The sequence below is a fragment of the Sylvia atricapilla genome, chromosome 2, assembly GCF_009819655.1.
Source record: "Sylvia atricapilla isolate bSylAtr1 chromosome 2, bSylAtr1.pri, whole genome shotgun sequence".
Taxonomy (NCBI): Eukaryota; Metazoa; Chordata; class Aves; order Passeriformes; family Sylviidae; genus Sylvia; species Sylvia atricapilla.
In genome coordinates this window covers 13,812,255-13,956,433 of record NC_089141.1, presented here as the reverse complement: position 1 = coordinate 13,956,433, position 144,179 = coordinate 13,812,255, and the positions used below count along the sequence as shown (strand labels likewise).

At 43.6% G+C, this 144,179-nt stretch overlaps 5 protein-coding genes and 1 pseudogene across 7 annotated transcripts; 3 read left to right on the top strand and 3 right to left on the bottom strand.

Moving 5' to 3' along the window:
* The first annotated feature begins 168 nt into the window (after positions 1 to 168).
* Positions 169 to 1,353, top strand: HTR1F (5-hydroxytryptamine receptor 1F). Its single transcript, XM_066338741.1, has one exon. It carries the CDS (start codon positions 202 to 204, stop codon positions 1,303 to 1,305), a length of 1,104 nt encoding a protein of 367 aa, XP_066194838.1. The 5' UTR covers positions 169 to 201; the 3' UTR covers positions 1,306 to 1,353.
* A 24,252-nt stretch (positions 1,354 to 25,605) lies between these two features.
* Positions 25,606 to 33,876, bottom strand: LOC136373753 (cell surface glycoprotein CD200 receptor 1-B-like; annotated as a pseudogene).
* An 18,670-nt stretch (positions 33,877 to 52,546) lies between these two features.
* LOC136375397 (Na(+)/H(+) exchange regulatory cofactor NHE-RF3-like) lies at positions 52,547 to 61,624 on the top strand. Its single transcript, XM_066340910.1, is given in 12 exon segments — positions 52,547 to 52,640; positions 54,360 to 54,596; positions 54,900 to 54,942; positions 54,945 to 55,151; positions 56,180 to 56,316; positions 57,500 to 57,707; positions 57,931 to 57,980; positions 57,982 to 58,128; positions 58,568 to 58,732; positions 58,734 to 58,763; positions 59,563 to 59,856; positions 60,786 to 61,624. Coding segments are annotated over 11 exon segments (1,569 nt in total). The 5' UTR covers positions 52,547 to 52,640; positions 54,360 to 54,386; the 3' UTR covers positions 60,864 to 61,624.
* Positions 61,625 to 62,048: 424 nt separating this feature from the next.
* GPR89B (G protein-coupled receptor 89B) lies at positions 62,049 to 78,632 on the bottom strand. The gene is made up of 14 exons (XM_066340908.1): positions 78,506 to 78,632; positions 76,031 to 76,090; positions 75,169 to 75,272; positions 73,566 to 73,672; positions 72,681 to 72,782; positions 69,756 to 69,876; positions 69,430 to 69,510; positions 66,125 to 66,234; positions 65,061 to 65,149; positions 64,586 to 64,678; positions 64,192 to 64,287; positions 63,554 to 63,643; positions 62,876 to 62,941; positions 62,049 to 62,735 (listed from the first exon to the last, which is right to left on the bottom strand). Exons 1-14 carry the CDS (start codon positions 78,545 to 78,547, stop codon positions 62,529 to 62,531), a joined length of 1,368 nt encoding a protein of 455 aa, XP_066197005.1. The 5' UTR covers positions 78,548 to 78,632; the 3' UTR covers positions 62,049 to 62,528.
* Positions 78,633 to 81,230: 2,598 nt separating this feature from the next.
* On the bottom strand, positions 81,231 to 110,683 carry GJA8 (gap junction protein alpha 8). Of its 3 annotated transcripts, XM_066340895.1 has the most exons (4): positions 110,592 to 110,683; positions 110,006 to 110,102; positions 106,711 to 106,934; positions 81,231 to 88,590 (listed from the first exon to the last, which is right to left on the bottom strand). In XM_066340895.1, the coding sequence occupies exon 4, from the start codon at positions 88,578 to 88,580 to the stop codon at positions 87,381 to 87,383; it is 1,200 nt and encodes a 399-aa protein (XP_066196992.1). In that variant the 5' UTR covers positions 88,581 to 88,590; positions 106,711 to 106,934; positions 110,006 to 110,102; positions 110,592 to 110,683; the 3' UTR covers positions 81,231 to 87,380. The 3 variants fall into 3 exon arrangements, 2 of the variants coding, with proteins under 2 accessions (XP_066196992.1, XP_066196993.1); XM_066340896.1 differs by lacking the exon at positions 110,592 to 110,683 and having other exon boundaries at positions 110,006 to 110,328; XR_010746071.1 differs by lacking the exon at positions 81,231 to 88,590 and having other exon boundaries at positions 105,826 to 106,934.
* Positions 110,684 to 138,702: 28,019 nt separating this feature from the next.
* GJA5 (gap junction protein alpha 5) lies at positions 138,703 to 141,500 on the top strand. Its single transcript, XM_066340894.1, has one exon. The coding sequence runs from the start codon at positions 138,746 to 138,748 to the stop codon at positions 139,853 to 139,855; it is 1,110 nt and encodes a 369-aa protein (XP_066196991.1). The 5' UTR covers positions 138,703 to 138,745; the 3' UTR covers positions 139,856 to 141,500.
* Positions 141,501 to 144,179: the final 2,679 nt, after the last annotated feature.

Below are 144,179 nucleotides of genomic sequence, written 5' to 3'. Positions count from 1 at the left end.
GGGGAAGTAAGAATTTTTAGCCACTCAAGGAACCAGGCTGGAGTTAGGAGCCAGAATAATTTCAAATGAGAAGTCTGAACTTCTTGTAAGCTGAGGGTCCACTGTCTTCTAAGATGACAAAAATCAAGGGTGCATTACCTGAATGTTTTTACTTTTCCAACAGGTAACTGCTACGGGTAAAGATCATCTTTAAAAGAGAACATGGATTTAATAAACTCAACTGAACAAAACAGTACATCAGAAGAACCTTTCAAATGGGTGACATCCAAGATTCTCATTTCCATTACCCTGTCTGTGCTTGCTCTAATGACAACGGCCATCAATTCTCTGGTGATGACTGCGATAATCGTGACGAGAAAGCTCCACCACCCCGCCAACTATCTCATCTGCTCTCTTGCAGTGACTGACTTCCTCGTGGCAGTCCTGGTGATGCCCTTCAGCATTGTCTACATTGTAAAGGAGACCTGGATCATGGGGCAGGTGGTGTGTGACATTTGGCTGAGCGTGGACATCACGTGCTGCACCTGTTCCATCTTGCACCTCGCCGCTATTGCTTTGGACCGGTACCGAGCAATCACGGATGCCGTGGAATATGCCCGGAAAAGGACACCTAAGCATGCTGGCATCATGATAGCAGTTGTGTGGATCATATCCATTTTTATCTCCATGCCACCTTTGTTTTGGAGGCACCAGACAACCAGCAGGGAGGACGAATGCATCATCAAACACGACCACATTGTTTCCACCATTTACTCCACATTTGGCGCCTTCTACATCCCGCTGGCCTTGATCCTGATCCTTTACTACAAGATCTACAAAGCAGCAAAGACATTTCATAGGAGAAGTGTCAGCCGGATTGTGAGGGAGGAGGGGGTGAATGGACAGGTCCTTTTGGACGCGGGTGAAAGGAGCACCAAATCAGCTTCAATGCCCAGCACAACAGAGAAGACCTCAGATCCCCTGGTGAGCTCTGATAAAATCAACATCACCCTACGAAGTCCCAGGTCTGAATCCAAGAATGAGAAGTCCTGGAAAAAACAGAGAATCTCCAGCACGAGAGAGCGAAAGGCAGCAACAACACTGGGTTTGATCTTGGGGGCCTTTGTGATCTGCTGGCTCCCGTTTTTTGTAAAAGAAGTAGTTGTTAATACCTGTGAAACATGTCATATCTCAGAAGACATGTCTAATTTCCTAGCATGGCTGGGCTATATAAACTCCCTTATCAACCCTTTAATCTACACAATCTTTAATGAAGATTTCAAGAAAGCCTTCCAGAAGCTTGTACGGTGCGGGCAGTACCTTTAAGAGCTTTCGTTCAAATAAGGAGAACATAGTCATTGTTTTTTAACCTGTATAAATTTATATAATTGAGATGGCATTTGTTGTATTTAAGGCGAAGCACCAAGACTCTGCATTTACATTATAATGACTTTTTTTGTATAGGTAATTTTGGGACCATTAATTGCCCAAATTTTAAAGAGATGGTTCATCTGGGGTTGGTTTTGCTCTAGAAAAAGAGGTAGCATATTGTGGCTCTCATCCAGCTGGGATTTGCACAGCTGCCTAGCTTGAAGCATAAGGTATTACCTTAAATATGAAGGAAATACGCACTTGAAGTAGACAAAGAAACAACACTTTTTTAAAACCCTCAGTCATCAATGAAATGTTAAGTAAAACAACACACATGTTTTAAACCCTACTGATATAAGACAGAAAATACCATGGAATGACAACATGATTTCAACAGTTTGGCACAGGCCTGCAGCATAGAGCCAAGCCATTCACAGCCAAGGGTAGTAGCTTTAAATATATCTACCATCCTCCTATGTCAGTCAGCTGAGTGATTTGCAGCCCTGCCTTGTCCCATAGATGGACTTCCCAGTGTTAGGGAGCACTCCAGCAGCAGGCAAGGGGCTCTCATGAACTACCAGTTTCATAGCAGGCCAGTGTTGGGAGCCCTCTGACATTACATACCCACAGATGTGAGCATAACCCCCAGGGAAACAGCCAAACATCTGGGGCACCTCCAGAGCAGGGTACACGGAATGCCTGGTGCTCTGAGACGCTGCTTCTGTGGGGAAGGGGAGGCTCATAAAGAACAGCTGGCTCTCCTTGTGGAGATATTAGAAGGGAGAGAAGCAGAAGACAAGGAGACACTCCTTTCTCCATGTCCTCACACCTGGCCAGGCACAGACCCTGTGACCAAACCAGCCACAGCTCATGCCCAGGCTGAGCACTGCTGACAAGTGAGATTTGTGAGCTTAGTGAGGTTGGAATAACTGGGCTGACAGCTCCAGCTCAGCATGTTCAGCCCTCCATCCTCAGAAGCCTGATGCCCCTGAGCCTTTTCTCTTGCTTTTCCCAAGCAGCAGGCTGTGATCCCTTTTCAAGCAAGTGGGAAAGAACCAGAGTGCTGGCAGTGTGGGTCTCTGGAAAAGGCTGTGCAACACCTTCTGCAGCCGGGGCAGAGGGAGTGACCTCAGTATGCACTGCCCACCTGGGCAGGGGATCCTGTGGATGCTCACTGAGAAGCTCACTTCTAAACACCTTCCCTGAGAGCATCTATCCCTATTCCCAGCAGAGTTAAAAAAGCATTACAGGAACTCCAGCCCACCCTAACTTATTTAGTCAAAGATGACTAAATGTTTGAACAAATCCTTTCCATGGCCTGAAAAATGGCAGCTTGACCAATCCTGACTGACATGCTCCAGATGCTCCAAGCCGTGAAGTTATTAAGAGCCACACCAAAGCCCAGGTTTTGCACTTTTTAGGACCGATTCAGGCTATGTCACTAGTTAGATCCCTGGTCTAGCCCAGCTTCAAATTCTTTGTCAGATATTCAGTGCTGCCTCACAAGGACAGGGAATTGAGGCTCCTTACAGGGACTAAAAACCCCACTGTCAGCATCAGCAATCTGCTGCAAAGGTGCCCCAGTTTGGCACCTGGGCCACCAGCCTAGAGACACCATAAAGGAACTGAGACATGACAGCACCATGGCCACCTTTAGCTGGGGAAAGGTGTCACTGGCCCTTGCAGTTGCTCTTCTAAAGCTTTCAGTGGCTTGCATTAGACAAAAAAAGAAAAACACTGGAAAAAAAGTCATCACTGTCGTTTCTCTCTCCCCCTCTCCCTCCTCTGTATTACAAACTCTGGAGTTTGTAATAATTTTTGTATTTCCCCTGCTGGCTACCAGCTGACACAATAGCTGTCAAAAGGGTGTGTTCCTGCAAGATGATGAGGTTTAAACTTGAGGTACTGAACTAATTTGTTTCTGTCACTTGCAACTTACTGTATTCTGCTTTCACATCAAGGTCCAAACGAAATGCTATTCAGAATTACCAGAAACTGTGCATTTGCTTTGCTGTTGATTTTAACACAGCCAGGAATCTAATGGAAAGCTCACTTGTCATACCATGGAGCTCTAGCACAGCAGTGGCACAGCTAAAATTTGAAGACACTGGGATGCGACAGAGTGGAATTGGCTCATGCTCAGTGCAAGCCAGCACACTTTATTACCATTGCAGTCAGAGCACAGCCTCTGCAGCCCCCATGACCTCAGCACTGGCTGCATTATGCTGAGAGAAAAAATTGCTCTCAGCATCAGCTGTGCTCTGCTGTCTCCAGAAAGAGCCATGAAATTTAGCTTTCCAAAAGGATTAGCAGATTAGCAGGAGGCAGCACAGAAAACCCCACTAAATCATTCACTCTTGAAGACCTCTGTTTCCCACATTTCCTGAGTCATAACCCTGGGTGTCTTGGGGGAATCCATTCCTCTCCCCCAGCCTCTCCCTTTATGGCTGCTGGAGTACAGACTATATTGTTTATCCTCTTACTCGTAAGATGTTTGACAATATCCTGTGGAATCAAATGGGAAGGAAAAATAGGGGCTGCTTTCCAGGAGAAAAGATACTTAAAATACTCATTTAAATAATAATGGGTGAAGCTCAAAGGAATCATATGTAGATAAACAGAAAATAGCTGTCATATGCACTGTTAACAGTATTATACTCTGAAACTAATTAAGCTGCAAAACATTTCTCAAGATGCAGGGTGGTTTCTTTTGTATTGTTTTCACTGAGCTGTATCTGCTCACCCTTCAACACAGTGGTGGGAGAGGCAGCTACAAGAAATTTGATCAAACAAGTAGGCAGTTATTCCATTAAAAGCACTTGCGGCTTGTGGACTATCATTTCTTGGTGTCTGACTGCAACTCATCACTCGTTCCCTTACAGAACCCACTGTGCCAAACACTTCCCCACACAACACCACACGGTATCATTTCATCTCTAGCATTTACCCATGCATGTGATGCGTCAAGAATAAAAACAAGAACTGCCCTTTCAAAATGGATAGAGGTTAAGATGCCTACAGGATCCTGCTTTCCCTCCCCATGAAGTACAAAGGCTGCCACTGGACCTTAGCACCAGGTCCAAGGAGCACAGTGGAGCAAGGCTTTATGCACTGGAACTAAGATTTTTTTTTGGAAGTAGCTCTGTGTCCTGTGAGAGTTCAGTCTCAGCAAAGAGAAAAAATGTGTCTGGTTTCCCACCTCTGTCAGGAGACTGTGTGTGTGCATCTCAGGGAAAGGATTTACATGTCTTCCAGAGTGTGCACAAAGCTCCCTGGGTCCCTATCCCTGGTGCAGCTACCCTCCCTATTGCTGTTTGCTGCCCACCCACCAGTTTTGATTTCTTCCAACACGCAGAGAACTGGATTTGGAACAGATGACCCACTCCCACTCCAGCTTTCACAGAGAATGGTTCCTGAAGCAGCTGTGAACACAGTATCCAGCTCAGGTGGATGGGTTTTACTAACAACAAGCAGTTAGCTACACCTATTATGTTGTACTCATTCCTTTGCCTTTACTCCTTGCCAGATGCTTCATTGGTGTCCTTGTCTCCTGAGGATGGCATATCCCTTACAAAGAGCTCGGGGACTCAAAAATACATTTGTTTTAGTGATGCAGTCACACTTGTTAACACATGACTGTACCACCCAGAAACACCCACCTCATCCAAATGCGCTTTTGGCAGTCGCTGTCTTCAGCTGGTGCCTGATTGTTCTCGGTGCTGGGGAGGTGCATGGAAATAGCTCCATGCCAAATTATTTTCTCCAGCAGTTACAAACTCAGCACATTATTTCTAGGCAAGTACACATTACTACTCGACCTTTGCATGTCAGATTCCCCGTGCAGAAGAGAAACAGAAAATCACTGCTGTAGCTGCAGCAAAGAAAAAAAAAAAAAAAAAAAAAAAAAAAAGCTTTTTAGGACTATGCACACCAAAGAGTAAATCCTGCAAGAAAGTGAGAAGAAACCTTTGCAGCAGCCCTGTAAAGATTAAGAAGAATCGTAACACTTGTGTCAGTCCTACTACAGGGACAGTACTACCAATTCTACCAACAGCAGAACTGCTAAAAATTACCAGCAAGATGTTGATATCTCCTCCCCTATGAAATCCTGAAATTAATTAAACCAAGTATTTTTTCAGATTTTTTATTGTTTTCTGGAGAACCAGGATCAAATTTCTTATTTTGCTCCTCAACCAGGAAAGCTAAACCTCTAAAAGAAATATAAATGGTTTTTTGATTTAGTGTTTCTAGCCATCATAAAGTAAGTCAAAAAAGAATTAAATCTTTGATGGTACTAATCTTGGCTAAGAGGAAACATTACAGAGAACAGAACAAACAGAAGTCAGCAGCAAGAGTTGTGAACAGCCAAGGTTACCAGCCAAAACCAAAACAAGACTTTCTGGTGTCAAATCCCCCACATATAATGGACACCAGTGACTGAAAGCAACTTTATATCCTCACTTCCTATCCTAACTTACTGAAGTATGAGTTTTGTAAATTTCAGTTGTTTAGTTCTCAGTCAAGTGAGTTACTTCTTAAGTAAGAGCTCTGCAACTCAGGAAAATTTCAGAAGGGAATACTTTCAGGCAAGGAAAAAGTACCATGTTTTATTAGTCAATATACATTACAAAGTACAATTATAAATTTAAAATCCTTTTTGGGGCAGTGTAAAGTCAAAGATGCTGCTTTTCAAATGCTATTGCTTTTTATCCACTAATAGCTCAAACTAATTGTACCTACTGTTGTTTATAATATAACACTATTATATTATATATATATATATATAATCTAGGCCTAAAATTATTTAAAATACAATTTCGAAGATATTTATTGCTATGCACCAGATGGGCAGCACTAATAAATGTTAGCCCCTCTTTCCACTTTAAAGCAAGATACCTCCTGTACATGGATGATATTTTCCCCTCACTAAATTAAGACTTTTCCTTTCTTCCTGTACAGCCATTTATCCAAAACTCAGAGCTGTATTTCATGGTTTGGGTTTAAAGATGAAAACCATGCTTAACACCACAAAAAGCGCTAACTGCTAAGGTAATGCTGGAAGAGCGATTAATCTTCTCACTTTTGGTTTCGATCATGACTGGTGGTAGACTTTTAATGCAATAGCTGGTTCTGTGCTGGCAGCACTCCAAGATGCAAAAGCTGTGGCTAATTTGTATGACAGCAAGCGTCTGCTAAGCAAGTCACTCTTGGCTAAGCCTGGTTTCCCATCTTTCACAGTACAAAGCTGCATGAAACGGTCCACAGCCACGAAATAAGGATTTGTACTTCAGTTGTTTCTAGTTCTGGCAGTCACTGCAAGATAGTTGCCCCACAAACACACTCCACTAACCAACAGCAGCAAGGCTGTGCTTGCATTCATAGCAAAAAAAAAGAAAAAAAAAAATCTTTCACATTCATCTACTACTTTGGAGGCAGCCTGGACTGACTCATGGCCAGGTGGGCTCAAGACAGAGCAGCACTGCTCCCCAGCCAGACACAAAAAGAGATCCCTTCAAGGAGAGTGCCAGTGATAAGCAAAACAGCGTTGAATTACCTCAACAGCTCTGGCCAGTACAGGGCTTACATTCTCTGCCATCAAAAAGTTCAGCTCTGAAGCTTGACGTGATCCATCAGCTTAGACATATGCAAAAACACTGGAATTTAAGATAAGAAAAATTCAAGGTAAGTGTTTTCAGGTTGGGGATTTGTCTTCCACATCTACTTTAACTGCAGTCAGTAAACTGCAGTCATTTTGAACCCAAAACAGTTTTCCAAGCAAGATATATCTATAACAGCTAAGCAGGACTTCATTTATCACACACAAAAATATAAGATAGGTTACAATCAGACTGTTTCAAACCTCTTTCATTGATGGTCTCTTGAATTTGGACAAGTATTTTTTTATCTGGTTTTCAAAGTGTGGAGGAAATACTAATTAATTAATTATCTCAGGTAGGTCTTATCTTATGTTTATAGTTAGAAAACCAGGAGCTAAGAGAAGAAGGCAGCCAGCATCTCATCCTGAGGTCTTGGAGTGGAGGACAGGAGGGGAGGGTAAAGGAGGGGAAGGGAGAACAGGAATCCCTTTGTTAACTGCACAAGGAATCTCACACTACTGTCTGAGGGATGAAAATGAGAGCTGTGGAGCAAAGCAAATCAGGAAAGAGGAAGGAGGAGGAGAACATAGAGAGAAACACTGAGCAGTTTTCTCCTTATAGGGTCTGGCAGCCTTGAAATAAACTTGCTTGAACTCATCACAGCTCAGATCCAGCTAACAGAAGTGCCAGTTTGCTTTGGAGCTGCCTGGCACCTCCCGGAGCTGAGAGAGGGAGAGGAGGTGGTTTTGCCACCTCCATCCCACGCAGGGTCAGTGCAGCACCGCACAGCCCAGCACACATCATCCTTCTCCAAGACTGCTGTGACAACTCTGGTCAGCACCAGCCATGCTCAACCAGTGAGGATGGGGAACTGCAAGTACTGAGATCTTGAGAGGTACAAACATCAGAGAAAAAAAAAATTAGTACTAAGAAAGGATATAAAATTTTATCTCCATTCCAAGCCCTCTTGCTTTCTCCAAAGCTGCCTCAGGTACCAGGAAAGCTGAATGGAGACTTTGTCCCTTGCTTTAGACAGAGATAGATGCTCAGCTTGCTTTGTATTTCAGAAGTACAACTTACACAGTCAAACCACTACCACGTTTCCTGCTCTTCTTAGTTAAATACCCCAGTGTATGCCAATCCTCCCCAGCCCCTGCCAGCCTGGCCCTCGCCTGTGTCTCCAGCTCACTGAACATGGTGTTAAAGCACTCCGTAACAATTTACTCCAACACTCCTCTCTTTCACTTGACTGGAGAAGAATAACAAAAAGCAAGTGAAACGCTCTCCAAGCTCTAAACCTGCAAATAGAGCATAAAATAGAAATAGAAGGAAGTAGTCTATATTTAAGAGAAAATAAATCAAGTGACACTCTTCTGAACCACCCTTTCTATTCACCCCATGCCACGCTCCCTTCTCACCCACAACACACTGCACACTGTGAGGGAAGGGAAAAAGTTATTTCAGTAGCAGGTTTCACTTATTTTATATAGTTGGGCTAAAGAGCTCTTGTTCAAAGATCCTTCAGGGGAACGAGGAAGGCTGTGAAATGATAACGTGCTTTGCCTTCTCTCAGCTGTACAAAGAAAACCAAAGAGGAGCGAGGGATTACTGACTCAGGTGCAGGCAGGGAAACACAGCACAGATGAAAGGGGAGAAGGAGGAAGGAGCAGGCTCTCACTGGGTTCTCACGGGACAGAGCAGCTTTGCCTAAGCCCTCGGACACTTCGTGATGGGGCAGCCCCAGCTCCCCTCCAAGAAGAAGGGCTCATGGACAAGAAACCATGAGTACACCGCGGGGAAACAGGAGGAACAGGAGGCGATTCGGGCTGTTCTCATCGTGCCAGGCCCTGGCAGGCTGCAGGCCCGGGGATGTGCCGGGCCGCGGAGCCTTTTCCCGGGCGGGCGGGTCCCTCTAGCGGCACCCGAGCCCGGCAGCGGCCCCGGCCGAGCTCCCGGCGCCTGGGGACAGCCCGCGGGTCACAGCCCCGGCCGCCTTCCCCACACACCCTCCTGCTCGGGGTGGCCCGGCCGAGCCCCGCTCCCCGTGTCCCCAGCGCAGCTCCCCGTGTCCCCAGCACTGCTCCCCGTGTCCCCAGCGCTGCCCTCCGTGTCCCCAGCGCTGCTCCCCGTGTCCCCAGCGCTGCCCTCCGTGTCCCCAGCACGGCTCCCCGTGTCCTCAGCACTACCCCCCGTGTCCCCAGCGCTGCCCCCCGTGTCCCCAGCACGGCTCCCCGTGTCCCCAGCGCTGCCCCCCGTGTCCCCAGCGCTGCCCCCCGTGTCCCCAGCACGGCTCCCCGTGTCCCCAGCGCTGCCCTCCGTGTCCCCAGCGCAGCTCCCCGTGTCCTCAGCACTTCCCTCCGTGTCCCCAGCGCTGCCCCCCGTGTCCCCAGCGCTGCTCCCCGTGTCCCCAGCACTGTCCTCCGTGTCCCCAGCGCTGCTCCCCGTGTCCCCAGCGCTGCTCCCCGTGTCCCCAGCACGGCTCCCCGTGTGTCCCGGTGACAGGCATCCCTGGCGTGGGAACAAACGTGCCAGGGAAACCATCAGCGTGGGCTCCTCCTTTCCCAGCAAGGTTCTCAAAACACCCATGTCCACCTGCACCCCCATTCAGTAGGGTTTATCAGGGAACCATAAAATACCTTGAGTTGTAAAGGAACCACACGGATCACCGAGGCCAAGCCCTGGCCCTGCACACCCAACAACACGTCATGTGCCCAAGAGCTTTGTCCAAGCACTTCTTGGCAGGCTTGGATCTGCCAGCAGTTCCCTGTGGAACCTGTTCAGTGCACAGCCGCTGTCTGGTGAAGAGCTTTTTCGTGATCTCAGGCCCCTTTCTGCTCCGTGCCGCAGCTCCGTGCCATTCCCTCAGGGCGGGACTCCCTCAGAGCTGTGTCAGCCACGCCGCTTCCCCTCCAGGATGCTGAACACCACAATGAGGTCTCCTCTCGGTCTCCTCTTTTCCAGCCTGAACACACCAAGTGACCTCAGCCATTTATCAGAAGGCTTCCCCTCCAGGGCCTTCACCATCCTCACGGCCTCCTTTGGACACTCTCTAATGGCTTCATGTCTTTTTTCTATCAGGGCACACAAAAGTGCCCTCAGGCCTGGAGGTAAGGCCACCCAGAGCAGAGCAGAGCAGAGCAATCACCTCCCTGGCTGGCCAGCGCTGCTGTGCCCGATGCACACAGAGTCTGCTCATTCTGAGACATGGTGCACCACGCACACAAAAGCAAGAAGACTTCCAGTGAAAGGTTGATTTGCGTAAGGAATCGTTACTGGGACATTAAAGGGAGAGGAGCCACTGAGCACAGAGCAGGTTGAAGGCTGCGCTGGTGAACAAGGGAGCCACAATATAACTTTCCTCTGGGTTAGTACTCCCATAGCATGAGGCTCCTGGGGCAACCAGGTGCCAGAGGCAGTGGAGGTTTCCGAGAAAAGGAGCGTGACATTTGCTCCCTCTCATGGTTGCTTCAAGACTGAGGTAGTAAGTAACATTTTTTGAGTTGAATGAGACTCCAGGGCATTCCAATTAAGTTGGCAAGTCTGGGGAGTTCAGCAGTATGTGTACAACTTCCCAAGCAAAGGTCAGAAAATACTGTCATTTGAAATGATATGAAGAAACACTTATGCAGTTGAAAAACTTACATAGGGGAGAAAAGTTACAAATCACCAGAGATCAGGGGAGCTGATAACACAATAATAAAGGCCTCAGTGACAGGTAAAAGCTTCTAAGGTGGTTTCTAGAGAAGCTGTTTCTTTCTGATGTATTATTTGGTTTATTTCAGGATTTAATTCCAAGTATTCATGAACAATACCAAGCACTACAGAAATAGCCACTTACCTCTCTATTTAAAGTAATGACATGAATTATAACTATTAATGATTTGGACTTGTTTGTGGTTACTGAACTAGAGGTTTTGTTTACCACTTTTTGATATTGCACAGTACTGTGTAACGTGTCCGAAACTTTCCTCATTTCCAAAATCTATAGCCCCTCTCATACTGCATAAAGACAAAGCAAAGCCCAGGGTGGTGGAGAATTATGCTCTGGAATTACAAAGTGGTCAATGACTGTAATTTCACTCTAGGAAAGAAAAGTCATGCTGAAGTGTGAAGATTTGAAGTCTTACTGTCTTTTACATTTTCTGTGAAATTCTATCGACAGAATGTCTGAATTTGGTACACTACTGGGCATCAGTACACCAATGCATACTCTGGGTACTGAGGAGAGGATCTTTAAAGCCTTGGCTGAGACCAGAATATGTGCACAAAGAAACACAAAGAGGCTACACAAATATTTGTACATGAACATAGAGCTAAAGTGTCACAAACAATCCTTTTCAGAGTCAGAAATTACCAAATATAAGGGATTCATGATGGCAGATTTTTTTCTGAGCAAGAGAAGAACTCAGGAGCTGTAAAGGCTCTTTCTAATTCCCCTGGCATTTTTCATGTCAAGAAATTGTCTCTCTTGCATTGCCTAACCATTGATTTATACCCAAGTGCTTCAGTTGGTTCCTGTCAGCTGTCCAATTCCATTCCTGTTTCTGGAAAAGTGAATCTAGAATTGTTTATGCAATTCACTCACAGCTTGAATTTTATTTTTCTTCTTTTTTTAAATATAGGCAGCACAAAAGCCACAGAAGTACTTGAGCTGCTTTGCAAAGCAGAAAGAAAAATTTTGATGGATTTTCTGACTCCTGTGCTTCTGTCAACATCATTTTTCTGTCCTTTATGCTTTCCTCACTGTCAGACACAAAACAACCAAAAACAAGAAACAAGTGAACAAAACAAAAAAAAAAAACCACATACAAACAACTTTACCAGACCTGGAAATTTCTCTCCAAGTTTTGTTCAATTCTACTGGGGAGGGAAAAAATAAAAATAAAAAAACAACAAAACCAAAAAATCAGGATCAAAAAAAATCAGCTCAAATCTTTCATCATAAGTATGAGGTCAGTTGCAGTTATTTGTGTTGCATTTCCAAGGGAATAGACAGTAGCAGTATGATCCTATCTCATTCTCTTCTACTGTGTAATATATTGCTGTAGAGGTGGTAATTACAGATATTCAGACACCTTCAAGACAAGCTAATTTTAAATAGTAGAGAATTCACGTTTTCAGGTTGAAGAGATGTACAAACAGTAACCCTGCATTCAGCATGGTCACAAGGTGTAAACCACATCCTCCTGTTCAATTGCCTAGAAACATGTGGGTAGAATTTCTTTCCAAATAGTGCTTTTCACAATATTCAACATTTTTTTGATGCAAAAATATCACAAGGACTCTTTCTACCTGCAGAAGTTCACCATATAATGAGCAAGTGTGGGGTAAACTCCTTCCCTTATTCCCCTAGCTCAATTTATTTCTCTCTGTCACTACATGACGTATCCAGACAAATGTTCTGGCATGTGAGGTCTCCTTGCTGAAATGCATCTCCTGGAGTTTCACTGCTGTCGCTGGGAAGTTCAAACATTGTCACCAGCATGGCAGGAGATCACAGATATAAAGTGAGTGATCGTCTCTGCATTACACAAGGAACATGTCAAAGGCCCTGAGGTGAAATGAGGCAAGCTGATCTGGAACAAATAAGGATAGGAACTTCCCCAGGCCCTGGTAAGGAAAAGGAAGACTGATGGTGAGCCAGTCTGCTGAGTGTGGCTTGGAGCACAGCCAGAAAGAGTGAAATCCACACTCCAGCAGCCAGGGAGAGCACCCTCCCAAGAGTCTCTCTGGGCTCAGCTGAGCTGGTGTCCCAGCAGCAGCTGCAGAAGGACAGTGTGGGGACATGCTGGCTCACAGTGGCACAGGGCTGAAGTCACTGCAGTCAGGGAAAGGCCAGCCCAAACACACAGCCAAGGAAGATGGCAGGCCTGTGTCTCTCTAGTCCTTCACTGAAATACAAACACAGCCTGCTATCATTAACATATGGTCACTTCTGAGCCTTTTGAGGACCTTTTTCATACAAGAAAAATCCCCTGGTGAGCAATTAGTCCAGCTTGCCCTTTGCTTGGCATCATGGAAAAAATGCCAACCTTGAATATGCTCCAGGTAACATTGCCCTCAGCAATGCATTTTCTGATCTGGCTATCTGTACATATAAAGCATAGCTCAGTAACCCAAAATATAAATACAAAATAATCCTTTATTAATGCAGCAAAACTGTGACATGTGCTACCATTTCCTCCCTGATCTTTAGTGATGCATTTCTATTTTCTTCTTTCACACTTCATCCCCCACACTTTGGTCATTTCCTTGCTCTAACCCCATCACCATGATCTTCTACTTCAGTACAACCCAGTTCTTCACAGATGGCCCACACTGCTCAGAGAGGCTTCACAGACCACAAGGCAGCCCGAGTCTGATACGTAGCTTCAACATGCAGAATTACTGCCCACAAATGCATGTGTTTTTCCATTTGCACATTTCCAAGTGTGTCAAAAGGGCAAGGTCAAGCACCTGGACTTTTTTCCAGTACAGAAATACAGATACTATCTTGTCCTAAAAAGGCTGAAGAGTGTTCCCCAAGCAAAATAAGGATTAAAAAAAAAAAAAAAAAAAAAAAAAAAAAAGCCTACCTGACAATAAACCAGACATTCATCTGAATGACAGCGCTGTCAGCCAGCAGTTTGTCCTTTCAGGTGACTGTTTGGTCTAGATGTTGCAGGGAAATTCCTTCCTTCCAGGCTGCTTCTGCCTGAAGTTCAGCAAATTCAAAGGTGCTGGCCAGCACCATTTGTGGACAGTCTTGAGTTGTGGGAGATCACTGTGATGTGCCATTTCCTTGCTGATCTATTCATCTGCTTTTCAAAGCTGTTAATAAGCCCAAGCTGTGGCAGCCTAGGCACAAAACTCAAGTAGGACAAGAGGAATTCATTAAGTACCTAATTTTCTACTTTAATAACAACATCAACCTACAATCCAAATCCACCAAAAACCAGAAAAAGAAAAAGCCTTTTCAATCTACACTTCCATTTCACAGGTGGGTGTGTTTTCTACAGTCTTTTTCAACATCAGAGATTATCAGTTGCAAAGATATTTGTAGAAGTGAGACCAAGGTTTGAGTTGGCAGCAGATGTCAGATCTCTGACTGAGTTAGGGGTGGATGTTATTTGTGTTCTCACTTCCCATGTTCACAGAGGACGCAACAAATTGATAAAAATATTTATTTAAACAATCCAGCCTTAAGTCAGGAGCCTCAGAGTGGCTTGGGGTTTTGTTGTTGTTGTTTGGGTTTTTTTCTCTTGTATTTAACACAATCTGCTTGCTTCTTGTATTTAACACAATCTGCTTGCTTTACTGTCTTATCTCTTCATTTTTTTATAGTAATTAAAATAATGCATCTCCAGGAGAAACAAGTGTTTCCTTTGTTCTGTGTCCTCAGTTAGAGATAAAAAATCGTAACAAAGAGAGAGACAGAAAAGGAGAAACTAATGCCCAAGATCACAAAAGAAAACAGCTGCAAAGAATTAAACCCAAGTCTCTTCACCTGTGACATTATTTGATTCTCTCCTTAGGCTTCATTATGTCATCTTTAAAAGTCTGTAAAGTGTTAAAGTCAGGAAACAAGCAAGGGAACTCCTTTGACATAAAAGTGCAGGGTCTAGAGTAGAGATTTGATGAAAGAATATAGAAATATTGGGCTAGTCTCTTTATTGTTAACTTTTACTGTTTGAAGTCATAGCTGGGGCTTCCGAAAATAGTACAACTGAGATTTGCTTAATTTGCCATTAACAGCTGTGATGTCAGATCTACTGGGTTTTCAATCATTTCAAAATCCAGGAACACAGAGTGAGCCAAGCAACAAAACTGGGACTCAAGTTGGATTTTAAGGTACAACAAAGCAAAAACCATCAGAGACTGTCAGTAATCAGTGAAAACAAGCAAGGCTGTTGGCAGCTTGTGTTTTCAGAGATGGAGGAAAGTGAAAAATTATTTCACGTGAGGAAATTCTGCATAAAGCCAGTAGGAAAAATGTTAAGCAGGTTTCTGTGGAAGGCCTCAATCAAATTTTCCTCCTCTATTCAACTCTATGTCTATTCAACATCACACTGAGATAGCTCCTTGGGCTGCCACTTGGTACCCTGAAGAAGGGTGTGATCTTTCAGACATCAAGCAGACTCTTTCCATATCCAGTAGTTTTCTGATCCAGACACAGCCACCATGGGATTTGAGGAGGGGTGCATCCTCCTTAGGCAGGTGGTGATTTTTGCTGTGTCTGTTTATCCCCCACACTCTCAAAGAATGGACACAAAAAATGTATGGAGTAACATTGAGTGTCTACCTTGCATCAACACAGATTCATTTCCATCTCTGCCCAACCAGCTGCTGAATCCTCTGATGTGATACCATCACTCATCAAATTAGTGAGGAGACCGATAATTAAAATTTCCTAACACTTTGCAAGAAAAGACTTTTTTTTTGTATCACTTCTTAAGGCTTTTCACTGCTCAGACTGACCTGCTTCTGCCTCAAACAGGTACCTCATACCATAGGAGTGTCTGGGCTAACACAGAGCCCTGGCCCAGCCCACCTTGCCAGGCACCAAAAGCAAACTTGGACCAAAATACTTGGCTCAGTACAGAAAAAACTCCAAATGTTTCTCCGTAGCAGTTCTCCCCTCCACACACCCTTTTCCTACTCTAAAGAGCAGTGGCTGTGCATGACTCCAAACGCCAACCCCACAAGACCCTACAGGGATGCAATGAGAGCTTTGGGGCTCAGGGCTGTTCTCACCACAACTTTTCTTGCTCAAAACCTAGTAAGCCTCCTGCTTAGCAGTTAAAGGTATTTTGCAAGACCAACTGTGCAATTGCACAGCTGTTGGCAATTCCCTGAGTTTCTTGATCTTTAGAACAGGCGTTTTTGCAGGGCAATCATCTTTCCCCATCCTTACAGGGTTTCTCTGTGTTCGTAATGCCCATCTTGATATAATTTACCCTTCTTTCCAGAGCTAGCTGGGCTGATATTTCCTTTGGTTTAGAAGAGAAGTCCTCAACATCTCTACATCTTTAACATAAAGAAATTCCTGGCTTCATTTAAAATAAAATCTTGAGCTTTTTGGTCCATTCTTTTCCATTAAGTTTCCCTAGTTACGCACAGTTTTCAATTTTTAAACTAAGATCACATACACATGTTCCAGGTCACATCAACTAAATCAACCTCACTCGCTCACTCAAAGGTTTTTTCTACAACTACATCCTCTAAGTTGTTAATGTTAGTCTCAGAAACAAAATTTTAAGTCATATCAGCCCCTGGTTCATTGACTGTGGAGTTAAATAGTTCTTCTGTTGTCACTCCCGTGGCATATGATTGCTAATGGTTTTCAGTCTGGATGACTAAGAAAATTTCCTGTGACACAAATCTCTGGAGTATTTCACTCTCTAAAAGCATTCAGTAATTCTTTATTTGCATCCAAATTCAACTCCCCAGTCTATCCCAGGAGGGCTCCCTTTGACATCTTTTCCTGGAATAATTCTGATGGAAACTAATCTACGTTATCCACATTACCACTTCTTTCCCTTAACATCTTTAAAATATGTTTTTACTCCTCCAATACCTTTAAAATTATTATTCTATCATTTCTGTACAGCCCATTTCCAACATGATTGCTTCTGTCATGTAATAATCACTGCTGCTCTTCCACCTCAATGTAATTGGTGTAGTTGATGATGATATTCAGTTTCCTGCTCTAACAACATTTGCTTGGTGTGAACACCATATCTGTGGTCTCCTGACCATACTTTCTAGGCATATAAAAGTAAATACTTTGATATCGATATTGTCCAGTTAACTATAGTTGGCAGCAGTTTTACTCATTTTCCCCTTCTCCTTGTATTATAAAAATAGCTGTAAGGACTTAACTACTTTTCCAAACAATTTTATTCATTTCTTTACTTAGATTTCTTTTCACAAGTCTTGTTAAGTGTGATCCCAGGAGCTGTGTCTTCAGCATTATCCACCCTCAGATGAATCCCCTTTGCATGGCTTTTCCTTCTATCCACTCCTTGCACTGACTGCAGTGATCTAGAGGGACTTTTCTGAATCTCATTTCAAATTATTTCACCAAATTTCCCCTAAACCAGGTTTTTCTTGAATATCACTTCCACACAGTTATTTTTTTATTCCCTTTGGGCATTGACAGTTTTGTTGTTTTTTTTTAACAGAGAAAAATCCACTCTTGATCCTTCCTATGACCTGCAAAATCATTTTCACCCTTAACACCCTGTCCTAGTCCTTCCTCAGGAATGCGGTTAATGAGTCTCCCACTCACCAGAGAAAACCTGACCAATTTTTCCTCAACCAAGGTTGTTTACACTCCTGGATGTGCCCTTTTGAGGGCAGGTGGTAATCTTTGAGGTCCTCCCCCTACTATCCTTTTTCCTGACTCTTGCCTCTCTTATGCAGTGAGGTGCTTTGCTCCTTTTCTTTGCCACTACTGTTTCTTTTGGTACTTGTTGATTGTTTTCTTCAGCTTCACCACTGTAATGCCTGCTCCTCTCAGCATTTAACTACCAAGAAGTGGGTTTCAACCACCAGCATAAATATTTTTTCACAGAAGGTAATTAAATTTGTGGAACTCATTGCTGCATCTTATATTATAGGTCAAAAACATAAAAAAGGTTAAAAGACACTGAAATAATTATGGAGGGCAAGTTTATAAGTGGCTGTTAAGAGATGATTCAAACACAACCTCCATTCACGAAGTCCTAAAGCCTTGACTGTAAAAAGCTGAGCAAGGTTTTCAAAAGGTATACCTGTAGTTTGTTTACGCAGTTTTCAGGTGGTTTCCTATGGTCTTTTCTCTTCTGGGCACTCTGGACCATCCTGTAAAATATTACACAATGTTGAAACAGTCTCGAGCCATCTTCAGAATGTTCCTCTGTGTTGCTGAAAAAGATATGTATTTGACAATGTCTGGGCTTGTTTCACAGCCAGCTCCTCATTCAAATCATAGAATCATAGCATGGTTTGGGTTGGAAGGGGACCCCAAAGTTCATCTGGTTCCAGCCCCCCTGCCATGGGCAGGGCATAAGACACCACAGAGGCATTCAAGTACTGATTCAGACCCAGTTCCATCAAACTCTACCAGGCTGAGCTCTCCACTGATGGCACAAAAACTGGAAGGGCAGAAGAATTGCCTCCCCATTAGGCAGTGTCTGTATCTAAAATAAATGTTTGCTGAGGGTGAACTCCAGATATAGGACTGGGCTTGACATTGCATCTAGTAGATGTGTTCCAAGAGTTTGGCTTTTTACACATTATTTTGTCACAAATGCACACTCTCCTTTTTTTTTTTTTTTTTTTTTTTACTGATATGCTAATTCTCCATTTGCACTTAAGCACAATGACTTTTCAAATGCAAGCTGTTGTGCAATACCACTATGCCAGTTTTTTAATGTATATATTTATATATATGTAACTACCGAATAAGGGAAATGGGACAAATGCATTTGCAAATCATTGTGCAGAATAAATCATTCTTTGTGGTATTTCAGCATTTGTGAAGAAAATGTGAGGCTTAGCCAGCAATAATGCCTACATAAAGCCATGGCTGCTATGTTTTCTTGCCAAGCAATCCAGTTTTAGCAGGTCAAGAATCAGTCCCCAATGCTTTTTGCTAGGCTGAAATCACAGGAGCACACTCAATAGCTGGCCTCATCTTTTTAACGCATATCCTTTGTGTGATCAAGAAAGATCTTCAATACATGAGCACTGCAAATTGGTATTTTTCAGTGCCTTCTTGGAGCTGATGCTGAAGTTATTTCTTGCATACAAAACAGATTTTTAAAAAATCACGCTGCAGGAAGAGCTTGCTTAACAAAAGCTAAGTTTATCTCATCAGCTGCGTAGCTCAGCAGGAGCGATTTGACAGAGCACAGCACGGGTTGGGGGATTTTATTTTGGGCTAGCTCTGGTCTGATCCTGTGAGCTGAACACCCGTGAGCAGCTGGAGAGCATTAGGTGAGCCCCTGGGGCGCTGCAGAAAAGATGCAGCGTTTGCTGTGTGCTCCAAGGCTGCGGGACAATACCGACCCCGCGCAGGGAGCACGGGACCACCGGGAGTTTCTTTTCAAAAGCACATTCCTGACCCAGGCGAACACTGTGTGAATGCATCTGCCAACAGATGACTGCAGAAAACAACAGCTACAGGAGAGTCCCAAGGACAGAACGTGGACAGCATCTCTGGTGTAATACAAGCTCTCCATACCAGAGCTCAAATCTCTTTTTGCTCATTTGACAGGCCCTATTTGAAATGTGTTTTTCTAAGAAAGTGCTGTAGAGGGATGATGACAGCTGCAAGCTGAGAACTAAAGATTGTTTTGTGTTTAACCAAACATTTCCTCTGTGCCTTAGCATTTTCTATGTGTTTCTTATTCTCTCTTCTACACCCTATCCCAAGCTGTCTCCTACACCAAAATTAGCTCCAATTAAGGCATTATTATCATTACTTTGAAACTGCTGCAGCTGGTCAGATGTGGGCAGTACTGACCAACAGTAAATTATGGGTTTTTTCTGCCTTACACCAGACTGATACCAAGACAAGAGAAAGGCTTAAAATACTCACAGGAGAGGAAAAAAATATTCCATTAGTCTGAGATGCACTTTACAGTGACTGTCAAGATGGGATTTCCATTTGTGTATCAGAAATTCAGATTCTTTCTAAAAGAGGGAAATGATATGCAAACAATATTTTAATAGAAGACAAAGACTGGAATTTCAAGTGCACAGAAGAAAGATTTATTTCAGGTTATGGTTTCCACAGCAACTTTTCATTTTATCCTTCATGTGTCTGTCTCTCTTATAAGGTCTTTCACAACATTTATATATAATGAGATGTTCTGTTGATGGGAAGTTATTAAGAAATTAATTTCTCAAGGCAAAAACCCTGTAACTTTTCCTGTGTATATTCACAGTTTCACACACACACACAGAGCAATGTTCCTATGAATCAAGATGTTTGCATATAGGTATACATTTTTATTTTTGCTATCTATAGCAGCATGAATCGGCAGCCACTGTTGATTACACAAGAATGACAGTGATGAAGGTTTGTGATACTAAGTGTAGCTGGTAGATATTCAGACCCGGAGGCAAGCAGTGCTCCTGAAGGTATCAGAGCTTTGCAGGCACTAACTGGCCTGATTAAGGAGGCAGCCCTAACAATACACTGACTGATGGTGTTGGATTCCAATCTTCCTGATTTGAATATTTCAAGCGAGTTGCACAAAAAGACGAGCAGCCAGACCAGAGCTTTTTAGTAGTTGGCTTGCTTGTCTGTTTATTCCACACAACACTCCTCTCACATGAGATGGAGTGAGTTACAAGACATTCATGTACTAAGCACGTTGTTCTGCAGCATGTGGCCGCATGTTTTGCACAGATGAGGGGGTTGTACTCTTCAGAAAATCATAAATCTAACACAGAAACGATTTCAGGGGGTTGTCTGTGGTTTCCTTTCAGACGTACACAAGGAAATCTAAAATATAAGCACAGCTAGATATGAACATTGTGATATGACTGTATGAACGCTGTTGGACTGTGGCAGAAGTGAGACAAAAATCAATCCCAAAGGCACTTAGCCTTGTTTGCTCAGCAGTACTTATTGACAGCTGAGAGAATACAATGAGTGGAAATGAAATTTTCAGAGCTCAGTACACAGTGATGAGATTAAAGTCAGAAGACCCAGAGAGGGACCATCGGCATAAAAATGCCTTAATAATGCAGAATCCGATGTTTACAGCATCCTTTTTCCTATTATAGCGCTGCTGGTGACTAAGCCTTGCCTGGTGCATTGACCTTGGCTGGCTGCCACCTGACAGGGCCCAGGCAGACACTCTCTCACTCCCCTCCTCAGAACAACACGGGGAGAAAATATGATGGAAAAGTTCATGGGTCAAGATAAGAACAGGGAGATCACTGGTTAGTGTCATGGGCAAAGCAGACTTGACTTGGGGGAAGTTAATTTCATTTATTAGCAATTCATAACAGAGTAGGATAATGACAAATAAAAAACAAATTGAAAACCACCTTTGCTCTCACTCCCTCTTCTTAGATTTATCTCATGTTCCCCAGCCCCAGCAGTGCAGCAGAATAGGGTTTGGGGGTCAGTTCATACCTCTTCACCTCCACCACTCCTCTTCACACAGTTCCTTCGTTCCAGCAAGTTCCTTACCATGGGACAGAGTCCTTCACAAACTGTTCCAATGTGGGTCCTTCCCACAGCCTGCAGCTCTGCATGAACTGCTCCAGCACAGATCCTTTCCATGTTTGTTCCTTTCAGGAGCAGACTGCTGCAGTGTGGTTTCTGCCAGAAAAGCCGCTGCTGCCCGGATCCCTCTCCATGGTCTCAGCTCCCACCAGAAGAATACTCCAGGATGGGCTCCTCATGAGCTGCAGGTGGAAATCTGCTCCTCCTGCAGGGGAATCTCAGCTTTGGCCCCTGGAGCACCCCCTGGCCTCCTTCTCCACTGACCTTGGTGTCTGCCGGGCTGATCCTCTCACATTTTTCTCACTCCTTTTCCTCACGAGTGCTGCAGAGTGTATTAAATATTCAGAAAAGTTTCTTCAGTGAGGAGCTGGTCAGGCACTCAACAGGCTGCCCAGGGAAGTGGTGAAATCACCACCCCTGGATATGTCCAAACATGTAAATATGTCACAGAGTAGCACAGTTTAGTTGCGACCATGATGGTGCTTGGTTAATGGTTGGGCTTGATCATCTCAGAAATTATTTCCAACTTTAACAATGCTATGATTCTCTGAGACAGATGTCATCCAAGAACAATAAAATTATGCATATTATGCATTTGGATTTGGCAAGTGAGCTTAGATTCACAGAAGTCTAAGAACAGAAGATTCTTAGACTTAGTTTCTCATCAAGAGTGTTTAAATTCTTGCTGTGCAGTGGCGGGGGCGGGGGGAAGTGAAGGAGACCTGGAGTAGGTATGTCTCTGTGCAGAAGCTCAGTGAAAAGCACAAAAAACCTCCAAAACTATTCACTATTTGAAACCTCTTGTTACACACATACAAAAGGCAACAAAATAATGAAGAATAAAATTGGATTTGATGCCAAAAAAAGAAAGAAAGAAAACTAGATAATAAAATACTTAGAGAACATTAAAAAAATCAATAAACTGGGAAAACTAGTGGATGAAAAGATTGGGGAGGTAAAAGAGAAATGTGGGTACTTGCTGAAAGAAGCACCATTAAGAGCACAAGTACAAACTATGGCGGGAGAGAGAAGTGATAGGAAATGTAGAATAAGTCCCACTTGGTTAATTCCTGAGCTCTTCACTGCCTCCAGCACATGACAAGTGTATACAGAGTGTGGACACAAATCAAGGAGCTGACAAGTTATCATTAACAGCAAAGACTTCACAAAAGTCAGAGACCAGGCCACAAAGACATCACAGGTGTTATGGTTACTAGAGAAGAACCAAGGAAAGCATTCTTTTCTCATCAGATAAGAAAAGCTGTGACAAATTGATGCCAGGAGGTTTGGCAAACTTACAGCTGCAACTTCAAATTTAGGGAAACCGAGCTCTTCACTGAACTGGAAAATACCCTTTGGACATCTGCTTCATTTCCAAAGTCTGCAGGAAAATTGTTTACCTTCTTCATTTCAATCCTGGTGATGATATTTGTGATTTTAAACAAATATTGTTCATAATCTGAAGTCACATTCCAATTTATGAAGCTCTAAACATAACTCTTTGTCACCATTTTTTCCATATTCAGTGAAGAGAAAGAGGCATCACACCGCCTGCTATTTCCAGAAGACAAATTGTTCATAGATTAATCAGAAAGCAGGCATCATCATTATTACAAAGAGTGTCCTATGAACAATGTGAGTGAAAATCCACACAATAAACAGGAGCATTTTCATCTATAATCACATCTGTTGCTAAAAAGCTCAAGTGACATTCAGTCAACTGTGCATTTGACTAAATAGTCAATCTGAAACAGCAGTGTCACGCTCCAGGGGGTTTTTTAAATTTTTTTCTTGTGACAATGTGCAAATAGTTCACTCCAATTCCCATCACTTTTAGTAGCTCTCTCACAATGATATTCAACAAACAGTCAGCATTTTCCTACATATTTTGGCAATCTAAAATACCTGCCTTGATTAAATTTTCTTTCAGTGCAAATAGAGTATAGGGTCACCAAAAGTGTACTTATAATTGGGGAGGGGGGGGAATCATGATCAATATACTCATAAAAACATTTCAAGTTACTTATTTATGAGGCCAAATTGTTATAAGACACCAACACACAATTTGAGTTGTTCTTTGGGTTACACCAAGCTGCCTATCCCATACAAAACAGCATGACAGAGAATATTGAAGTGATTTATTTCTCATTCTCAAATACTCAAGAGATCAGCTCATCAGCCCAAGAAGCAGAGCACACACGGCTCTGGTCATGGCAGGCAGAGAGGAAGCCACCAAGCCCACATCAGGAGCTCCACATATGACAAAACCCTGCTCTTCACCAGTCACAGCCAAGAGGAAAAGTACCTATAGAAGCTTTATTGATGTCCCAGCCTTTCTTACAACCACCCCCATGGGTGTAGCCATGTTCTTCTCTTTGTAGCCATGTTCTCTTTGGCCTGATAACTTTTATTAATCATACACATCAAGCCTAAAAAGCCCAAGGGCCAATTTTATTCCAGGATAACCCGTGTCATTGCCAGAGCAGCTCGTTTCAGCACTAAGCCTGCTTTAGTTAATTTCTAACATTAATTTCTACATTAATGGAAGTGCTGACACATTGCAGGTGAGTGGACCAATTCCACCAAATACAAATTAAAGGTGAAAATAAAGCTATGAGTGTGAAAGCCATAGTTTTCAGCCAGAACAAATTATCACAGATAGCTTCAGAGGGCTTCCCCTCCCACACATCATCATCTCCCTGTCTTGGTTCTATCTTTTCTGTCTCCACTAGATCTCACCCTTCAACATTACACTTGTGCAAAGGAATTAAGAAAAAGTCTTACATTACACCTTAATAATCACAGCACACGTGCACTGTGATTCCCAGAAGCAGAATGCTCCACAGCCTAACTATCATAATTTTAACATCTCTGTCATCCTTCAGTCTGGCTGCAGTGATCCAGCTTCTGTAAAAGATAGAGATTGCTGTAGCTGTCCACAAAAACAATCCAATCTCACCACACTTTGAAACACCAGCCCAGGAACCCAGGTACCCAGATTTAGACTGATGGGGCAGTTCCTTAAGGAACAAGAGATCTTCCCTCTATTTCAGAAGCTTCAAGTCACAAGTGACCCCTTGACAGCATCTTGGACTAAGGCACTGCTGCAGATTTCACTTGAGCTACAAAACACTTTCCCTTTCTAGCATCATTTCAAGCCTATCTGCACAATTTCCAAGCTGTCACTTATTTCTCCCAGAGGTTTTACACGTGAAAAGTGCTTCTCTCTCCCCACAGAAGACATGATGATGATGCACACAGCTCTGAGGGTGACCCATCACTGACATTCAACACCACAGGAAAGGCATTGCTTCTCCACCAAGTCTGGAAACCAGCCTGGCCTCTGTAGGCCCTGTTCCTTAAGGCAGAGAGTCAATCTTCATTCCTTTCTGACTAAAATGAAAGGCTGGAGTGATGTCAGCAGACATCCATGTCTATTTAGAAGTGATAAAGTGCAATTAAAAGGCACTGGGAAATGCTCATGCCTAAGAACACTTATGGAGCAGAGACGACCCTGCAGAAACACGCAGGAAAAGCCTCTTCAAAACACACATTTCAGTGTAGTTACTGCTGCATTAGTGTTTGGAAGTCTGACAGACCTGACCAATGAAAACTGAAATTAACGACCAGTCTGTGGAGGTTTTTTTAGCTTGGGAACATGAAGATGAGAAGAAATAAATGATGTGGTTACAGTTGTCTTTTTTTCCTTTGTTTTAAACAAGCACGCCACCTGCACTTTATGCAACTGAACACTTCTGTTTTAAGTAAAACCATGCTGTGAGTAAAACTCAGCTTGTCAGAAACTGGTCAACATTTACTTTAAAGAATGTCCACAAATTGTCCATTTGCTGTTTCTCATTTCTATATCCAGGATATATATGTATATATATGTATATATATGTGTATATGTATATATATATATATATATATGTCTCCAGTATAATATATCCAGTAAACTTTGTTTTATTTTCCATCAATTATCAATGCAAACAGAAAGATTAATTGAAAAAGAAATTACGTTAAAAGTTCAAAAATAAACAAAATGTCAAACCAAAAAAAACTAAAACTCTCTTATTTCTGCATTTCTGTTATATCTGTTGCTTTGCCCTTCTGTGTTTGAGGTCCTCCATGTCACTTTCTGGTTTCCAAAGCAGAACTTTAAAAGTAATCCAGTTGCCAAAGTGGAAAGAAAAGTGCTATATTTTCCCCAGCAGTCTTTTACTCTGGCACAGAAATGTGTCCATTATTGTTTTGAGGAAAGGCAGCACATACAGCACAGCACACTTCCTAACAAAATTAAGGTATTCCCCTAATTCAATCTTTAAAAGTTCCAGCTTTTTCTAGAACCTGTACTGACATTTAGAGAAAGAGTAAAAATCCTTACTTTTTGTGGCCCACCATCATCAGGTCAGGAAAGACAAAGGTTTTTGTGGGTAAGGTCGTAAGAGCTGAAGTACAGTTGAAGTAGCTGAGTTCATTAGTAGCTGAGCTGGCTACTTGTGCCTACACTGTTATAAGCATACATAAATAGATCTTGGGTGGTAATTCTCATAGATTGGCTGTGGAAAGTCAGGAGGCTCGGCTGCTTCTCTTCTGGCACGTGAATTTGAGAACTTCGAGGTTTTAGTCTGCAACAGGAAGAAAAAACATTTACCATTGTATTACACTGTAGAATTTTGTGGGATCGTCATTCCTATAGATCCCAAACAAAAGCAAGAAAGAAACCTGGTAGGTAACATTACTGTTGCAAAAGAAATGTGATTTCTCTGAGCTCTCTGAGCAAAAGGGTAGAGCACAGAGGGTGAAACATGAACTGGCAGACAGATGCAAGAAAAGCCTTCACAGAGCCTCAGTAACTTTCAAAGAGCCTTTGAATTTTATTTTGTTAATATGATTGAAAGCAAATTTTGAAATGTTGGTACCTACAGCAAAATAGATGAAAATGAACAATGCTAGCTTCTCTGAAAATAAAACACCGAAACAAAAACAAAACAGGCGGACCACAAACAATCCATTTAGGCACCTAAAATCATTGGAAGCCGTTGATCTCTGCAACTCCCCCTCTCATCAATGAAATTGTCCCGAATGCCACACAAGAGCATGTCAGGAAATTAATCATTCTAACTTCACAGCACTCTGACTTGTCTGCAACAAACAAGGCACACGACCATTAATTAAATCATGAGCAGAAAACAAAATAGGAAATAATTGGTCTTTCCATGTGCATTAAGTGAAGCAGAAGCCCTGAGGAAAAGCAGCACATTTTCGTTTTGTTAAATATATATCACAACACACTGGAATTAGAGAGTAAGTAAAAGTTGTGGTGGCAGATTTATCACTGCTGTTTCCTGGCTTCCAAGTATATGAACTGCCACATAAAAAATAAAAGTTGCATAGCTGTGTTTGTCTCCAATACAGTGAAACAAAATGGGCCTTTTTCCCTCATTGTAAAAGGCATCTCTTGGTTTCATCCAATCTTTAATCAGGCAGGCTTCTGCCATGAGGAATACACATTCTTAAATAAACATCTGAGTAAAGACTACTCTGTGAAACAGAAATATGAAAATACTGAGGTTTTGCAGAGTCAAAATTCAGCATTGTAAAAGTAACTTTTGGACAGGAAATGAACTACACCACTCTCTATCCACTGCTCAAACCGTTGTTCAGATACTCTGATTATGCATGAAGATAGGGCCATCCAAACAACAGACACTCTCACAGATGATATGTTCCCCCTTCCCCCCTCCAAGTGCTCAAGGAGGTAAATGGGAGGTTTGTCAGAGTAGACATATTGCAAAAGAAATTACAAGTTTCAGTGAAAAACATACTAAGACGTGCAAAGCACACATGCACAAAGCCCACTTACTGTAAAGTGTTCTGCCTGGCCACGTGCCTGTTTACATAACCTGCAAGCTGAAAGCAGGATGTCAGGAAGTTAAAATGGTTGGTGGTACAGGGTACACAGCTGTTAGATCTGGGGTTCATCCTCTAGCTGCCCCCAGCTCTTGAAAGGCTTTCTTCAAAAATAAGGTAACCCTCATATGTTCTTTTTTTTCTTACATCCTGCTCTTTAACACACTCTTGTTTTATTTTTCCCTTCATTGAAAGTTTTGGTCATGCTGGGTGTGTCCTGGTTTCTACTGGGATAGAGTTCATTTTCTTCTTCGTAGCTGTATTTTGCATTTAGTATGAGAAATGAACGAAATCAGCTATCTAATATGCCCAGTGCATTATTATCTGAAAGATATCAAAGTGTGTACATTTGGCCTTTTCTTACACTTGCTCAAGGGAAAACTTACCACTGCTCATAGAAACAGAGATTATTTGTGTTTAGTCATTAGTTAATGAACTGCTGTTCTTAAGTATAGGAGTTTGTACCTGTAAATGCAGAACAAACAAAAATAATTCTAAAACTCAAAGCCTGCCCTATTCTCAGAAAGAACCCTTTTCATGCTGAATGAATCTCTGACATTCTGTAATGCATTAATACCACAATACCTATGGCCCTTCCAAAACAACAGACTTAGTTTAAATTGCACCCCCCTTTATTTATTAGTTACTTCTCTGAAAAGGACAGCACATATATGAAGATTTCCTCAGCCCTTGCTTCCCCCCTCAGTCTCAGCAATAAAGTGCATTTCCTTGTACCTGCACATAGTCAGCAATGGGATTTAATGTATTTCAGGTTCAGCAAAGGGACTCACCTCTGCACCTGAAAATCAAGCATGAATATCACACCAATGACACCTGCACCGACACCTGCAGCTGCTCCTATCACGATGTAGAGGTGCCCTGGGAAGTCAAGGGAAGTGTCTGAGCAATGAGAAAAGAGAGCAAGTTACAGAGCGGATGTCAGTATCCATGAATTTGTGGTGTTACTGCCTACCTTAACTGGAGGAAAAAGCTAATCCTCTGCTTCCAAACAAAGCAGAGAGAAAGAGATGAGATGTCTGGATGCCAACCAGCAATAAGAAGCTGCCTCACACCCGCAGCCCTTTGTGTGCACACACACATTGTCATTTTCAACTCACTGCCTTTACAGTCTCATTTTCTTCAAGTATGACTATGCCTGAACACTGAGCAAACATCCCTGCAAAATGCTGTTATTAATGACTGTTTTATGCTGATTTTTGTTCCTCATGCCTCTACTAGTAGAGATACTTTGGTGAAATGAGCACTTACTTAGCTCTTCTTACAAATCCTACTGCAACAGACTCCCAGCAGGTCCAGAACAGCCAGAGGGAAGCTGAATTTACTACCTTTACTACCTTTGGAACCCTTGCAAGTCACAAGCAGTGATTGTCCAAGGAAATTCTCTCCAGGCCATCACTACTGTGGAAAAGCTGGACAAAACATTGTTGGGAAGCTGCTTTTTGATTCTTTCTTCTTTCTCACGATCCTACTCTGATTTGAGAGGCAAAAATTAATTTCTCTCAAGTCTCTTTTGCCTGTGACAGTAATTGGTGAATGATGTCTCCCTGTCTTCCCCTTGACCCACGAGCTGTCTATTGTATTTTCCTCCATGTCTTGCTGAAGAGGGGGGAGCAATAGAGCAGCTTGGAGGGCACCTGGCAGCCAGCCAAGGTGAACCCACTGAAAGCAAAATAAAGAATTCTTGTAAAACAGAACCGGAATTGAAAGAAAAACATGCTGCAAACTTCTCCCTACAGTGCTACAAAACATTTGGTTTCAAAATTAATAATTTATCTCTCAACGTGCACTAGAACTTCACCTTTTAACCATGCTAACCTAGTTCCAGGGCCCTGGCATTTAGTGGGAACAGCTTCAGAGAACAGCAGAGAGGAGCCCAAGGCATGGGGAAAAGCAATCACAAAATAACATTATTTACCTCTCAGGTCCATGACCAGAGTCTGGTTCATGGCTGGGTGGGTGACCAGGCAGGTGACAGAGGGAAATGAGCTGTTGGCCCAGCCAAAGTAGCTCACTCTGGTCACTGTCCCATTGAGGTGATGGAATTCTTCCTCAGAGCTGTGATTGCTGGCAGGGATCCAGGAGATGTCAGCAGGTGGCTTTCCTGCAGATGCCTGACAGACAGCCCCCCTGCTCTTGTCATGGGTCAAAGTCACCATAGGAGGGACTGCAGAAGAAATTTTTAAAAGCCACAACCATTATTTCTATTCATATTTTATAATTCTATTTCATTTTTAGTATAAATCACCAACTGAGAAGCTGACAACAGGTGGTACTTTTTAGATTGTATGACCAGTTAATGAGATTTAAAAATACTAAATAAAATATTATAATTTGAAATATTAGCACATCTTTAAGGAAAAATAATACATCAAAAGTCCAAGGTGATCATCTCAAAAACGAGCTGACTGCATCTAAAGTACTGCTTCCTCCTGTTTTCCCAAAGGCAACAGCAGATTAGCAGGAGACGGGATGATAGAGACAGGAGGATTAAATAAATATTACAATTTGACTGATGAAAAGGCAGATTGCTGAAGCTTCAGGTACAATATTTCAGAGTTTGAATATGTAGAATAAAAATCTGACAGCAGGGAAATAAAAGCGGAATTGGGCAAAATTTTTCTGCTTGAAGTTCAACAACATATTCTGCATTTGGCAAAACAGGGAAAGGCTCACAGAACAATTATGTCTTTATCAGAAAGGCAAGATTCTGCAGGGAACAACAACACCAAAAAACAAAACCCAAAACAAACTAATAAAAGAACCCAACCAAAATAGAAAAATCAAGTGACCAAAGTTAGCAACAGCAATCACATACTTGAAAATTAATTTCTTATAAATTTTAGTTATATTGAGATGATTTAACTAATATAGCCAAAACACACTGTTCCTGTGGGGGTTTTTTCCAGTTTATGGAAACCTAGATATAGTTTACTTGACTATATGAAAAAGGTGATTTAATGTATTTGTTATGCTTCCTAATATTCTTGTGTTCCTGCCTATGTTTCAAGTAGACTAATTTAATTTTTATTTTAATGATGCTGTCTTACCTATCACAGTCAGAGAAGAGGAAAATGGAAAATTCCCTTCAGTGCTGACAATTTCACAGGTGTAATTTCCCTCATCCCTGAGGTTCACAGGGTAAATATGAAGTGCATGGTCACTGACAGGTGAATATTTCCATGTGATTCTCTCACTGCAGTTCAGCCTGGTTGTCTTATTTTTATCCCTTCTATAGGACAACAGGCAGCAACTGCTGCAACTTCTCTTCCATGTCACCATCACCAAAGACACCTCGGAGATGTTGGGGCAACTCAGCACAGCTTCATGGCCAGCCTCCACACTCACCCTGTTGTGAGCTGCATAAGATGAAAAAAAGACATTAAAAAGATGCTACAGCCATTGTAAAAGCACAGGAAACTCTTGGCTTCATCACACTTAAAAATATACTTCCTGGCTATACTGGCAACTTTGGGGCACATTCAACTTCCAGATCTACCTTGCTAAAGTTTGGAAGTGCAGTAGAGATGTTGCTTTTTTGCTGTGGACAGTGATGCTGACTTGAGCTGCAACTCCTCCGCCTTTATTTCTATCACTTTAATATAGACTTTGAAAAATTGATGGGGCAGGCAAAATTCACTCTTAAGGGAAAGGAAACTACTTTTTAAAAGTTTATTGTGTTCCTGAATTGGGTGCCTTTCTTCAAGTGCCAGTAAAACCTGGGATAGCTGTGGAACACACACCTGTGGCACGGTTAAAACCAACATCACTTGGAGCAGTGGTTTAGTAAGAGACATGTGTGGATCCCTTTTGTTCCAGAAATCATACCTCTCCTGCCTTTGTCCCAGCTGAACAGATGTGTCTTTAGATGACCACTGTTGGATTCCTATCAGATTAATCATTATGTGCCATTCTGCAAGGCACTCGATTATTGTCCCAGCTGTGGTGACATTACTCTTTCCATCCCCACTAAAAAGTAGGCAAAATTTGCTCTGGTGAACTATGAAGTTTCAGTGTCCTGGCCAGGTGGAAATACAGAGTAGCAAACAGTGCTACATGTAGTTTTGGATCTTTCTCACCTTCCACCATGGATTGGCAAGAACAGGAGCACAGCCAGAACTCTCCATTTCTGAGCCATCTTTAGCAGAAGGAATCAGCACTGCAGAAAATGAAGGCAAAGAAAATGGCATGTAGTCACAAATTGTTGTGCTCATCCCTTCAAAGAGAACATGTAGTAAAACCTGTTTCCTTTGAAAGCAGGAGCTCTAAACAATACCATGTCAAGTGTCATTCTTATATTGAAGAAAGTAAGGCAAAAACAGGGTTGAAAATAAAATAAGTTAAAAAATAAATTAAGACATAATTAAAATAAAAAAGTGCTACTGTTTACAAACAGTTATTTAAAAATCCTGTATCTCTGGTACCACTCAGGATCTAGACTTCATCAACTATTTGGCAAAGGTATTCCTAGACTTTGCATGCTTTTAATTTCTTGAAGAGTAACTCCCCTTTTGGAGCAGGACAAAAAGACCAACCCGCCTATTGGAAGTGATCAAAACCATATGAGTTTGTTTCTTGCTTTCATAGGCAGGGTGAACTAAAGAGGCTAGTAACTCCTGCTGTTCTACAACTATGTAAACCTTTTAACAAGCCATGTCTTATAAATGCTGCCATTTCTATCTCTTTAAAAATTTATTCTTTCTATATCAAGCACCCACAGCTAGAGATGATTGGAAAATTGTGCTCTTATCCCATGGGAAATACTGACATGATGTTTTCATTCCCAAGTCAAAACCCAAGACGCAGCAGACAAGCAAACATCTCTGTGCAATGGCTGATCCAGAAATGTCATATTTCTAGTGACAGGACATTCCTTGTGGATTGTTTGCATCACACACTGTTCACTCCCTTATTCAAACACAACCAAGTTTCCCAGCATGTGCTGGGAGGAGAAGGAAAGGCAGCCAGGGTTCACTCTCCACCCAGAGACCTGAACCCTCATCTGGGAACAGCTGCCATGAAAGTAACAGGCTTCAACTATGCAGCATTACAGATTTCATTTTAAATGTGAAACCAACCACGTGAGGATGCCTGAAGCCACAACACTGTGTGGCACAGGAAGAGCAAACGCTGCCACAGTCACAAGACAAATGCAAGAGACGGTGTTTGCCTTAACACAGTGTGGTACCAGTGCATGTTCAAGTCACTGAATCACAGAATGGTTTGGGTTGGAAGGGACTTTAAAGATCTTCCAGTTCGTACCCACTGCCATGGGCACTTCCACCAGACCAGGCTGCTCAGAGCTCCATCCAACCTGACTCTGAACACTTCCAGGGATGGGGCATCCACAACTTTTCTGGGCAACCTATTCCAGCGCCTCGTCATTCTCAATAGAATTGTTTTCCTCAAAGAACTGTTTTGCTCACAACTCTAACACAGAATTTTGATGCATCTGCATGAAAATCTTTCATTACAAATAATTAGAAATACTTACACAACCACGCTACACTGATCTATATTCTGCTACTAATGCCCAACAAGCAATGCAACTCTTACATTAAAAATATCTCAAATTTCATTTTCATTCACATAAAATCTTTGCCATAAAGGAAATAATTTTTTTGCTTCATTTTCATTCAGTGCTGTCAGAAGTTTTGGGGTTTTATTTTCTTTGCAATTTGGATACATTATGCATGCAAAAGTTACTTTCAATGAAAAAAGTTTGAAACTTTAAAAGCTGGATTTTTTTAACGAAAAAATTTAAAAGCAGCAATTTGACCAGATTTATGTACTGAACTTGACCCATTTTGCAAAGAATTTGTCAGTCTCTTTCAAGAGCAAAGTAAAAGAAAAAAACAATAAACCTTCCACAATTTCTATCAGCAAATTCAGTATTCACCGATTTTGATGGGTCCATAAATATTCATAACAGAATATTGTCATATTGGAACTTGTCCCAGAGAAGTATCTTTTTTTTTTTTTTTAATGCCTACAAATCTCATATGGGGTTTATTTGCTCAAAGAACAGGCATTAATGATTAAAAATGGGACCTTACAGAACGAAGAGAGTATATGACTCTGTTTAAATATTCATGTGTGAAATGTGGAATTTAATCTGCAATTCTTAAAATTCACAACCCTTGAACAGTTGTGCTCCTGAGCGAGAAGGAACTCTCAAAACCCAAAAAGGACCAACCAAGCAGAGACAAAGCAAATCCATTTAAAAGTAGCAAACGAATACTTGGTGGCTCACCTTGTGTTATTGCCTTTGATGGAATTAAAACGCATCAACAGCTGCATTAAAATAAATTAAAATTTTTACCCAGCCTTGGTGGCGGTGGCTGGCACCAAGACGGTGCGTCACTCTTCCAGCCGGGGCACGGCACCACTCCCGCTCAGATTCATCCCAAGGAGTGCTGAGGACGGGGAGATTTGCTCAGTTATGAGGCTCAGGAGGAGCCCTCCTTATCCCAGGACCTGCGAGGGGAGCAGCAGCAGCTCCAGCGTGCTCTGGTGTTCCGATTGTCCTTCTGGGGTGAGCAGGGAGACATCAGCACATCCACGGGGATCCAGCTCTGAGGGCTGATTCTGAGGCAGCTCCTGCACACCAGAGAACTGCAGGGATGTGGCTGCAAAGAGGGAACTATCTCAGTTTAGGAGATTCCACCCCAGGTAGTCCCTATGTTCAGCCATAAGGTTCATTAGTCTCTTTTCGTTGCTGCTTCTGAGACCTTGATACGCAGCTGATTTTTCTCATAGACAGACCAAGCCTCCACCCTCCCCGAAAGAGATGAGGTAAAAAACCCCTCTGGTGGTACACTGCCCTGAGGAGGATGTGGCGAGTTAAATTGGGAGAAAGAAACTGCTTTGTGACATGTACAAGTCACAACCTTAGCTGTCTGTTGTTATGCATCACACAGCAGCCACAAGCCTTGAGCTGTGCAAAGCACCAACATAAAATCAGGCAAAGGTTCAACGCTTTAAATATTTACTGACATGATCTGAAAGAGGAAAGGGTTAGGTATCCATCAGTACATCAGTTGTCACCACAAGTTTTAAAGGACTACTAGTATGTCACAGAGCCATTCCTGAGTTTAACTCAGCAAAATACAGTTCTGTTTTGAAGTGAAAGCACATTTTAAAGGTTACAAAAGACCCTGCCTTAGAAGTCTGTTCTCTGTGAGACGTGGGTCTTTGGGCACGGAATGGCTGGAAGGGATGGCAAGAGGAAGCAGCAGCACACATCTGTATCGACTCTCTTGCTTCCTCTAATAAGGATAAGGAGAAGGATGAGGTAACTGCTCTGCAAATCAAGGCCATGTTTTTTAAAATCCAAACCCACACTTTAAGCAGTCAGAACAGCAGCAGCATCTTCTATGCAGTATTTCATGTTTCTGCCTCATCACCAAGACCACACAGCACCCAACTCAAAAGCCTGCAGCTTTTCTGAAGTTAGAGGTGCTGGTTATATTGTATTTTCAACATCCACAGGTCAGCTTCTTCTGCTCCCATTTCTGCCTAGCAGTGGTCCTCTGGGAAATCCTTAACTCCCTCCACTGGAAATGAAGCAACAAAATATAGCAAGACTTGGAATGCCCTGGGTGGAAGACAAGACATATCAGAAGGAGCAGCAGGTAGATATTCCCTAAGCTGAACCTGGAAAGCTCTGGGGGGAGAGGAGAGGCTGTGCTCTTTCTCTGTTCTCAGCCATTTGCAGCTGGCCCCTGACAATGCTGCTGGCTAATGGACCTTTGCTTTGACTTTAGAGCCTCCTGGTACTTTTATTCTTTGAAAGATATCCTGGCCCTGAAAACTGATCCCTGAATTCCTGTACTAGCACAGCAGAAGGCTCTTAACACCGTCAGGGACTGATGGATCAGAACCTCCACAGTGCATTTTCTTCTCAGACTCCCAGTTTGTCTCACAGTTGTTGGCATCTGTTGAAGCCAGAGATGATTTGGAATTTAGTCCATCCAGTTTGTGAGCTGATTTCATTCAGTTCCAAACTACAAAGCTTTCCCTGCAAAATGGGAAATAGAGGGCAGATGGTTTTCTGAGAGAGAGAATTAGCCTAATAGAATGAGCTCTCAAAACAATCACAAAAAAGTTATACAAAACAACTGCAAAATTATAGTGTTAGGTAAATATACCTAAAGGTAAATAGGTTTGAAATTTCCTCCACAGCAAGGCAGAGATTTGTGCTATCTTTTGAATTTATCAAGATACCAATATTTAGAGTAATACCAACATTACAAAGTGTGGATTTTTCCCCAGGGGAAAAAGTCTGTCATACATAGTAGCTGTAATTCCAGAAAGCAGTTGGGCATCTCCCCCATTCTCAGATATATTTACCTTTTTATCACTAGCTCATTTGGAAAATAGCTTAGTCCTGTGAAGTTATTGTACAAACCAAGGCATATTCCTCACATCTGTAGCTGCCTTGCAACCAGCCTCCTCAGAGAGTAATCCAGTGCTGGGAAGTAGGCAGTAGGAGCAAAGGATGAATGAGAACAACACCACCCTGGTAGCTCATTTGCTTCCTTTCAGAAAGTGAGAAGACATTTGCTTTACATTTTCCATTTTATGCAGAAAAAAACCCATTTCTTGTACCTAACACCTTGACTTTCCCAGGTAAACCATCTGTGGCTCTCACCACTGTCGGCAAACAGAAGGGGGAATGCCCTGCTCATAACGAACCCTGTAAAACCTGACACTTCCATGTTAAAATATCCAGGGGAAATTATACCACAATTTGCAGAGATCAAGAAAATGTATTTCTATTTTAACTGCAGCTGATTGCACTGGGCCAGCAGGACCATGCTCAGCAACTTCTGCTCCTGGCCCTAGAGAATCCTTCATCATTGTAGGTCATTAACCTCCAGAGCTTCTCACTCAATCCCAGTACTGCAGCAGACAAATCTATCTACCACGTATGTTCATGGTCTTACCTGCTTTAACTCCTGCCCCTTGTGGGCCTATTGCTTTTTGCTGCTGATTTCCCAGGAAAAAAAGCTGGGAATTAGCAACCCACAAGTGCAATTACTGCTTTCAAGGCTATGGATAACCAGAGAAAAAGTCTTCCATACAAGTATTCACAGATGAACAGAGAGAGGAGATGGTGTATAGCTTGATGTTTAAATCCTAAAACACCCTGGTAAGCATCAGGACATATCTCAATCTCCCCAAAAGAAAGTTTCCTCCCCATCTTTTAGTCAGAGGTACTGGTCTCCCACTCCACAGTCAAACATGATGGAATCACACCACACATCCCAAACTGCATATAAAGATGCTACAAACCTCAAGTAATTCCTGCTTTTAAAAGAACAGAAATAGCAGAAGACCTGGTGTATAGCAGAAACAAAGCCCCAGGTAGTCCTTCCTGTCAGTCAGCCTTACCTGTAGCATCGCTAACCATGGTTTAGGCAGTGCTAAGCAGGGCTAGAGACACAGCACTTACCCGACCTCTCTCCTTCAGCTCTTCACTGCTCCTTCTCTTTCACACTTCAGGGAACATCATTTTCTCAGAAATCTACAGCTTCCCCATTCCATGAAATTTGTCAAGATCCTGCAAGAAGCCCCAGAAATCCCCATCAGCTGGGAGACAGCCTCAAGGAGCTGCATTCTTTGCCCTCTTTGGAGTTATTGCATAGGAGAAGATATGTCTTTTACTTATTTATATTTAAGAAAGGAAAAAAATTGTCCCCTGTGTTTATAGAGCAGCTAGATCAACACTTGCAAATATGAAATACATACTGCTATTGCATGGCAAAGGAGGAATTATTTTCTTTCATTTCCCTTTCTGTGGTTTTTGTTTTTTGTTTTGTTTTTTTACAAGTGGAATAAATTGGTTGTATAACAAAATAGAAACCTAAAATAGAAACCCACATCTATATTGGAAAAAAACTACACATCCCACCTCTCAAATGCCAAGTGAAGTCATGACACCAGGGTTAGGATGCCATTTGTCACTGCCTACACTCGTTTGGTGAAGCATAATACACCCAAGTACTATCCTTTTTCCTTCCTCACCATATATGTTTCTTTGCTGTCAGACTTCCTTCCCCATAAGCCAGTTAGCATCTATAGCTCTGTGTCAGTGGTCTAGAAAAATTCTCCCTGGTGGTTTCCACTAAAACTTCTCACCTTGTTTCTTTTCTGGTTACCAGCACTTCTGGCAGATTTTAAGCTCCATTTGAGGCAGGATGATGCAGGAGAGTGGAGCTGCTGAGAGGAGTCCAACAATATGTCCTTATTCAGGTTTCTGTTAAGCGAACTTCCCCCCATAATTTGTAGACCAGTGGTCTGCAGGTGAAAAACAGAATAAATTCAGGTCATCTCCCACAAATGTTAATGCTGTCATGGGACTATGAGCATTGCTGCTAAAAGGTCTTCATTTTCTCATCTTCCCAGAGTGGCTTGAAGTACAGCCCAGAGGGTAAGCTCCTGAGGATGAGGTGGCAGAGCTTCTCCAGGCTGGGAGAACATGCACATCGCTGTCTCCTCATTCAAGGTCCAAAGGCGCTGTATGAAAAGTTGAGGCACAGCACTGCAACACAAATGACAGAAAGGGAAGTAAGACTGAGAAAAAAAAAAAAAAAAAAAACCCACTAGTACACAGAATGCAGAAGTGTCAGACAGAGGCTCTAGCTCCCCAGCACAAGGAGCTGAATGCATTAATGCCACAGACCACAGCCTTTTTGCCACCCCTGCCCTCAGGCCTACGTAGGCTGTACATTCATAGGCTACAGCCATATGGCTGTGTCTGTGAACAGCTAAGGGCTCACCTAAAATACATGAAAAAACATGTCTTAATCTGCAAAAAGTGTCTGTGCTGTGGCCATGTCTATGTGTATTGCTACTTACATGAATATTTTAAAAATCATTATATAGAGGTACAACTTTAAGCACACACTTGGAGCTGCTGCACTCACAGCCCTCTGACACAGCAGGACAAGTTAATTGGCTTGTTTGCAAAGCCTCCATCACTGGAAATCCAGGTTTTGCACATTGCTTCCACATGGTTTGTTGTCAGAGCTGGTTTGTGACTTTTGCAATGATAGAGTCTCTGGCAAAATGATTTTTTAAGTGCATCCAAAGGAATAAACTAGAGGCAACTTTGAACTATACAGGCCTCCAACAAACCTCTTTGAAGAGGATGATCTTCCCCAAATAGGCAATTCTTCATGTAAAAGAAGATGACCTATGGAGAACTGATGGCATTTTACATGGAGGGTACCTGCAACTGAATAATGAAGAAAGGAATCTCACTCAAAGTCCAGACTCAGTGAGTCCAGCACATCTACTTAATCAGGGTTATGTACATGTGCTGCAAAACTTCTCCAAAGCAGTTTTAATGCAGTTGACAAGAGCATAAGGAACTATGGGGTGAGGGATCCTGGCTGAATGCATACCTGGACAGTTAGCTTGAAAATCCATGTTCACTGAAAACGGCATTTTGATCTAGAAGCTTTGGACTAACAGTTTATTTCTTTATAGGCTCTAGAAACATATATTGCACAATCTACACAAAGTTTTCTTTTGCTTGTTTACTCAGGGCAGTTCTGAGATGGATAAAGAACTTTTGTTCTTTCCTGTGAAGCAGGGAGATGGCATTGCCCTGGCATGGGACAAGAAACAGGCACCACAGATTTGTGAGCAGGTCCTGAAAGAAAACTGGCTCTGGCTCTACTTGTCAAGGACAAGGAGGCCATACTGATTTATGCAAGAGATTTTTATTTGGGAAAATCAGCGTTTTCTTAGTACAGAGGACACTCACAGAACACCTCCTCCACTCTCCCTGGGCTGCACTGTGACTTAAAAATGCTCATTAGGCCTTGGCCTTGATGAACTGCATCAGAAATCAGAAACACTGTCTGTTCCCAGGAACTAGTGCTGTCTAACAGGGTTTTGGTTTTCAAAAAACAGCTTTGGAAACTTATTTTTCTTGCCCAAATAACAACCTGAGTTTACGCCTAAGCCGTTGGTGAAGTCCAGGCTAAGTCTGGCAAGGCAGACATCTCTGAACGTTGAGAGGGCCTTCATTATTCCTTTCTATCCTTATTTTTTTCCATCTTTACCTTTCTTCCTTCCTCAGCCGCAGCGTAGGTCATTTGTGGTTGATTTTAGTTTTAGACAGATTACATTTTAGCAAGATTTTTCTCTGTGCTTTAAACATCTAGTAAGCAATAGAGTGAGCCTTGCCAATGCATTTTGTCGTGCTTTCACTTTAATAATATTAAATAAAGCTTTTGCCAAATGCTTTGGTTCTTTGAGCCACATAAAATGCTCATTTTTGACAAAAAGATTAGCATTTTCTTCTTACTCAAGGTTGCTCATGTCACAGAATTCCTAGTCTTGGTTATGTGTCTTCCATAAGAGTACCTGCCCCTATAACAATTATTGTTCCTAATAGATGGAATGCATGGTATTTGGAGCTGGAATTTCACTAGGTGTGTTCACACACCTGGATATGCACTGATGCTTCCTCCCTCAATGTAAAGTGTCTCTGGTGCCTTATTACTCACAGACTTGCTGCAAGCACTTTATTTTTATGACCCTTCACCTCGAGGACTCATATTCACAGTTGTTGCAAAGCAGAATATTTGGAAGCAGCTTCTATGCTTATATGCACAGCATGGAATACTGAATGCCAAAGAGTTAAAAATCCCCCTGAGCTCAAGAGAACTGCCTCTTTAAAATTCCTACTTCATCTTCTAGTGCCTTGCAAAAAAAAACAAAAAAAAAAAAAAAAAAATCTCCTTAGTCTCTCCACAGCTATTCCTTGTAGTGGCCAGGAGGTGGAAACATAGCTACACCAAGCTACGGGAGAAGCATCGTGTTGATGTGCACTTGTACAGTGTGCTGCCTGCTGAAGAATGGTGCTAAAATATCTGCAGTCCCAATTGGCTTCACTGGAGCCCAAAACACAGCATCACACAATGCTCTCCGAGCCTCCCCACATCCCCTTCCCCCACAGCAAGACATCTATCCTGCTTGCTATGGGTGCCCTTAAAGCAGCTGGATCTACCAGATGTGACTTACACCTTTATTTCAACAAGAACCCCAAGTCAGGCTGCCTGTGATTGAAAGGCTCCCAGCAGGAGCCACTGCAGCCGTTCAGGACTAATAAACAATCAGATCCCTTGCAAAGTGACAAGGAGATAAATTTTCACTTGGTCTATGTGAAAATAGACACTGAAAGACATTATACATGTCCAGGTATGAGAAACATGGCAAAGATCAGCAGTGCTCATCAGACAAGCCTTAGTCACCACAGAAACAGATACAGGTGTAACCATCTCCCCTTGTCATTTGGTACCAAATTTTAAGGCCTGAGAGAGAAGTCCTTGCACAAAAGGCAAATTTACATCAATACTTGGAAAAGAGGAGAGGGGCACAGCAGCTGTTGTAGACAAAATAAGCTTTCAATAATCACAGAGTTGGGGAAAACATCACAACTTCTTTTGGTTTCTGTTTATACGAAAGTGAGTTTGACTCTAACTTCATTTCTGCTTCCTGTGCATTCCCCACCTTGAGCTCATTCCACTGAGAGTGTTCTCAGCTTTCCCAGAGCAAGCTGAAAAAGCACAGAGGATGAACTAGAAATGAGCCAGAAGATATTTTAGAGGAGAGAACAACACAGGAAATCCTTCTTTGCAGAGAGCAGCAGAAGAAAGGAAGAAACCTCCCTGCATGGGAGGCAGGTCCCAGAAAGTACAGCTAAAAAAAAATGGGAAAGGAGTGTCAATAAATATATAGACAATGCCAGAAATCCACCCAAGAGACTGGATTTTATAAAATCAATCATACACCTTAATTCCAGGGGGGAAAAAAAGTATATGTTTTCTTACCTTTGACATACACAGTTACCCAGGATATCATGACCACAGCCCACATCTTTTCCAACCCAGAATCCACCCTCAAAGCTTTGCTCCATTCCTCATAAACCTCTGTACTCTCTGTGGAATTCGCAGTGCCCCACCTGATATAACAATGACGAACATGCAAATAAAAGTCTGCAGAATTGCATCTTTCATTACCTGAAAATTGGTGCCAAGAAGGACTGAAGCCATCATTCTCATTTCATTTTTAGCCAAAATATTTGGAGAAAACTTGAAGGAGAAAAATTACTATAAATCCTTACATTTTAACAAAAGTGGGAGACAGCTTGGAAGGAATATGAACTGGTTTCTCAGCCCAACCTAGATCAGAACCAATCCACAAACCTCTAGGAGCTCACCAACTGGCCACTTAGGCCAAATAGGTATTCCCTTCTGCTGGGGGTATGGAGCTGAAGTCACTGGGCACAAGTAGAGGACACCACACCATGCAACCAGTTAGGACACTTACAGAAATCATTGCACAGGGGCACTACCACTGTATGTTTCATTCCTGCAGCCTTTCTGCACCGTATTTTTTTTTTCTCTTCTAACCAGTGAAGCAGAGAATTAAAAAGGTACCTCAAAAAGAACAAAGTAACTCCCAGCAGTGGCTGCCATACCTCCCCCTGAGCACCAATCCTCCCTGAGGTCTACATACAGGAAAATTAATTCCAGGGGTGATAAGGCCGGCTGTTTGTGTACACAAAGCTCTCAATTTAAGAAAATTCACAGATCTTCATTTTAGATAAAATAACTTTGCTGCCTGTGAATGCAGCTGCGGCTATGAACCCAGAACAGATGCTAGGTGAGCTGGGGCAGACCTGCATCTAACCCGAGACTAACACGGATTTTCCCACACAGCCTTTTTCACCCAAATGCTTTCAGCTCTGGTAACGGTGCTCAGAGCAGAAATCCCATGGGAAGCTATTTCCATTAGCTCAGAGAAATCCACAGCCAATCTAAAACAAATCCTTGGCATTTTTCACATGTCAGCCTTGCATTTAGCATGCATAGATGAAGAGACAGAGGAGTATGAACCTTATTGCACATGTCACAGCGTGGCAGCAATCAATTTCAGTTTCACACCCTAGGAGGAGGGATACATCTTCATGAACATGGTTTTTATCATACAGAAATTTCTGCTGAGACACCACTCCCTCTACAAGCAAGCCCCTGGGCACACAGAGCATACCTGTTACACTCACCCTACTGAAGTGGCCCACAGCAGTCAGGAAAATATTCTTTATGTTGGCTCTTCACTGATAGCAGGCACTGTCTGACTGGTTGACTTCCAATATTTTCAGAAGTTTCCAGCGAGGATGTGACTTTTGCCATGGGGTGAGAATTTCGTGAGAGGTGCAAGCTTTCCATCTCCCTTCCAAACCCAGTCTCATTTTCCTTACTGGCTCTTTTATGCTGGTGAGCCTCATTTGTGATTTGTGATTCTGCTGGTGCCTGATAAGGCACTTCAATTCAGATTCTTTCCTTTTTCCAGGTACTTGGTGGCAGATGAATAAATTATTTCCAGCATGCTGTGTCTGTGGTGGGAGAGTGCAGACATTAACTGAGCTGACCTTTGTGCCAGGCCAATCCCCCTCCCCATTCTTCTCCACTTGTTAATGCACTATAAAAGGAGGGATATTCTGTGTTTCAGATGTGCACAGAGCACCCAGAATAACAGGCAACACAATGAAAACAACACTTTTTCCTTCACACGAGAAACAGAAAATCTATTTCCTAACATAGATCTTGCAGCAAAGGCCTTATGCCAACAGAATATTCTCTAAGAGCTTTGCTGTTTTCATAAAAATAGAAGATGACAAAAGCATCGTCTCTTCATTAAATAAGCACGTAAAAGCATCAGGGGAGAGGGATTTTTGGAACAGCTGTTTGTTTTTATTTTTTCAATTTGAAGGTTTTTCCTTTTATCAATACTGAGCTGATCAATTGAAAGATAATGTAAAAAATACTGATTGGCTCAAAATAATTCTCTTCTGGGATCAGGTTTCACCTCCACCTCTCTGGGGAAAATTGAGCACAGAGAAAACAAAATTAAATACATCATGCCTCAATAGAAGCTTATTGCAATAGATGTTCTTTCTTTCCCAGAACCTGGGCAGCACCTCCTGGCCACACCAAGTAACTCCTAAACTGGACTGAAAAAATGCCAAAGCAAACAAAATTCCTCTGTAATTGTTTCTCCTCCTCAAGAGGGCACCTGTATCAAATTATTTGGCTGGCACAGGTAAGAGCCCGATTCCCACCAATATGAATATATAGAACAACATGTTATTGGCATCTCTTTTTCAATGATGAAAAAAATCAATTCTTATTACTGTAATTTGTACTTTAGGTAGAGAATTCTGATGTGAGCATCAGAAAAAAATAGAGCAATTCTGAAAGAAAAAAATAACACTTACCACAACATCCTCCTGTTTCAGACTAGCATTAAGAGGCAGGAGAGCTTCTTTCTTTACTTCAAATATAGATTTTTCTTTTTTCCTAGAAAAATAATTCTGGTGTTTAGAAACATCTTTAAGTGCCAGACCAGCAAGTGGAACTTGGCACACTGCTGAAAAGGAGAAAACAAGAGTGGTTTGCTTGGCCTCCATTTTCCAAATGGGTAGGCGACTTGAGAGGTTTTGTGATTCAATAGAAAACTAAAAATCAAAAGAAAGTGTTTGTTTGCTTGAGGATTGATTTTTGTTTTCCCTCTCATCTTAGCCATGGAAGGATTTTTAGTTGTTCCACATTGCCCAGTCCTTGTAAGCTGCGTGCTTGTGTCCTTGCTTGTGTGAGTTAAATCAGTTATTTTGGGTATGCCCTGATCTTCTTGTTGGCAGGGGAGGGCAGCAAATGATTGAAAATCACAGCCAAGCATTTATCTGCACTTTTCTATACTGCACAGAAATTTCTCTGTAGGCTGTGCTTGCAAGAAGTTACATGCCTGCTTGGTTCCTGTGCTATTTTAACTATTATATGTATTTTTCACTTATTTTTCAGCTCTCTGTTGGTTTTCTAAAAGGGTCCACATTGCACTCTCTGGTGTCAAACTTTCAGTTATGGGTCAGCTACCCAGGACCAGGAGATTTTGTTGGCTTTTACTAAGGCCAGCTTGGCCTTTCCTGATGGCCCAGTGATTTTCAAACTCTTAAAAGACTCAGAAGATGTTTCAGCTTCAGACTGCAAGAAACAAGCACAAGTTCAGCTGCTCCTTTAACAACTCCAGAGGTGCACAGAGCCCAGTGGCCCATGGAAGAGGAATAATGGGGGCTGCCTGCTCACAGCCTCTGTAAGCCATTGAAGCAATCAAACCCCTCACTACTAACAAAAGCAGTTCAGTGTCCCAGACAGGCTTACTGAGACTGTAAACTCTCTGAGCAGGAAAATATCCACTTCCAGGGTTGCTCCCAGAACTTCCTTAAGAAGACATGAAAGGTGCTTGAGACCTCAGACACAAGCAGCAGCCATTCACAAAGCATGCACAACTCTGAGAGCAAAGCAACATGGTTTTTTCTCTTCTCTTTCCACTTTCTCATACCTCATGCCAATCTCTAAGCAATCCCTACTCCTGCAGAGCAAGCAGTGGACTTTGAAGTCCCTTCAGCCCTGGGTCTGTCAGGCAGCATAATCCCAGTTACTCAGCCTCCCCAGAGAAGCCTCTGGATTCATATTCACCAGCAAACAGCACTGGACATGTCTCTGAGGTTTTCCCCTCAGAAACAACCTTTTTATCTGAGAAAAGCCTCGAGAGGCTTGAAGCCAGCACTGTGAGCTGCACACACGTTCTCAACAGCACTGGAGCTGAGGAATGTAGGAAGACAGTGTGCTTAGGGCTTAAAAGAGAGAAAAAAAAAATCTCCTATTTCTACCACAAAAAAAAAAGAGCAAATAGCAAAATAGCAAAGTTTATCTCAATGAGTAAATCCAAATAGGTGCCCACTTGTTTTAAGGCAAGCGAGACCTCCTCAGACAGCCCAGCTTTGATAAATCCATCAGATTCAATACAACAGTTTATCAATTTCATTGTAGGATTGAAAAGCAATCAGGACTAGAAAAAAAGATCAGACAGTATGTTCTTCATTGTCCTCCTGTATCCTACACATGTCCCGTTTTAGGAACGTACCTCCTCTTGAAAGAAGAGAGAAAAAAAAGATGGTTTGAGTTCTTGTGTGTGTTAATATTAAATCAAAGATTAAACAGTGATAAAATTTAGCTATTGAAATCCTGATATTTTTCCTACTTTGCTCAAAAAAAAGAGCATATCCAAACAACTCAGTGATGACAAAAGGCACTTTTTGCCCTCCTGCTTTACCTCAGTATCAGACATAGTTCTCTGGGTTTGCTTTTCTAGAGTATCACTTCGTTATTACATATCTTATACATTGGCTTCTATAAATAACAAATGGGCTGACAGTTTTTTCTTATATCAAGATGGAAAAATAAAATTAAAACATTAAAACCTTATATCAAAACCCGAGTCTATATTGAATTAAAACAGGACAGCAATTAGTGAAAAATGCACCTCTTTTTTTAATCAATGTAACAAATTAATTATATCAATCCAATAACAAGCATGCAAACCTTGAGAAATCAACACTGCACTGTTAGTTAATTAATTAAATAGGTAACTTTACAGTGGAACAACAGAGTAACACAGCCAAGGGATCAAGCCCTCAAACTAAAATAACAGATCATTGCCACTGAAGCAACCCTAGGAGAGTTTAAGACATCATTCAGTTTCAATTACCTTACTTAATATAAATGCACTTAGAGTGTGCCTTAGTTACTTTTTTCTTTTATTACAGAAGGGTTCACACTCTATCATTCTCTTTTTCAAAAGGACACAGTGAGCTTTAAAAAAAAAAAAAGTCTAAGAGTTACATCATGGAAGAGCTTAAAATGCAACCATTATTATGAGAAAATCTAACTCAGTGAGAAGTTGTGGTTTAAGTTTAGGAAATCATTAAAGAACTCTGCTGGGAATCTCTCATGTGCACAGAAAAATGAAAACCAAGAGATAACAGTGTAACTGCACCCTGCAAGGCAAAAAAAAAAAAAAATACAAAAACCATGAGAGCAGGATAAACTATTTACTGCTTACCTTCTTGGGATCCTGTCACTGGCTATAAGGACTCAAACCCTGAAATTACAGCCACACACAGGAGTTTCATTCAGGCTTAGGCTGGCTTCCCCAGTGACACAGATCTTTAAATTCTTCCTCTGCTGGATGACCTGCCAAGGAATCAACTTCAGTTATTTGTGATAACAGGATTTTTTGGTTTTCCTTCTCTGATCTTTACCTCTTGAAAGAGCGTGTACCACTTACTGCAGCTCTCAATCCAGTTCAGCATTCCAGGATCATTTAGGATCATTTTTTTAGGCCCAGATATAGTCATGTCAGGATGATCAGTGTGCTTTTCAAGGCAGGCAGTAAGCTAAGATGTAGGTGGGCATTTTCTAGGAAGTTTGTGTCATCTTCCAGTTAAATCAGGGGTACAAGTTCTGCTGTAACCAGAATCAAGTTTACTCTTACAATCAAACCAACCTTATTTCCAGGTATGTATTTTGTTGAGATTTATCCTGTTGTTAGTACTTAGGCATTGTTTCTGGTAGGATCTGTTGCTTATTTGAAGGGAATTTTAAAAGAATAAATATAAGCTCATACAAAATCTACTGGCTTTTACACGATATTAAAATATTTCAATTTTATACTATTTTTTATTTATTAATCTTGCATTCAAATAGGGGTCTAGATTTATATTCCCCCCCCCCCAAGCTTATGATAATGGCTTTCAATAGTTACACAGGAAAAGGGCTGCATTCTGCATTTCTCCAGTGCCAAACATAGCAGTAGCCATTTCCTTTTTGTGATAACAGATAACAAGCCTTTCAAAGCCAAAAAGTGACAAGAACTAATAAAGAGCAGGCATTATCCACCCTCATTTCTATTAAAAGTTCTATAAGCATCACAAAAGCCTCATCAGAGCAGAACACAATAGTTCTCCCAACACAAAAGCCAATATACAGTGGCCAAGGAGATGGAAACCTACAGGAAGTTTGTATTCCTCTTTGCCTTCAAGGCTACATTCAGATTTTCCCATTATGTTCACTGATCTCAGATAGAAAGGTAAATGAATGCTAGTCCAATTTAAACCCTTCTTGCTGCAAGAGCGACTACACCCAATGAGAAAAATGATGCAGAAGTTAGGTCCTCATTAGCTGAGGCTAAAACACCCAAGCACTCCAAATATCAGTTCAGCCTGATCTTAGGGTAATGAAATTTCAGAATAGACCTTTACTGGCAAAGTGAAATGAAACACTGATCCACTCCAGAGAGGTTAATGTAGAAATTAGGGCATTCCTTGGAGGATTACAGACTCGAGGGGTGGGAATGGGATGAGATGGGACACAGGGAGCAGGAGGAGGAATGGAAGAAGGGAAGAGAAAGAGAAATCGATGCCTTAGGCCTGTCTCACTGAGCTGTGGTTCTGGAGGAAGAGTATATGCCTTTTCTGGTAACTGTATAAGCACATTTTCATCGTACTCCTCAGGAAAATAGTGAATTAGACATAGTGGTTATTATTTATACATTACAAATCTTAAAAGAAAGGAACAGTCTACTGTCAAATTCAGAAATCTCTCTCCAAAGAGCAAGAAATGCACATGCAAAAGAGAGGTAACTTACACCTTTCTTTCATAGATTAGGGAAAAAAAATAAGGGTACATACTGTACTAAAAAGAAAGATTCATAAGCTGCATGGAAAAGCCAGACTTGTAAATTTATGACATTAATTTCTATGTCTCAGCATCCTGCATGTCCAAAGAGTACCAAACGATAGGGTTTGGTATGAAAGGCAAACTGAAGAAATACACATCCAGAAAATGTCCATGGGATGAGCTGAATGAAAAGTCTTCTCAAGGTACGGGGGCCTGAGGAAAGAGAGAATTCCAAAGGCATTTCCATTGAAGCAGCATTAATCACACCAACATCAGCTCCAGTTCTCCAAACAGTGCTGCAGACAGCCTGGTTGCTGTGAATGCATGTGAATATATCCACGTGTACTGCCATTAACTAGAACAAACATAGCTGCCACCAAAAAAGTCTACTTAGCTTGCATAAGTCCTCATTTTTAAGACCTTTGAATTTTTGCCAGGTTTTTAACACTGATTTCATTCTGACATGAAAAAAGAGAAGACCTCATAGTTACCTCAGTAATAAATTCTGCACCTAAAAGCCCAAATTCATGATCAATACAGAACATTCTAAAGGAACACTCTTCAGAGTTTATATTCTCCAATAAAAATGGCACTAGAGAAGACACTTGAATATTTAAAGCACAAAGAGCAAAGCCTGGGGCAAGAGGACTACCACTGTCGTTCCTCACTGACAGGGCCAGGGGATAGAAAACCTCTCTTTGCTGCAAACACAGGGACAGCAAATGATTTTTTCCTCTCCTACCTTTTAGGAAGATATAAGCGCAAAATGCTCGAAGGAGGGATATTCCCCCTTTCCTCTGGATCCTGCAAACAACCAGGATTGCAACATTTGCTTCCCTCTTTTTTTTCTTTTTTTTTTTTTTTTTTTTTTTTTTTTTTTTTTTTTTCTCTGAGTCTCTTTAGCATGTCAGAAGCATGTGGTCACCAGAAGAGAAAGAATTAATTACCACTTGGCTCTGTACTGGGATGACTGAATATTCATTTGGTAGCTCAAATGGACTTTGCTTCATGATTAAGGAGGACTTCAGTGAACCAAATATTTCTATGACCAAATCACATGGTGCTTTATACAACACTTGCCAAACTAAAGTGGAAAAACTAAGATGGGGCAAAGGGAAAGGCTTGCAGTGATTTTGACAGGCTTAAACACAGAACAAATAAAGCAACCTTCCAAATATTTGACAGTGAATTTTCATGAACTGCTTTATTATGAATCCAAGAAAGGGATGGCACTGCAAGGAGAGAAGTGAGTCTGTGGTCACCAAGTGTACAGTAAGAAATAGGTGAACAAGCACTATTTAGAAATCCTCTTTACATCAATTTTTAAGGGATGTACATGCTTCCAGGCAAGAAAGTGAGTCACCATCATAAAGGAGGAATATTTTTACACCAAAATAGCCACATAAACTTTTTGTCAACAGAACAATGCTGGCAGTGTTACAGATCATTTGAGCACAGCTTTATTTTCAGAACCAAACATATGAAGTATACTCATTCAATTTTTAGGGCTAGACTCCTTGTAAAATTGTGTTAGTAACAAAAGGCACCTTTTAGTGGACTGAACTTCGTAAATTTACACTCCTATTAAAGACATTAAAGATATACTTCACCTGTGAATTTACTAAAGTCAGAGACGCCAGCAAGTACCAAAATTAAGAACAAAGGTGCTTCCCTCCATTCACCCAACACACTGAGGAAACAATGTGAACACTTATAACTACTAGAAAACGCTTCTTTCTGACCATTTTTGCTAGCACATGTGAGCTTCACAGAAATTTTTTAACCAAACATCAGGAAGCTTTGGCAAAAAAAATTTACAGAAAATATTTCATAAATGTTGTCCCACAGGATAACGCCATAACACTAGAAACAAAGGTTCATGTATTACTACAGCTAGGCCACAGTTGGAAAGGGACATAATTTGGAGAAAGCAGATCCCCTAAATCTAGTCCCTGTGCTAACAGAGCCACTCCACCTAAGTCACTGTTGCTAATTCCTGCAAGATACGAATATTGTAAATTAAGAGAGTTTTTTCAGATTTTACCACTTTTCACAGTGTAAAAAAGTAAGGTATCTTCTCTCTTTTTTAGTTATGTTCCCCATTTTTGTACATGTATGAATATGCTTGAGAACACTCTTGCAAAAGGCTCAAGAGCCAAAAAAGGAGACATTACAAGCTGCCTTTACTCTGATCAATTCTCATATAATTTTAATTCTACTGGTGGAAGGATAGGAGAATTATTGCATTTCTGTGCTTCACTAACATTTACATTTATGTAGCACCTTTTCTTGCAAAAATCCTGCCGGGACCCAAATTACCTCACTTGGCTATCACAGTAGCACTACAGTATGAAAAAATAAATCTGGATTCAGTTGCTGTTTCCTTGTATGCTGACCTGAGATCCTTGTGGAGTTCCCATCTGCCCTGTGCTTGGCTGATGAGGCACTCTGATGTCCTCCATCATCCAGCTTGCCTGACTTGTGTGAAAGGTTGCAGGCAGAGGACAGGGCAGGTTTGACTTGTCTGGTTCTTACAACATCAGGGCGCACTTGCTTCACTTTGTAGGTTTGAAGTTGTACCAAAAGGAGCAACTCCAAGCCACAACAGCTTGTAAATCCACTTAGAGTAAGTGGATTACAGTAAGGCTTTTACAACATCAATGACTGTCATGTTGCAGCACATTTGGGTTATGATCATTTCTATTACCTTCCCTGTGAATTAAGCAGTTGGAGCAGACAGCCAGGGAAACACAGGTATTACTTCTAATAATCCAATTCCACAGCAAGTCAATGAGAGAAATAAGTGGTTTTAAAGCTTTTTAAAATTGAATTAGATTTTTTAACGAGAAGTTCACACAGTCAGTTTAGTAATTACCTTTGCATTCTGAGATCTCAGATTTAGAGGTTTCCACCTGCATTAGAAACACCATCATGTCAGGCTGTGTCCATAAGTATATCCTGCACATGCTCATGGATAAGATATGCCCTTGTGACAGACTGACCCCAATCAACAGCCAAACACCCCCCACCCCCGCCCCCGACTCCTTCTCACTCCTTTCCTGCTGAATGGGGACAAAATAAAAGAAAGACTAGAGTTATGCACTGAGATAAGGATAGCTTGATAGAGAAAGGAAACCAAAGCTGCACATGCAAGTAGAGAAAAATGGGAATTCATTCTCTGGTTCCCATCAGCAGGCAGATCTCTAGCTATCTTCGTCGGAAGCTACACTTCAACATGCACAACAGCTGCTTGAGAATATCCACAAACTGCCCTTCCCCTCCTTTTACCAAGCTTTTAATGCTGAGCTTGACATCAAATGGTGTGGAATATGGAATATCCCTTTGGTCAGTTGAGGTCAGCTGTCACCACTCTGTCCCCTCCCTGGAGTCTGGGAGGAGTGAAGGGGAGAAATGCCGTGAGAAAAATCAAACATTGTTCCACAGCAGCCAAAAAAGTGGTGTAGCATCAACACTCTCTTAGTCACACATGCAAAGCACAGCACCATGAAGGCTGCCAGGGAGTGAATTTAACTCCATTCCAGCCAGACACAGTACAATCTCAACCTCTTATTCCACACCATTCATATCATGTGTGATGTGAGCTATCAAAGTATTCTCTGTCCCCATCATACATTGCTTCATTTCTATACCCTACTCAAATCTTTCATTACATCTATTTTTCTTTCCTGAAATTGCTTCTTACCAACACTTACAACTCATACTACGTACCTAAACCATCTTTACATCCAACAGTCAGCTTTACACATCCTCTATAACCACTATACCTCATCCCTTGACATATATAGACATTATTCTCCCATTCCATGTGCTCCCAAATTTCCATGAGGAAATTAGGACCGATTACTTTGGTCCTATCTGTTAAGGGGATCACTCAGGACAGCACCATGTTGGATTGTTAAGCAGCAAGAGCACTTGGGGTGTCAGCACTGCACTCACATGCAGTGGTGCAGTTGGTTCCTGGTGAGGCTCATTCTCTGTTGGTTCAGATGATTCCTGCTGTATTCCTTCCTATACAAGTCAAATAATGGATTTTTTTTCTGCTAGGGATAAATCTCCTTGAGGTACACAGCAGATTTCCACTTTCTCCTGCGCCAAGTGCACCTGGGTGCCTGAGCAAAGACAATCCCACAAGTGCACTTTCCTTTTCCCAAGGCAGAGCAACCCACACTGCCTTTCCCAGTGCACCTACAGTGTAGCCACTTTGCTGTGCCTCACCATACTGACATCACAGACACCCTCCCTCTGCTCCGGGCAGATTTTACCTACATGGGTCACTTGTTTGCAGTGCATGTTTCACTTGTGTAATGGCCTCAACAGTCAGGGCCCACCCCTCAATCATAAACCCATTTTTTTCAATGCCTCTCTCCCAGTTATGGTCCTTATCTTGAATTCTTCAAGCTTTTTCATCCTGTTTTCTCCCATGTCCTGTAGAGGAAGGGGGTGAAAGTGGCTCAGTGGGCATCTGGCTGCTGGTCAAGGTTAACCTGCCACAGTCTTTTTTTTTTTTTTCTTCATCCAACAGTGGGCATACAGATTTTAACCAGTAATCGCCTAACCTGCAAGCAAATGCTGTTGGCCCAGGAAATCCAGCACAACCCAAACCTGCTCCCTTTAAGACATTTCTCAGAGCAGGAGAAAGCTCTTGCCCAGAGCAAAGGTCAGCCTTGCCTCAGATGACATTTTTGAGTGAGTTTTTGAGCATAAATAGGTAGGACAAAATGCAAAGTTGATGAGAAATTCATGTGATTAGCACTTCTGCCCACAAGGACAAGACAGCTATCAAGGTATCACACATTCAGTGAAACTTGGTTAAATAAATCATCTTTTAAATCAACCTTTGCCCAATCAAAGTTCAGCCTTACTTATACGTACAGCCACAGGAGGAGCAGCAAAAGAGAACTCCAGTGAAGGCTGCTCTGCATAGATATACAGGTAAGAAATTCCTTTTTTCCTAATGCCTTTTCCCTTTGAAAATTCCTTTTGCAATACAAATAATTTTGCAGAGATCAAAAGGTGTCATATGCAGTGCACTGTAACCTTCTCTCCACTTGTAAATATGAAGAAATAATTTTTCCCATAGAAGCCTACTGTTTCTTCAGCTCTGTGTAGAACTGGCTTTGCATGTTAATTTCTGGAATTATCACAGATTCCTAGTGTTTGTCAAGAAAAGCTGCTTTGAATTGTACTTGCAATTGATACAGTCTAATGTTTAAATAGCAGGGAAGTTCATCCCTTTATTGGTTAATGTCAGTGCAATACACAGAGACTCAAAAATGCTCAAGGCACCTGACCATGGACTACAAGTGAATCATGATTTGCATGAATCAGGCTGCATATCCTCTCAAGCCGAAATTCCTGTATTCTTCAGTTCCAGTGACATCTGTGCCAAACTCACAACACATCCATGCTCTTCTATGTGCTGCCCAAGTAACATCAACAATGCAGCTTCAGCTCCCTTGGCAAAGAGTGTGCAGCATGGGCAGCCACAGCAGTGGCTCTGCACTAAGTTGCTCTCACAGAAGGATTTGACTGCCAGCAGATCTAAAGAACTGACTTCTGTCAGTAAAGAGATAGGAAAAAAAAAAAAAAGTCTTTCCAGTAAAATAATAACCAAGGTTGCTAATCATCTGGATTTTCCAACTGGAGGAATTTCAGTTCATGTTCACTGATCTTTGGCAGGACAACATCTCAGGAGGTGTTCCCTGGTCCCACCTGTTATTTACCTTCCATACCTGGTATTCCTGCATGACAAACTTCACCCAAACCAGAGTTTCTTCACATCACAGAGCAGTTTAGGTAGGAAAGGTCTTTCAGAGGTTGCCTGGTTCAATGCCCCACAGAAAACAGGGCCAACTTAGATCAGGTTGCTCAGGGCCCAATCCAGGTATCTGCAAGGACAGAGATTTCACAGCTCTCTGGGCACTTCTAGTCGTATCTGAGTGCCCCCAAGAAAAGCTGTCCTTATGGATGTCTGGTTGGAATTTCCCTTGCTGTGCTGCAGCCTGTGTCTGTTGCCTCTCATCCTCCCACTGTTAATTTCCAAGAAGAGTCTGGCTGTGTTCTCCACACAACCCAGTTAGGCAGTGGGAAGATACCAATAAGATCTTCCCTTTACTTTCTCTTCCCAAGACTGAACAAGTCAGCTGTCAACCTCCCTAAATATATGCTTCAGAACCAAAATCCCCTCTGTGAACTAGCTCCAGTAGGTCAATTACTTAGGGAGATCAGACCTAGGGACAGTACTCACATGTGGCCTCCTGAGTGTCAAACGGAGGGGAACAATCCCTTCACTCCAGTTGCAATCCCTTTTCCCAAAACTTCCTTTCCTCTGTAAGATTTAATCCTGGTATTACACCCTCTCCTCAATCTTTACTACGTTTTCACAGGCAGACTTTGCTTATTACAGTCCTTCATTTTGCTGAACTTCATTTGCAATACAGAGACAAAAAAAAGCAAAGAGGGGCAGGGAAAAGGGTTTCTTCGCCCTGCCTTGTTAACTAAATTCAGCTTTGCACAGCTGGATTTCCTGCAGACAGAGAAAAAAAAAAAATCACCACAAACACACCAAACCCCAAGAATCATGAAGCAAGCCCTCTGGACATGTAATTGGAGGGAATATACCGTAGGTAAGCTTACTGTTGTTACTCCCAGGTATTTTTCCCATCCTCTCTGGTAGAGATGACTTCTGCCCTGCAGCCCCGGGAGTGCACAGTGACCCAAGAAGCCCCAGAAGAATTCGGCTTCTTCCTGCGCATCGAGCAGGACACCGCCGGGCACATCATCCGCAACGTGGGGGACAACAGCCCAGCCCAAAGGGCCGGCCTCAGGGATGGGGACAGGGTCCTCAGGGTCAACGGTGTCTTCGTGGACAAGGAGGACCATGCACAGGTACAAATCTGTCATTCTGAGATCCACACCACGCCCCCATTACCCAGGCCCATGGCTGCTGTGTGAAGCTTTTTCTTCCCATTTTTATGGTGAGGAAATGCAGGGGCAGAGTCAACTGCTCTGAGTATCCACCCCCCCGCAGCATTCATACCCAGCACGGGCATGGAATATCTTTGGGGTGCCTCCCTAGTGCATGAGCAGGGGGTGAAGACAACAAAGACAATGGACAGTGCAGCTTTTCTGGGGAAAGCTTTTAGCTCCACCACTCAAGTGCCTGTTTCCATCTCCCCTTGTCCATTACAGGTGGTGGAGATTGTCAGAAACAGCGGGAATTCTGTGGTACTCCTTGTCTGGATGACGCATCCTACGAAAGGCACAAAAGGAGGGGGTGAACTTGGAAGAGCTGGGTTCAAAAGGCATCCACAGGACAACAGCAGGAGCAGCAGTGCCCACCATCCACAGCCAACAGAGGAACCACTGCAGCTCCACAGCCCCGGCTCTGCTACCTCGTGAAAGAGGAGACAGGATACGGCTTCTCCCTGAAAAGCACAGAAGGTGGGAGCCTGGAGAGAAGAAACTGGAGATATGGATCTGTTTATAGAGAGAGAGATAGATATATAGATATATATTTGGCAGCAGGGACAGAGGCAACCACAGTTAAACACTGGGGGTTAATGGGGACACCCAAATTGTTCTTGCTAACAGAAAGAAAGTGAGAAGTGGCAGGGTGAGTTCAGATCCATCTCCAGTACATTTCTGTACTGCATATGCAGCACAAGGTTTTTGGAGGACCATGCTTCTCATGGGGTGGAAAACAGACTTAAAAAAAAAAAAGAGAGAGAAAGAAAAATAATAAGCTGTTTTCTGCTTGTTATTTAAGCTCACTTAACAAAACCAAATTTATGGTCAAACATTAGATATTCACTTAACGTGCTATGTGAAGTCCTGTTCCATTCCTCAAAATCATCTCAGGAATCAGCATATGAGGTTCTAGACAGATGTAAGAAATCATTTCTCTGATTTGTAAGTTAATTCATTTAGAAAGAAAAGGATTTTGAACCTTTTCCATATATGCCTTTTTTCCGAGGCCAGTCAACGAAGAGGGAGGTCTCCTGGAAAGCACCACCTCTAAAGAGCCCTCTAAACGGGTATTTTGGAATGCAGTATAATTGAAGGACCAAACATAGAAGGCTTCCAAACACAGGAAATTATGAAATGTAAAAACAACAGTAAAAGCAGCTCCTCTCTTCAAAATGATGAGGGGAGAGGAGAGTGGGAGGGAGCAGGAATCAAATCCCTTTCAGATATGTTAATCAGCCCCTGTGCACTCCTGGTAGGGGGAATAAACACCAGTTTGAGCTGCAGATAGTGAACAAATATCTCCCTCCATCACTGAAATGATTCTTCCAGGCCAGAATAAGAGACAGAGGAGTGTCTGTGTGGAAGGTTTGTGGTGCTCTTGTAATCTGTGTGCAAGCAGAGGCCAAGAGCCTCTGAGGACATCAGTGCTGAGTTTCCTTAACCACTCTATTCAGGCCTATTTCAGTGACTTACCCTGAGTAATGAGTTTTCATTTATTTTAGGACAGAAGGGGTTGTTCATAGTAGAGCTTTCATCACAAGGAGCAGCTGCAAAGGCTGGTGTCCAAAATAACGATCGCCTGATTGAAATCAATGGAAAAAATGTGGAAAATGACACACACGAGGAAGTGGTGGAAAAGGTATTGATTTATCTTCTGTTCTGGCCTGCTTTCACAGCAACCTACCAGGGTACTAAGGAGGCCAGGCTGGCTGATTTAAGCACTTCACAGTGAATCTTGGGAGCTGCTGTTCATGTAGCATCAACACATCAGCGTAGCCCTCTGCACTGGCTCTGTTGTCAAGCAGCCTCCTGAACTGCCTCTCAACGAACACTGCCATCAAGACAGGCCAATGAATTTTAAATAACACAAGTATTCTGCTGCCAGGAATCCTATTAAATGAATTTATTTCCTAGAAGGCCTGGAAATGCTCCTAATGGCAGGAGGGGCAAGTCATCAGATGTGGTTTCCAGTGCAGGAAGAGGGAAGCCTTTGATGATACAGTCAGCATGGGGCAGGTTTCATTATTTTAGACAGTAGTCCCTTTCTCCTGTGAAGAAGTCCGAAATTCATTGAAAATTACTGTGCAAGTAATCTCACTAATTGGCTGCAAAGAACATTGCTAATGAGGCTTCCAGCTTTCCATTGTTGGCACTGCTAAAATGCAGCTGGAGCTGAAGAGATTTCCCAGAGCCATGAGACTCCAGCATTCCAACAGCATTCAGTGCACATGGCTAACTATGGAATCATGCAACACCTGTGTTTCGTTGAGCTACTGAAACACCAGCAGCAGAGTGACACTGGTTAAGATGAGTAAAGGAGCACCCATTAGAGTAGAAAGGACTAAGAGAAAGACAGTCTTGGAGGGGTTGAACAGATAGAAAAAAACCCTCACCTCAGAAAAAGTAATACAGGGACCAAGAATGACAGAAACTTGACTCCTGTCACTGTAATCTAAAATAGTGCTATAGATGGCACAATAAGTCTGTATTATAGAATTCCATACCTCCAAATACTATCTACTCAGGCTCCCTGGATTCTACAGCACTGTATGCCACCCCCATGGCCCTCCACAGGTGATTCCATACAGGTCAGGAACACAGTAAAAATATGAAAGAATTCCTTATATATTACATACCCCTGATTTGTCATGGTCCAAACTTCTGACTGGAGGGGGGGAAAAGAAAAATCAATTTATGATAGCATGGCCTGGACTAACAGCACCTTGACTCCACTATGTATCAGTGCACCAGTTACCAAATATCCACAATTCCCACCTGTTGTTGAAGGGGTGACATCTGAGACTGTACATGTGCTGTCACAGGTAAAGAAGTCTGAAAATCATGTTATGTTTCTACTTTCAAATGAAGAAACAGACCGCTATTTCACAAGCCAGAGGATGGCACTGAGCAAAGAGAACGCCAGCCTAAGGTTGCTTCCCCTCAAACCACGACTTATTGAGATCCAGAAAGGAAAAAAAGCGGTTATGGATTTATCTACGGATGGAACAAAACACTGGTGGTAAGATCCAAGTTAACAGACAGCTCATGACATCTGCTGTACATTTCTTCCTACGTGATGTTTGCAGCCCTCATTCTCTTTGGCTTCTTACCAGCCATCTAGGAGAAATCCTCAGGGAAAACAGCCTCAACCTGAAGTGCAATTCTGACCATTCACCTTTGCCATGCTCTTTAATGTCTTTAATACTCACCAAGCTCTGCCTTCACAGCAATCTTTCTCCCATTCTTATCTTAGACCACATCATCAAAGATGTTAATCCTGGAAGCCCAGCAGCCATGGCAGGTCCTAAACGACAATGACATCGTAGTGGCTGTCAATGGCGAGTGCGTGGATGGGCTGGATCATGAAAGCGTAGTGGGAAAAATTAAGCAGTCTGAGGAAAGAACCTCCCTGCTGGTGGTGGATAAGGAAACTGACAGCATGTACAAACTGGTAAGAAAATGTAAACTACTGCTAGGAATTGGTCATTTGTCACAATGAAGTAGTCAATCTGCTCTGACACTTTTTCAGCTTGCAGGAGATGTCTAAAAGACACTGTATTCCAGCAATTCCACTTGTACAGGAAGTCACTAAACACCCAAATCTTCGGCCTCTTTCTGATTTTTAAATTCTAAATTCTAAATTCAAACACATCACAAGAAAGGTTAGGTTTGTTGTTAAGACTCAAATTCAGTCACAAGACTGTGTAACCATTTATGAATAACAAAGTTCCCTTTTCACATAGATCAGCACTAGTTTTCCACTCAGAATAAGGAAGAATTCTTCACTGCAGCTAAAGTCTGAGTCATTAACAAAGTTGCAAACAAAATATGTTTGAAACAGATTTCACACCAGAAGTTTTTATTTAATGCAATTTTCCCACTTTTTTCAGGCTCAAATTTCCCCTTTCTCATACTACTGCAAAGCACAGGATTCAACCCCAGCTAAAATGGAGGAAAGAGTGGAGCTGCACACCGACCAGAAAGTGAACCACAAGCCAAGGATCTGCAAGATGGTGAAAGGACCTAATGGATTTGGCTTCAGTTTAAACATGATCAAAAAACAAACCTGGCTTTTTCATCACTGAGGTACTAATGAAGAATGAGGAGCAAGGAGAAGCTCAAGTAGTCTGTTGGGCAGCTTCCTCTCCTCCATCCTGCAAACAAATGCAAGAAAAGCCACAAAAGTCTTTTTTCCAATGTTCTCAGATCAGAGCTGGAATTGTTTAAGTCAGACTGACATTGTTGGCCCAAGATAAAAAATGAAAACCAGAAAACATTCCTTCTTCCGTTAGACATCTAGAGGGAAGGAAAATTCAGCTTTTGCATAATTTTTACTCTTATTCATGAGTCTGGCACACTAGAATTAGTATTTTAGACAGAATTGGTTTTTACTGTAGAAACAGCTTAACTTAAAGGGAGGGATGCCTTTGTCCTATTTTTACCCACCTTCTCTGAATTCCACAGCTGGTAAAAGCCAAACTCCTTCTGTCCCAATTATATCTGCAACTTTCAGCTTTCTTTAGAGGAGGGGTTCCACTCATTAAGGGATCTGTGAATTGTACTAAACTTTGAAGCTATTGGACAGAGACCTCCAAATAGTTAGGAAACTGTTTTCTACCCCTCTTCATGGTTCTACCATGCCACACTCCTATAATGTAAGTCTATCAAGATCAAGAAGCAGCCTAAAATCTCAAACTGATGGGCTCCATGTTTATTATATCTGTGCCCATTGCTCATCCCAATTCCTTCCTGCCCCCTGAATCTCCCCTTTCCCCATGCTTATTTCACCATCCTCTAGGAAAAGCAGTAACACAGCTAATCCTCAGCTGTTAATGCATCTTCCCAAGTCTTCTGCCAATATTGTGCCTTGAATTCCCCTCTGCAGGTCCAAAGCCAGGAGCCAGCTGGCAGAGCAGGTGTGGAAAACAACGACTTCTTGGTGGAAGTGAACGGAGTGAATGTGACCAACGAATCCTACAACAAAGTGGTGGCAAGGATCCAAAGCAGTGGGGACACACTGACACTGCTGGTGTGCAGCAAAGATGCTTACAGGTACTTCCAAGGCCAAAACATTCCCATCACAGCCTCCATGGCAGATTCAGACCCTCCCGAGTCTCCTGCTTACAAAGAAAACCATTCAGCAGAGCCAGAGAGGAACTCACCTGAGCCAAGGGAAAGGGTGAGTAATCCTGCACTGGGCAGATGCTGAGGGATCACACAGGGCATAGGAAAAGAAGCTTTTAGGTAATAAGTTTTTCAGAGCTAAGATTGTTAACTTGAGCCTGGATTTTCACAAGTTATTAAAAGGAAAGCTGTTAATTATCACAACTCTTCTTTTCCTCACACATAATGCGAGTATCTTTAATGCAAGATTAAGTCATGCAAAGAATGCACATACAAGAGATTTTATGGAAAAATACAAATACAGTAATCCCAGTGATGGGAAACAGGCAATAAAACTGTGGAAGTGGACGGGAAAGTGCATAAATACGCAGAAAACATAAATGTTTTTGAAGACCACATGAAATATATCAAAATGGATCATTTTGGAGAAGGAAAGAAGGAACAGCAACTGATAGCTTTCTAGGCAATGTGCTGATTTGAAATTATTTGACACTCACTTCATGCCACTAGAAAGAATCTGAAGCATGACTGAAGTCACAAAAGCAAGAAGGTATTACTTCTTGAAACACTTTTAACCCTCTGTGTAGTCAGTCATATATATTAATATGCTTATTTTCTGATCATGCAAAGAGACATAAGACCAATAGTGCTTCCCATTTATTTTTTGTTAGCCTTGTCTGCAAGTTTTCCAATAATGTCTTCGTCCCCAAAGTGCATTCTGCAGAAGTTAGCACAAGTTTTGTGTTCAAATTGAACAGATATGGGAATTCAACAATAGAAACCCGCTACTGAACGCATTTCTATCAAAATGTACTTAACCAAAAAAAAAAAATCCTTCAACAACAAAAATGGTATTTGTTGGTTCATTCTGCCACCTAAACAAGTGTGTGATTAGTGCAGATGAAAACAGGAGTCTGCAACAGTGCAGACTATCAAACGTGCTTACAAACTGAAAATAATCACATCTTTGTTTCTCCTCTGCAGGCAGACTCATCCTCCTCCTCACGATCAGCTGCCTCCACAAGAGCTGACGATGACAACAGTGATGACACGAAGTTGTGAGGCAAAAAATCTATGCCAACAACAAAAAGAAACCTGCCAAATCTTTTCTTCAGTTCTTCTTTGCTATTCCACCTCTCAGAACTTGGCTGTTCCAAGGAGTGCCAGAGCCACAAAGGACTGCAAAATCTTGCTGCAATAAACACTTCAGTGTAACTTGTATCCACTTAACACTCTGCAGTTGTGCTCCACTGGCATAATTTCTGCCTTGTAAAGTGGGAACTCACTCACTTCTGGAAAGGCTTAAAGAACTGCAACTTTATAATTAAGTGTCCTGCAGCAGAAGCTGGAAATGTTTTACAGATTGTAAGCATCTTAGCCTGTTATGGATAAGCTCTTAATAAAGAGCAATTGATTTCTGCTCATCTCCCAGGAAAGGAAGCTCTCCCCCTAATCCAAGTCCATCACCTCAATCTCTGTAGCATCTCTTTGCTTATAGCAGTACAGCTGCTCTGAAACGGCATAAGCCCAGGTAGTCTGTGCATTATGATCCTTTTTCCTGCTAACACTGCAGAAATTTCTTTCAAACATTAAGCTAACTTTATAATTCACAACTCAAGATGTTTAATCACTATTCTGTCTCCTCTGCATACAGCTGTGGATTAGAATAGTGCATGTAATCCAGTAATGCATGTTTATCTAACCCCAAGTCACCACCATGTTTTCTTGAACATGACATAAATGGTTCTGTAATACTGCTGCTGTGTACTTTGCCTCCTTGCTGTACACCAAAGACAATACAGAAATAAATTGTTTAGAATGGTTATTTTCTCCCCTCCAAGTCTTACTTTGACCGCCTACAATTCATGTTCCAGAACAATTATAAAACACAGCCTCAGAGAGTGGTCATGGGAACCTAAAAGTTTAAGTCACAGGAATAAAATTTGTAGCATACAGTGTAAACAAGGCATGGCAGTGGTCTTTGACTTAACACTGAACTCTAGCAAAGAGGAACCCAAAACCTCAGCTCCACCTATGCACAGAGAGAAAAGAAAGTTGACATTCAGTAAGAGAAAGCAAATCTCCAGTTCCTAAGGTAGTACATACTAGTGATAGACACTAGCACACATTGCACACAAAAATGGAGTTCTCTCCACTCCACTTCTGCCAGACAGCAAATCCTAACCACCTTCTGGCTCAAATCCAGCCAAATCTTTGGGACTGACAAAAAACAACTGATACTTGCACATTACAAAAGCTTATTTAATTACACAGACTAAAACATTCAGTTCCATAACTGCTGTCCTCCAAATCCCAATTATGAGTTGATTTTCAAAAGAAAAATCACATTTCTTGGTGCCTTCTGTCAACATGTTGTTCCAACAGTAGGAGGTGTTCCCTCAGCCAGCCTACCACAGAAGTTCTGATGCCCCTGGATAATGGTGTGTCCAGGATTGCTTTTACTGCTTGGCAATGAACTGTTTCAGGTTTAAGACACAGCCCTGTCCCTTCCAGCTGTGGCACTGAACAAAATGAGCCACAGAGCTTGATGATGACACACGTGGAGGTTCAAGGAGCCAGAACACAGAGTAGTCCTGTCTCTCCCAAGTTTTGCAGTTACACTGCCAGAACACACAGAGCAGTCCTGTCTCTCCAAGTTCCGCAATCCACAGGAGCTCAGCAGTGCAGCTGACAGGGCAGAGAGCAGTGCATGGCTGCAGTTCTGCCTCAGAGGGCCATATGTTTTTCTGGGGCTTGTTTGTGTGCTAAATAGAGAAAGAGGATACTGGAGAGGGCACTAACTAGGAATATCACATCAAACCAACGGTGATAGAAGTTGAACTGGAGCTCTCCCAGGACTTCAGTAATGATGGTGCGGTATTCCGGAGGCATGCTCATGCGGATCAGCAGCACTGAGGACACAAAGTACATTCCCTGAAAGTCAAAACAGGGACAGCAGTTATTGCTCTGGGGCTCACAGGGGGCAGCACACAAAGATACTGCTATGTGTTTAAACACACACAAGGTATGCAGCAGAAATGCGCACGGGTGTGCCCACGGCTCTCCACACTCACCATTATTTGTGCTAACAGCAGAACAATAACATTGGAGGACTTGCTGCTGGAAATGGCATAGAAGAACTAAGGAAAAAACAAAAAACATTGGAAATAAGCAGTTAGCTAAGTCTCATGTGCCTTAGGACAGCATGAAAGGTACATACTGTTCAATACCTTTTCACCTAAAAATACCCAATCGAAACCATACATTCCAGAGGGCTACCTGTAGCCTATTTTAGTAAACCTCAAACTTTCCTAAACTTTCATAAAGCCTAGCCTGAAACATCCATCTCCCCCAGCCAGTTGCAGCTTGTGTTAAAAATCACAAAACAATACAGAGAAGTTTAAGCATAGTTACCAAAGGCCAGGTCAAGTCCATGAGTCACATGTCTGTTGAATTACCAGCAGCTTAAATTAAGTAACCACCAGCTTAAACTAAGTAATCACCATCTCATCAACCTTACCAATAAACCTTGGCTCCAGCGTAATTTTGAACCCTTGCTTCCATTTAGAATATTATTTAACATCTAGATCCCTTCCTGACAGAGATTGGGGAAATATCCTGCCAAAGGTATTCTTCCTACCTTCCTCCCTGTGCAAGAATTTATATTCAGATATTTAAACATAAATGCATATTGAGAAAGATCTGATAATTAATTTCTCTGTGTAAAATCACTTAAGAGTCCTGCTTCTTACCTTTGTAAGTGTGATTAACAACCCTCTAATAGAGGTAACAATGATTATTCCAACAAGAATAAAGGAAATGTGCTGAGACCAGAATTTGACCTGTATCAACAAGAAGAACATAGTTAAAACTTTAACACTAACCTCATTTACACCACATTGCACAGCTGCCAATTCTTCAGGGGTTTTGTCTCTCTCCTAATTGTAACACAGGTTTATGTAACAGATATTTTCACAAATGTATTACCAACTGTTTACTCTAAACACATGAGAAGGAGAGTTAGTTTATACCAATCCCAAAGAACCCCATTTTCACAGGGATATGTTTTAAATGTAATTGACAGAACAACTATTTGCATAAACAATCAGAATTACTCTATAGCTGAATGTATCAATCTAAGCAGTTTGTCTAATGTGCTTCTATTTCTCCAAAACAACAACAAAAAATCGTTGCCTCTCTAGCAAGACCACATCTCAGCATAAAATCACTGTGAAAACAATGCTCATGGTGCATTTTCCTTTCCTCCTCAGTAAGTCAAAAGCCAAAGCCACATTCTCAGGGTCTTTCACTTTCTTCCTAGCAGCAGGATGATCTTATTTAGATAAGATATAAATCGCTGAAAAGGCTGTAAGAATTAATAAAGGCTCACATCAAACTGGATTCCCAGGTAATTTACAGTGATCTCAATTCCTCTTGTGACTGGATCAGTCTTCCCCACACGGTCAAATACAATATTGATAGTTGCCTGCAAGAGAGATGGATTTACATTCAAGCAAAAGGCAAAAGCATTTCTCACTCTCACAGGTGAGGCTCATGCATCACTCTTCCACTGTACCACCAAGGAAAGGGCAGAGGTGGTCAGATTGCCAAAGAAGGCACAAAACACATCCAATAAGAATTACTAATGCTCTATAGAAAAAGCCATATCTACAGCTTTATTTCAACCAAGGGCCAGTTTCTCTCAGAATTTCTGGATTTTAAAGAAATCTATGCAGGGTATATTTGTATACATCCATAGAAAATGCAATAAAACACTTACATACCATGAAGATTTTCCAGACACAATAGATGGAGAAAAAATAACCCAAAAAGTTAAAGTATTTTCCCTGGAAAGTTTTGGAATACTCTATTCTCTCCTGGAAATACAAAAAAGGGAGAAGTAGTGGAACATAAAAAATATGTCATTTTCACAATCACCCACAACATATAATTGTAATGGAGCACCAACAGTAGCAAACACAGCCCTATCTTTCTACATCTTTTAATTCAAATGTTTCTGAACCCCTAAGTGTGAATTCATAAGCTTGTGAATGGTTATAGGGTCATGGGGCAGACTCAGGGATGGATCTGAACTGGAAGGGAAGTGTCATCTAGCCCCAAGGTTAAAGAAATAGATCTTCACTCCACTGTATTACATTTCATCATTTACTTATTGAACAGATTTCAATTTCTCATAACACATGCACTCTTTCAAACCACTCTGACCTCCCAACACCCATCTGGACAATTGCTATGTACCTTTGTTGCATGCAAGTCAGCAGTTTCCAGGAAAAGCTGCCGACTCAATTCTTCCAGGGCATCCACTTCTTGCTGGATAAGGGACAGATCTGGCAAACCAACATAGTCAAGGCTAGAACACATCTTGAATTCTTAATTAAGAACAAAACATTCTCCACCTTCAGCTCAAGGGCCACATCTAATGGTTCTGTCTCCTCTTAGATACAGATCAGCTTTGTCATTCAGTCCTCATGTTCCTCATTAATACAGCACCACAGACATCTGAAGGATGTACCTGATGCACACTGCTCCAGTCTAAGGAGGTAAGCAGGATACAGTATTCAGGCAGTTGTGCAACAAACTATTTCTTTGCATGGGAAACACATCACAGAATACAACCAGAGCTCTTAAAAACTGCTGCTCCACTTTGATCAGTGTCCCCTGCCACTGAAGTGCATCTCACAAGATGTCACCTCAGATCATTTTCATAAACAAAACTGCTGAGTAACTGCTCCAAGAGATTAGTGATTTCTATGAAGAGTCTGTCAAATAGCCAAATTCTGATTTTAGCAGCTAGTGTGAGAGGAGAAGAGACCTCAGCCTCAAATATGCAAAACGCACACTTCAATTGGTCTGACAGAAAATGTTGGTAAGCAACTATTAGAGAAGTTGCTTACCAACTGATCAACCCTGATTCATTCCCAACAGACTCCTTCTACAAAGTAGGCTGAAACTGGATGATCTTTAAGGTCCCTTCCAACCCAAACCATTCTATGATTCTGTGGTAAGTATGCACATCAAGTGTCCTCTGATCTACTGTACACCTCACCCAATGTGATGCAACAGAACATTTATAGAGCAGGGCAGAAGCATAAAACTTCTGCCTGTGTAAACACAGTAAAACTGTGCCCAAGGCCGAGGCAAAAGATCAGTCAGTGCTGGAGAACACTCTTAGTAGACATTAGGCTTGAAATGTGTTGAAACACAAATGCTTTGTGACTGACCCAGCTAACACACTACTTCTCAAAACAAAGAAAGCTGGATCCACCTCCCAAGGCAGGTGCCAGCATGCAGATGAAGGATACTTTCACTGCCAGGAACAGATGTTGTAACACTTTTTATCATTCCCCAGAAGCCAGTGGGTCTGTTATGCACTTCTCCTCTCTGGAACATTGTCCGGTGAGCCACTGCTATCCTGAAAGAACAGAAAACAAAAGTCCTTAGGAATATATTTTTACAAAAAATCGAAAGAGGAAAAAAGAAAAAAATACACCACTTTCTTAGAAGATGCTGTTAAGCTAAATTTACCAAAAAGAGACGACCCTTTTTTCTTCCACAAAACACCAATCCCACAACATAAAATTATCCTGATTAGCTCTGGAGTAGAGCCCAGATCTAATCAAGTGAGATTCAATGAGACACTTCCATTCAGGATCCTGTTTTAATCCTAAAGGGATTTAAACCCAGTTAAAAATTCAGAATTCAAATGGATTTATTAGTCATGTGATTAGTTGCTTTCTCTTCCTCCAACACATGGCTGTGTTATCTCCAGTTGAGGAATTAGAAGACTTCTCATGCTCCTCCCTCTGCTTGCACACCTCTTCTTTATCACTGCACATCCGCCTTTTCCACAGAGCCACGAGCTCTGGATGGTGTGCAGAGCACTCTCTGGTATGCTGTCACTCACTGCTGGGCTGCATGACAAGCTGTTATGAAGCAGAAACACACAAATCCATTCTTGGACTGAACCACTGGATGCTTCAGGCGATCTGAATGTGACTCCTGAAGTTAATTCCAACACTCCAGCAGCAGCTGCCTATCGTCCCTCACACTTCCACGTGCACCACAGCAAAATCCCCACAAGCTGTGTTGGCTTCTGGTCTCATTCCCTCACATTTCTCCCCACTGAAATCTGTGAGAAAGTTATCCATTCCTAAGCTGAAAAATATTCACAGGATTCTCAGGATGATCCATGATTCTGTAGTGTTTAGTCCCTTTCTTGTAGCTGCAGCCAGCATTGCTACATTTGGCACTGAGCCCTCTTCAAGGCCATTGATAAGCGGTGCAGTAAAAAAAAAAAAAAATTATAAATCATTCCATCATTCCCTTCATATCAGCAAAAGAAACACCCTTGAGACACCCTGCATACACATAAAAAGCACATATGGCCATAGACTACAAATAAGAGAGATCTTGGAATCCTGATAGCTGCCAAATGTAAGAAATGCATTTTTAATCCTTGCTTTCGTCACAGTACACAGATTCACATGGTCCATCCCAAATGATCCACAGCATTGCAGCAAATATGCAGCAATGTCCAGGTGAAGCACAAGGCTATAGGTACACAAAGGCAGATCTTCTCTTTTGAGAGGTGGCAGGGATTTCTGTATCCACAGGGGCCAGGAGCAGTGGAGACCTCACAGAAAGGAACCACAGACAAGCCCCACACACTCTATGCATGCAGATGAGTAATGATATTATGTGATATTTGTGTGTCACATCAGCTGATCTGACTCTAACATGATCCAAATGAAGCAATCCAATCAGAATGCTGGCATTTCAAACCTGAGGCTTAGTTACATCACACCTGCAAGAATGAGGATAAAGACTGACAGCCTTAGAGGTGAGTTTCCGTAAGGCTTTACTTGACTGTGCTCAGGAAGGAGAAAAAAGTGATTCCTGTGCTAAAACCATCAGGCCAAACAACTTTCACCAACTATCTCCTACTGACTAGAAAGCCAACATGAATAAGGGTTAGCATGAGAAGAAATGTCAGGATCAGCAAAAAAACCAAAAAGCTTTATGTTCTATTGCCTTAGAACTCTTGTGCTCACTGATAAATTCTGTACTACTTGTACTCAAGTAGTACTGAGAAGGTGGCCAGCACATCACTGACAATTTATGGAACTGTAGCATCTACCCTGTGCTGGAAAACACTGCGATTCCCACTTGTTCTGCCAATTACTTGGTTGCATTTGGACTGATACATATCTAACCTTATAAATTTGGCTTTATAAGAGCAACTAGTCAAATGCAGGCAATTGCTCTCTGTCAAAGCAAAAAAGAGAACAAAATCTACAGAACTCAAGCTTCTGCTATTTCTTGCACAGTTCTGAGACTACTTAATTTTGCAGTTTGTTTGGGAGTTTTTGTTGGTTTTGTTTGTTTATTTGTTTTTTAATACATCTACACAAGCTTCATTATAATTCCCAAGTGATTAATACACAGCTTTTCATAATGGTTAGGAAGTTGCCATATTCAGAAGACTTCCTGGCCATAGGAAGGCAAGAAAGTGCTAGTTAGTTACAAGCCATTGGCATCCTGACTTTTGCCCCAACATCACTCTCCCTGGACCAAAAGTCCAAAAACACTGTACAAAAGAGCAGAGTCAGAAACAGCACTATCTGTTAACTCCAAAGGCAGTCGTTTAGTGTGCTTCCAGTCAATTAAATCAATTAAACCTGAGTAATTAAATTCTCTCACTACTTACCATCTTACACATGACCACAAATACAGAGTTAACAATTGTTCACCACTTAACATTTTCAAAGGGGAAGGAGGTTATGCTTTAACTACACTTCCATCAGCTAATACTCCTCAGCAGATACATACACGGTGATGAATTTGGCAAGGTTAAGCTATCTAAAAGCTCCCCTGCACACGTTAAAAGCTTCCATTGAAACATTAAGGCGCCAAAAGTAAAGTCTGGGAGACTGTTGTGTCAGATAGTCAAACCTTTAAAGTGACTCCAGTAACTGGATTTATTCTGCACTACTAGCAAGACATGAAATATGTTATGTTGATATGAAATATGCAGACAAATATCCTTTCAGTGAAATTACATTGTTTCTGAAAGTAGGTTTTTTTAGCATGGAGGCAGGGAATAAGCTAAAGCAATGCTAGCAGAGTTCTGACGGCACACTTGTGTACTACAGTATATCCACATTAGCAACGTTTTGCAATTCTGCAAAACTTAACCAACATAAACCTTGCTGTTTGCAAGAATATAGCTGTGTCCACACCAGCTCACTACTCTACTTCAGCTTTGAGCAGGATCCACCATATGTACCACTTTCTGTCCTAAAACCATGAGTAAGAGCCAGCTGCAGTGGCCTAAGGGTCCCTGACCTGGCAGGAAAGAAAGGTGCTCATCCTACAGATTAGTTATGCTGCCAGCAGAGAGTTACAAATGGTGATGGAAGCCTAATCTGTGCCACTGCAGCCACAAAGGGCACCACTTAGTATTAAAAACAGGCCAGAACAAAACACCACACAGCTCAACCCAATTCAGATTTCAAAATCCATCTTACAACACTTCAAGAACCATGTTATACCCTACTGACTGCAAATTCTTGAGATAAATAATTTTGTGCTACTGTTGTCCTCTCACCTTTTTTTCTTGCTAACAATCATGTCCATAGTCTGAAGGAGCCGCCGCTCCAGAGCCAGAATATCTGCATCTGTCACATTCCTGCAAAATAAAGACCCTCACTTAGGCCTGCTACCCCATTTCATAGGAGATGTGCACATGCCCATGAGACAAAGAAAAGCCTGTATAAGGGGAATATGCAGTGGAAGTGGAAAGGGCTCTAGCAGGCAGACATGACAACAGCTAGGTTCGGAAATAAAGTGACAAAAAAAATTGAAACAATGCCACAGGAAAAGCAAAAAATAATCTCAAAAAGCTGGACAAGTATTTCACAAGGCTGCAGTTACCTGAGAAAGTAGGACATGTAGGTGTATGGACAGTTGACAGCCCCAAATCCTGACAGCAAAGCCATGAGTGTCACCCCAATCACACCAACACGGCTGATGAGCTGTTCTATAGACAGGATTCCTGAGGGAGGGAAAAACATGGCATCAGCAACCTTGCTCTCTTCACTCTGCTCCACACTTGGGGCCTTCCTAACACAACACAGAGCTGCTCAATTAATCTGACTGCCTTCCCACTGCAATGACCCCAAGTAACAGGAAGGACAGACAGGGACTAGGAGAAGAAAGGGTAGGAAGTCTCCCTCAGAAATCACATTACCATGCTTAGAAACAGGGATGGGGAACCCCAGCCCCGAAGAAACCTAAGACAGATATATGGATATGTGCAGAGGACTAAATATCAGTATTTTGGTTCCAAACTAATAAAATATGTTTAACATTTGCTGTGATGGGAACACAGATCATCCACCCGGCACTTACAAAGCAGTGCCTTCCACAAAGTCACTTCTGCAATTATCAGCAATTATTACCAAACCAGTTGGTCCTGACCTAAAAATGTCTGAACCCCCATTCCACTGAAAGCAACCTCTCCAGATCAGATACAAGCTGTGCTTGTAGGACAGTGGAGTTGGGAAGCTTAAGCTGCTCCTGGCTGTTCAGTGTTCATCTGGTTGAACAAACACGTTGAGGTGACCATCAACAAGGTCTTCCACCCAAGCACCAAGGGGATTCTAAAACATGAAATTCAACATGAATATCAAGCCTGTGCTGTAACCATCACCAAGCACTGAGGCTGCACTTTTTCTTAAACACAGACCTCAACCTGCCTTCCCAGGACACAGTGCCATGTGTAGTTAACACCCCTCACTTTTTAGGGAGCTGGTTATAGAGCAGCTGCCACACACAGCACATTTAGAGCTTACACGATTGCAAAGCTGAGATGGCTGAGTGCCAAGCCACATTTCATGCTTCAGAGAAGTGGAATGAATGATGAAAACAAGGCAAAAAGACTTCACAAAGGGAAACCGAGACACTCAGTCATGTGCAGCTGCACAGAGATTTACAGGAGCTACAGAATGTGCTACAATACACTGGCCTTTTGCCCCACACGCTGTCAGACCGCAGCACTTAAAACAGAGGTGCCTTCAAAATGACATGACATTCCGCTGGTTGCAGCAATGCTTCCCCATGAAACTCACACACAAAGTGAATGAATATTTCAACAACTCAGATAAGAGCTTCATCAGAATACTGGTGAGTCATTAAGCACAACCTTCCTTCTACTACAAGCTCCCAAACTCAGGTTTGTTAAATAAGCTGCAGTCCAATGGAGCCCTTGCTTAATGGTGCAGTCCTCAGCTGCAGGACACTGCCATCCCCATCCCCACCTGCCTGAATTGGGTCACCACTCCCTGATGAAACCCACAGCAGCCTTGTCTGTACATGCAGGACAGCAGCACCCCAACAATACAGCAGGGAAAAAACATGTAGAATCCTTTGTTCTAACCTCATGTCTACACCTGGTAGGATAAGGCACTGAAAAACTCTTAGGTGGAGGTATCACACCCTCGAAAGTACAATTAAAACCAGAAAACACCCTACTACCCATTCTGGAGATCTGCAGGTGTTACACAGCCTCCCAGAACCTTCTGTTCACCTAAAGAGGATTACCCAAACCCCATGGCTAAGTTTCTACTGGATTATTACATTCTGCCAACTCAAGCACCTTCTGCAGCTCACAATGGACACAAGTTTTTCTTGGCAGTGGAACACTGGGTAGAGGGATATGCACTATACATCAGCTGCTGGATTTCAGAGGCAAATGACACAATTACAAAACAGACACACATCTTTTCTTAGGAAACTTTTAGGATCATAGATGAAAGGGTGAGTAGACCCTACACCAGTTCGTATCCTTCAACTTCTCATGCGAGTACAGAGTCAAGCAGCTTGTCACAGAACAGAAGGACTAAGCTGAGCATTTTGCATGCAGACAGACACATTCACCAATTTCTGTGAAATGGACTGAATTTCACCTGTTGGGAGCAATATCCAAACAATATTCCAGTGCAGGGGAAATTGAAGGGCAATAGAAGTTACACAGGTAACACAGGTGACAAATAGTCTGGTTCTAACAGTGTTACAATCCTTCAGCACAGTCAGGTGCCTCAAGGGTTCAGCAGAGCCAGGCACATGCTAACCCTGTTGGACCCAAACCAGGCCAAGAGCACACAGTATCATCACACTGTAAATACTCATGACCACAAGAGAGACACCCAAGCTAATTCTGCACACAAACAGCTCTGGCATCCAGCAGACACACTCCAGTCCCATGTAACTGCACACCCTCTGGGCTCAGGCACAGCAGGAATCTGTACCAAAGCCAGCACAACTGTCAGGCCCATTGCTGGCTGCAGTCTGTGCAGCTTCAGTGTCCAGGCACACTGGACACAACTGGACAGCCACACGTGCTAAACTCATCTGATTTCAGTCACAAGAAAGAAAAAACTGACTGAAAAGAAGTCAGATGAAGGACTGATTGTTCTTCTTAAATAAACTAGGTGTAGTCTCACAGTAGAAAGAAGTAAATGAATAAAAATTGTCATCAACTTTGTGTGGAGATAAAGTTTCTGTGTCCTCCAAAGTACACCATGTCCTTACACAGTCTTGGTTCAGTTAGGACTTACTTCCTCCAAGTTTTCCTGTGGTACTGAAAGAAAACTAATGAAAATAATCCGGATTTATCCACCCATTTCTGTCAGTCTGACAACCTTCACATTGCAGACTTCACAGCAGAGCAGACCCTCAGTTGCAGGAACTTTCTACAGTCCCAGTTGCAGAGCTGAGATAATAACAGCTCCAAAATGAAACTGAAATAACAAAACCTATTTGCAGGAGGGAAGAAATCAGCAAGAAAATGAAACTCACCATGTTTTGGGCTGAGGATAGGAAACGGATCCCCCAACTTCCAGAAGAAATACATGAATGTCAACCACACAACACACGCAAAAAGTAGTTTCTGTCTGTGCACTAATGAAGAAGAAAAAGGGAGCGTTTAAAATGGATTCTTGCTTTAGGGCTTTTATAGCTTGCAACATTTCTACATTGATCTAAATGCTACTTTGAGAACAGGTGGCCAAAGCAGGTGTCACCTGACAGAGCTACAGCTTGCAGTGTGCACCCCTTCACTCCCACAAGGCTTCACAGTCCACATGGCACCATTTCACTGCCTCCTTCTTGTGTGATGTTGAACATGAATCTTAAATATTTCATCTTCATGGCAAAACTACACATTTAATATTCCCAACCTACATGCCTAAGCTTCACATAGAATGATGAGTATCAATAGCTCAAGGGTTAATTATCCATTAGCCCATGGAAGAGGCCTCATCCAGATACAGTAGAAACAAAAAAAGCAAAAGTAATTTACTGAGCCTTTCTGCTTCAGAAGTGATTTATTGAGCTTCTCTGCCTCATTTCTTTCGCCCCCTAGCAGAACAACACAGCCTTGCCAAGGGTTGCAGAGCTTGGCAGCAATCTTAAAATTGCAAAGGAACAAATCCCAGTAATATTACTCCAAAGTGCTCAACTTTGCTGAAACCCATGAAGAAAAGCAGCACTGGGGCCAAGTAAAGCATTTCCTGACTGTTCAATGAATGGTTCATGAAAAAGCATAAAGTTTCAAAGAGAAGGTATTTAGCCAGAACAAAGCCAGAGCAAGCATGGAGGTACAAGGATAATGACCAAAATTATTTCTCATTTGTAGTCCTAATCTCAAATTAGCAGCTGCCCTGCCACAAACCAAGTACTCACATAATCTGATATTGCTCACAACAAAGTAACCAATGTAGAAGGGCACCATGAAGACCAGGATGAGCAAAATGACACACAGGTTCAGCTTCCAATGAAAATATCGAGAGCTGAAATAAAGCCAAAACACTTATTAGCATGATATCATAATACAACAAATTTCTCAAAGAAAACTGCATGTCAGTGAAATCTTTTCAACTACATCAAGCAACGAATAATATTTGTTTAGCATATAGAATATTCTGGATTTTTTTTATTAGGGTAGAGGAGAGGGAATTGTTTGGGGTTTTATATGGTTTTATTTTTAAATACAGAGGTCAAGAATGTGTATTTAAAACTAAACAACTCCAGAAAACCAGGCTGGGTATTTTATCAAATACTGCATTTTCTATGGTGACTAATGATTCATGTGACTGACTGCTCATCTAGTTGAACAGTAAATCAAAACTAAGTATAAGCAGTAATTAATTTTCTAATGAACAGCTGAGTCAAAAAAGAGGTAATTTATATTGAAAAGACTAAAAATATTTAACATTGATAATTCAGCATGTTTCACTTCTGAGTGAATTGTCTCATCTGCAAGACTTTGCAAAGCAAGGTTTTATTAACACATATATAGATCAACGTGATCAATACTCCTCTGATCAAATTAAGAGTCGTCAAATGCAGGTGAGATTCATCTTGGCTGAACTGACCTTTCACTTTACTTGAACAGAAAAATACATGCTCCCATTCCCAACATTAACACATATCGTCTTTATCCTCAGGGAAGAAGAAATTACAAGGATCCTTGTCACTTTTTCTTAAGTAATTCAGAGGCAAACATTTTCATCTATAATGGAGTCTAGCCCTTTATTGAAGCTTATAAAAGCATTCTCCTCAGTGATCTCTTTCCTACCAGCCCCACATATTAATAACATACAGAACTAAAACTACTTTTCATCACTTCTGTACTTCTTGCCTTTCAACCCCTTTGTCTGCTCTCTCATACTTGTATGATGAGACAGAATAAGAAGAAACCCAACATAGCCTCTACATGTTATTGTTCTATCTTCTCTTTCCTACTGACTTCCAAAGAAGATAGTTTTTAACATCCCCTTTAAGTAGAAGTCCTCACGCTATTGTCAAGGGGGGGTTCACCTTTGATTCACAAATCCTGTATTGTTACAGACAGAGCTTTCACTCCACAATTAGCTTCACATCTTATTCACTCCTCTGACCACAAAAGAGAAACCAGTGCTTAAAGTTTCTGTAGTCTTCAGCATCTGAAAAATGCTCTTAGCATGATCTGAAGAGTTACAATACTTCCACAGAAGAAGTAATTTCTTTTAACCTTCACAAAAGGAGAAAATCAAAGGCTAAAGCCTTGCCCTAAGGACCTAGACCAACTGATAATAGCAATTGCATGGAAAATTGGAAACTTATGGCTACTAGTCCCATGTTCCGTCAAATAAATGCATGTTGCTGTACAAACATCTTCACTGAGTTGTTGACAGTTTTTTCCCACGATTTCCCCAATCCAAGACTAATCCATTGATTTAGAAGTTAGACTGAAGAAGCTGCAGAGCACAAGGCAGGCCAGTCCCCAGTGGGCTCCCAGACTCACCTGCTGTTCAGCACTCCCAAAATCTCAAAGATGATGAGTTCAAACATGGTACAAGAGAAGGCAAAAGTCACAGAGAAGATCACCTGGACCACATACTGTCGCACCTGCAATGCAGAGACCAATCCAGAGACAGTGGGCATTGACATTTCTGGAATGGCATCCTGATATACCCCAGCTAACAAAACAAATCACAAGGTATGATGGCCCACAACTCAGCCTCTTACTTAAAGGCACCAACCAAGCCCTTTACCTGCTTGGGAGGAAGCCAAAAGCCTCTTGGAAAACAGAGGGCAAACTCATAGACTAAGAGAGCTCTTTGATATTAACCTTAGATTCAAAAGCAAAATCCACATCAGAAAAACTGTTGGGGTCTGAATTTGGTTTGCACTTGAACCACCTCTGACCTAGACTACAATCTCATATTCCACTATGGATAAGAGAATGGCATTTTTATCCCATCTGAGCCTCACAACCATTTCAGCTGCAACTGACACATCTCACAGAGCTTAAAGTAAACCACTGGATTTGATTGTGTCTCAAAAATTTTACTTTATATAAGGTGGGTTTACTAGGGCAAAAGGCAAAACACTTCTCTCATTTACTAATACCCTTGCATCTCCTCCATATTTCATTTTATTTAACACAGCCAGTATGGAAACTTTCAGTGGCCACAGAAGAACCCATTTACACAGATATCCAGGAGTCTTTCAAATAGAAGCACACGAGGAAATTAAAAAGAAAGCAACTGCAGATAAGATAAAAGGGATTAAAGAGAGGACTAAGGCTAAATGCAGTTTAAAAAATATTTGTATAATTGGGAGTAATTTTTTAAGATACAGATTTGTAATGAAAGGCTCCTTACCTCATAATCCTTGAAGAGCTTTCGCATGAAGAAGAGCCACCCAAATCCAAAGAACAGCACCTGCAGGAGAGATGAAGCACTCAACACTTGCATCCTGCAACTTGCCAAACACAAATCCACTGTGCTGTTGACTGTAAATTAAATAAGTGGAAGGAAAAGAGCTAATCCAAAATACCCAAGATCTCAAAAGATTAAAATTTGCTACTGTACCATAGCAAAAATAGTATTTTAAATATCCATGTATAGCAGACACAAAAGGCTATGGCCTTAAGGAAGACAAGACAAGAGAGTTTGGTGCTCCTAAATTCTCAGAATTCCTCAGTTCCTGGTGTGCCAGAACCCTATGCACTGTTGATTCTTCTTTCACTCTTGTAATCTACAGAATTAAAGCCTAGGGGTTTCTTTACAGGAAATACAGAAATGGAGGCAAAGCAAACACTTAAATGTCTGCCACATGCACATCTTCTGGGGATGAGTAAATTTTATAAAATCATCTGTCTCTTGTAGACTAGAAGGTGCATGTGAATTTTTTGTGGAGGTCTTTACAGCACATCTGGTTAGACACTGACACATTGTGGATGAAAGGTGCTGCAAGTGTCTCTAAGGCAGGAAAAGGCAGTGCTGAATGCCTCAAACCACAACTCGGAGCTGCAGAAAGCCACATGGACAAGGCAGATGAAGCACAGAAAGCTAATAACACTTTGCATTTCAGTGGCTGTGAAAGCACATTACCTTCAAGCTTCTTCACACTCCTGAAGGGATCAACTTCATATCACAGCTATTTTGCAAATTACTTCAGTGAAGTAAATACATATTGAACAAGGTGGCTAAAGCTGCAATTACCTGTCTTCAGAGAGTTAGAGGGGACTGTGCTGTCAGGCCTCCTGTGGGTAGCCCCATCTACTCCTCATAAGACTGAAATGGAGTGCAACGATTTAAAAGAACCCAAGCAAAAAGAGAATTCAGGAGATACTCAGTATTTTTTACAGTAGTAGCTCTGACCAAGGTAAAGCAAAAATTCAGTATATGTCAGACATCAAGGACTAAAGTCAGTGTATCTCCTCAGAGCACATGGAAGTGGCCAAAACTTTCCGGACACCCTGCCATGGAGATGGGAAACAATCAAAAACAAACCCAAAGGAATTATTGTGGATTACTTCCCTGCACATCAGGAGTACCCACAGTAACAAAGGCAACACACTAACATGATTTACAGAGAACGAATACCTGGAAAGCTGGGCAAGAAGATCAAACACAGTGCCTTGAAAGAACAACTGAAATAGGAATGAGGTTGAATGAGTGATTGGTAACAGCTGGCAAAACTTGTTTGAGGAGGACTTCAGACTTGCAAGTAGCTGCTAGCAAAAAGGAAAGATATTCCATAAGCCTCCTATCTACAGGTCATAAGTTAAAGAAGTATGATAAGCAAATGAGATCTACATAAAGCAATTCCACATTTAACAGTGGGAAGGAGAAAAAAAGGTAGAGACAAACATTTCAAAAAGAAGTAAGAGAAAAAAGAAGGAGAGATAAGTACAATTACAGAAACCTGACCATGAAGATTAGACTCTCCTTGTGTTAGGGACTGTACAAAAGCAAAGAAAGACATTCTGGTAAAAGTTCACACTCCAAGACACTGCAGTTGAATGTGACATGTAAACTCAGCAAAATCTTGAACATTTGACAATTCCATGCAGCGATTTGAATGAACATCTAACTTGGTAGTGTTAAAGGTGATGAGACGAGTCAAAGCTGCCATTAGAAATGAAAGAAAAGCTATTAGATAAGTTAGAGCTCAGAACTCAAAGCAAAAAAGTGGGAGTTTTTGTTCTGGGTGAATTGTTAACAGTACCAAAGCTACGCTCAAGCCACCAAGAGTGAAAAAGCACGTTATAAGCAAAACTCAAAGCATTATAAAATGGGAGGGCATTGTTCTTCTAAGACACAGCCAAAAGTTGTCCTGAAATTGTCAGGAATTAGGGTTGTGCATTGAAGTCTATCTAAGACAACCACCTGCTGCTGAGAGGTTCCTTTTCCTCAGCTCATCCCTCATCACAACAAAACAAACTTCCACACCAGCTCAGAAGCTTAAATCAGATCTCTCTGTGAACCACTTAAACGCATTTTCATCTGGTCCCACTGCCTAGGATCAGCCTCGCTGGGAAACACCAGAAATAAGCCAGGCACTCGGCAGAGATCAGCAAAATGAACCTCCCTGCCTGTTCCCAGCGGAGAAAATGAAATTTAAACTCAAACGGAGCTCCGCTCGCCTGGGCCGGGCTCGGCTCCCCGAGGGTCCGCGCGCCCCCCGCGCGCACGGCTGCGCACGCGCGCCCCCAGGCGCCGCCCCCACGCTCCTCCAGCACGGGCACGGCGCAGGGACAGGGAGCCCGGTGACGGCGGGACCTCCCCGCTCCCTCGCTCTTCTCCCGGCCGGAGGCGCCGCGCAGCAGCGGCAGGGAAGGGGTGGGTTACCTGTGAGGTGAACATGATGCTGGAGTCGATGAGGAAGCTCATGGCGGCGCCCACGGCTGCCCGCTCCGCCCCGCCCGCCGCGCTTCCGGCTCCGGTGGCGGCGGCGCGCAGGCGCACGGGAGCGTGCCCCGGGCACGGCGCCCCGCCCTCCTCGCGGCGGGGGCGGGACCAAGGGGCGGGGAAACTCCGCCCCCTGGCGGACCTGCCCCGGCCAGGGAAACGTGGCGGTGCCGGTGTGAGGGGAGGGAGTGGGGACGTCCGCCACCCTGAGCCCTTCGCCTGCCCCTTCGAAACTCAGCGCAGGTGCTCCCCTCAGAGCCGCGGGAAGGGCATCCGCCGCTGGCCTGGGGGCAGCAGGAGGTGTGCGAGGCACAGCAGGAAGGGGAGGGGGAACACCGACCTCTGGGGTGCCCAGCAGAGAAGGGACATGGACCTATGGGAGCAAGTCCAGAGGAAGCCACCGAGTTAATTGGAGGGATGGAGCACCACTCCTGCGACAAAAGGCTGAGAAAACTGGGGTTGTTCAGCCTGCAAAAGAGACGGCTTAGGGGTGACCTAATTGCAGCCTTACGGTGTCTGAAGGGAGCCTGCAAGAAAAACGGGAAGGGGCTTTGTGCAAGAGCATGCAGTGACAGGACAAGATTCAAACTGAAAGCGGGCAGGTTTAGGTTAAACATGACAAAGAAATTCTTTATTGTGAGGATGGTGAGGTACTGGAACAGGTTTCCCGGAGATACAGATGCCCCATCCCTCCAAGTGTTTAAGGCCAGACTGGGTGAATCTCTGAGCAACCTGGTCTAGTGGGTGCTGTTCCTGTCCATGACAGGGGTGTGGAACTGGATGATCTTTAAGGTCTCTTAAAGACCTGAACAATTCTGTGATTCTGTCATTTTAGCACTGCTGTGACTCCTCTGCAGGAGCAGGGCAGCAGTAAGTGGCCCTTGGCACACCACAGTTGCTCCTGGCCCTTCTTGCCCCCTAAGGGGACACTGATCTCCCGCACGGAGCCCTCTCCATCCTCCCTCCACGCCAAGCACTGGGCTGTAGATGCCTTTCAGGATTTGCAGGACTTGCAATTACAATATGTCAAGGAATGGAGCCAGAAGGGAAGCAAAAGTGCAGACAGGGGATTTCCTGATAGCTATCGGTGTGAGATCCAATCCTTCATGTCACAGTCATGTTCCCACTTGACCTTCACGGCGTCTGAATCTTTTTCTTTTTTCCTCTTAAAAACGTACCATGAGGAAATGGCCTCAAGTGGCACCAGGGGACATTTAGATTAGACATTAGGGAAAAAAAATCACAGAAAAGATTGTAAAACATTGGAACAGACAGCACGGGGAAGTGGTGGAGTCACCATCCCTGGAAATGTTTGAAAAACATGGATATGGCTCTTGAGGACACAGTTTGATGGTGGTGCTGGGTTTGCAATTGGACTTGATGATTTCGGAGGCCTTTTCCAACCATGATTTCCAATAATGATTCTTATTTTATGATTGTAAACACTGCCACTCAAAACTCCCTCTATTCAAAATAATAAACCAGAAGAGAAGAATCAACTTGTGAGTTTAACAAAGCACAGAGCCCCTGCTGACTGAAAATCAGCAAACTTTATTCATTACAACTCATTTCACTAGGAAAACAAATCTATGGTCATGCCAAATCACCAGATTAGTTCCACAGTCTCTGATTGTTTGGATTTCTGTCTTGCTCCCAGACTTCTTGGTCTGAAATTTGTCTCCTTGTCTGCAGCATTGCAAAGAGAAGAAAACATTCAGCTTTCACAGAGAAATGAACTGAGGGAGCAGGTTATTGTATCTGATCTGAGACCTTTTATTTTACATCTTCTGATATCACTGCCAGTTAACGCAGAGCTGAGATCAGGCCTTGCCTGTTCTTTCTTTCTGTATCTGCTGATTAGAAACTGTTCTTTCCAATAGTGATGAGATTCCTGAGTTTGGAGGGATTTATGGTTGTTTTGTTCCATGTTGGTAGGTTGTGGGGCAAGGTTAGCTGTTGGTTGCCTTTTAGAGACCAAGGTTAACAGGAAATCCTTTAAAAATAAGATATAGAGAGCCAAATTCTGCTCTTGTTTATGCCTCGGCAACTCAACTTCCACACAAGGGTAAAAAACAAGGCAGTTTGGTCATAGTTCTTAAAATTTCTTCTTTCCGTGTTTTTGGAAATAGGCTTGAAACTTGCCTCTGCTTAGCTGTAAGTTACTGATCGAGAAACACACAGGGAACAAGATAATTCCTACAGGAAAAACCCAGCCTCACACCCGCCTCTCAGCCCCAGGACTTCTCCTTCAGGGATAAAAAAAAGTGTGAAAAGAAAATGGGAAATTCATCCCATGTTCCTCCTTAGATAGTCGCTGATGTGCATGTGTGGGGAGAAGGCTCCATGGCCCTCCACAGGTACAGAGGCAGCTTCTCAGTTGTGGCTATTCTTTCACATATTACAGTGAATGAGGCTATTTTATGTTCAGTTTGTAGAGGGAACCAAAATCAAGCCTTTTATGTAAAACAGGAAGGTGCAGCATACTGAATTAAATCATAGAGTTGGCCAAGAGTATATTTAGAAATCACACAGGTTTCCAGAGGGTGCTACAGGGCGTATTTATGATAAATTGCCTTAGCTGGCAGCCAGCCACCCATTTTCTTTTCTCTTCTCTCCAGAGGTTTTCATAAACAAGAACTCTGAAGCTGGAAGTATTCCCACATCATTCTGATTTCTGCATTTCTTTTGAGTTTATTTTTTGATGAGTTCAGGTGATGATGTTCACTGGCAATTCATGGATTCCTTTACAGGGTTGTCTATGACTCTTTTGTGAACTAACGTACGTATTGAAAAACAAACCCGAGAATTTTTTTATATAGCTTTTCCACCTTGGAAGCCAATAAATGGCTGGTTTGCTTTCACTGTACCAAGCTGGATCTAGCAAGGCGAAGGCCAACAGTCTTTGTTTTTTTCAAAATGTTCTGTCAGTAGCTCTGTAATCACCATTTCTATTCAGTGCTGCTTCATCCCAGATCAGCAAGCTTTAAAACACACAGGTTTTTTGTTGACAGAATGTTAAAATGCAGTCCTCTGCACTTTCAAATGGATTTAAAGGCACACTTGATGCCGAAGTTAAAATATGGAAAGACCTAAGCTGCTATATTTCCATCATTTTATCTGTTGACAACCATACTCTCTTTTTTCTTTTTTTTTTTATTTGTAATGCTTTTTCCAAACCAGTTACACAACACGATTCTGGCTTCAAGCACCTTTTGTAGCTACCAAACATCAGTTCATAAACTCACAGAACCATAGAATAGTTTGGGTTGGAAGGGGCCTTGAAGACCATCCAGTTCCAACCCCCTGCCATGGGCAGGGACACTTTTCATCAGACCAGGCTGCTCAGAGCTCCATCCAACATGGCCTTGAACACTTGAAGAGCTGACTCTGTGTGTGCATCAGCCTCTGCTGGTGCCTGGGGAGGTGGTGTGGCCTTTGGGACAGTCCAGACCAGCTCCACCAGAGCACCCCGAGAGGCAGGAAGTGCCTTACACATGTCATTCCACCACGCAGTGGCTGCACTGAGCTTTCAGCTTGGGATATCCCATGGGATAGATAGTTCAGGCTGGAAGGCATCACCTGGCCCAACCTTCAGCTCAATACAGAGTCAGATTAGGATGCTCAGTGCTTTTCCCAGCCAAGCTTCATCCCCCAAGGATGAAGATCCCACCATGTCTCTGGGAACCTGCTTTAGTGCTGAACCACTCTCCATCTGAACAATATTTTCCTTGACAGAGTTTTTTTAGCCACAATTTTCCTTTGCTGCTTATTGTGATTGTTGCCTCTGGTCTTTTGCTGTGCACCTCTGTCAAGAGTCTGCCTCCATCTTCCCTGGAGTTCCTCTCCCTGTAGGAACCTGAAGAAAGCACTTAGGGCTCCCAATGCCCCCTCCTCTCCAGGCTGAACAAACCTCCTGTGTCTCTTTAGACAGCAGGCTACTGAGAGGAAAGCTTCAATTGTTGACAGATACATAAGTCTTGCCTCTTCTACTGAAATAGGTTGGTGCCAAGCTAGTGGCAAGGAAAGGACTGTGCCAGGCTATGTCTTGGCAAGCCAACACATACTCACTTGCCATGGTTACTGCTCAGCTGTGTAAGCACATTTGGTGTTGGCAAAAAGCCCTTCCTGAGCCATGTTAAAAGGTACAGCACACACAGAGGCCAAGGAATGGCAATGTCATTCTGTTGGGGGAAAAGATTATTCCAATACTTCAACAAGTCCCCTGATTTTGGTACATTTATCCAGCCCTGGCCCTCAGGAAATCTGGCACCATATACTGTTTTATCACAGCTGCCTTGGGCTTACAGGAAGGCTTTAGTGTAGTACTCATGGATGTTCCTGTCTTTACTAAACAAAACTAAGCCTAGGCTAGGATTACTTTTGGTTGTCAGCCTGAAAAGCCATTTTCTATACAAAACAGCAAACTGCCACTTTTTTTTCAGCACTGTGTGACACAGCTGCTCTTTAAATGTAAAACTGCACAGTCAGTGAGTTACTGAGCAGCAGGAGAGATCGGACTTCCCCAGTCAGTAAGTAGATTTGATGCCCACACAGACCTAGAAAGCAGAGATCCCCCAAATCTCTCCTCTCCTGCAGGAAGAGAAATCTGCACCTTGCTGCGTTTCAGCACTGAGAGACTGTGGGTGTCCGTCTCTGTTGCGCTGAGTGGTTTGAAACAGAAGCCCAGCAATATTCTGTATGATACAACCCTTTCCCACATGCCTTGCAAGCACCTTAAAACTGTCGGAGCTCCACCAACCTGAACCAAGTGCTCCAGGAACTGCCTTATCTAAGCACAAATGCTGCCCCAGAATGGATGCCAGGGATGGAGAAGAGGGGTCCACATCACCACACTGTCACCACAGCTTCATACATGGCCTTGGCTAAGGTGGGAGAGATGGGTGAGGGAATCAAGTCTTGTTTACCCATGGCAAATCCACATCTGTGTTAATGTTGTCAGTGCAGTGCAGTGTTCACATTTCCAAACTGCTGCCCTTCTGATCAAGGAGTCATATAATACCCAAGTTAGCAGTTCTGCCAAGAAATAACAAGGATACCATGCATTTCAGCAGTGCTTTTCATCAGATCATTCCTACTTACGTTACAAACAGAATTAAGGAAGCCTCACAACATCCCTGTGAGGTAGGTGGAAATTCTTACACCCATTTTACAGGTGGAGAAAACAGGCACTGAGAGGTAAAGTGATTATCACAGCAAGTCAGAAGCAGAGCTGGAAATAAATCTAAGATTATTATCCTAGGTCCACTGCTCTAGACACTAGAGAACACCAACCCCCACGTGCTATTGTAAGCTAAGAGACTACCTTGCTCTTCTACTTTCACCTCCTTTGGTGATTTTGACACTTGCATCTTTGCTCCTTGCAGAGAGCCATGTGATCAGTTAGGAATTTATTTGCAGAGGGAGCCAAGAGGGAAAACACACCTTTAAATGATCCAGGGATGGCTCTAATTGTCCAGTGATTTCCCCCTTCCCCAGGAAATAATATTCCCCATTCATCATATATATATATATATATATGTTTTGCTAAGTTATTTTTCGAGTAGAATCATACACTGAATCCACAGCTCTGATGCTGTTATGCATGTTCACTAGGAATTTCTTGAAAACATCATTAAGTTTGTCTCACTGAGAAGGAATAAAGCACATTTATGTGCTATCACATCCAGAAATAGCAACAATCCTTTGCTCATCTGTAGGGCCTTCCATCCAAGGACCTCCCTTTCCATAACTAGCACAACATGTCAGGCCTCACATCATCATCATAAGGTAGAAAATGATTCCCAATTGCACAGGAAGGAAGAATGACTTGCTGACAGTCCCACAGTGATTTCCTTGCGGAGGTGAGGCTGAGTGCCAGCAGACTGGACTGTTCCCTGCCCCATTTTCCAAGCAGCACTGTCCTGATGCCGTGGCCTGTGCTTCGTGGCTACACATTCACTGCCAGCTGGGCAGAGTACTTGAAAACTGGCTTTAAAAAACAAAAAAATTAAAATCAAGAAGCAGCTGAGTGGATGCAGGAGGAAAATGCCAGCTTCTCCTTGTGCTGTTGGAGACCCAGAGGAAGAAAGGAGCATTCCTGTGGCAGCTGTGAGAGAACTGTGGTGTCCATGGAGTACACTGCACATGGTGCATTTTTACCGAGGCTCTCCAGTGGAAAAGGACATAATTAACATGTGGTGATCAGAGACTGCCCTGCCTGACAGCCATGTGGTGAACCACGTACTCCTGATGAACAAGCACCCATCTTTAAGTAGTCCTGTAGTGTAATGAATGTATGAATGTCAGAGATCAGGAGTGGAATTGTCAATTCCACTCAGTCAACAGGGGTGGGTGTGATTTAACCAGTCCAGTACCTTGGTATCTGGAAAGGTCTGATGCAGATACCTCATACTAAAATGTTACAAGGTTGTGGTTTTTACCTGCAGGAGAGTATGTTTCCAACCTCCTTCAACAAGTGGGCTGGTTGATGCTTAGAATCATTCAAACTCTCTTATCTCTTACTGTGGAGAAAATAAAATTGATCCCATCTACTGTAAGTGTGGTGATTGTGTTGTTCATCTAAATCTTAGCCCTTCCTTTAGTTCTATTATTTTGAACTGGGCACAGTGGACTCTTCCTGCTGAAAACCATTCTCTTTCCTCAGTTGTGATAACAGTTCTCCTGTTTCTATATTAAGAGAGGGGATAAATGGTAGCCTCCAGGCTTTCTCTCTGCATGTTGCTTTGTCATATTCCTTCCCAAAACTGAGGAGGGACCTTCCAGTCTTCCTTCACAAGGAAGGACACCCAACAGCCTTTGTCTAAGGAATAGAGGTTTTGACCTCAGGTTGCGAATCTTGGGAACATACACAGGCCCAAGAGGAGCAAAAGGATGAATAGTGGAAAAAAAAACTCCACCCAAAAAAGAAGAATACATGGCACATCTGTGGCGCTGAACAATCCCAATGCACCCTACAAACTTTCTACATATGTACAGCTTATTGTCACTCGGCAGCGGAGTCCGGCCGCCTTGGCGGCTGCGTGGCCAGGCAGGGAACTCCACCGGAGGGGTGGGATCAGGAGTGACAGGACTGACTGTACTGGGGCTGGGACGGGGCCCAAGCCTACCCAGGGCTCTCACAGACACCCATTTGCCTTCCCCGGGCTTTGAGTCAGGCCTGCTACAATGGGAGGCCGCAGGGGGTCTTTTCTAGTTAATGGCGGGATGAGTTTGATGCATTGTGCCAAAGACCTTTTTTTCCCTGACCTGGATTAGAGCCTGCCCTGGGAACAATGGGATGGGCTGCAGCCCAGCAAAAAGAATTTGCTGAGATGGCAGGGTCTGAGGTTTGCAGAGCAGAGCAGAGCAGAGTGCATACCTGCACTTTTTTGGCATGAGGCTCAGTTTGGGGGGACATAGCTGTTAACCTGAAGCTTTTGAACGCATTGCTGCACTGTCCCAGCCAAGAGTTGCTGCTGTAGTCCTAAAATTAGAAATCTGTATTAGACATCTAAACATTTGCAAGCACATAATTTTCTGCCTTCTGTAAAAAAAAGACTTTTCTGAGTCTCTGAGAATTCTGTACAGACCTGTTGGCACAAAAGGTCTAAATCATCTTTTGAAAGGCATTGTCTTACTTGAGGGAGACTTTGGCATTTAATGGAGAAGTAGCCCACTGAATGGCTCCCGTCTATCAAATTAAAAACGAAGGCTGTCGAAAGACTTTTACCATATCATTCTTTTCAAACTTGACCAACCAGCTTTGGTATTTAAAGGTCTAAAAAGTCATATAGTTACCTAGACCCCTGGTTTAGGTTCACAGGTGCCTTCAGGACTCTGTAGTTGAGATTCGCTGAGTGCCTGGGAGCCTGGAAGCTCCAGGAACTGAACACTTGTCAGGATCATACCGTGAAGGCTTGTATTCGGTTTCATGCTCTGGGGGCTGTAGCTGTCCCTTCCTTTCTCAGAAGATTTTTTCCCTCTTGCTTGGCTAAATCTACTTTCAGATCTTTAAATCACAAGGCTACAAGTAAAAAATATCACTTGAACTTATTCTTTCCAGTATTCTGAACTAGTCTCAGGGCTGAATGTCCCTCTTGGGAACAAATAATCCATCTCTGGGCATCTGCTAAGTCCTAGTAGAGAGCTACTGTTAACCTTGCCCACTGTCAATGTCACTTGAAGAGCAGAAATATTTTTGGCTAGGAAAAATATTTTTACCTAACTCAGATATGCATTCACAGAGAAATTTGGAACATTTTTGCCTTTATTTTCTGAATAAAGAAGGGAAGTTTGGCTTAGTATTTTAGTGTGTTGATGCTAAGCACAGAATTCACTTTGTGAATTAAATAACTGCAATTCCATGCCAACAGCAAAGGGGAGATCTGTTCAGTGAGCCATAGGAGGAAACAGGAAACTAGATACAGTTGCTGATCAGTCTTTCCCCTCACTGGCTGAAAGACAGATCCTCCCCACATTCCTAGAGAAATGTAGAACACAAGGCTTTCAGTAAATCACAGTGGTAACATTTGGGTATCACTGCCATGTTAGGGTTTAAAAGACATCGGTTATGTGTACAGTGTAGATATTACTGTAAGGAGTGAGCTGGCATGTGAAAACAGGGAAATACAGGGACATATGGGGCAAATAAGGCACAGTTACCATGGTAGTACCTTTCCAGTTGAGAATCATAAAAGGAAATAATACTCAAGTGGCCGATTTAGCACTTTGCTTAAAAATATCATTTGATTCTTTCTCTATCTCTCCTTTTCTCTTCAGCCTTTTCCTTTTCATGTGCTCCCCACATCCTGCACCTTCATACAGTCAAATCATCTGACCTGGCCCGGCTGCTGGCTTTACTTAGCCTGCTCAGGGGTCTCATATCAGCGGCAAGTTCAGCAGGTGCTGAAGGCCCTTCCACTTCATCTCTCACCGCCTCCTCTTCTGCTTTCTTCACCCCTGGCTCTTCCTGAGGCCCCGGCTGCTCCTCCTCTTGTTCCTCCTCTTCCTCTGCTCGTACCTTCTCTTCTGGTTCCTTCGCCTGCGCATACGACGGCAACCTCTCATCGAATGCCCTGGAGAGATCTTCCAAGGGTCCCATACCAATCTTCTCCTCAAACTCATTGTAGGCTGATGGAAGGGGGCTGGGCTCAACACCTACTTCCGTGAGAGGGAAATAGTGGGACACCGGCTTCTCTTCTTCCAGCAGCTTGTAGCCTTTGGCCTTTGGGATGGAGGGGACTGTGATGGCATGGAGGGGCTTCTCTGGAACCTCTCCGAGCTGCTCCTCTGCTGGTCTCCTCAGAGCCTTCCGGATTCTTTTCAAGATCAAATGACTGATCTCCACCAGGTTGAGGAAGAGGGATACGGAAGCCACCACCAGCATGAACATAATAAAGATGGTCTTCTCCGTGGGCCTGGAGACAAAACAGTCCACAAGATTGGGACAGGGCCACCGCCCACAGCGGTAAAGGGGGAGAATTCGGAAGCCATACAGGAAGTACTGACCTACTATGAATCCCACCTCAAAGAGGGTTTTGAAAATGATGTGGAAGATGTACGTTCTCAGGAGAGTACCTTCCAGGCGAAACTTCTTGGTTCCATCAGGGTTGTTGCCTTTGTTTTGGTTTGGAGCCAGGGGCAGCTTCTCTTCATCCACCTCAGCTTGCTGGCGCCTCTCCGCTTCTTCCCTCTCTTTCCTCTTCTCCTCCATGCGGACGTGGTGCACAGCGTGCCCGAAGTACATCAGCGAAGGGGTGGACACAAAAATGATCTGCAGGACCCAGAGCCGGATGTGGGAGATGGGGAAGGCCTCATCGTAGCAGACGTTCTCACAACCAGGTTGCTGAGTGTTGCACACAAAGTCTGACTGCTCGTCTCCCCACACGAGCTCGGCAGCCGTGCCCAGGATCAGGATGCGGAAAATGAAGAGCACTGTGAGCCAAACTCTCCCGATGACAGTGGATTGCTCATTCACCTGCTCTAAAATGTTCCCCAAGAAACTCCAGTCACCCATTTCTTACAGTCTAAGGGAAGAAAAAAACAAAGAGAAAGACCACAAATTATGCTAAATTTTAAAGATTTCAGATTTTCCCACTGATGTCTTTTGTTGCTTTCAATCAGTATTTCCCTAATATGCTTTGAGAACAGAAAGGCAGTTGCTTGCTTGCTGATTTGCCTGTTCACAATGATTTATTAGCAGGAGAAGGGTTGGGAAGTCAGAGCAAGCTGCCTGCTAAATTCTTCCTTCCATGGCTCTAAATGGGCAATTACTTTTGAGCCAGGGAGTATATTTATCTCCTTTTGCAGGTGAGAGTCTTCTGTGGCACCTTGTAGGCTCAGTTCTGTGGGTCTGCTTAGATTTTGTACACGTACAAGCACTCACCAGTAATACAGTGGAACAGATTTATCAGCAGGCAGCTGCAGTGGTTAGAAGAGAGGGTGAAGCTTTTAAGCACAATAGCACTTCTGCACCAGAACCCCTCCCAGGTCGAACAGATCTCAAATCTGTGCCCATCTTGCACCTAAACAAACCTGAATTCTCTCTGGGTTGCAAATGTCAATTCTACTTTAGCAATCACTTTGTTAGGTAAGAACAGCAATTACACCACCATTACTGTGCTAGTAATGCTGTATAAGCTTAAAAACTACTATAGAGACTTGTTTTGCTATGTAGAATATGTTATATGCAGTGTAAATATTTTTGTGCTGTTGGGGCTATTCCTTTGCATCCTCTCCTGAAGTCGGTTGCCAACTGACAGTGTAACCAACCTGGGGAAAACACCAAGGTCTCTAACTGGGACCTAAAATACTATTTGCTGTCTCTAAAATGTCAGTGCCACTATTTCAGGCTAACACAGAGCTGGGAGCTAGCTGCAGATATACTATTGGAAAGCTAAGACAGTCATCCATTTTCAAGTAATGCAAGTCAAATAATGCATCTGTCATTACTTTTGCATGATAAGGAATTATTCCTAGGTCAGGGCTTCATTCTGCATATCCTGAACTTCCCACTATATAATTTCAGGCAAGGGAATATCTATGAATGAGGAAAATAGAGATGAAAGTTGGTTTGTATGGGTTGATTTAACACATCACAGCAGTCTGAAATCTCTGAGGAATGCAGAATATTACCGTGGCCCAGAAAGACCGGCTTGTAGAGTGTGACAAGTGAAACAGGGAATGTTATTCATGAAATAGCTGTTCACAGGGATCTAGAAGTTCATCTCTTAGATACTACCTCCATCTATAGTTCCCTAAGTGCAGACACATACACAAGCACTGGGAAAAGGAAGGTACAGTCAACAGCATGAAAATCTGAGTATCTAAACTTCCCTCCTCCTTCACATACCACTGGGATATATTTGTAATGCCATATGTTATGACACACCAACGCATACCAGTCTGTTTCAACTACTCTGTGTACGTAGTCACACATAGACAAACACGCAAAATATTGCGAATTCTATGGCTCGGGGGAATTTCACAAATTTTCAATTAAAAAAAAAAAAAAAAAAAAAAGGCTTATAATGGCATTTTGCTAAAGCAAGATGGAGTCCTATTCCATGCCTTCAAACCTCACAATATTTTTACCCCGGACACCCATGTTAGAAAATGAAGAACAGAACACAGCTCCTTCAGCTTGCACAAACACCTCGCATACATAAGCGGCAAACATATAATTTAATCACCAAGGAAAATTGCTACTTTCTCAGTCATTAAAGTCGTGTAAAGAAGTGTGTTAATGTCAGCGCTTACATTAACAAGTCTAGCAGAAGATTATGCTGTTTACATACATTATCTAAACTGATTTAAACATCCTCTTTCTGCTAATTCACAGAGCAAAGTACACCCGACAGTTTCCAATCACGTGCAACTCCGTAAAAAACATGACTGCACACAGTACAAGCTTCATTGTCCCCCAGGCACCTCGGTTAACTCCATCTCTTTCTTTCCCTGTGAGTCACACTGATATCTACGCTACCAATTGAGCACTTCCACTGCAGCAAGCAAGAGCGACATTCTAGGTGTGATTAACCTTATCACACAGAAAACTCACTGCACAAGAGAAGAGAAAATGTTTCCTGTCTAATTCTATCACACGTCTCGCTCGCAGCTTGCTACGTTTGGCTAAGCCCTCCCTGAGATCACTTCCAACTGGCCACGTTCTTCACAACCCTGCCATGCCCATCCCCTCTGTTTTCTGCAAATGAAGTGGTTTGAGGTTGGGTGGACGATATTGGGTAGACGGATGACAAGTGGTGGCACAACCAGATCAAAAATGTCTGGGATTCCACCAACAAGCAGTCAGCCCCTCCAGCCTCAAAAAGAGGGGTAAGCGACTTTAGGAAGTCACCTTTTTCCTGAAGTTGCCTGTCACGAGGAAAAGAGCAGGACTCTGCCTAAAGCCCACTCAGAGTCAACAGACTTGTGTCCTGAACTCCCCCGGGCTGGCTGCAGACCCCCACCCTGCACTCCCAGACGTCGCAACCTGTGCACGCTACCGGCGAGAGAGGCCAAACAGGTTAAGGATGTTGAGCAAGCAACTTGCCGCTGCGAGAGGCTCCACCGAAGAAATGTGTCCCCCTCCTCTCTTGGCACTCTGCAGGGAAGAGTGAACTTTTGTCTCTCTTCTTCCCTATCCTAAAAGCCCCAATCTTGTCGCACGACTGAGCAGATATGACTGAATTGGCTCTGATGGTGGGTTTTAGTTGCCCTGCAATATTTAAGCTCCGAGCCAGACGGCTTTATGAAGTGAGTGACAGTCAGTGACGTGGGGAACAATAGGCAGAAAAAAAAATAGAGAGAGAGGCAGAGACAGAGAGAGGAGAGTCCACTGAACATAAAAAAGCAGAGGGGGGGAGAGGAACAGGCGGCAGGCAGTGAAAACCTAATACATGTATAAATGGGAGTTTGCCCAGTTAAGCAGGGACCAAAGCATCTCTGCCATTCCACTGTGGCTCAGCACAGCTCCGTGTGTGCTCACACTCTCTGGTCTTTAGGTGCTGTGGTGTGGCAGGTGAAAAGTGAACGCCAGTATCTCTCATAGTGGCAGCATTGATTGAATTCATTTGTTACCCTACACCCAGCTCTGACAGACAAGTTGCATTACTGATTTTCAGGCAGATACTGAAGTACTGGGTTTATATTTGGCATTGTCAGATACTTTGGCCTGCTCTCTAACATCTTTTACCTGGAAAAAGCAGCAGAATGGGGAAACAAGATCATCAGTCAATATTAATCAAAGTTGAGAAAGACCAATTTTACAACCTCACCTCTCAGTGTCTTAGCTCTGGTTAGTTTTTTCTCCAAATGCATCCTGCATGTGCCCATGCATCAAGAATGTCTAAACCAAACTGTTTTGTTAAGGAGCATAGCTGAATTCCAGCAGCCCAGCACACAGGAATGCTACCCCAGGCACACTCATCTACCACCAGCCACCTGCAAAAATGCTGGAGAGGCCACAGAAGAGAGGAATCACAAGCTCAGTAATGCGTTCACAAGTACAACTAAATGCCCTGAGAGTTTTAATTAAAAGTTAAAGGCTATAACCTCACTCTGAGGTATGGTTTTTGTAGTCTTTCTGGAGGCATTGCTCAGAATGTGCTCTTGGTGCTCAGCTCTGAAGAAAAAGAGGATTACTGGAAGCAAGATTTGCTAAGCAGTGATACAGATGCCAGGCTCATAAAGTGATGAAGCAGCAAGTAGCTCTCCTCTCTCTTTATGCAAACTCAACACTGAATTTAATTTCCCAGAACAGCACTGGGAACACTCTATCTCCAGAAATGCTCTCATTTGAATGAGGTATTAAAACACGAGGGCCACAAAATATTGTACCTTCAAACCAATGGTTTCAGTCACTCTTCTGTGTTTCTGGGCATTTGTGTCCATGTAAGTTCAGAGCTTCATCTCAGGAGTTGTCTTCCCAAACAGCTTTTAGGCTGGTTTGCAGAGCCCCAAAGTCCAAAGCACAACTGGAGGCAAGAGATGATGTTTTTCAAACTGGATTTCAAAAGAGCTAAAGTGTGAGAGCTGGAAAAGAATCATATTTTGCAAGATGAATCAGTCTGGAGACACAAAAGAAAAATCACCCTCAATGCATGAAGTTGGACTGAAAGTCGTATTCTGAACACCTTAAGAAATCACTCTCTTAAACAGGAAAGCAGTAGCAGAACATTTTTTAGCCCGTGCTACAGAAAGCATGGGAATGGCCTTCCTGGAGAGAGGACACGCTGCAGAGAATTTTCAAGTCCCAAGAGCACAAAGTGAGTAAGAAAAGGCATGGTTGGATCAATGAGAGGAGTGAGGACATGAGGAGGAGGAAGGAACACCTTCATTGTTTTGCTATATACTACTGAAATAAACTGGTATCAATACAGGACTGAGTGATCATCACTGCCACTCTCAACCCCTCTCTGGGAAGCACTAAGAGAGGGAGGACTAAACAGCACTTTTAGAGAGTGCCTGGAGGCTGGTGCATCACAGAGGGCAGGTGGTTCAGGTGTTAAACTGCCCATTCCAGACCAAAACTGTCTTTTTGGAAAACTCAGCTCTAGCTGAATGTGCACATCCCTTTCTAGGCCTTTTCTCTCTAACGTAATGAGCCAAACCCCAAACCTGGTATCTAACTGCATGGCTGTAATCCATCTCTAAATTACATCCAGCTAGTGTCACAGACCTTTCCCATTAACCTTTTATTTGCCTTTTGCTAACATTAGCCAAATATCAAACATTGTCTGACAAGTTGCAGAACAGCTTGCAATATGCAACTGATGCAGAAATTATATTCCAGTCTGTGATTATTTGGTCTGTGTTACCTTCATCCCAATGATCAGGCTGACTTTCTTTGGCATCACAGAGCGCAGAGCCTTTAGCATGGGGCACACCTGGTTTGCAGGACATTTCTGCTTTATGGAAAACCAGAGTCCCTCCATCTGGAGGCTTTTTACAAAAGCACCACTGAGCTCTGGGTCAGGTTCTCCAGCTCACTAGGGCCTCCTCCCTCTGAAGAAAAGAGTCTAAATGAAAATGAAGCTGGGCAGTGAGGAATTCCTCTTGTACTGGGGCTGTGCAGGGAAGGGGTTGTTTGAGATGGGCATGAAGAGGAGAAGGCAGAGCATGAGAAGAGCAAGAAGGAATCTTGATTCACTTAGGCATCAGGGTAATGCTGGAAGTCAGGGCTAGCTTTGTAGCATCAAGGCAGTGGCTGTGAAAGAAAGGAGTAGAGACCATAAAAGCCGAGGTCGACAAGACTGGACCTCACATGCAGCATGACAATCATTGTGACAATTACTGAGTCTGCAAAAGAATTGCAGCACTGACAGTGCCAGACTGAGAAGGGCAAACACTTTCAACCTGTGTAGCTGGCTTGGTATTTATGCTCTCATTAATTTATGCTCTCTCTACAACAACCTGTAGATGTGCTGAGTACTTTCATCCCCAAAAACCAGTGCTAAAAATAGTAGCAGCTAGTGAAAGTAACACTGCACTGTTAACTCACAGTGGCTTTTCCTTGCCTTCAGGACTTTTCTTGCCTTCAAAGAATCACGGGCATCTTCTGCACTTTTAAAATACTATTTTCTTTGGAAGGAAGTCTGCTTCATTGCTGACTTCTCAACCTTTAGCTGCTTTGAGGCTGGTGACTGAGCTTCTGTCCCTGGCACCACTGAGTCTGTGAAGTCTCCGCTGCAACTCAGCCTTTTGCTCAGAGACTGCGAGGTCACTTGGGGAATGTGGGATTTTTTATTCCAAACGGATTTCCAACACAGACATGATGTCAGGGCAAGGCAGGGCCATGCTATTGAACAGCTCTGTTCATGCATGATAGCAGATTGTGCAATTATATAGCGCACAACCCTGGATAACGATACCCCTCCCTCAAACAAAGTTATCTTCTGGGGATCTGCTTAGCTAGAAAGTGGCACACGCTTCCTGTTCTTCTGCTGAGCACACAAACCTCTCACTCATGGCTGAGGCTGAGCACTGGGCACAGTCAGCCTCCCTGCAAGAAGCTGGGACCTTCACCCAGCTCTCTCTTCTGCCAGACACTCACTCAGCTCTCTAGTAACATGTGTCCTTGTCCATCCCAGCGCCAAAGTGATCTATCATCTGATCACCAGGATCAGTCTCCCAGATTTTATCATCTCTCTGCCACCTGCTGGTCTCAGGAATCATCTAAGTGTACCCAGCCCTGGACAAATCTTTAAGCAGACCTTCCCATGTCCCTGCAAGCCTGGCAAATGTCACTGCCTGCATTTTGAGGGCCAGGCTCCCAGATTTTTCCAGGACTCTCTCCAGGCACTGGTGGATGTGAATTGCTGGGGAATATATTTTGCTAGAGAGCCGCAAGCAAAGCACAAAGAAAAGAGAGGGAGGAAGAAAATTAGGGAAGTATGTAACACAAGGGCAGGAACACGGAAGAGGTGAAGATAGGGCTGGGTTGTGCTGAGCCTCAAGTGGAGGATGAATACTTATGGGAAACATGTTTTTAATTTAAGGGATGGAACCAAACTAGACAATTAATAAAGATAAGCAGGGCAAAAGTGGAATGTCTTTCAGTATCTGTTAAATGCAGTTCTTCTCTGAAAATTACTGTTCTAGGAGGACCTGGGGAATTACGGGCCAGTCAGCCTAACTGTGATACCTAGAGAGATACTGGAACTAATTATGAAACAATCAATTTATAAGCAGCTAAAGGACAATATGCTGATAAGAAACAACCAGCAGGGAATTTTGAAGAATAAATCATGTCAAACCAAGCTAATTTCCTTCTTTGACTAGTAGGCCTGGTAGATGAGGAGGAAATGTAGGTGTAAAATAATTTGACTTCAGTGGACACTTAGGAAATATCTAGATTACAGGCTCCCAGGGCAGCATGCAAAGTCACCATGCAGAGGGTACAAAAGTTGAAGTACCATAATCAAGGGTAATTAGCAGTGCTTCACTTTTCCTGCTGGGAGAATTGTGTCCCTGAAGTTCTGCCTCCAGGGCTGCTCAGTATTTCCTTGAGTGTCTTGGACGACAGACTAGAGGACAAAAGGAAGAGGATGACAGCTGGGCTGGGGGTCAGCAGTCCCTTCTGAAGGAAGAAGGCTGAAGTGATTGGAATTTGAGAGGAATGTGAGACACTGGGGAGCTGGGCTGCCTCTGCAGAGGTGACTGCACCAAGATCCAGCTCAGGAGAGGTGGCTGCACAGACAGCAGGTGTGCTGCTCCAAACTAAATGGTGACCAGTCCAGCAGAGAGAGCTGGGGTGGGACACAGTGTGTGTCTGCTAAGGAAGATCCCCACAGAAGAGGACAAGTCTCATTCTGAGGTGCTTTAATGCAGATTTTGTGTATAAGGCAACGGAAGCAATTATTTTGTGCATTTACTTGGTACTGCTGAGCTCCCAGCAGGAACAGTGTGTCCACTCCCAGGCACTACATTTTACAGGAGATGCAGACAAGTTGGAGAAAGTCCAAAACAGAACAGCAAAATGATAAGAGAGGTGGGAAAAAAAACATGACTTATAAGGAATGGATAAAATAATTGAGTTTGTTTTCTCTAGGAAAAGAACAACAGGAGGGGAGGCATGATAACAGTCTTCCAGCACATAAACATTTGTTAGAATGGGTGGAGAGACTAAACAGTTGTCCCCTACATTCACCAAAAGTAGAAGAGGAGATAATCAGCTTAATTTGCAATAAAAATGATATAGCTAAACATTAGAAAAACACTTTGCAATGGCAAGAATAGCAAAGCATGCCAGCACACTGCTTGGGGAGGCTGTAGAATCACGGGAGGTTTTTATGAAGAGGTAAACAAACATCTGTTAAGGATGATCTTACCTCATAAGCAGAAAAACAAGCAGGGGGAGAGGGAGGCTTTCTGAGGTCTTTGGCTCCATGGTTTTGGGTAAGGCCAAAGACCTGAAGAGAAATACTTTCAGTTGGAAAAAACCCAAAAATTTAGTATCTTGCCACCAGTTCTGAAAATGCAGCCTGGGCACTGCGGGTTGTCTACACCACCCAGTGCAATGCTGACCTGGGGGGACACAGCTCTGGCTACGCCAGCAAGGAACTGCACTTGAGTTAATTATCTCCTCTGGACTGGGGATAATTAGCTAGGGCAGTGTGAAGCACAGTGGTGCTGTACTGCTTCCCACTGCTCACCCCAGGTATCTCCACGCTGCCCGGGGCACCTTCAGGCGAGTTCTTTCCCTCCAGTGATGGCTCTGAACGTGCTGCAGATTTAGAGGCGTTTGCTCACCGTAGCCCCATTTCAACCACTTTGCTCTGTTTTCTCGCCCAGCCCAGCGAGGGCTGTTCCCAGAGGTGCTGATTTATCCGCGGGCGGTAGGAAGGAGAGCCGCGCACCTTGTCCCGGTGCAGCTGCTGGAGCAGCATCACTGGAGCAGCGGGAGCATCCCGCGCCGCTAGCGGGCACTGCGCTCTCACCCATGCGCCGGCACACCCGGGGATGCTGCGGGCGACAAACAGCGCCACGGGCACGCCGTGCCTTCTCCTGCCACACCCGAGCCGCCTCGTCACTCGCTTCTTAAACTGCTCCTGCAGATGCAAAACTAAGCACGGCAAGCACAGCGATGCTGCAATGACAATTCCGGATGCGGTTTTTTACAGTGGTTAAACAGATGGAGTTAAACTGACATGAAGATCATTTTTATGACTCTAATTTGACCTATAAACTCAGGGTAAACTTTGTTGCCAGAGCACCTTTTTTACTAGCAAAAATCTGTATTTTCACCTGAACCTGCACCCCTTTTCCAGCAAATATTTCACAGGTATATAATCTGATCTGCATGGTTTCCCCTTTAATAATAACATGGTTAATAATAGAAATGTCATTAAAAGTATATCAATCATGAGAATTCATTAAAAGTACAAAGAACTAGTAAGGCAAAAAAGATAATTCTCCTGTGTCAAAGGTAGGTGCTGTGCTACTGCAGCAGCACCAGGAAGAGTACACCTTTAGACATGATTTCATGGATCAGCATAATTTCACTTAAATCCTGGCCAGATTATTTCTAGAAGCACAGACCTTTACAAGAGTGTGTTGGTTAGAAATTCTAAGTTCTTAGAGCAACCACAATGGCATTTCTGAGCAGCAGCACTGGGACAGGGCCCAGATCTCATAGGCAAATTTTTAAACGTGCATTATGCAGCCATCAGACACAAAATGCCTTTCCCTAGGTCTCCATATGACCTCCTCTTACCTGTCCCTTTCTCTGCCTCCTGCCTAAAACTTTCCCCCTGGTCACAGAGGTGGAGCCCATCACTGAAAAGATATAAAAAACACAGGCATGCTGCATACTTAAGTGATCCATGGACTCAAACTTCTTTCAGCATATATTTGAGGTTATGGCCCTTCCACCAGTGCTGAGATCCTCAGGAGAGGAGCAGAGGAACTGCTGTCAGGAGTTGTGGGATATCAGGCCAGTCAAGGGAACATGTTGCTTACAGCCAGTCTGGGCTATGTGAAGTGGATCCAGGGAAAGCAGTGACAAGTACCTGATAATACTTCTGGTAATAATTAATTGCTCCAGGCCTGCCAGTAAAAGAGGAGCTAATAATATCTCCCAGCCTCTTGAGGGGATCTCCATATGTTTGTTTTATCAAGACTTTGTACAATCTCTTAACATTCCCAGGCACAAGGAGCTAGAAGGGACAAAGCTTCTGAAAGCTGTATGTACTTCTTCCAGTCTGTATGACTGGAAGCATCCTGTGTTACCTCATGGTCCATGGGGCTTTTTGCCTTCCAGTTTTTATGAGGGGCTCATTCCCTACTCCTTTTTCACTTCTTCTGGGCTCTTCTCACACCACCAAGGGCTGCCCTGCTGAGTGGTAGGCTCAGGGCTCTCAGGAACGTTGTCACCACCCACTCTCCACCTTTATCTCCCTGCCTTCATTTCCACACCACGGAATGACACAGCTGGAGGTGCACCCTGCATGCAAGGTGTGAAGGTGGCCCAGGAGAGCTCACCAGCAGGGCAGGGCAGGGATGGGGATGGCAAAGCAGGCCATTATCTGCTCTTCCCATCCTAAAAGATGTGCATACCTGCTGCGCACTTTGGCTGACCTCAGCTTCCCATTTCCCACAGCAGAGTGTGTTCCCAGCCTCTCTGGGGAGGACATCCGTGGGGATGGTTCCTGTTTCCCTGCCCTTTCAGTCTTCCTGAGCCTGATATGATTGTTTCTTTGGGCACAGTGTAAAAGATGCCAGCAAGGAACGGAAGCCTCTCATGCCTCAGCAATTCATTAAATAAAGGAGGTTATTGAACTTGGAAGCTGTTGAGCCAGTTATTCTCTTTTCCTGATCAAAAATACAACCTGTCCATAGGTACATCATTCATTCAGAGGTGTTCAGCATTCACTGACACAATTTGGCTTCAAACTAATAAACAGCCAGATGGAAGGAGTCAAGGATTATCTGTGTACAGACCTGCCAGAAAACCCAGGTGGGAGAGCCAAAAGGCTTATCCAGTCTGAAGAGTACTGGAGAGTTTTTTTCTTCATTACTTCCAGCAAACTTCAATCCCTTGCAGCCCTGTTACTGCTCAGTGAATATGATATTCTTAGGAAGAAAATGGTTTAAAGCATATCTGGATCCTTTTAAAAGAAGCATTAAGACTCTCTGGGGTCCATTGTCCTGTGAGAAACTTGGCAGAAATTTCAGGAGCTACTTCTAAATCCCACCTTGGCAACTGCTGAGCACTCTCCCACAAGCCTTGTGCTATGAGACCCCATTCTTGCCTGATTGATAAACACCATCCTAGTGAATGCAGCTATTACAGGTAGTTCCTCAGCAAAATATAGGCATTTTTTAATGGGCTGTGTCTCTCCAGTCCCCAAAGCTTTGAAGCAAGGACATGAGCTCTAATATTTCCATTTACCCCCCTCCTTTGGCCCAGGGTGCAGAAGGTTTAGTGGGTTTCTACTCCCCCTGAGCAGTGCTGAGTTTATGCAGCTGCAGCCCTGACTCTGCCTTTCAAAAGCCTGCCCTCCTTTACAGGAACACAGTACAGAAATCAAGTCCTTCCCAGTACATCCTCTTTAGCTGCATACAGTTGTGGCATTCCTTTACAGTTTATATTCATCAAGGCTTTGCGTGCCCAGGGGACTACAGCTGTAAGACATTGGAATAAATGCTGGCATGGTTTGTAAGACCATATTAAAATCAATAGGTATAGCCCTAAGACAGACTGAATGGAGCAGAAATAAAAGTACTTGCTAGCTTGTTTGTGACTTTGAATCACAATTTCCTAGCCATCAGTATCCAATATTTGTGAGCTCCCGTAAGAGGATTGATGATTTGGGTGGAATAACCAAGAAACACTGGAATATGGCAGCACTGGTTACTCAAGCCCTCACCAAAGTAAAAACTTAAATTATTGCTTAGTTTAATGCATGGTGATGTTGCTGACTCAATAAACAGCCTTGGGGATTTGAAAAATGTTCTTAACAGCTTCCTCATTTGGCAGACTTTAAATCCAAATTGAACAAAACTTGCATTTCCCTTGTCAGGATGGGTAAAGTGATGGCAGAAGGGAGAGTCTGGTAGCAAGTTCACTGATCCCCAGCTCACTGCACTCTTATATGAAAGCAGAAAAAAGTCCAAACTGGTAATGCAATGCTTTAAAAAATAAAAAGTTGCTTTAAAAAGTCCCATCTCCCAGCCCTGAAGAGAATTCTGGGCTAAATAAACACAAAGAAAGTATTTAAATACAAAAATATAAACAATCACTAGCAGCTGCTTAAAAATCATTTATGAGGCACCAAAAATACACAACTCCCCAGTAAAGAAAGAATAGTGCAACTGAAAAAACATAACCTGATGTAAAATTGAAATGAGGCAGCTTTAAGTAAGTGAAGTGTAACATATGTAACAAATAGTATGAGAGAAGCTGAATATAAATTAGAAGATAAGAATTATAAAAAAATATGATGGAAGTGAAAGGGGGAAAAAAAAGACTGACAAAGACATTTTTTTAAAAAGTAAATTAAGACCAGAATGAGTCTGACTCATAATATTGATCTGTTATCAGATGGAAATCTTAGATTATTCAATAACAATGCAGAGAACAACAAAAGAAATCAATAAATACTCCTATCCTACTGCTGAGAGGAAAGAAAGTAGTTGATGAAGACCTTGTTAATGACATGTTTATTCTGGTAGTGTCTCAGAGGAGTTAAATACCAGCTACTAAAATCAGGCATTTTAAATCATGAGGACTAGGTACCTTGCACTGAAAATTTCTATCTTTCTTTAGTTGTGGGGTTTTTTCATAAGCTGCATACATAATTCCATGATTATGTTGATCTTCTGTACTTTTTGGTGCAATGGGTAAGTCCTGGAGGAGCAGAACAAATCCCATAGTCTGGCATTTTGTAAAGACTATGTAGAAGGGCATAATTATTTTATAATTATCTCGTAATTACTCACAGGTAACTACAAACCTGTGACAGGATCTCAGACCTGAACTAAATAATGAAGTGGCTAACAAAGAACACAGAGAATAAAAAGAGGGAAATATAACTAGGGGTAACCAACACAGGTTTATAGAAAATTCACCCCCACTGAACTGTGTTCGTACTTTTCTCTGAGGAAATTGCATGTACAGTTGTTAAATATAACAAAGCTGGTACAATATACTTGAGATCCTGGGAGGCAGTTTCCCTTCTATCATGTGACACTATGATTAAAGAATTTGCTTGGCATAAAAATAAGATAGCAGTCATTAAACATGACTGTCTATAAATGACCTATCAGACTGGTTCCAAAACACAATTGAGAACTAGAAGTGATTGGGTTTTTTTTTATAATATGTTTGTACCAAGATCTGGAGGGTGTTTGGCAACAGGATATTTTTAGTCAATAACCTGGAAGAAAACATCAAACAATTTACAAAGTCCTGGAGGGGGGTGGATCATGAAAAGGGGGACTGCTGATCTAGAGCACACCTGATGGCTCAGAGGGTTGGACAAACACAGATTGGGTTTGCTTTAGCACAGGGGGGGGAAGGTCAGTTCCTGCCCTTCTGCAGGGAGACCAGCTGTAGCTCTGCTGTGGAGAACTTTGTCCCAGAAGCAGTGACTTCCTGGAGAGCTCTGAGCTCAGGGTAGCTGAGGACCTGCATAAGAACTCCCACTGCACATCTTAGGGCTGACACATAGAGGCAAGGTGAATGTACCTCAGTCCTGCCTGGTTTATCCTCCAATTTCATGGAAGCCTTCTGCTGTCAAAAGCTCCCATTACATGTTCTCCATGACCTCTAAATCATCAAATTAGAAAAAGAGTAGTTATTTTCTGGTTCAAAAGCCAGCTTATTTTAATGACTACCTGCCAGCTTGAATGAAGAAGGTGTCAAGGTATCCCCAGAAGTGTTTCCTTACCTTGTACTGATCACATGAGATTGCAGATCTACACGTGGCCTGCTGGTATGTAATTTTAAGGGCTCAAATCTGCTCATCTCCAGTCCACCTCCCAAAAATAATTTATGATTTGTGAGGTAGCTCAGAAAGCAGAGTCACAAGTGGCGAAGTGCTGCATCATCCTGAGGATTCTTACACAGCATGAGGGTGCCACCAACTTCTGTTTGGGACTGCAGCATTTCAACTTGATTGGAGAGCGAACACCAATCCTGGAGAGCTGGTGATGAACCTGCAAAGGTTCTTCTGAACAACCTGGAGACAGACACTTGCATGAACAAGTGTCTTGCATCTCCCTGATGTCAAAGACCAGTCAATGACAAATTTCAGATATCAAAGGCTGGATCCATCACATTTTTCTGCAAACTAGTCCAGTGCTGTTGCATTCTTTGAATGTCAAAGCACGGAAAACATGGATGCTTCCGAATCATCAGTCCTGAGAAAACCAAAGTCTGCCAAAGAATTTAAGGAAAGGTTCTTTGTTTAAGGAAAGGATGCCTGAGCTTGTCTGGGCAGAAAAGTCTCATTCATGGAACAACAGAACAAAATAAACACTATAGGGTTTCTCCCAGCGCAGAGAAAAGGGCAGGCTGAGGCTGGGACTTCTAGAGGCAGCACTTAATCTACAATGTGTCCTTGGAGAGAAGATAGAGCTTCTGTAGACTGCCATGAGAGATCTGTGAAACTGCCAAGAGATTCTGATGATCCAGGCCCAACTATCCCTTTTAGGCAAGGTATTTAACAGTGACAAAATTCAAGATGGTTGTATGCAAGACCACTCATCCCTGACCCGTGGAAACCACTGCTGTAGGCTGGGCCTGAGCCCTGAAGGGCTGCATTTATTTATCCAAAGAGGTTTCAACACCTGTGTGTTTGCTAAAGAGAGGGGAATGGGTTTCTTGGGAAGGATTTCCATCCAAGCAGAAAAGTCCCCATGCAGGGACTGAGCGTTCTTAATGACTCATTAACTTGGCTGTTGCACAGCAATAAACCCCGGATAAGGCAAGAGCCAAGAGCAAGCCCTGATTGCCAGGGAGGGGTGGGGTAGAGCTGAGGTCCCTGCTTCGGGTCCTGATGAAACTTTTCACCTTTACTCCTCACAACCAGCTCTCCACCTCAGTGGCATAAGTCATCCAGAAGTGCAGCCAGTTCTGGTACCACTGGAAACAAACCCGCGGAACGGGGCTGTGGTGTATTTCTGGCAAGAGCCATCAAGGCCAAAAGCTCTAGGGCCTGGAGAAAGTCTCCTGGGGCCCCCTGTGTGAGCACAGCCGTCCTGGCCGTGTGCTGGCTCGCAGTGATAACATTGTGTGCCGAGGTTGGCACACAGTCCAGGTGAAGTCACAAGAGGAAAAGGCTTCCCACCCCACAGGGCCTCGGCAGTCACATCCACGGATCCTCGCACGCCCCACCGCCAGCACAGCCGCCCGCAGGGACACGCTGCCCTGCCTGCCTTTCCTCTGCTGCCCTGGCCTCGGCCGGCTCATGAGTGTCCATTGTGTTTCCTAGGAAGTTCTGTTACTGTTACAGCAAGGATCTGGCCATGCTGGCTGTGTGCAAAGGCTCTGCTGGCACCTCGTGATGCTGCCCCAGCCTCCACCTGCATCAACACCCATCCTTCTCCTGCTCTCAGGCCTCATTTCTAACGGTACATTGCACCTCTGATTCTTCCACGGGCACAGACTTGGCCTCTGACAAAGTTTAAGTCTGTGGAGAATAAGGTAAGAAATAATGCAAAACCTGGCATCACAGGAATATAGCTTTTCCACCACCAAAAAAAAAAAAAAATTAAGATGTTCTTTGAGGTAGCAGAAGGAAAAACTCATTCTAGTTTGCCTAAGAAATACAAGAGAGTAACAAGGTTTGAAGTTTGAAATGGATAACAGAGCCATAGTTGATGGTATGTAAAAGGAATGCCTTGATTTGGATAGAAGAGAATTGAAGCACCATTGTTATATGACCATTAGTCATCATTGACCACTGGACACTAATGAAGCTTCATTTACTTCAGGATATCAGTGCAACATTACCCAACAAAAAGGTGAACCAAACACTGGTGAGTGTTTGCACAGGGTAGGGTGGAAAGGAGCAATGCCTAGGCTGAGAGGGCATGCCTTTGGCTCTTGCCCTGAGGTCCCAGGTCTCAGCCCCAGAGCTGCCAACAGCTATGAGCCAACATTGACTGTAATGCCAGAAAGAAGTGGCAAGATCACCCAGACCCACATCTTGACAAACTTGCGTCAGAAAACTTGGCAGAAATCCTTCCCATCTCTACAAGGGTCCACTTCCTGACAACAATCCAGCCACAACTTTAAAGCCTTGTGGGAAGGATCCTCCAAAAGCCTCACTGTTTTTTCAGTGGTTAATTGCAGATGATAAAATCTTTTCTCATTTTTAGTACTTTTTCTCATGTAATTTTTTGGATTTTTTAATCCAGTCTCATATTCCTGATTTTGGGTCTTAGTGCCCCTCAGTCTGCTAGACCATAGGAAATTTGTTCTCCTTGTAGCTATATCTAGACACTGAAAAAAGTTAGCCTTCAGCTTTCCCTTTTCATTCCACCTCTTCAACCTCTTTTACTGGAAGGCACACTTCCAATTCTTTAACACCCTCAGGCATTGTCCCTGAAACCTCTTCCATCCAGGAATTACCCACAAAAGCACTAAACAGAGTACATGGGAAGTGACATGTTAGTGCTAAACCGCACACAAACACACACACACACACACACTCAGCCCTTCCTAGAACCATTCAGTTCGAGGTTATTTACTGAAATCTACGTGAGTTCCCTCAGCTACAGCATCCTCCTGGAATTCTGTAGTCAGCCAGGGAGCTGCACCAGCCCCCAGTCCTTCCCGAGACAAACTTGCCAACTGATAAATGTAGGCTGTATTCCTTATTCTTAGACATGTGACTTACAGCAGCTAATGTTATGCTTGGCCCCGTCTTTCTGAGTCATCCAGACTATTGCAGTAATGTTTTTTTTTTTTTTTTTGGTTTGTGGTTGGGATTTTTTTTTTTCGTTTTGCAGATCACTGATTTTTGAGTCATTCCTACTGATCAGTTACTATCTTGCTTGTCCTGCTCAACGGCATTCAGCCACAAATTACTAACTTTCCAATGTTTACTCCTCCTTACAATTACACATCTCCACCCATTTGGAGAACTGATGGGCTTCCTGTGAAGTTCTACCACATCTGCATTGCAAAAAAACAGCAACAACAAACCTCTCTAGAAGTGTTCCTGGCTCAGCCTACCTCGTGTGATTTGATTCTAAGAGCTTTAAGGAAAGTCAGCCTTTGATGAGTGTTTCTGTAGAGCCTACCACAAACAGGCTCCTAATGAATAAAGTTTTCCCCTCTCTGGCTGGGAAAAAAACAAGCTTAAGCACATTCTCAGCTCCATCCTGTGTCAGAAAAGCCAGTCTCAATGCACACTGAAATACAGGATTTCCACAGGAATGGGCACAGGAATGGAAGATGCATGACCTGCAACAGGGGTGGTGAAACACGAGGTTAGACAGTCACAATTTGCTTTATACTGCTGTAAACCCAAACCTCTTCTCACCTCGTCTTTTCAGTTGTTAAGTACACAAATATGGGATTACATTCCCATGCCTGGTTGCCTCAGGGGCAGTACACAAATTACAAATAAGCAAATGTATGGATTCCTTGACTTCCAAGGGATTTTTTAGAATTAACTACTTAACCCTTAATTATACTGACACTAGCTGGCTAATGAATAAGGTGAGGCAACACCCCTGGCTGGCAAGATTCACAGTGGGAAAAAAAAGGAATTTCATCCCTCGGAGGAAAAGGGCTCATGGACTGGCATTTTACCATGCAGATTTCCCAACTGGGACAGGGTCATATAGTCTGTACCTACAGGAATGTCTGAAGTTTCACTTTTTACTGTAGGATCACTGTACAAGAAGAAATCTCATAGTTTTGCTCTGTGTAAACAAAGGGTCCAGATGGAACATATCCTGCCTGGTCAGGCACTTTTTCCTGCACTGTCATAGCTGATGAGTGTGAGAACAACCTACCTCCTAGGAGATTTCAGTTTAGCTCTAAGGGACACTTCTGTTCCTGCACCATCCAAGTGCTTTGCATTTTAGTAACCTTCACTTCAGTCCCCTGCCTGGGACCAGGCTAAAGAGAGTAATGCCTTACAAATAATTCCAAAGCACCAACACCCTGCATACCCTGCACCCCGAGGAATGGCTGTGGCCTGTGGTGACAGATCCATGGAGGTTTTTAATCCCTAAAGCCTATATGCCAAGAACAGCTTCAGAGACTCAAGCTGCAGCACCACTGTCTTCAAGCTAGCAAGAAGGGTAAGGATAAACACAGCATCCATGACTACTGCATGTGGCACTTGCCCTGTGATCCATGAAGTAAAATACCAAATGCATTCCCTTGCTCATATCAATCTTCACATTACTTTGGGGAATACAGGCTCACTTAGAAATCTGATACAGAGGAGCCAGACCATGCTAGAGCCACAGCACCTCCCCCCAGATGAATTCAGGATCATTATATAGGTGATAAATTCTACTCTCATTGAGAGAGCAGCAGGGCTTGGGGACCCATCATTTGTGTGCTTGCCCCCACAGAGGCCCTTAGCCCAGCTAGATGAAAAAAATACAGTGTTTATGGACTGTATTTAATGGCTGAGCCACTTCTCCACTGTACAAAACAATGCTAATAGTACTCCCACTTTTGCCTAATTATTTTCTTCCTCTTTCCTGCTTTCTTTTTGTTTTGACTCCTTCCCCTTTCTGTCTCTGTCTGCTTCAGCTTGATGGGACTTTGATTTCTTCTTTGCCCCATGACTCTGTCTTCGATACCATCTTCTTGGATGATCTACCCCAGTAGCACTTCTGTCCCCACAAGTGATGAGCTTCACCTTCCCCACAAAAGCATATCTCAGTATTATTGGACCTGTTCAGAAAAGCAGACAACTCCTGAGTACTGTGAGATCCTTATTGTTTCATACAGGAAGAGCCTGTTTACAGCCTGGAGCTTGCAAGGAATTTGAAATGCCTTCTCCTTCCACTTGGAGGGCAAGCAGCTGAAGAGAGCAGGAATCCTGCCTCCCCTCACAAATGTCTTGGCATTCCAGATATCATCCTTACCTTTAGATCCTGCAGCCCAGCAAATATACTATCACATATCCCAGTGTTTACCCAGCCTATGCAATCTGATAGGCCACCTATATTGAAGGGGGTGATTAACATCTAGGAAGGGATGGGAGGTAACCTTCCACACAGCCATGATATATTTTTGGAAGGGCAAGGCAAAGTCAGAAGGTCTTACTAAACTCTTTGATCATTTAAGTTTCTGGTTACCAAATAACCACCAGTATCCTTTCCATAAATGCATCTATTCTTAGCTGCATGCATTCCCACTTCTGGAACATTAGTGTCTACTCCTAAGCTGCATCTTTCCTCCCAGCTACCCCATCATCCCCCAGCAGCTCCAGTAACCCATTCCCCAAATGATCTCTTTTTCCTGACTGAAAACATTCCATGCATCTTGCTTGCTGGGCTCTTCTCCCACCTTCTACCACATCCCAATCACTTGACATGAGCAGCCAGCAGGACACACTTTGGAAACTTCTAAGACCTCCACACAAAGAAAGTAAGAGAATCTACTTAATTCATGGATTTCTCATAGCTTCTCTCATTCCCCTGACAGTTGTACAGCTGTTAAATTCACATCTGCTGCTGCTAACTAGACTCGCTTTTAGCAAAGCACAGCAGGAGCTAAAGAAACCTAATTCTGGCAACATTATACCGCCAGAAATACTCCCCCACTTTCATTAACTTCATGCTCCACTCTTCAGTTTCTCTATTCCCTTTTTCTTCTCCTCCTCCTCCCTTTTTTGCTGGCATGGTGAACTTTTTCACTAGGTCAGCAGCAAACAGGAGCAGCTCAGCTGGTAGCTCACATCCCCTCACTGCTGCACAAAGGGTAGAGGTGGCTTGCACTGGGTGCCTCAGAAGAGCACAGCAAATAACAGCACCCTTAGGGGATGCCACATTGGATATCCACAGAAAAACAGCTGCTGAGGGCATGGTTTCATAAGGACATGGATATCTCACACTGATCTGTAGCATGTGTATCCATCTGAAAACGGGACTCACCACCTTCCTGTCTTTCCTGGTCTATGTACAAAATGCAGGGAGTAGGGGGTGTCATAAAGCACTCAAGAAAAAAAAAAGATAAAATTATAGTAAGTCAGGCTGGTCGTAATGTGGCCCAATAAGTTACTAATTGGGACATTTCACAAGAATGTGGGAAAAAAAGAAGAAAAAAAATCAAGATCAACACTTTCTCCATTTGAGCTCAAGTGTCTTGAACAAAAAGCTCTGCCCTTCATGCTGAAGCACATTCTAGAATGAAATTAACGCAAATCTGAAGTGGAAGCTCCTTAAAATGTCAAAGAAAAACCTGTATGAAATCTAGCCCTGACAGAGGGAGAAGGCAGAGGGATCCCAATAGACAGAAACAAGAACTAGATACCATCCCCAGGCTGTTACAAAATACAGACTTTTACAAATTACTGACAGAGACCAGAGATAAGGTGGCATCAGCAGCACTGGGAATTCAAGTACTGCTCTCAAAGGGCTAACAGTGGGTGCCAGGTGGCACACTGGCAACAAACACCTCAGTATTCCCTTGCCTAACTCCTAGATTGGCAGACAATCAGTATTCATGTCAAGGGGAATTAGTTATCCACTGTTTTCAAGGTGTTGTGGTCTCGATACTGCCTAGTATGAACAGAGTCCAAAAGAAAAATCAAAAAGACCAACAATGTTGTAGTGCAGTATAATAAATTTTGAAGGCTTTGAAAAGAGGCACACAGGAGCTTTTCAATCAGACAGTATAGACAAAAAGTCAGGTTTTAGAGGAAAAACTGGTGAGATTTTATATGCAAGACAGAGCTTAGATAAGGTAAAATGTGTGGGGATCTGAATGTTACTGTCAGGGAGAAGAGCAGAAGTGCTGGGGGTGATGAAGGGTGGTGGCCTTGGGAAAAGGCCCAGGTTACCCACACAGAGTTCCAGATGTTGGCGGGGGATGATGGAAGACTGGAGAAATGGTGAGGCTCCAAAATAAAAAGATGCTAGGACAAGATGCTGGGCAAAAACAAAAGAAAGCAGAAGAGGAGAATATTTCAAAAGCACAGAAAAGATCAAAGTTGGTGAGAAAAAAAGTAAAACACTCCTAAAGGTGACTGGGGCAACACCAGATATTCCTGTGAGAAGAGCTTTGGGACTATGATTTTGAAAATAAACTTTGAGGTATCTCAGCAAGTATTGGAGAATAAGAACTTGGCAAAGCTCATGTCAATACAGGGAATATGGAAGGAGTTTGTTCCATTCTGCAAGTTTGCAGCATGTGGAAGTGATTACAGTGATGATTCCAAGAGCAGTGCTATATAAGAGATCTGGGATAATAACATTCAATGAACAACATAGTGCACAGTAGAGCTGTAGCCAAAGGAGAAAAAAAATATGCCAAGAGCTGCATAAACTGACTTTCTGAATAAGATGCAAAAGAAGAACAAGTCAAATTGAAACCTTTCATTGATTTCACTGCAAGTTTCTGTTTACTATAATTCTTTTCTCTAAAGAATCCCCTTGTTTCACCTTTAATCATTTAGAGTATTTGGACCAGTAAAGGTGAAGTCAAATTTTCAATCATGGAAAAAAAGTAAAGGACTTTGACCCCAGGTTCTGTGGTAAAAACTTCAGAGGTTTTGCTCAGCAAGTAACTATGGCATAAATTGATTTTCTCTTCAGTTCAGGAGGAAGGACACTAAGCTTAAGACCCTTTAATTTTTTTTAACAGAATAAAATTAAAATAAAAATAAAGGAAAATAGCATCTAAAAATCACACTCAGAAGGAAAATACTTTCCAGCCAGTCGGGTTTCATTGTTCTCCTGTAGTGGCAAGATAACTGCTCAATAGTTTGGCAGCAGTTACAGGTTTCAACAACTACATACCTGCTCAGTGGATGCTCAGGGTTTTATTATATTCAGGGCCCCTCAGTGCAAACCCATCAAGAGGACTTTTCCAAGTGTATCACTGCAAGTTGCTTACCTGTTTAAAAAAAAAAAAAAAAATTAAAACTACTTTTAAAAATTGCTGTGGGCAGAAACAAAAGGTTTCCTAGATAGGAAGGCCTAGAGGTAAGATAGCAGTAACATGTGGGAAAATAATGCCCTTTTTTAGTGATAACTAAGGTTTGTACCAGAACTACTTCGGTGCTTAATAGCCCAAGAGAGAGAAACGTTATTACTGGAGAAGAAAGAAAGAAAAGAAAGAAAAAAAATAGCAAGGGGGAAAAAAATACAAAAAACTCCTGGGCATTCCTTCCCAACTCTATTGTTTATAGCTGTGAGAACTAACATCCTGCAATCACTTCACATGGCTCTTACACTGCTATAAAAGTCACAGCAAGCCAAACTTTTGCAAACCCCTCCCTATTCTGACCCAAAATTCACTTGCTGCCATGCCAGTCCCATCACATCCACCTTGGAGCTCATCCCTCCCTTGCCTTGTCCCAGGTTAGAAGCGTTCCTTTGTTACCTTGCTGTGCCCTGGAGCCCCTGGGCTGGCTGCTGGCGGTTCAGGCTCCCATGCTCTGCATGGTTTTTCTGCAGGGCTGCTCAGCAGATCGCCCCGGCTGCGGCATTTTATCGGCGCCGCGCGAGGTGAGCACAGACACGATATGGAAGCGCTAAAAGTCAACGAGGTGCCACTGACAAGGATTGAAGCTGGGCTCACGCTTCCCCACAGGCCACGTGTGTGGTGACACTGAGCAGCCCAGGCTCCTTCTCACCAGCTGCTGCCTTGGAAGGAGGCACCTTTCACCCTCTTCTCTGGGCACGCAGCCTCCTGTCCGTCTGTCCATCCTATCTCCGCTGGAAGCTGTCACAACACCAGCAGCGGACAAATCTTTCCTTATGGAATGCCCATGGGTTCCTCGGAGAGCATTTAAGAGGTTTTTTTTGTTGCTCAAACACGCTGATGGACGTGTCCTCCCAGGGAGGAAAGATTTGCTGCCTGAAGTGACTTCTTTCCCACGCAAGCACTCCCATATGCCCGGAGCAGAGCCCCCAGGAGCATGACTGGCATACACCCCACAGAGGTTAGCCCCCTGCTCAGGCAAGGCCTGGGAAACCTGCAGTGACTAACAGCTTGATTAGGACTTAAGTCTTTTTCCACCAGATTTGCAGGGGAAGGTGAACAAGCTCATGAGAAATTTATTCCTGTTGTGCACCCACAGTCCCTGAGCCGAGTTCCAGAAAGAAAAAGAGGTTTACCCAGACCACAGAGCAATATGTGCTGTCAGAGCAAAAACATCCTGGATCCATCCTTGGCATGGTGACTATTAACTCCACATGGCAAGAACAGATACAGCCCGACTGGCCACAGACTGATTGGAGTGTTTCAAAACAACCTGAAACTCAGGAATCTGGACCCAAACATGTACCAAGGAGGCCCCCACTACCTGGGCTACCACAGGTGGGGCCCAGTGGCTCAAGCAACACTACTCTGGAGGGCAACCAACTCACCACAGCCCTGCTACCAGGCTCTGACAATACAGCAAACCCCACAACCTCTATAAGAAGCTAAAGGACTCCCTTGTATTCCCATGGTGTGAGTGTGGTTGGCTCAGCTGCTCACTTTCCCAGCTGGTGTCAATGAAGCACAGACACCCAGGCCTGAAAAGAAATGTTCAGTTCACCTCCAGGGAGTCCCTACCTGTGCAAGGCTGAGCTGCACTGAGCATTTACCCAGCCCAGATGTGTGATTCTCTGGCACCCTGAATTTACATTTACAAAGAGAAAAGAGAGAGTCACCTTTTCTTGGTGTGTGCTTTTTGGAAAACACCTCCTGAGATATCCATGCTTTCTGTTTCTTAGTTTTCATAAAGACACCATGGGCGAGAAGAGTCTCTACCTACTCTCTGAGATTCAGTACAAAACCACATTTCACCAATGCACCTCGCAGGTAGCAGCAGGACAGGCAGATCCTCCTGCTCACTCCCAGGACAGCAGGCAGATAGGGTTTAGGGGTGAGAGCTTGGTGTTGGGCCAGCCCAGCCCTCCCCATGCCACACCATGCTTGTGTTGGCAGGCACCACTTCCCGTGCTGTGAAAAACACGTCCAAGGCTCCCAGGAGACTTAAGTACTCAGGGATATCACTAAAGGGAGATGTTTCTTTCCCAGAAGAAACAGATTTCCTATGTGGGAACTCTGTCCCACACTTAGATGGGGATGCTGACCTGTTTATATTTGCACAGGGGGAAGAGGCTGTGGCAGTATTTGTAATGTGCTGTAGGGATATCTGTGAGCTACCATCAGAGACTACGTGCAGGAAAGCCCTTGCTCAAATATCTTGTAGATGCTATTTCAGCTTAATTTGAGATAATTTCTCCATTGTCTGTAATTTCTGTTTCTCTCTCCACCCCTACCCCTCTCTCTGGTTCCTTACAGGCATCTGCAGCTCCTGATTCCTCTGTGCACTGTAGTTGAGAGCCTGACAAGCTCCTCATGGACTCCATGGATAGTGGCTGAAGGTCTGCTCCCAGCCCCAGACAGGAGCAGCAAGCTTGCCAGTCTGGCAGGCTTTCCCCCAGCATTTGCACAAGCACTTGCTTACCTTGTTTGAGCTTCAGAGAGTTCAGTTTGGGGTGAAGGGTAGGTCAGCTCTTATCTCACATCTGCACACACAAATGTAACCCTTACCAGTTCCCCTTGCAGCTCCAACAGTTCCTGCCTGGCAGCACAGCCAGGACCATGCTCTCCCCCTCTGCTGAGGCCTTTCAGTGGGAGGCAAGCAGGGCCAAAGAGCCACAAAGATGTCCTGGGGACCCCTCAGCCCTGAGGAAAATCCTGAAGGTCTCTGAGCTTTCTCCTCCACCACCTTTGGTGCAGGTGAAGGAGCAGAGCCACAGTTTCCCCTGTCCCACTCCAGGCTGGTGAGAGGAGATCTGGGGTGATGCTCAGGGATGACAGGAGCTGGGTGAAACCCCCAAACAGGATCCTGCAAGGCCCTGTGAGATTCAGAGTTTTCAAAAAGCCTTGCTGGCTCCCTTCTCCTTCTGGAAAATGTTTTTAGTGCATCTGAGGTGGATTCAAGAGCTTGAGCTACTGGATCTTGTAGTTTGTTTAAGCAAATATCACTTTTGTCAATTTTCCAAATGTCTGTTCACACACAGACTGTCTTAGCATCCTGCCAGGGCTCTAAACACATCCATGGAGAAATTTTCTTGAAACCTGTGCCTGCATCCCTGTCTTGCCTTCTGACCATTTTAAAAACAAACACATTAATATGAGCCCACATGGAAATGTAGGTGTGAAAGAGTGCATAATCTAAAGCCTTGCAGGTGTGTGTGACTCAGGGTACCCTGCTCAGAGCACAGTCACCTTGTCCTGACCACAGCACATCACACTCAGCTCCAAGTCCAAGCTAGAAAATCATATCCATATCCCTCACTGCTGGAGGCCACCACAGGACAAAGACAGCAAAACTGAGTGGGGGTGGTGTGGGAAGGGAATGGTGGAGCAGGCAGAGACACTTGGTCCTGTGTGTTTTCTTTCCTTGAAGATAAAACTTCACCCCAGTCAAATGAGAAATCAGGAACAATGCAGGAATTTTAAAGAGGCCCGAGCTGCCACCTGACTCAGCGTCTAGGCAGGATATTGATTAGCAAGGCCATTCTTTATTCCTCTGCTATTGTTCAGGAGCGGCCCCCCTCATGACAGCAACAGCCGTGGGAACACAGCAGCTTTGGTGTTAAAAAAGTGCTTTTATCACTGAGCTGAGGAGAGAGGTCTCTGGGAACCAGAGATGGTTGTGTCTGATAGTCAAGGGAATGCATTCAAACTGAGAACCTTATTCTAGGACCTCTGAGGCACACCAATACCATGCAGCGCATCTTCCACCCACCATTTCTACTGAGCTGTGTTCAGGTTCTGGTGAGTTCAGAGAAGGAAGGTGAGTGCAGGAAGAAAGTACTTCTGCCTGCTAAAAACTCTTGGATTTCTCCTTGAGCTGCAGTCGCTGCAGTAGTGATGGCTGTTCCTAACAGACTTTGTTTTTATACAAGCCACGTTGAGTTCTGTGACTCGTGTGGCACAGCACAGAGAACAGGCTCACCACCAGTGTCCTCATCTCTCCTCCTGAGCAGGTTTTTTTGCCAGTTTCTTGCAGGATTTTTTTGCAGGATGGGCTCCAGCCTGCACTAGCTACCACAATGATGTCAGTAGGTGAGGGCATCTCCTCCTTGTTCAACAGACCAAACAACTGTAGGGTGTTACACATCACTGCCACTTAAATTACACAGCTGCCTGCAGCTGATCAACAAGCCAACACAAGTCCCAACCAAGTGAACTGACAGACACTTACACAGCTTCCTGGGAGCTCCAGGCAGGAATAAAGAAAACCTTTGGTTTCTTGGTAGTTCACAGTGCATTAAGAAGGAACACGGTTCGTACTTGAACACTTCTGACTTGGCTGAGCTGAGGACGAGCAGTGACCAAGAACTAGGTTTTCAGCCAGCCAAAATATTTCTGCCTGTCCATAGAGCCATACAGTTAGCTCCTGATTTTATATTCTTTGTAGGTTTGTTCTTCATTTGCAAAAAGATCTCATCTATAACCATCTTATCTATACACACATGGTGGTCTTTATTGTCACTTACCTTTAGGATAAAATAAAAAAATGGAAGTCCTTCAGGTGCTGACTGGACAAACATCAATATACAAATTCACTTCAAAGACACCCCAAATGAAAGAGCACAGTGCACTAGAGAGTGGACATAGCACATGCTCCTGCAGACACAAGATATTTATTCCAGCATCTAGAAATGCTCTGCAACACTGTCTGTGTAAGAATGCACCGTTTGGTAATAGTGTGACTGCATCAACTTTTTCTGCAGGCTTTCATGCTCCAGTTTCATTCTCTCCACAAATTTTTCACCTTCTAAAAGTTGAAAAGCAGTCAGGAATCAGCCAAGATTTTCCTCCTCCAATCTGTGATAAATGGACAACTAAGCTAAACTTAGATATTTAATGGCTGATGTCTTCCCTTCTGCAAAAAGCAGACTTAGTGCACAAATACTGTTTTTCCGAGATGATGAACATTGTCTCAGGACTGACAGCCTCCCTGCCAGCTTGTACTCAGTGCCCAGCACAGAGTAAGCCATGCACACTTTGGGAATTCTGATGCCCAGAGCCTGGCTCACTCTGCTCATGGAGAAACCACAGACACAAAAGGCTCTGCAAAAGCCAACCCTACTCCAGCACCAACCTGCACATCAGTCCAGAGCTACACAAAGTAGCTACTGCATCAGCTCATCAGTTTAGCAAAGGTGTTGATTATGTGCTAATACACTTCTTTGGGCAGCCAGGAGTTGAGGAATCCATCACTGTATCCACTACCAAAAACCAGTCCAATAAATGCAGCAGGTTGCAATTTAAGAGATTTAATGTTTCCTCTCTCCCTGAGCTCTGAGGCATGTTCATACTTTCATTATTTACTTTGTAACCTCCTCCTCTTCCAAACCTAATGTACTCTCAGACAGTGAAGGTCCATCTAAAATTCACAAACAGGACCAAAGCACAGGTTCCAGTCTGATCTCACTATCACCAATACTGCTGAACAGTCAGCGTGTCCCCTTACCATTTATTCCCAGGCCAATGATGCTCTCCCAGGATGATTCAAGAGGTTGCCTGGATGAATAGCAGCTGCCACAAGACACCACGGACAAAACCACCCAGCTTGGGGTCTGAGGGAGGAAGGGAGGCAGAGGAAAGCCAAAGGGACATAAGCTGTGCCATATCTGTAGCTCTCAAGGTGAGCAGAGCAGTCTCTGATCAATATTAATACATTGTCTTTTCACCTCCAGCAATAAGCCCCATGTTTGGGCAATCGTGCCTCTCTTGTCATGGAGCTGCCCACAAGAATGCTTCCTACAATCTTTTCTGTGAGGAGTTAAGGTTGCTCCAGGAGTTCTGGAGCCTGGAGTACTTAAAGATCATTACACATCCTCTGCCAGTGCAGCAGCTCATATTCCTTCCAGGAGTTTCTGCTGCTACTGCACTGCTTCATGTCCTGTCCATTTTAGATTACTCCATCACAGGAGCCTGGACTACAGTCCCCACAGGACTTGTGCCATGGTGTCTCAGAGCAGGAGAGATGGCTCTTTGGGACAGCCTCAGAAATCCCCTGGCACATGAAAAGAAAGATCAATCTCTGAGGCACTTCAGCAATTGTTCCCTAAATGGAACGGGAACTCAGAGGCAAGAATAGTCTCTGTGAAACCTGGGGACAAAGTATCTTCTGCCAAAGGAGTCTCAATCACAGAACAATGTTCCAGGGAAAGCAAACTAATCCAGAATGTCTGTATCCATTTTCAGGACTCCTTCTTCCTGGAAAAAAAGTTGGCCATGAAAAAAGTTGATAAATTTATTTCTAACCAGGAAAACCCAATCAACTCCGCCCCCGCCCCCCCCCCCCCCCAAAAAAAAAAAAAAAAAAAAGCCACTCTGACAGATACGCATCTAGAAAAGTAAATAAAATGTGTGTTAAATCATAGAAGAGACCTTCTCAATGAGCAATTTTACCCCCCAAATTAGGAATGTTATTGATGCCATTGATGCCATGGGATATGTGTGCCTATCACCAGATACATACATTTGCACTAGTTACGATTTTGGTCATGTTCTTGTTCTTTTTCATGTCACTACTGTAAATTTTAAACAGTATCTATGCTTTGAGATATGTCTTTTTTTTTTTTTTTTTTTTTTTTTTTTCTCTGTAAGACTGGCAAACTACTTCATTAATTTCCTTCTTTTTACTTATTCATGATCTGTCACAAAGCTTCCTTCTCAAACCAAGGCCACTTGGCCCCCTTAACAGCCTGATCTGAGGATTTTTTTGAAAAATAACACAAATAATTTCTCCTTTTACTACTTTTCTTGAAATGCTGAAGAAATTCTGTACATTGATATTATTTACCTGTATAGAAGATGCTGCATTCACCTTGACCTGCTGCAGACCATCTGCTCCTAACAATTTATAATCATATCATAATTCAAGTGGGAAGGGACATCATGAGACTTGAGCTCTTTGTTCTTTAATTTTATCAGCTGAGATCAACCTTCCTTTTTGACACCAGTTCTTCCAGCAGCCCATCTTTATTTCCAGACAGACTAGGAGTCTAGCTTGGATGGTGGCAAAGCTGAGGAGGGGTATAGCTCAAAGGACAAACTGTTATCAGATGGAGCAGCTTGGAGGCTGCTCTGGGTAATGCAAGAAGCCTCAAACAGGTCCAGAACTCTGAAGGTTTTTAGATGGCTTAAGGTACAGAAGTGATGGGTCTTCTCTGCTGTGTCTCCACTCCTTCACTGTACCTTACAATCCAGTTATTATCTATATTATCCACACTGACTGTCAGCATAGTCACCAATAGCTCTGCTCCAACAACTGGAAATGCTGCAGGGCATTTCTGACCATCACCAGTTGGGTTCAGCCAGCTGGACAGGAGGTAACAGCAGAAGACTAAAGGAAGCAGAAGGCCCAGAAATTTCCATCTATGGAGAACTCTGACCATTACCACGGCGAGATAATATTAATATTGGCATCACATAAAGTTTCTTCATTTCCATCATCCTTTTTTTTTCCATAGCTGAACCATCTCACAGCTTTGTTGTGCTTGGAAACAAAATGCGAGTTCCCATGCAGGTCAGCACAGAACAGATTGACTGGACAGCAGTCCACAGATCACCACTGACCTCTGCATGGATTCCTCTAAGGCTGCTCTATTTGCTTACACAGCTGCAGGCTCCAGTTCACATCACTTTGGTAGCTGAAAGATAATTTTGCGTCATTCCTGTGCTGGAGTTTTCACTTTGGGCCAAATTTTCAGGGTGAAGAATAATTCTTTTTATCTATATGAAGTAGTTTATCAAAGTATCTTTTTTAATGCAAGAATGATCACAGATCTAAGGGGAGGAGGAGGAGAAATTGAAAGGATTGCTGAGGTGGAAGGAAAAGCTGTGTGAGCTGGAAAAGAAAGAAAGAAGTTGACTGGAAGACTGGCTTGGATTTGTTTAGATCTATCAGATAGAAGTGGGAGAAGAGCTTCTCTCAGAAGCATTTGGAAGAGGGTTGTGGGACTTCTGGAGAAAGCACCTCATGGGGCCAGCATGGACAGCCACAGGAGCTTCAGGAGAAACATTTAAGTCAGGTTTAGATTCGCCCTAGATTGTGCTACTTCGAAAGTTCTCCAGCTGTTAGGAATCTGATGGCATTGAGGCATCAGCCTCTACTCTCAAGGCAGCATTTCTCATGTTTTCCAAACAATTTGGGAACTGCACATCAGTGCAGATTTCTCAGCTCAGTAATTGTAGTGTTGCCTCAGCATTTTCTATCAGGATTCTTCAAAGCCCTTTAGATTCTCTCCCCAAGTGCAGCCATCTATCCTCCAGGAAATCCCAGACCTTACTGATTATTACCAATAAAATTATTGATGTTGGAAATGCTGATACAGGAAGATGAGGCTATTTAGGAACGTTTTAACAGATGCTGGATGAGCGATACTGCATTATTTCATGCAGCACATCACAAAACCTCTTTCTTCCCTGCTGTGTTAAATTGTTACTTTCCCTGAGGGAGAAACATGGTTCTTCACAAATCTGGCGTGAGAGGAAAGTGGGGAAAGAGTGTGGGAATAGCAGACAAGGATTCCCATTTCTCTATTCTCTGCTTCTTGTGAACAATCTTGCATGACTTTTACCCACTGCCATTCATTTTCTGAAGTGCTCTTTCTGTGGCCACATCCTGTGCTGTCTCTGGTTTGGTGACAGCACTCCTAAATACTGAGAGCATTGTCAGAAAAATCATCCTTGGGTTCCTCTTGGGCTGAAAGAACCAATTTACTGCTCTCCTTCAACAGGCATAGGATAATTATAGGAAGTCCCTATGCCACATCACATGGGTGTCACATGCAAAAACCATATATCCTACTAATGTGCACTGCTTAGGCATCTCTGTTTCTCATACACAGAAAGATGAAACTGATCACCCCCAACCAGGAAAAAAAATTGCTTATTATTCTGATAGCTATTTTTTCATATCCCAATTGAACTTGATGAGTAGTTTTTAAGGAAAATAAATTTCACATTACTCACTAAGAAGCCAAACAGACCTGCAAGATTCAGAATAAAACCAATGAATTTATAGCTACTTCAGCTTGTTTCAATCAAGTTTATATATTTCTTCCTTTTCCACCATTTCAAGAAAAGCAATAAACATCAGCAAGCAAACACAATCCTGAGTGTCTGACATCACTTACTGGTCAGATTTTATCCCCAGGTTTCTGCATGAGCTCATACAGGCGTTTTTCCACAGTGCAAGCCCCTTTTGATAACATCTGTCAATCACTAAATCAGAGAGATAAAAGACATTAACCCACAAATGAAACATTTCTGTACAGGTAGCAATTTTGGTGATAGTTTTCTCTTAGGTGTCTTCTGGTCATACTTCATGTTTGCCTCCACTCCTGTGTTAAAAACAAGAAGCTCCAGCATGCAAAGGACCCAGTGGGAATGCAGTGCCTGGAGCAGGGCATTATACTATGTATCAGCATCAAGAGAGAATTCAAATTAATTAAATGGGAAGCTAGGTGGGGAAAGCTCTATATTAGGTCACTGGCAGGACTTCAGTCCTCAGAGAACTCCCTAGGCTCCTCCCCACTTCTTGTGGCTTTAAACATGAGCTTGTGGCCACCTGGAGAAACCAGCAGGGCTGTGGGGAAAAGCCAGGGCACCACTTCCTTGACTTTGTGGCTGCAAGTGACTCATGCACACACTTGTTTCCTCTGCAGCCTCTCACCTCTCTGGGCAGGGGGATGCTGGTAGAAAGACAGGGTTTTACCAGGAAACACAGGTGTCCAGAAAAACAATTAAGGAGATTTGAATTGACCAAACCCTTCACCCTTCCAGAAAGCAAAACTGTGTACAAATATTTTCCAAGCTTTCCTCTGGTAAATCCTGTGGACACTGCATGCCTGGTGCATGCCTGTGAGAGGATTTGCCTTTGTGCAACCACACAGAAGTGCAGCATGAAGGAGCAGGACTGCCTGCTTCTCTCACAGGGATCATAGCACACTTTGGAAAGAAAAGCCCCTTAAAAGGCACCTTCCCTGGCCCACAGCACTGCTGGGCTTGTGAGCTCTTGCACACATATAGATATTTGGTCTTCTAGTATAAAGTCCACCCTTCTAATCTGCTTGGGCCAGCAGTGTCCTCATGCTCTCCCCCCACTCCGTTTGCTGTGATTTACTTTACAGAAGGCTTCAGAATCCAGCCAACACACATCACAAAACTGGTGGGAAGAATCATGATTCATGGATTTTTCAATTAATCAAGTTCTTAATTTTACCTGGGAGGTCACGCCTTGAGATTCTTTCAGACCATCACAAAAGAGAACAAGCTGGCTGGGAGCAAGAAGCACCATCTGAGAACTCTCCCGTAACTCAGGCTGTTTACTCTTCAGTTTCACTCACCATCATCCAAGCACATATCTCTTTTCCTTCAAATCCTTTCAGCTGTTTCTTCTTCTGAAGCTGACTGCCAGGGAAAGCTCTAGAGAACTTTGCCTTCAGAGCAGATTCACATCCTGATTTCTTTTCTGTCTGTGGAGAAAGGATAGAGCAGGCAGAGGTCCTTCTACCCCACAGATTGCTTTGGAAAGAGACTGTGATTCTTTCCACCTTGGCAGACTTTTCCTAAAGTCTCAAGATTTAGAGCTGGGATCTTGCAGCAGCACAACTGCTTAACTCCAGGATGGGAGAGCACATCCCAGGAACTTGGTGCCAGCACTGGCACCACATAGCTGCATGTCACAGCCTTCTGGGGTGACAGACATGTGTCCAGCAGACATGTGTCCAGCAGGCTAGGAACTGCTGTCACTCCGTAAGTTTCTAAGAAACCATGTTGGGTCCTGGAAGAAAAAAAACAGGAGTTTCAACAATCTACAGCATTTTCCAGTATATGACATTTGTACATGGAGGGACCCACACAGATGGCCCCAAGCTGTAACTAAATCAAGTCACTCACATGACCAGGACTTTGCAGGATCTCAGCCTCAGGGGCTACCAAGAGTCCAGCAGGCTGAGAGACTGACAAAAAGACTCTCACAGCTCACACTCGGGATCAAAACACCACTCACTAGAACAAAGCACAGATAAAGTGATGTCAGCCCAGATGACATAGACCCCAAATAAGGGCAAATAAAATATTTTTCTGCTGCCAGAACACCATCATGAGGTTTGCTCGTGGCATCTCTTCCTGCAGAGGCTATGGAGAAATATATCCACTATCTGCTGTCTGCCTCGGAATTCCCCCAGGAAAGCTGGCCTGGCTGGCAGTCTAGGGTGCCTAACTTCCAGACTATTAAATTACACTGCAATCAATGCAACTCAAGAATGTACTTAATTTTAAGTAAACACCTACAGACTGTGATGAACTAGGATGCTGGCATTGCTCAATGCACTTCTTTGGCTGATTTGTTCATCAAGGCAGTATCTCAGAGAGACAAAAATTACAGAAACCTTCTAAAAGCTGCAAGATTACCTTAAATAAAGGGAAGATTGTTGCATTTACATTAAAATCACCAAGTTTTTAAGACCCAGTTTCTTAGGCCCTTACAGAGATAATGCACTCAATTTGACTCTTTTATAAACACCTAATCTGGATAAATTAAAAGGAACATATAACCAAGATCTTCTATCACTTGCCAATACAAGATGCATCATTGCCCCAGGCCTCAGAGAAAACTGCAGCTTTGCATTCCCACTTTTAGTTAAGCTAATGAGGAGAAGAAGGAAGAGAATTTTTGAGGTGGGCTCTTCTTCCTTTCATCTGAAAAGTGGTTACTGAGCTGTGCAAAGTCTGTGTGCATAGCTCTGTGAGCTCAGTACCCCAGCGCCTGAGTTCCTACAGACTGCATCGCTGAAAGGAGAGGTGAGTTCTTCCTATATCCTCCCTGGAAGCTGGTTAAACACTCAGTTAGCAGTGGGCCCTCTGAACAAGGGGTATAGCTTTGCACTGGGTAGAGTTTGCAAACGCTTCTCAGTTACCTGTTTTTTTCTTTTCTTGTTTCATTGCAAACCATGAAGCTCCTCAGGAAGGCTCAGGCTCACTGACACTTTGTGACTCTGATGGTTTGGCTGCCCATTCTTCTCACCAGCCACATGCCAGCATGCATTCAGTGACTTCATGGTGTGGCTGTCTTTGGGGGAGCTGGATGGGGAAGCAGACTGCAGCTGCTTCTGAAGGATATAAATATTTTTTGCAGTCAAGGGGCTCCAGCAGTCCAACAGGGTCAGGGACACCTGGGCTCTATTCCTGGCTCCCCTGCAGACCTGCTGCATTGTTTCGCTCCTTTCAGTAGCTCTAAATGAAGACCTTTTCCTGCCAGATTTGTTTTCTTAGGTGTCAGGCTTCCACTTGAAAATTTGAGGGACAGTAAGGAATTTGGGGTGATGGGACTGGCCTGTGATTTCAAGTCCAGGCATTCATTTGACAGCAAATCCCACAAAAGCCATTGCACTGATGAGCACCATCAATGGCTCACAGGCCAACCTTATTCACACCAGTTAGCCATCTGCTCCCTTCAGATATTATTTTATGGCTTTCCTTTGTTTTCACTAAGGCCCAAACAGGAATGAAATTGTGGGTCCTGTAGCTAGCCCTTTTAAATAAATAGTTCTGCCATCACTCTAATAAGTTTGACAAGTTGGTCACAGGCCCTGGACAGGAAGCTAATAAACTTCAAGTTGCTTTTCTATTGTTTTCCTAAAACAATTTGACTTCCTTTCTGATAGCCTCAAATTCCTTCAATAAAAATAGAGTAGCTGGGAGCCAGAGGAAGAGTTGAACCTGAGCCAAGTTGTGCTTACAATGCCGCCTGCGTAAGATCACATTTTATCCCGATCCACGAAGACCCTTTAAAAGAATAGCAGGCAGACAGCTGCCAGTGCATGTCAGGAACAGCTCAGGAGTGAGTCTCCCCCAGCACTGGTCCTCCAGGCTGGAGGGGATCTCCAGCCAGTGAGACAGTGTCAGACCACAGGCTGAGCTCCTGGGAGCTGACGGGGGTTCACTCGCCCTGCCCAGAGTGAACTCACCCACCCTCAGACACTTCAGGATCTCTCCTGGGAACTGACACTGGCACAGAGGTGGGCTCCAGCAAGACCAAAGGGCTGTGCTAAAGCTCTGCCACCCTTCAGTCATCTTTACCTGTTCCTCTCTCTACCTGTGCAGGCTCAGCAAAAAGAGGTAAAGGTCTGTTCTTTCTTTTTTTCTTTCAAAAACATATCTATGTATATATGTATACACACATATTTCTGTCAAACAGCAATTCATCCAGCTGGAAGTTTGCAGGACAAGATGAATGTCTGGTAGCTAGGTAGATGAGGACTCCTTGCTTTAAAATGACTTGATGATCCTTTGGACAAATACTTTATGCTCTCCATGGTCTGGTTCCTCCACCTGTAAAACAAGGAGGGTGTTTATAGGAGCTGCAATTTCATTATCATCTGCAAAGCACTTCTCAACTACTCAGAGATGCTGCAGAGTTGAGACTGGAAGCAGGAGGGGTGAGAAGGCCATACTTTTTTCCCTGTACCATAAAGCTGACAGCTGAGCATTTACACCAGGATAGATGGCAACTCTCCTCAGTGAGATGAAAACTTCTTCCAGTTTTTCTTGCTGAAAACTTCACTGGCAAATGAGTCTGACACAGAGTGATATTTCACAACTTGCTGTTTCTTGTTTCCTCTTTTCTCACTCTGTGCTAGTATAGTACTCTGGGTTGGGAAGATGAAAAGATCCATCCATATGGAATAATTTGGGGTTTTTTACTAAATGAGGAACTGTAACTATAAAACTCTTCTTATTAAGGGGCCTTTGCTACTCCTCTTCCCTTGGGCCCAGCCTGTCCTTGGGAATTTGCCTCCTGCTGGAGAATGCCTTCAAATTGCCTCCAGAGGTCTAATGTATGACAGAGAACTTCCCTCTCTGGCCTTCTCTTTCAATCATATCCATGCATGGGGATTTGAGATAAAATGTTTCATCTGGAAGGTGCCATTCCTTGGTGCTCCAGAGAACATACCAGAGGTGCCTGTCCAGCATGGAACATTATGAAGAACCAGAATAAGTGCAGTGCTGTGGCCAGGCTGGCAGGGATGAACTAAACCACTGCTGAGTGGTTGGGTTTTTTTCTGAAATTTCCCAATGCAGTAAACCTGACATCCTCCTCAAGGACAAAGTCCTTGGTAATGGCAGGAATGTGCAAGACATTTTCCCTTCAGACAATCTCTTTTGGTTTTCACATCTCAAGAGAGCATCTAGCTGCATTTGAGACAATCTTCCAGCAAAGCCAGACGCTCTGGGAACACCTCTTTCATGTGAAGAAACTCTTTCATATGTGAGCTCCCATCTATACTACTGCATATTTGCAGACCTTCTCCATTCATCGTCTTGGCTTGCTCTTTTTGTTTGTTTAAATCTCAGGCCCAGAACAAATCCCTCCATTAAATATCCATGGGATCAATGCTGAAAAACTCATCACACAAACTCTGCTCCAGATTTACCTGGCTTTGGTGTGCAAGGGTGCAGATCTGATAAGGCACTAAGGCAAGCACAGGAAATAGAATGAAAAAGGGACCTCTTGGCTTATCAGGTTCAATCCCTTTGAATAACGGGCAAGAACAAAACAAATGGCCTTTTCTAAACTTACTAAACTCTGTCCTAAATCTCATTAGGTTTCCACCCTAACTTGTGCTGCTAAAATGCTGTTCCAGCACCTCCTTGCCTGCTCTGTTGCTTAGAAACCTTCTGATTTCCAACCTAAATTCATTCATGGCCAATTTATATCTATTTATTCTTGTGCCACATTGTCCTTTAGCTTATGTAGCTCTGCTCTCTCCCAAGCACTTATTTTCCCAACCCCCCAACTCCTAAAAGTATTTATAGGCAGCAAATCTCTCCTCTCTTAACCTTTGTTCTGCCAGACTAAGTAACTAAGCTCCCTTATAGTATTCACCCTGCAGGCACATCACATGGTTTAATTACTTTGTGTAGCTGCACTAGCATGAAGTTCAGTGCAAAATAATTAATGCTGAAAAGCTCAAACTGGTAGCACATCTATTTTCAAATTAGCTCAAATATCTCTGTGCAGTCACTGCTGTGACTGATAAGTAAACACACTGTTGGCTGAGACACTTTCCATCCCTCTGACCACCCCACTGCCTTCCTCTCTGCACCTGCTCCAGGCTGAATATTCTCCTAGCATGGGGGGAAGCAGCACTGTAGACACTAATCTGGAGAAGTCTCATCCTCTTGGATGACATTACTTCCACTCACTGCAACTGGAAATACTGCTACATCCTCAAAGTTTGCTTGCCTTTCCCCCCCACCCCCACGTAGCATCACTGGTTCCTCCTCCTTTGAACCACGAATTTTCCCCATTTTTCTCCATCTCCTTCTCCTGGGAGATGGAGATTCCTGTTACTCTTCAAGCAGCAAGTTCCTAGTGTGTGGCTTTGCACTCTCCCACTTAACCTCACCTTGATCACTCCAGTCACAAAGAGCCTTCAGCTCCTGTAGTGCTGGAATCCACCCCTGCCCTCATGATACCTCCCAGCTTGGTTTCATCAGCAGATTTCATTAGTATTTCTACATTCCGTGCCAAGGTAATTAACAGAAATATAAAAAAAAGATCAGTCCTAAGAGCAATCTTTAAACAGCCTCACAGATAATTTCCCTCCAACCTATTAAGGAACTGGTGTATCAATTCTGCCAGTCTCTTACTCACTTGAGGATTTATTTAATAATCCCTGTCTTCTTTAGCTGAATCTTCTACACTAATTTGCTTCTTCTGGGACATCATATCATATGGTTTACTGAACTCCAGGTAGATAAGGTCTTCTATGTTTCTTTTACCTAGGGGGTCAGGAATCCTAATCCAAGGAAGCTCTTAAGTTTTGATCAAAGGATAGTACATGTTGTTTTATTTTCCCTTTCCCTCCCGGTTTTATTTCTGCTTTCCTTCAAAATGCATTGTGCAGCATCACAAACTGCTGTGATCTGTGAGCTGCACATAGCAAGCTGTCAGCTGTTCTCCTCATTCCCACTGTCTGGGGGAGCATTCTCTTCCACTTGCTCTCCTCACTCAAGTCAGACAAGTTTTGCATAACAGGCTCTTGGGGAGGGCAGTTGAAATTCTTCTCACCTGCTTAAGACTGAGCAAACCAGCTAATTTTCTAGCTGAGGGGCTGGAAAAGCTGCTGGGACACCTCTGTTTTCCCTTGAAGAGGGTGCAGTAGAGAAGGGATGACACATTGAGGGACTGGCTGAAATATCCATACAGCATCTTTTTTGTCTCCCTGTATGCCTTCTACCATTTCCTTTTCATGCATCAAAATCCAAAGTTACCACCAGCACCAAAACAGAAAGAGCTCGTAACAGGTACCTCCTGTGCATCATGCATGTGTTGGACAGAAACCTTCTCCCCTCCCTCATGCATTCAGCAGAACCATTTATCTGCTGGGTTCAGGATTACCTCTGTATGCCACTCAGGAACAGCACCTGGGCAAGAAACACAAAGGAGTGAGCAGGGAGAATCAGACCTGATCACCCTGAGTGTACAGCAAAGTGTCAGCCACACAGGGAGGTGAGTGTATTTCAGAGAGCTCTCTCACAGGACCTGTCTCTCTACAGCATGTGAAAAACACTTGACAAGCCTTATCCCTAGCCTATCCCAAAGCCATCTGTGAGCTAGACCTGTATTATTAACACCTTTTTTTTTTTTTTTGGACACTTCTATGATGAAGTTCTTGACAATCTCACTGGCATAAAATCAACATGATTTTACATAATAATGTTTTGTGGAATTTACTCTAGAAAGACAAAAAACTGGAATGATATTCTCCTTCTCGTGAATTTCCATTGCAGAAACACAACTGCCACGCAGGAGAGGGAGAAACAATTCCAGAAACATTTCTATTTTCATAAAAGCCACAGAAGGGCTTTCAATAAAGTTAGAAATGAAGCAGCAGTTGACTATACCAGGAGGTTACTGAGCTGCTGTGGGAATTTACTGTGCACTCTTTGTCCTGCACTAACCATCAGTGAGGATACAGCCCTCCTGGAAAAGAGTTGCACTCCTAGTTTCAGAATGAGAGTGCCCATATAGAACATACTTCCAGAGGTCGCCTCTGCACAGCACTGTCCCTTTGTAGACTGGCTTTCAATATTGTGACTAAAAGAGGTACTAAATTAGTGGGAGAAAAATTATTAGAAGAGCTGCCAGTGTTGTGTTTTAGTCCCTGGACTGCTTTTGTTTCATGATCTGCACTCAGCAATGCATAGAGACCACCAGGCAATGTTCTGGGTGGGAGATACCTATCCTGGGAAGGATTGCTGGAGGGATAACCACCAAAGCTTGTGTGCAGCAAGTTGGTTCTCAAGTCAGCAGAATCTTTTGTGCAAGTCTTGCTCTCCTGCCACCAGTTCTTTGAGACCTTTATCAAAGCCAGAAGGGGTCTCTGATTCTGCCTCCTCGCTGGGCCATTCTTGATATGCAGGAATCAGAGGCTCAGCTTGACACATACGTGAAATACAAGACCTTCAGACACATGGTATGTCAAAAACATTTTTATGAGAGGCCCAAATGCTCATGAGTCTGACTGTGTGTGCAGGGAGGTGGTGGTAGGGTGGTGTGACAAAAAACACCTCTCTTGACAGGCAGATTATTCTCCATTTATCAGTACAAGGGCATGTAAAAAGTCCCTGGGAAGCATTTGGTGCCCTTTAAGGCTGCAGCTGTGCTGGGCCCCTGGTCCAAGCCAGCAGAGCAAGTTCTGTGTGATTTGAAGAGGTGGAAGACCCTGCTCCACATGAATTCTGCTATGCCAGATTAAGCTCGAACAAGTCAGAAATATGTCCTTGGTTGATTGAATTGTCTTTTGTCTTGCATGGAAAAAGCTTTCCGGGGTCTGGCTGGTGTAACTGTGGGGCAAGGCTGTCTCTTTTCATTTGGGGAAGGCTTAGACCATAGAATGTTATCTGTGGGAAGATGTGCAAAGGAACAGTAGCAGCAGTGGCTGGAAGGGACGGCACGAAGCAGGCAGCGAATGCATCCTGTCGGCATGAGGAGGGTGGCACGGGGAGAGGCTGAGAATGGAGAGGGAGGAATGAGATCCATGGTCTTTAAAGGAAAAATAACAGGAAACCAGGTTTGAAAATAGAAAGATTAGTCTGGAAGGGGTGGGAGAGACAAGAAAAGTGGGTGAAGAAAGAAGAGGGGGAAAGGCGGAGAGGCAGTAGGGAAGACAGAAAGTGACACAGAAAGGGGGTGGAGAAAAAGAGAGGAAGAGAGAGAGAGAGAGAACCATATTCAAGGAATAAAACGAAGCAACTGAGGAGAACAAGGAGTTCAACTTAACTGCAAAAAGGGAAAGTGCTAAAGCAAGGAAAGGAGACTGAAGACAAGACACTGGAAATCAGGTAAGCAACCATGAGGGGGAAATAATAGAACTGCAGAAGGACCGATGATAGATCAAGTTATTACACTCAAGGGGAAAACAGCATGAGGGGGAGAAAGGATTTTGAGAGGGAGAAAAAGAAGGATGGCCAAAAATAACTTAAGAAATTTAGGGTTTTTTTCATTTTCTCTTCAAAATATTCCCACTAGTAACATGGTGGGCTTGGGACATTTTAAAAATTAAACTGTTCTGCCACAGGCAGCTACAGAAATAACAAGTAACTTCCCTGTGATGAACCTAGATACCAATAGATTCCAATGTATAGGAAAGCAGGGTAAGAGCCCCAAACATCCTCTCTCAGATAGTATAAAGTGCAAATTGCCATTTCTGTCAGCATGCTGTCAAGCTGCTCGGGGGACGGTGGTGAAGGGAACTCTTACCTAGGAGAGGCTCTCGGGGTATAAACACTTTACCGAGTGTCTGCATTAACCGCCTATATTCTGAAGTGCCCAGGGTGCTTTCAAAATATTGCAGTTTCTTTTCCTTGAGAGCATTGCGTCCTGGCTGGTCTGTGACACAGAGCCTGGGAATGTAACCCCAAGTGTAGAGAAGTGCCGTGCTGGTATCTCCCAGTCACAGGTTCTGTGCGTGCCGCCAGGGAATGAATGCCTTTCTCCTCCATCCAGACACTGCCCGTGGCAGCCCCAGCAAGGAGGCACGCCGACCTAAAGGGACAAATGTCCTCTCCCACACCAGCAGCTGCTGCTTCTTTTTATTTGCCTTCCTTACTTTTACCCCTCTTTTGGTACTTGGAAAAATGATGCAATTACATTTCCATAATTTAACACTGCTTCTTCGAAGACTAGCCCACCTTGAGAATATGGTACCTATGGAACACACCCACCTGGAAAGTGAGTGTAAAGGTTGCTGACTAATTGCCACCTCAGATCTGTCCTGGCTCCTTTGATTTCCTGAAGGGTCGTTTGACACGTCTAAGGAGCTTTGTGGCACTCTGGTTTTAAAAACTCAGGTAAACTGAGGCAGTGGCCCTGTCCCTTGAATACTGTAAGAACCTTTAGAGGATCATAGAAGTGGCTTTTCTGGACAAACCTCAGCTACAAATGAGCCTTAGGCATTGAACTCTCCCTCCATGACAATAAACCCATCAACATTCATTGGTGAAGCATTATGTATGAGAGTTTTTCCCCTACTGCTGCCTATGTGTTCCTCTCTTTAAAGAACTTCATGCATGTAATATGTGCATATATGTGTGTGCAGCTAGGAGCAGCTTAAACAGTTATTCAGAAGCCTCACAGCATTCAGTATTTGTACCAGGAGCCAAAAAATTCTGCATTTGCTGCTATTTTCAAAATCTGCTCTGAAAAGAGCACACATTTCTAACTTTGTTCCCCTTTTCCTTGGGAGCAGAGCAGTACTCTAGGAGAATTCCTGAGGCTTCAGGGTTTAAAATACTCATCAGGCTCTGGTCGCTTGGGAACTATGTTAAGTATTCCTGTTACTATAAGTATTTGGGGCTTGTTGGTTGGGGGTTTTTTTTTCCACTCAACAGTATATATTTTCACAATATTTTTAGTATTATATGGCATTAAAAAGTTTAAACTCTGACAGAAAATACAAGACTTCATACCTTAGCCTCTCTTCTCTTTTTAACCTTCAAACAGATTTCACACATTCTGCACACATTTGCCCATTTTCTGACTTACCTTGCAGCATTGAAAATAGACAAGGAGGGATGAGTAACTCAGCACTACACTATCAGGGAGCACTACACTGCTCATTAGGGAGCACAGTTTGAGGACTGCTCCACGATTTGGGTGCTGTTGTATGAGGCCCAAGGATAGAGGCTTAAAATTAGGAATAATTCCCAGAAGAAAACAGAGAGACTTCAATATTTGGGCTAAGAATCCATAAGGGGAGGGGAATCGATTTTATTGCTATTGATAAGCAACAGAGAGGTCTCTGTGAACAGTACTCAGCATGCTAGCTCTTCCCTGAAACAAAGAAATATTCATGCCACACAGCATGCAATGAGCAGAGAGATGCACTCCTTTAAGTGTCTCTAGTGTATCTTTGAAGAGAGGTCATGGGGTTTTTAATGTAAGAACTACGGGATTTACACTTATATTTCTGCCTTTCTCCATTTTTTATGTCATTATGGACATTCTTTGAGAATGGCTGAGAATTTTTATATGAAACTGCTCTCCCTTGGAAGCAGAAAAGCTGGCAGATGCCTTGGTCAGGGCACAGGTCACTGCTCAGAAAGTGAAGCAGTGTGGCAAGGGCGATGCCTGAAGAGCTCCAAGTTCTTCTGCTGCACTCAGATACCTGGTGAAGAAAGGAGGGAATAGTGGGATGGCAGAAAATCTGTCTCCAGTTTGTAATCAGATAAAGCTATCCAAGAGGTCTGGGGTTAATTCTTGCTACCTAGTCAAATTTGATGAGGCAAATCACTTAAGCCACATTTCCCCACAAATGCCCATTTCTTGTCTTTTGGGTATCTGACTTCTACATGTGGTGCAACTGGTGGAAGTGATAAACTCTCCCACTCCGGCACAAACCAGACAGAGCTCTGCTTGGAATACACATTATACACTGCTAAGTACACTGGGAAAAAAGGCACCAACAGATTAGCCACAATCACCAAAGAGCTTCCAAAATTAATGAACAGTTTTTTATGTTAATCCCTCACTGTCTTAGTTCCTCGGCTGCACAGCTGATCTAATACCATCTCCTCACCTCTGGGTGGTAATGAAAGTAAGTAGATTTATAATTGTGAAGTGATCAGATACTGTTGTGATGAAAGCCATAGGAAAACCCATGAGGAAACTAATAATTCTGTCTTTAGAGCTGGACTTGAATAATGTACAGTAAATGAGGCACAGGCCACCCACTGAACAATGAGGAGAAAACAAAACATTGAATAGCTGCTGTTCAAGAAAGCCCCCGCCAGGCTGGCACAGAACAAGGCAGGCATCCTGTGCAAAGAATGAGGTGACAATGTGAGGATGTGGTTAAGGACTCTAAGAGGCACAGGCACAAAGAGATTGAATTAAGATTACTGAGAACAGTAACCCCGGCATTTCCTAACTCCCTGCTGCTGGGCTTTGCCAATTTAGTACTAGCTGGTCTCAAAGGGGGGGTGTATTTTTGTGCATTTATATATGGTGCATACACTGAGTACAAAAAATGATCCACTCACATAGCCAGACTGAGGCAAGGATATAGCAATGAGGCTGGAATGTGAAAAGAATCCTACAGATTTTTGGAAAGAAGGAAGAAATGAGATTTGACAAGGTAGTAATAAGTGGGAAATAGATAGTAGCTGAAAAAATCCCCTTTCTAAGGTTGAAAGAATTATCAATTTGGATGCTGTGTAGAGTTAGCTGGTCAAAACTGCCAAAAATTGAGGCAACGCTCTCTGGGGGAGCCTGACTGTAGGGAAACCATGGGAAACTCACAGACAGGGAGATACTGGGGTGAGAGGAAGGAAGAAAGAATGGGAAAAGTCTGAATGAGAGCTCTCTCCTTCTCCCATTACCTCTCCAGTCTGTTTTATTTCAACACTATAACGAGTTCCATCTCATGTAGTCTGTGAAGGAGCCTAAAATCCCATGGGCACGTTTAATTGCTGCTATATTGTGCCCAGTGTGAGGTCTGCCATCACTGCACGTCTCCTTACACCAGCCTTCCCCACTGACTGAGCAGTGCTTGAGATCAGCTTCTCTCAGCAGAGCTCAGGGACAGCTTTTACTACAGCAGCCTCCAAATTTCCCAGCTTGTTTTTTGTTTTCCAGAGCTCTTTATGCCCTCTTTGGCTATCTCCTCGCCTCTATTTTGCCTAATTTAGTATCATCTGCAAATTCATGCAGGTCAGCTTCTCGCTGCAAAGAGAAAGATACTGGAAAGAGCATCAAGTTTCCAGCATTTACATTAGAGAGAGATTTTATGGGGATTTTTTTTTTCCTAGAAAAAGCACAGTGACCCTTCATTTAGTTTATCCCAAGTCCAGTTTTGTCACATCTGTTGTGGTCTCTAGGGACCCACATTTCTCTAAGGCAAAGAGAGAATCCCAAGAGAGTTAGAATCCCAATCTCCCTGCATTTTAAGTGTAAGCCTGGATACCACTATGGTGTAACTATTTGATGCCAACCTTTCAAAGACAGTGGGATAAATTCATCCCTCAGCTTGACTCATCTGAGTTCAAGGTCTCTTCTGTTCTTGGTCTCCTGAGACTACATCAGGCAGAGCCTGGCCCTAATATTTGGATATATGAAAGCACAGGGGGAGGGAGGAATAGCATTAGATGTTCTGGACAGACAGCTAATAAAAATTCAACTGACTGGGAGTCTGCAGCTTCCACCATCACTTCAGATGAAAATATTCTACATATTATTATCATCTGTGTGTGTAACACATCCCTGATGTACACACTTGAAGGTGTTGAGTGATTCCCCTCTGTCTGTGTCCCTGTGTGCATCAGGGTTGTGTGCCTGTGTGTGTAGGAGGTGAGGGGTCATTAAACTCCCTTATCTTGTCACCCACTCTCCTTCTCGTGAACTCTGAGATTTTCCACATTTGGAGAGGAGGGGGAAAGCACACCTTGTCAAGGAATAACAAGCTGTCTGCAACTAGAAGTAGGGCCAGTGGTCTGGATACCAGTGTGACCCTTCCAGAAATTACAGTGAACTTGGGAGGAGCAGAAAGATAAGAAACATTGGATGTCTGTCTTCTAGGACAAGAGCTGTTAACTCAGAGCTGTTCTTCTTCCATGAGATTTCAGCTCTCAAGTCAAAGTCACTCTGATACTGGCTCAAAACAGGACTTCAAACCTAAGGAACCAGAATGGAACCAGAATGCAAACACGTCAATTATTTTTCTTTAAAAGCTGAAGTACCATTTATTCTGGGCTCATGTGCAGATGAGATACAAATTTGGCTAAAGAACTGACCTGGTTCAGGCAAAAACTTACCATAAGCATATGCATGCATATATGAAGCCAGAGAGATGCTGTTTGGACAAAAATTCCTAATGTCTGTTGTATATCCATAGGAAGGAGCCAATGCCAGTCAACTCAAAACAAAAGATACCTGCTGAGGTGGGCTTTAGCATCACAAATCCTCTGTAATCCAAAGCACTGCACCCACTCTGCACAGTGCATTTCTAACTCTATTCATCATTTAATATCGTAAGCCACATGTCTCCCCAAGGCAAAACAAAATAAAGCATCTCTAGTTCTGCCAGGTGTACCCACTATAGAAGGGCAGCAGAAGAGGGTTTTTTTTAGGTAACCAAGACAGGTTTTGTAAAAGGTAACTTTCTGTAGAAGCAGATGTGCTGTAAAAGCAATGCTGTATTCCTGTCATGAGTTTTAAGAGGCAGTGCTGCATAGAAAAAAGGGCACAGTCTTGCAAGTCACAATCCCTGAGCTCTGTCCCCAAACTGTCTTTAACACAGTGACTTCAATCAAAGAGTTTGTCTCTTCTGTACCCCAGTGATCACTATCTGCAAGACAGAGGTGACAACATCTGCACTGCATGAGATGCTGAGGCTACTAACAAGCGGCTGGAGATCCTTAAGTAAAGTAGCATCAACCAACCTCCAGTGCAGAGCTTCAAGTGTCCTTCCCAAGTGCCTGTGAGTGCACAGTCTGGCAGTGTGGGTTCCACTCCTGCCTGGGTTCAGCCTAACAAGTGCCAGCACAGGGCAAAGATCTCTGCTCACACACCCACCATGATCTGCTGTGCCACGTGCTGCCCTGGACCTGTATGAGATAACACAGCTGGAGGGAGGAAAGCCACAACCATGCTCCAGCCAGCCCCACTGCAATGTCACTGCTCACGTGCCCAGTGCCCAGAGGGGACAGCTGCCTCCTCATTCAGTAGCTTGGAGGGGATGCAGTTCTTGCATGGCCTTCACACACAGCCACATGTCCAGAGTGTGAGCTGCTTAAAACATCCTGGACCCTCCACGTCCTTGTGAAATCTCATTAATTCCCAGAGACACACATTAGGCACAGAGATTGGGAAAAAAATTAGCTTTGAATCCAATACTTTCCTCCTCCCTGGGAGCTGTGCTTGCCTCACACAAAGGAGCCTTCCTCGGAGAGCCTCTCCACATGCCCCTGGGATCTGCCACAGGGAAGAGGTGAGCCCAGCAAGGGAGAGCAAGAACAGTGTTATAATCAGACTCCCCACTCTATTTTAGAAACATCTCACAGAGATGGCGACCTCCTGTCACCTTCCTTGTGGGAAAAGCTAGCTTGAAGTGTTGAGCTCAGCTATTTATATCACTGCTGATAGTCTTGCCTGTCTTCTAAAGAGGGGAAAACTTTCTTCCTAGCGACCCCCAGGGAAATAAACTCATATAAAGATGATTGCACAGGAACAGCCCTCCTGGCTCTCTGGTGTGGATTTGCTAGCTGTTCATCCAAGCCCTGGCTAGTTCCAACCAGAATGAGCATGCTGGCTGGAGCCAGCAGCAGCGATGTGAAATGCTCTCCTGTCCTTCAGAGCACGTGGAACCACCAAGAGGATGGGCAAAACAGCTCAGAGGGCAGCAGACACTTCCCCTCCCACAGATAAAGGTAGTGCAAAAAAGGAATGGCAGGGAGCAGCCCATGGCTGGCGAGCCAGCCCGGCGTACTAGCAGGTGCCGTCCCCGCCGGGGTATTTTTATCATGGAATTTGGCAGTCACAAGGAGCTGAGCAGACTCCATGCTTGGCCTGTGGGGTGATGCTCAGTTTTCCTCAGCTTCAGTGGCATTGCAGGTGATGATTGAGCCAGGCTGGCCACGCTGCTGGGTTTGTGCCAAGCTGCACTGCTCTGTGTCACACACGCGTCTCCCGGTGCCAGGATCCCGTGATGGTGCCCAGATCCCATGAGCATCCAGCAGAAAGCTGACAGCCAAAAACATGGAAAGGGCAGTGGCACAGCCCAGGACTGCTCATGAATATGCATGACACTGCTGCCAAGACTGTCTTCTACCCACAAAAATACCCAGAGGTGTTCTTTGCCCTGTCACACCAGAGTTAGACAAGATTTGTCTTAGCCCAAACTAAGAATTTAAAAGGCTGCAGATGCTCAGTCACTGCGAGGTCAAAGCATGTGAGGGCAACAGTAGTCTGGGAATGAGGAAAAGGAACTATATGGAAAATTCCCAAGAATAGTAAAGCTATGAGGAGAAAGGCTAGGTCAGGGGCAGCTCTGCATAGCCAGGAAAAGCTGTCGGGAGGTGACAATCCTTCTTTTCTTGCTGGCAACAGAGAACTAGATGCTCTCCAAGACCCTTGGTCTGGCACTGCAAAAATAGCTCACTAATAAGTATCAAATGCCTAAGCCAAAAATGCTGCTCTAGGAGGGAAACTCTTTCTCCTGGTTTCCAAAATCTGTTCCCCTGTGGCCACCTATGCCCTTGCAGCAGCCACCTCAGCTCCCTATGGGGCTGTAGCAGGATGATCAGGAGGCAGCTGCAGGCAGTCCCTTCTTTAGACAGCCTGTGCAGGAGGAGGTAGAGGAAATATCCCTATTATCTAGCCTAAGCCTCATGACTGCCAGCCTCATACCCTTCTGATTTACAGCTTCTTGAAATACTCTTTGTATATGTGAGACAGGTAAATTGCTGTTCTTGCATCTATTAATATTTTTTATTTCTGGATTCCTCTTGTGCTTATTTTTGCTTTACTTCGTGTCCTGCACATTCTGATTTTTACAATTTGCAAGTGTCTAGGCTTAGAAGCCTTCCCTGGGGAAAACAAGCTGTTGTAAAACCCCAAACCACCTGCACACAGGAGTATGGATGGGAAGAGGGGCTCAGTTTGTGATTGTACTTCCCTATGGCAGTAAAAGAAACACAACCTTTGTACAACTAAGGAGAACTGTGTTCATATTTACACTACCAAGCAAGGTGAAACAAGAAAAGGCATGTGTAAACAACATAAACTCACCTGGAAAAGTGAGGACACCCACCACTGTTCATGTTGCCTTGTAAGGAATATTCCACACATACAGCTGTGCTACAACATAGTGATGTTGGACACACGTAACTCTGAGCTGTGGGTAGCTGATTGCCTTGCTGCACTCTGGGGGGAAAAAAAAGCAAACACAATGATTTCAGTGCTACAGTCTGTAAATATTTCCCATCACTGATTTATCTGCCTGTATTTAATCCCCTGGTGCTCCTGGAATGAAGCCATATGCTAATTTCTCTAGAATGCAGTAACTGCACCAAAGCCATTGCAGAAGGTAAGACAGACCCACACATTCACCAGTTTTCACCAGCCACCACGATCTCCATCAGCATGATTGCAGCATGCCTGCCAGGGCAGGAAAGAGCCAAACCCCATCCTTTGCTTCCTGAAAGTTCCTTCTCCGTGCTCACATGGCTTCTGACAGGTGGTGGGGTAGCAAGTGGCCACTGCCCTGTCTTAATACCTGGGCAATCCCCACCTTCCCCAGGGCAGCCCTCAGCACCAAGAATCTGAAGATTCAACTTTTGATCTCTGTCCAATCCATCCCTGCAGCTGGACACAGCATAGGAACAAACAATGGGATGAATTATGGTGTGTGCTGCTACATTAAACTGTATCACTCACATAACTAGAGGAGAGGATATTTTTCCCTCAAGAAGTGTATCTGTTCTCCAGCGTTTGCTCACATGAAATCTACACAATATTGCTACAGTAAATTTTCAGCTTTTAACGGTGTCTGCTCTCTACAAATGTTCTTTGCACTATAAAAATAATTGGCTCCTAAGGACAGGACAAGGAACAATAAAGGAGAGTTAACAATTTGGTCCCTGTGGCTTTGGGATTTACCTTGACTAGTGTTTTTAATATTTCATTACGATGATTATTTTTACATTTACTTATTAAAATGCTATTTTCCAAAAGGATGACTGTGGGAGGACATTAGCTCCAAGGTATTAGTGCATACTTTATGGCACCCAGCCCTTAACTCTCACCAGGGAGAGCTTTGCAGTGCCCTGGGAAGGTAAGTACGGTGAGCATAACTGGATCAAATGATTGCTCAAGCACTCCCACAGAGTCCCATAAAAGAGGGGTTAAACCCACTCTTTTTGCTCCCTTTTCATCCATCAGGTTAAGTGACTTGGCCAGAAACAGTCAGTCAGAGTGAGAAACAAAACTGAAGCAGGCTCTCCTGCATCTCCACTTTGCAATCTTACTCCCAGTCCAGCAAACCTTTGCTGTCATCAGACCACCTACCAACAGCACTTCCCAGGAGTTGCTGGTCCTTGGGAGGCACTTCAAATGAGGCTCTTTTCTTTGTCTGTTTCATTTGAACTATGAATTTTTCCTCAGAATTTAAGAAAAGCAGAAGGAACAAGACCCACTATTTAGATTTTGCAGCATATCCCTCTCAGAGGCATGACACAGTGGCAGCAGATTAGGGTTCCTGCCACAGCCCACCACAGTCTTTACACTCCCCTAAACATTTGCAGCTTGTGAAGGAAACACTTGCAGCTGGCAACACTGCAAAATCAAAGCAGAACCTACGGACAGGGAGCAGGTGGGCAACAGAAAGGTCTTCTCTGCACTTCAGCGCTGGCACTGAGCTCATAAAGGAAGCCCAGAGCTGCACTCACTTCACATCCCAGGTGTTGGTGCAGGTATTACACAAATACAACATCTGACAGTGCCACTGCTCAGGCCAGCCTGTAGATTCCAGTCTTATCTCCCAGGGGATCAGCCCACTAAGGATTTTCCAGAGTGCAGTCTACGGATAGATGAATGATGCTTTAACTACCCAGTCCACAGAGGATGCAATATGCAGATCACAGTGAAAGGACTTTGTGAATCAAAAATAAATCTGGCTCACCCTCAAGGTTTTGGGAACTCACTTAGCAGGCTGTAGATGAGTTATGTATTAAAAAATCACTTTTTGTTTCAGTAGCTGAATTTAAAAAGAAGAGACAACCCAAGATTTCCAGCGAATGTGAAACAAAGCTTTCAGCACACCAGACCTCATACATTTCAGGTCATATGAAAACATTTCCTCTGACACAAAACACAAAAATGCATTTCACTGTATGCATAACCAGCTGGGCATTTCCTACCTCTCCTTAAAATACTCTCTGTTTTCTCCCAGACAGGTCTGCGCTCAGCTCTCAAAACTTCTCACCCCTCCTGGTGAGCAGAAATGGGGGAGTGGAGTTTCCTGGGAGACTTCCTCGAGAAGGTCCACAAACACTCCACAGTGGTGGGGAAAGTCTGGCTGACCGTGCTCTTCATCTTCCGGATGCTGGTGCTGGGAACGGCGGCGGAGTCCTCCTGGGGGGACGAGCAGTCTGACTTCATGTGTGACACCCAGCAGCCCGGCTGCGAGAACGTCTGCTACGACAAGGCCTTCCCCATCTCCCATGTCCGCTTTTGGGTCCTCCAGATCATCTTTGTCTCCACCCCGTCCCTGGTGTACATGGGCCACGCCATGCACACAGTGCGCATGGAGGAGAAGAGGAAGATGAAGGAGGCAGAAATGGAGGCCCGAGAGAACAAAAACGGTGGTAACACATACTACCAGCAGAAGTGCTCCGTGGCAGAGGACACTAAGCTGTCTGGCTGGGATGAAGCAGGAGGCCAAATCATACTCAGGGGCAGCCTGCTGAACACCTACGTCTACAGCATTTTGATTCGAACCGCCATGGAAGTGGCCTTCATCGTGGGGCAGTACGTGCTGTATGGGATCTTCCTGGAGACCCTGTACATCTGCCAGCGGGCACCATGCCCCCACCCTGTCAACTGCTACGTGTCCCGCCCCACAGAGAAGAATGTGTTCATCGTCTTCATGCTGGCTGTGGCAGTGCTCTCCCTCTTCCTCAGCCTGGCTGAGCTGTACCACTTGGGCTGGAAGAAAGCCAAGGAGAGGTGCTCCCGGTCTTACAAAGCCAGCCCCAGCACGGCCCCCGGCAGGCTGGAGTCTGCCCCGCAGGCAGAGAGGGCACAGATGTACACCCCGCCGCCGGATTTCAACCAGTGCTTGTCCAGTCCCAACGGGAAGTTCATCAGCCCCTTCAGCAACAAGATGGCCTCCCAGCAGAACACGGCCAACTTCGCTACCGAGAGGGTCCACGGCCAGGAGGATGCTGCTGGGGAAGGGCCCTTCATTAAGTCCAGCTACGTGGAGAGTCCAGAGGTGGCCAGCGAATGTGCAGCACCTGCCTTCCCCGAGAACTACTTCAACGAGAAACGCCGGTTCAGCAAGGCCAGCCGTGCCAGCAGCAAGGCAAGGTCGGATGATTTGTCTGTGTGACCCGTCACCAGCAGGGATGAGGAGAAGGAGATGTCCCAGCACTCAGTAAAACTTCTGCAAAGTGGACTCCAAACTCTCGCCCTAACCACCCTGTTTTAATATCCTCCATCTATCCTTTCCTGACAGCACCTCTCACAGCTCAAGGCAGGGGCAGCCACAGCCACTGAAGAGAGACCCCAGTCTTGGGATATGAAGCCCTCAGCTGTATTTTCACCATGAAACCCACAGGGATTAGAGACTCCTCACTTCTAGCCTGGTAGAGCTCAGGCCAGCAGACTCCTGCCCAGTGGGTATCCACTGTGATACTGTGTTCAACAGACTGACTGGACCTCTACATCTTCTGTGGTCTCTATTCAGCATTTGCAACATCAGCTTGGCAGTTATGCTGAGCTGAAGCTTCTCTCACCTGCAGGGAGCAGAAACACACCAGTCAGCTTTCTGAAAGAAAGATATTCTCATCTGCTTCATTTTGGCTCTTTCTAACCCTCCCTTTCTCTACCTGAGCCCAGATATTTTATACCAGTTTACCTACACAATCAATCCTACTTGAATTTTTTGACACTGTGTATGTAACAACTCCTCCCCATAAATAAGGACATCTGTGGTCCCCAGTGCACAGCTGCCTCATGTCTAACATTGGAATCCCTTCCTCATTCCTAAGTCAGCAAAGCAGACTGGCCCCAGGGAAATCACTTAGATGACCAGTTGATGAAGACTGGGGAATTTTCCCAAGATACTTATGTCATCAATCCTAAGCAAGACATCCATTAACAGAAACAGAGACTCTCCTGTGAGAACAGATATCTCACGAGTATCATGTAGAAACAAAGTGGATTTTCCCTTTTTGAAACTCATCTTTCAAGCAACCTGAATTCTGCTGAAAGGGTGCTACCAGCTGCCCACTTGAGAGAAAAGCATCCTCTGCTTATCTGCAGAAGAGGTACGGCCTGTGTCTTCTCACCAACCTACCAAAACACTTCAGCATCCTCAGCAAGCAGAAAGAGTCCTGCACATCATTCAGCTCCTGCCTGCTCTCTCAAGCTTGCCAGCCAGCACAACCTTGATTTGTCCCCACATCAAGGCTCTGCTCTGTCACCAGGCCATCCTTTCCCCTCCATCCCTAGCACACACAGTGCTAGAAATCACCCATGGACTGCATCCTTTTTCTCTCAGAGCAATCACCAGGGCCCAAGGCTGCACTCTGAGTCTGGTGGGTGAGGTCTGCAGGCAGCTCCCACTCAAGATACAATTTCTCAGTGCAGAGCTGACGTCCCTCTGCTAAAGATCTGCTGAACAGAGCCAAGCTGCTCCCTGTTGTTACCCTGCACTGCCCTTTCAGACACAGGCCACAGCTTCCCCACACTGGACTGCACAAGCAAATGGCCTGGGACCAGCTGATGAGGGGACTGAGCCATTCCCTCTCTTAGGGCCACTGAAAGTGAATCCCTGCTCCTGATACACAGCTTTGGTACAGCTCCCTGTACATTTAAATACACATTCACATTCAGATCGGGGAAACCGTGTTTTTATTCTAAGTTTTTATATATTTGTGTTTTTTAGTCCTGAAAAGACCTGTGTGTTTTCCTTAACATGAGATTTTAGTCAGTCGTGTCTAGGTTTCTCCTAATAAAGTTCTAACTCCATCTCTCCTTGTGGATGTTTCTCCCTCTCACATGGCTGAGAACGAGCTGCTAGCAGAGATCAGGCTGCCCGCCAGCCTCTGCTGCTCAGAGATCACAAAACTTCCCATTGCCCAGAGTGGCAGGAATGAGGGGAGGGTTTGGCCAGAGGGATAAATAATAACCATAGGGAAATGATTGATTGATTGATTGACTAGCTAACAGTAACTCCCCCCCGGCTCCCCTGCCTGCCTCTGCATTACCAAGGAAGGAGGAGCTGGTAAGAGAGCAGAGCTTCCATCCTCTTGCAAACACTTGCTCCCTGCATCTCCTTGCATATCCTAGCACACCTCTGTACCCAGAGAGGACACCTGTGATGTGAAGCCAACTCAGCAGGAAAGGGGAAGCAAAACCTGTCCCCCATACATCTGACTGCTTGTCCAGGCAGTAACCAAGCCCTGAAGTCTTTTTAAGAGACATGGCCTTGAGAGAATCCACTGCTAACCATCTCTGCAGTGTTCCTGTGGATACTCAAATCTCTTAAGATGTATTTGCCCAGCCTAAAGAAATTCCTTTTCTTCCCTCAGCTATGTTCTTCCTCTAAATTTTATCCTTTGCTCTCCCACTTTCTGACTTTCATGGGCTCCGTCCTTCTGGCCCTGGATCCCCCTGTCCACCCAAAGGAAGTGCTCTTCTTCACTTTCTCCACACAATCTCCCATCCCCTGGGATTCTGCAGGCTGGGAAGCTGGAGAACAGTAAAGTACTGGGTCCCAGCAAGGAGCCTAAGAGGGGACAAAAAGAATGAATCCAGAATTCAATGCAGACACTGGAACAAGAACCTTTAACTGCCTTAGAAACTACAGGGACGCTTTAAGATTGAGAAACTGTGGTTTGGGGGTTTTCAGCTCAGGAGTGAGGATGCCACCTGAGCAGCCATAGCCCCACAATGCAGCAAGAAGGCAGGACTGATCCTGCAGACCGTGGGTTTTTAACTGGCATGTGTCAGCCCTGAGCATGCCTGTCCCTTAGGGTGCCACCTTGCTGCGAGAGACAGGCAGTGGGGAAGTCAGGAGCACTCCCCGTCGAACACTTGGCTACTGAGTGACATTAATGTTTAGCAAAGCCACTCAAGCACGAACACGGACCTTGTTTAATAAACCATTTGTGGTTTAAAACAAGCAATAGCCCAAACTTTAAAAACTCTGAGCTACTGTCTCTGCTGGAGGGAAATGTAGAGTTGAAAAAAAAAAAAGGACAAGGATCTCCTCTGTGCTCAGACCAGACCTCTATAATCCAACCATGTTCACAGGTGGGGTTTTGGTGATCTTTGAGACCAGGGGAGTAAAACCATCCCAGCCCTCTCTCATCCTAGAGATTGAATGTATCAAAGCAGATCATTTCCCTCTGCCACACATTTTTTTATGCCTCCACGGTTCTGTCTTCTAGGTACAACACATGGGGGATATCTGATGGATGATGTTTGCACTAGCTGACAGACCACAAACTTGTGATTCTTAGAACCCACTGTCAAGGCTGGCCAGGCTGTCACACCACGATAGGAGTACATTTACTTCAGGCTGGGCTGTCCTTTCAGACAGATTTAGTACATATTGCTTTGTACCAGATGGATGGGTAGACAACCTTATAGTAGCAACTTGAATTAACATTATATATTAAATTCAGTCCTTGGATAGGTACTCAATCTTTAAATGGCAGCATTACAAAGACATTGCTCTGAGAGGGAGCAAAGAAGAAACATGAGAGCTTTTCATGCTGTTCTTGCCCCTCTTTTCTCCAATTCTACCTGCTGGGACTGCTCAGACTGTTAGAACTGTGAATTCTCCAGCAACAGCTGGAACCAACATTTGACAGAAACATGAACCCCAGTTATTTCCTTGGTCAGCACACCTCAAACCATCTCCTCCTCTAGCTGGTGTCTGAAGGAGCCAGAAGTCAGTTCTGATCTACAGCCTTGTGCTGATCAGCTGCTGAGCCTGAGATAGGAAAACACAGAAACATGTTTCACCAAGCCTTTTAAACAGAAATATTTAATCCTATAAAAGGAAAACCTATATTTAAAAATACATAGAATGCCAAAACTAATAAAGTATTGAACTGAGACAAGGTCATGCCTCTGAGTTCTTCTCCACAAACAGCACAGTGGGACAGCTGAGCAGGCTGAGAAATCTGAAGGAGAATTTGAGGGAGACACTTAAAGTAATGGCTGATCTAGAGGATATGCGTCAAGCAAGTTGTTTCCTCTTTCAGAATACATGGGCAAGACAATACTCAAGCAAATTCAATGTTGATAACATTTCAGACTGTTAGAAGGGAATAGGTAAGAAGATGACGGACTGCACAATCCCCCTTCAAACACTTTTCCATGAAACATCACTGAGACCAAGGAATTAGGAAGACCCAAATCCCAAAGAACAAAAGCACTGTGTGTTCACAGGAATGAGACCATGTTTGACTGGACTGCAAATGGCCAAAGCACAAATAAGGCAGAAATTCAGAACTCAAAAAGTCAGCGTAGCACAGCAGAGAGCCTGACACACAGCAATTGCAGGTACAACCAGAGCAGCTTCCCTGCTGGCATTGCTGCCTCCTGGGAAGCCTAGGACTAACAGAGGCACAAGGGGAACTGCTGTTCCCAGGGGAGCTCCCTTGGGAGGCTCACAGCAACCATGCAGCGTGGCCAGA

Bases quoted from the DNA above. Each gene is read 5' to 3' on its own strand.
- HTR1F (XM_066338741.1), top strand. From the start codon at position 202: ATGGATTTAATAAACTCAACTGAACAAAACAGTACATCAGAAGAACCT.
- GPR89B (XM_066340908.1), bottom strand. From the start codon at position 78,547: ATGAGCTTCCTCATCGACTCCAGCATCATGTTCACCTCACAG. The intron at 75,273-76,030 runs GTAAGGAGCCTT...TCTGCATTGCAG, and splicing joins AGCTCTTCAAGGATTATGAG to GTGCGACAGTATGTGGTCCA. The intron at 64,679-65,060 runs GTACATAGCAAT...TTGTATTTCCAG, and splicing joins CTGACTTGCATGCAACAAAG to GAGAGAATAGAGTATTCCAA.
- GJA8 (XM_066340895.1), bottom strand. From the start codon at position 88,580: ATGGGTGACTGGAGTTTCTTGGGGAACATTTTAGAGCAGGTGAATGAG.
- GJA5 (XM_066340894.1), top strand. From the start codon at position 138,746: ATGGGGGAGTGGAGTTTCCTGGGAGACTTCCTCGAGAAGGTCCACAAA.